Source organism: Papio anubis, chromosome 16 (assembly GCF_008728515.1).
Source record: "Papio anubis isolate 15944 chromosome 16, Panubis1.0, whole genome shotgun sequence".
NCBI classification, from domain to species: Eukaryota; Metazoa; Chordata; class Mammalia; order Primates; family Cercopithecidae; genus Papio; species Papio anubis.
The window spans coordinates 58,498,697-58,641,934 of NC_044991.1; the positions used below are offsets into that span (position 1 = coordinate 58,498,697).

The 143,238-nt window shown below is 43.5% G+C and overlaps 7 protein-coding genes, 1 non-coding gene and 1 pseudogene across 9 annotated transcripts; 5 read left to right on the forward strand and 4 right to left on the reverse strand.

Annotated features, from left to right (window-relative positions):
• Positions 1 to 13,408: 13,408 nt before the first annotated feature.
• DEFB118 (defensin beta 118) lies at positions 13,409 to 19,413 on the forward strand. Its single transcript, XM_003904910.4, has 2 exons — positions 13,409 to 14,199; positions 18,366 to 19,413. Exons 1-2 carry the CDS (start codon positions 14,142 to 14,144, stop codon positions 18,677 to 18,679), a joined length of 372 nt encoding a protein of 123 aa, XP_003904959.1. The 5' UTR covers positions 13,409 to 14,141; the 3' UTR covers positions 18,680 to 19,413.
• Positions 19,414 to 22,108: 2,695 nt separating this feature from the next.
• Positions 22,109 to 22,236, forward strand: LOC116270888. Its single transcript, XR_004179193.1, has one exon. It is a non-coding gene; the product is annotated as a small nucleolar RNA SNORA40 (small nucleolar RNA).
• A 714-nt stretch (positions 22,237 to 22,950) lies between these two features.
• Positions 22,951 to 36,331, reverse strand: LOC101023546 (beta-defensin 119). Its single transcript, XM_003904909.4, has 2 exons — positions 36,084 to 36,331; positions 22,951 to 23,224 (listed from the first exon to the last, which is right to left on the reverse strand). The coding sequence occupies exons 1-2, from the start codon at positions 36,142 to 36,144 to the stop codon at positions 23,031 to 23,033; spliced, it is 255 nt and encodes an 84-aa protein (XP_003904958.1). The 5' UTR covers positions 36,145 to 36,331; the 3' UTR covers positions 22,951 to 23,030.
• Positions 34,013 to 35,249, reverse strand: LOC110740519. Its single transcript, XM_021921161.1, has one exon. The coding sequence runs from the start codon at positions 34,881 to 34,883 to the stop codon at positions 34,689 to 34,691; it is 195 nt and encodes a 64-aa protein (XP_021776853.1). The 5' UTR covers positions 34,884 to 35,249; the 3' UTR covers positions 34,013 to 34,688.
• Positions 36,332 to 48,774: 12,443 nt separating the features above from the next.
• DEFB121 (defensin beta 121) lies at positions 48,775 to 53,014 on the reverse strand. The gene is made up of 2 exons (XM_009216393.3): positions 52,243 to 53,014; positions 48,775 to 51,231 (listed from the first exon to the last, which is right to left on the reverse strand). The coding sequence occupies exons 1-2, from the start codon at positions 52,298 to 52,300 to the stop codon at positions 51,059 to 51,061; spliced, it is 231 nt and encodes a 76-aa protein (XP_009214657.1). The 5' UTR covers positions 52,301 to 53,014; the 3' UTR covers positions 48,775 to 51,058.
• On the forward strand, positions 52,405 to 80,457 carry LOC101026592 (annotated as a pseudogene).
• A 2,750-nt stretch (positions 80,458 to 83,207) lies between these two features.
• Positions 83,208 to 90,712, forward strand: DEFB123 (defensin beta 123). The gene is made up of 2 exons (XM_003904908.5): positions 83,208 to 83,758; positions 90,483 to 90,712. Exons 1-2 carry the CDS (start codon positions 83,701 to 83,703, stop codon positions 90,626 to 90,628), a joined length of 204 nt encoding a protein of 67 aa, XP_003904957.1. The 5' UTR covers positions 83,208 to 83,700; the 3' UTR covers positions 90,629 to 90,712.
• Positions 90,713 to 103,018: 12,306 nt separating this feature from the next.
• On the reverse strand, positions 103,019 to 109,916 carry DEFB124 (defensin beta 124). Its single transcript, XM_017944914.3, has 2 exons — positions 107,693 to 109,916; positions 103,019 to 103,211 (listed from the first exon to the last, which is right to left on the reverse strand). Exons 1-2 carry the CDS (start codon positions 107,754 to 107,756, stop codon positions 103,054 to 103,056), a joined length of 222 nt encoding a protein of 73 aa, XP_017800403.1. The 5' UTR covers positions 107,757 to 109,916; the 3' UTR covers positions 103,019 to 103,053.
• Positions 109,917 to 110,000: 84 nt separating this feature from the next.
• REM1 (RRAD and GEM like GTPase 1) lies at positions 110,001 to 119,878 on the forward strand. Of its 2 annotated transcripts, none has more exons than XM_009216391.2 (5): positions 110,001 to 110,094; positions 110,939 to 111,508; positions 112,561 to 112,643; positions 117,278 to 117,479; positions 119,140 to 119,878. In XM_009216391.2, exons 2-5 carry the CDS (start codon positions 111,169 to 111,171, stop codon positions 119,409 to 119,411), a joined length of 897 nt encoding a protein of 298 aa, XP_009214655.1. In that variant the 5' UTR covers positions 110,001 to 110,094; positions 110,939 to 111,168; the 3' UTR covers positions 119,412 to 119,878. The 2 variants fall into 2 exon arrangements, with proteins under 2 accessions (XP_009214655.1, XP_009214654.1); XM_009216390.2 differs by having other exon boundaries at positions 111,131 to 111,508.
• Positions 119,879 to 143,238: the final 23,360 nt, after the last annotated feature.

A 143,238-nucleotide genomic window follows, 5' to 3' on the forward strand; every position in this document is an offset into this window, starting at 1 on the left:
GAGGGTGAAAATGAACCCTAAGAGAAACAAGACTGAGGTAGATCCTGGGTGACAGCTGGATGCAAAGTTTGCTCTGTGTGTAGGCATTCATAGAAGTGACTGTACTCTTTCCGGGAGGCCTGTGTCAGAAGGAGCATTCCCACAGCCCTTCACCTACCCTGGGAAGAGGGCATTTCAGGCCCTGTTATAAGCATCCTTTCCCCAACTCTCCTGCCTGCTAGTCACTCTTCCTCTCTTGACCTCAGTGCTCCCATCTGTAAAATAAGGAAGTCTGACCTATTTTATTTCAAAGATCCTGATGTTATGCATTGTCTAAAAATTGGTTTATTAAGATGTGTTTAACAGATTTAAGATTTTTTAATGTGTCAAAAATATGTGCATCAGAAAAGAATATTAAAATATTAATATTATTAAAAGAATACTAAAATATTCTTTTCTTAAGCCCCTGGCTCTGGAAACAACGAGTTTTCAGTTGGTTCTGATGCAGTGTGATGAGTGCTAGGATAGAATGGGAGGAGCTATGAGTAGAGATCCCAACACTCCGATAGGAAGGTAGACCTCCTGGTTTGTGGATCCTCTGTGTATATACTTGCATGATAGTTTTACCTTTCTTCCATTCTTCTGCCTGCCCTCAGTGTATCTAGAACAGAGCTCTGAGTGGGGAATAATCAGTTAATGCTACTGGCCAAAGGATCAATGTCCCTTTATACCTCTCTTTGCATCATTACCTATGACTCATGCCCTGGACTCCGCCCCATGGAAGCAAATAAAAACCTGAGTCCAGAGCCCCATTGCAGGATGTTCTCAACTCCTGGATCTGCCATATCCTTCTCAAAGATCATGAAATTCTTGCTACTGGCTCTTACTGTATGTTTGGTCCTGTTCCAGATGTTCCCAGGTAAACAGAACCAAGGAAGAAGGGAAAAAGAACTGTCTGTGGAAGACTTAATACCTTTTCCTCCATTGAGATAGGGTTTTTAGGGACAGTTGAAATAGGCTTGAATTTATCAGAATGCTTTCCTCCTAGGACAAACCTACGGCCCCATATTGGGAATGTGTATCTGGCCAGGATCCCTGGAACCATAAAGTAGGGCAGGGTGTCTTACGAGAAGTCCCTTTCATACTCAGCTGTAACTTCAGCATCCCAAATTGCACATGGTGCTTTGTGCCAATGTACCAATGACCCAACTGAGGGGCTGTCTGACTTCAGCTGTCTTTCTAATCTCTACCAAATCATGAGTCCTGAGGCCTTTCTTGGACATTAAGTTCTATTATCACTTCATACAAAGTTCCTGTACTCCTATTCTGGGATAAAAGTATCTGCAGAGTAGCTATGTGGAAGAAAGTACAAGCCTTTCTGCTCCTTTCCAACCATAAAATTCTGTGATTTTGTTAATGATTTCCAGCAAGATTTCACAAACTAATGGCCAGAGTTTTGAAACTACTGCTTATGAAGGCATGAATAATTTTTAGACAAGGTATCATTCTCCTCTTGTGCCTGACATTTAAAACCTTTTTTCTATGCATATATAAATCCACATAAATATATATGTAGCTGTACTTCTTTTTTAACCAACAAAGGTAACTCTACATTGCTCTAAAATTTTTGAAATTCAGCAATATATTCTTGACATCTTCCTTGTCAGCACATAAAATTTTGCCTCTTTGCTTCTGGAAGTTACATATTATTCCATCATGTGGATAGATCCTAGTTTATACATCTAATCTTTATTGAGTGTAAAATGAAATCTTACCAAATCTTTGATAAAACAAACAAAACCACAACTGACCTTTTGCACATATATTTTTATATATTTGGGTAAAAATGTCTAAACAAGTTCCTAGAAGTCAATTTGCTAGGTTGAGTAAGTGTATTATTTTGTTTTTCATGAGCACCTTTTCTAAGTCTCTGTGGGTCATACATGGCTGGATGAAATCACTTGCCTTCAAGGACAAAAAATAAAAGCTTTAGAAAACTCAAATGAACTTTTTCATGCAAACCTAGAAAAATTTGGGTTATGGCAACTTCTCAACTGTAACACTGGTGTGAAAGAAAAACTAAATACTTTAAATAGTGAAGGAAATGAACTTTTAGCCTAGAACTTTATATCCATCTACACTGCTATTTAAATATAGGGGCATAATAAAAAATATTCTCAAGCATAGAAGGACTCAGAATGCTTGCCACATAAAGACTGGAGGAAAAACTCAAAAAGAGAAACAAATACAGAAGGATGTTGTAAATGATATATGAAAGGTAAGAATTACCAATTACTTGCAATTTTCTAGTTGACTTTAAAATTAGACTAGAAAGAGAGAAAGAATGTATCCGATAATTGCCCGTAAATTTTAGATAATCACCATGGTTAAGGGAGGGGATGAGCAAAGCTCAGTGGAGAGAAAGCCAAGGAATATGAAAGCACTGCTAAAGTACTTGCCTTGGTAAGAGGTAAGATATAATTATTGATAAGTTTTAAATATCAATAAAGGTAGATTATTATGGACATGGGCTTTATAAGATTGCTTATAGAATAAGAATTAAAATAAAATGAATACATTTTATACCAACTAAGGGAACCTTTATCCATCTAATTGAAAATAGTAAGCAAGCAAAAGAACCTACAATAAATGGAAAATATAGAATAAGGTAAAATACATAAGTTCTAATAAAATTTTACTTACAATAAGTGTAAATGGGTTAAACTCATTAAATAAAGGCTTAAACTCTCAAATGAGACAAGGAAACCTCAAATAGCATGTTGTCTAAATGGCACAGATACATGTGCCACACTAGGCAAATATAACCTAAAAGAAAGCTGGAGTCACCTGTGCAACATGGTGAAACTCCAACTTTACAAAAAAAATAATAATAATACAAAAATTAGCCAGGGGTGGTGGCGCATGCCTATAGTCCCATCTACTCAGGAGGATGAGGTGACAAGATCACTTGAGCCTCAGGAGGAGGTTGCAGTGAGCTGGGAGGGATTATGCCACTACATTCCAGCCTGGGTAACAGAGTGAGACCCTGTCTGAAAAAGAAAAAGAAAGGAAACTGGAGTGGCAATCTTAATATGTGACAGAGAAGAATTCACAGCAAAATGTATAATAAATGACAAAGAGATGGTTTATGTACAGATAAAGAAATATTTGAGGTTGAGTACAGTGACTCACACCTGTAATCCCAGGACTTTGGGAAGCCCAGATGGGAGGATGGCATGAAGCCTGAAGTTGAAGGCCAGCCTGGGCAACATAGTGAGACCCCCATCACTACAAAAAAATGTTTTAATTAGCTGGCCATGGTGGTGCATACCTATAGTCCTAGCTAGTTGGGAAGCTGAGGCAAGAGCTCAGGAGGTCAGGGCTACAGCAACTGAGCCGTGATCATGCCACCACTACACTCCAGCCTGGGCAACAGAATGAGACCCTGTCTCTAAAAGATTATTATTGTTACTATTACTATTATTTGTTGTTGTTGTTGTTTTTGAGCTACAAGAACGTATTAGCAACTATTTCAGCTTTCAAATTTACAAAACGACAAATGACAGCACTTCATGGATAAGTCAACAATAATATTTAGAGATCTTCAGCTCAAATGTTAACACTTGATTGAGAACAACACATTGAAGGTCTGGCCAATGTATTCAATACACTTGAATTTATTGAATATATATTTATATCTGGACATTTCTATGCTCAACAGAGAGTAAGCATTCTTTTGAGCTCATACAAAACTTTGCAAAAATGTCCCACATTTAAGACCACAAAGAAAACTTCATTAAAGAATTGCATGCCAAAAAAAAAAAAAAAAAAATAGCATATAGGTTGTATTCCCCTACATAATCAATAAAATTAGAAATTAACAATAAAAGAATGACAAAGAACTCATATTTAGAAGCTAACACATTAGTCTGCAGCCACACCACCCTAAATGCAACCAATCTTGTCTGATCTCGGAAGCCAAGCAGGGTCGGGCCTTGTTGTGACTTGGAGAGAAACTAACACATGAGTAAATAAACTTTGGCCTACATAAGAAATCACATTTACTAACAAGCAAGCCACATGGATGAACCCAGAACAAAATGGTGAGGTAGACTCCCTGACTGTAATAAGAAGGCATCATAAAATTACACAGCAAAGGGCATGGATCCCAGGAGGAATAAAAAATTGGAACCTTTTTTACACTCAGCCTACTACGTGGTATTAGAAGTCAGGACAGCATTACCTTGGAGGGGAAGAGGAACATTAATGACTGGAAGAGGTCATGAAGAGGTTTTCTAATCCTTGTTACATGAGTAGTTTTTTCTAAGACGATTCATCCAGCTGTATACCAATAATTAGTGTACATTTCTGGAAGTATGTTCTACTTCCATTAAAACTTAACTTTTAAAACTCATGCATAGATTTGTTACATATAGTGTCTAGATGTGTACTCTACATAATCTTATCCAGATTTCCTCCAGCTGTTCTTCTTCTGTCCTTTTCAGCATTCAAGCTGATTCTTCTATGTCCTTTGGTCATTTAACATGATAAATGTATCACTGAAGTTATATAGAGTAGCAAATTTCAGCCATTGTTAGTTAAGTTCCCAAAAACCCTTTGGGAACTATTAAGATTAATAATACAACATCAAAGCATGATGAAATGGGCAATGATATAAGATGCATTTCCCAACTTATTTTTCTTTTTTAATTAAAGTATGTGGCATTAGAAAAACTATTCAGATTCACTTAACAATCAACAGCCAGATTTTGTTCTTGGGTATCTAAGTGATGGTGGTTCTAAAAGTAAAAATTGTCAATTGCCTGTACTCTATCCCATGAGACTTGATAAATTCTATGACTTACCTATATGTTTTCTGTAAAATGATCAAATACCTTTTACAAGCATTTCTCAAAAATAAAAGAAAGCAGATTTCCGTCCACCTTAGGGATATTACATCTTTAGACTAAATGATCCTAAAATTAATATGGAACTATGAAAGACCTTGAATAGCAAAAGCAATCTTGAGCAAAAAGAACAAAGCTGATCACATCACACTACCTGACTTCAAAACATACTACAAAGTTATAGCAACCAAAACAATATAGTATTGGCATCAAAACAGACACATAGACCAGCAGAACAAAATAGAAAACCTAGAAATAAATTCACATATCTACGGCCAATTGATTTTAAACAAAGGTGCCAGGTACACACAATGACGAAAGGATAGCCTCTTCAATAAGTGGTGCTGGGAAAACTGGATATCCACATGCAGAAGGGTGAAACCAGACTCCTTTTTCTAACCATATACAAGTATTAACTCAAAATGGATTAAAGTCTTAAATGTAAGGCCCAAAACTACTGGAAGAAACATAGGGGAAAAGTTCCACAATATTGGTCTAGGCAAGGATTTTTTGTACAAAACCTCAAAAGCACAGGCAACAAAAGCTTATCTAATCACATATAGACAAACGGGATTACATTAAACCAAAAAGCTTCTGCATAGCAAAGAAAACAACAAACAGAGCAAAGAGACGACCTACAGAATGGAGAATGTATTTATAAACCATACATCTGAAAAGGGACTAACATTCAAAACATGTAAGGAACTCAACAACAAAAAAACAAATAACCCCATTTTAAAATGGGCAAAAAACCTGAATAGATATCTCTCAAACGAAGACATACAAATGGCCAACAGATATATGAAAAAAATGCTCAACATCACTAAGCATAAGGGTAATGCAGGTCAAAACTACGACGAGATATCACCTCACTCCATTCAGAATGACTGCTGTCAAAAAACCAAAAGATAACAAGTGTTGGTGAGGATGTGGTGAAAAGGGAACACTCACATACTGCTAGTGAGGATGTAAATTAGTACAGCCATTATGGAAAACGGTTTGGAGGTTCCTCAAAAAATTAAGAATATAATTAGTACGTGATCCAGCAATCCCACTACTGGGTATATATCCAAAGGAAATGAAATCAGTGTGTCAAAGAGATATGTGCACTCATGTTTGTTACGGCACTATTCACAACAGCCAAGACATAGAGTCAACCTCAGTGTCCATCAACAAATGAATGAATAAAGAAAATGTGGGGGCTAGACGCAGTGGCTCAGGCCTACAATCGCAGCACTTTGGGAGGCCGAGGCGGGTGGATCATGAGGTCACGAGATCGAGACCGTCCTGGCTAACACAGTGAAACCCCGTCTCTACTAAAAAATACAAAAAAAAAAAAAAAAAAAAAAACTAGCCGGGCGTGGTGGTGGGTGCCTGTAGTCCCAGCTACTCGGGAGGCTAAGGCAGGAGAATGGCATGAACCCGGGAGACGGAGCTTGCAGTGAGCTGGAATGGCGCCACTGCACTCCAGCCTGAGCCACAGAGCAAGACTCCGTCTCAAAAAAAATAAAATAAAATAAAATAAAACGTGGCATATATACACAATGGAATATTATTCAGCCATAAAAAATGAATGAAATTTTGTCATTTGCAGCAACGTGGATGAACCTGGAAGACACTATGTTAAGTGAAAATAAGCCAGGCACAGAAAGAAAAATACTATATGATTGCACTCATATGTGGAATCGAAAAAGTTGTTCTTACAGAAGTGGAGAGTAGAATAGTGGTTACCAGAGGATGGGGAAGGTGGAACAAAGGGGAAAAGGTGAGAAACCGGTCAATAAGTGTAAAACTATAATTAGATAGGAAGAACAAGTTCTGGTGGTCTATTGCACGGTAATATGACCAGAGTTGTTGAATATAGTGTGTATTTCAAAATAGCTAGAAAAGAGTTGTTTGGATATTCTCATCACAAAGAAATGATAAATGTTTAAAATAATGGATATGCTAATTTTCCCAATTTTATCATTATACAATTTATACATATATTGAAATATCACATTGTATTCCATAAATATGTACAATTACTGTTAATTATATATTTAAAAAATGGTTGTTGCCTCTTAAGAATTTATTAGTGTGCGGATATTCTGGCTAATATATAAACTTTTTCTATAGTACAGTGGTCCTCAGTGTGGTTCTCCTGACCACCAGCATCAGCATCACCTGTTAAAAGTGCAAAATTTTAAGCCCATTTCAGATCTACTGAATCAGAAACTCTGAAAGTGGGCCCAGCAACCTGTTTTAGCAAGCCCCCGGGGGAGACTGTAATGTATGCTTAATTGTGAGAACTAGCAAATAATCTACTACAGCTGTGGTTCTGAGCTCTCTAGTTAAAACACCAATTTTCTTTTTGCTGCCTCATGGAGCAATTGTTTTTTAAAACACTTTGTTGAAATATGATTGATATTCAAAAGCTGTACATATTTAATGTATACAACTTATGAATTTGGAGATAAGTATACACCTGTGAAACCATCATCACCACAATCTAGGGCATAAACCTGTCCATCACCCCTAAAAGTTTCCTCCTGCCTAGCGCAATCATTTTTAAGACATTTTAAGTGACAATTGTGGCCCTAATTTAAGTTGAAATTCCTATACTTGTGGTATGGCGAATGTAAACAATTCAGCTGAGGTGGAATTAAATTAGCTTCCTTGGGCGGGCACAGTGGCTCACACCTACAATCCCAGCACTTTGGGAGGCTGAGGCGAGCAGATCACCTGAGGTCAGGAGTTCAAGACCAATCTGGCAACATGGTCTACTAAAAATACAAAAAAATTAGCCGGGCGTGGTGGCGGGCGCCTGTAGTCCCAGCTGCTCGGGAGACTGAGACAGGAGATTGGAGTGAACCCGGGAGGCGGAGCTTGCAGTGAGCCGAGATTGCGCCACTGCACTCCAGCCTGGGCGACAAAGGGAGACTCCGTCTCAAAACAAAAAACAAACAACAACAACAAAAAACGTAACTATTAGGGTTTTAAGAAGGTGACTTTAGCCATGCAGTGACAGGATGAGTACAGAAGCCAAATTTTAGTAAGATGAGTGTGGGGGTAATAAGAAAGAAAATTGATAAACCTCTAGCTAGATTAATAAGGAAAATATTACTGGCAATGCTCATCTTGAACCTAGAAGGAAAAATTCTAAACAAAATTTTAGCAAATCATATCCAACAAAATATAAAAATAATAATACATCATGACCAAAGAATACATTCTACATAATATATAATCCTTCATGCCTCAGAAATGCAAGGTCAGTTTAACATTCAAAAATCAAGCAATGTTGTAGCATTATTCACAATAGCCAAGACATGGAATCAACCTAAGGGCCATCAGCAGATGAATGGATAAAGAAAATGTGGTACATGTAGACAAGGGAATACAGTTCAGCCTTTAGAAAGAAGGAAGTCCTGTCATTTGCAACAACATGGATGAACTTGAACCTAGGGGACATTATGTTAAGCAAAATAAGCCAGGCACAGAAAAATAAATGATCTCACTTATGTGTGAAATCTAAAAAAGTCAGACTCATGGAAGCAGGAGTAGAATGATGGTTACCAGGGCTAGGGGGTGGGGAGGATTGGGGAGATGTTGGTCAAAGGATACAAAATTGCATAGACAGGAGGAATAAGTTCAAGAGATCTATTGTACGACATTGTGACTGTCATTAATAACAATGAATTATATACTTGAAAATTCTAAGAGAGTAGATTTTAAGTGCTCTTACCACAAAAAAAAGTGATACGTATGTGGTAATGCATATGTTAAAAAGCCGGATTTAGCCATTTCACAATGTATACATGTTAATATTTCAAAACATCATGTTGCATGCTATAATATATACAATTTTTATTTATCCATTAAAATAGATTTAAAAAGTAAAGTTATTCGTGTTTGAAATGAAAGAAAAAGGGGACCAAGGCAGGAGAATCACTCCAGACCAAGAGTTCAAGAGCACCCTGGGCAACCCCCATCTCTACTAAATTTTTTTAAAGAAGAAAATCAAGCAATGTAATTCACTGTATTAATGAAGCAAAAAAGAAAAAACATGTAATCACCTCAGTAGACACAGAAAATTGCAAGTTGACAATTCCAATAATCTATTTCTGATAGAAATAAAATGTAAATAGTAGAAGGGAATATTTTCCACCTGAAAAGGAACATGAAAGAAAAGCCTACAGCTAACATCACGCTAAATAGGAAAAGACATAATGCTTTTTCCTGAAGAATGTCTGGTCTCACCACATCTATTCAACACTGACTGCAATAAGGCAAGAAAAGGAAATCAAAGGTATCAAGACTCAGGGGCTGGGGGAAATAGTAAAACTCTATTAACAGATGACATAATTCTCTATATAGAAAATCCCAGGCCAGGTGCAGTGGCTCACGCCTGTAATCCCAGCGCTCTGGGAGGTGCAGGCAGGCGGATCACGAGGTCAGGAGATGCAGACCATCCTGGCTAACACGGTGAAACCCCGTCTCTACTAAAAACACAAAAAATTAGCCAGGCGTGGTGGCATGCTCCTGTAGTCCCAACTACTTGGGAGGCTGAGGCAGGAGAATCGCTTGAACCCAGGAGGTGGAGGTTGCAGCAAGCCGAGATCATGCCACTGCACCCCAGCCTGGGCGACAGAGCAAAACTCTGACTCAAAAAAAAAAAATAAAATAAAATAAAACAAAACAAAAATTAGAAAATCCCACTGAGTATAGGAGAAAGTTACTAGAACAAATAGGTGAGTTTGGTAAAGTTGTAGCCTACAAGTTTGATATACAAAATCAGTTGTATTTCTATATGTCAGCAATAAACAATCAAATTAAATTTTAAAATTATAATTTATAATAGCATCAAAAATATGGAATACCTAAGGGAAAATCTGACAAAAAGTAAGCAAGACCTGTTTATTAAAAACTATAAAATATTGTGGAGTGCAATTTAAGAAGACCTAATTAGAAAGAAATATCATTTTTATGGACTGGAAAACTCAATATTGTGAAGATGTCAGTTTTCTCCAAATTGGTCTATAGATTCAATGCAATTGCCATTAATACGCCAGTAAGATTTTATGCAGAAATTGACAAACATTTTAAAATTTATATGAAAATGCAAATTATATAGTATAAACAAAACAACTTTACATGTGGAAAGTTTTTCAAAATCATTATTAAGGAATTAGAAATTAAGAACAGCTGGGTGCGGTGGCTTATGCCTGTAATCCCAGCACGTTGGGAGGCCAAGGTGGGCAGATCCTCTGAGGTCAGGAGTTCGAGACCAGCCTGGACAACATAGTGAAACCCAATCTCTACTAAAAATACAAAAATTAGTCGGACATGGTAGTGGGTGCCTGTAATCCCAGCTACTTGGGAGGCTGAGGCAGGAGAATCACTTGAACCCAGGAGGCGGAGGTTCCAGTGAGCTGAGATCATGCCACTGCACTCCAGCCTGGGCAACAGAGCAAGACTCTGTCTCAAAAAAATAAATAAGACCACACTGAGATGCTGTATTAGTCTGTTCTCACACTCACTGTTATGAAGAAATACCCGAGACTGGGTAATTTATAAAAGAAAGAGGTTTAATTGACTCACAGTTCTGCATTGCTGGGGAGGCCTCAGGAAATTTACAATCACAGCGAAGGCAAAGGAGAAGCAGGCACCTTCTTCACAGAGTGGCAGGACGGAGTGAGTGTAAGCAGGGGAAATGCCAAATGCTTATGAAACTGTCAGATCTCGTGAGACTCACTCAGTATCATGAGAAAAGCCTGGGGGAAACCACGCCCATGATCTGATTACGTCCACCTGGTCCCACGCTTGACACGTGGGGATTATAATTCAAGATGAGATTTTGGGTGAGAACACAGATAAACCACATCATTCTGCCCCTGGCCTCTCCAAAACCTCATGTTCTCACTTTTCAAAAGACAATCATGCCTTTCCAACAGTCCCCTGAATCTTAGCTCATTCCAGCGTTAATTAAAAAGCCCGAGTCCAAAGTCTCATCTGAGACAAGGCAAGTCACTTCTGCCCACGAACCTGTAAAATTGAAAGCAAGTTAGTTATTTCCTAGATGCAATGAGGGTACAGGCATTGGGTAAATACACCCGTTCCAAATGGGAGAAATTGTCCAAAACAAAGGGGCTACAGACCCCATGCAAGTCTGAAATCCAATAAGGCAGTCATTGTACCTTAAAGTTCCAAAATAATCTCTTTGACTCCATGTCTCACATCCAGGCCATGCTGATGCAAGAGGTGGGCCCCCACAGCCTTGAAAAGATCACCGTACAATTACTAGAATGACTAAAATTAAAAAGACTGACTATACCAAGTACTGGTGAGGATATGAAGGAACTGAAACCCTTATACATTGAGAATGGAAAATGATACAACCACTCTGGAAAACAGATCCTAATATGTTAAAGACTTTCCTAATATGTTAAAGTCATAGAATATCCCCTACCTCTGTGGGAAACCATACCTGCCATGCAATTCAGCCAATCTACTCCTAGGTATTTTTCCCATAAGACCAAAAATCATATCTGCACACAAAGACTTGTACATGAATGTTCATAGTGTCCTCATTTGTGATAGTCAAAACTGGAAACAAATCAAATGTCTGAATGGATAAACTGTGGTTTACTCATGCAATGGAATACTACTCAGCAATAAAAGGAGTAAACTGGTGAAACATGTTACATGGCTGAATCTCAAATAATGCCAATGACTTATAGAAACCAGATAAAAAAAGAGTACCTACTCTGTGGCTACACTTATATAAAATTCTGGAGAATGCAAACTCATGTATAGTTATATCTACAAAATAGATCAGAGGTCTTCTGGGGATGGAGGGAGAAGACAAGGAGAGGCAGGAGGGAGGGATTCCTAAGGGACATGAAGAATGTTTGGGGGTAGTAGAAATGTTCACTTTCTTGATTGTGATGAAGGTTTCATGAGTATATACATGTCAAAATGATCAAATTACATACTTTAGACACTGGAAGTTTGTTGTTTGTCAATTATATCTCAATAAAGCTGTTTAAAAAAATAAGAACTTGGCTGGGCATGGTGGGTCATGCCTGTAATACCAGCACTTTGGAGAAAATATAATGGGAGTTGAAATCACATAGGGTCTTGCAGGTCTTTGAAAGAAAGCCATTCAGAAACTTTGATCACAGATGATAAGAGAAATGCAGATTAAAACAACAGTATGAAGGAGGCTGTGGCAGGCGGATCATTGAGGTCAGGAATTGGAGACCAGCCTGGTCAACATGGCAGAACCCCGTCTTTACTAAAAGTACAAAAATTAGCCTGGCATGGTAGCGCGCACCTGTGGTCCCAGCTACTCAGGAGGCTGAGGCAACAGAATCGCTCAAACCCAGGAGGCGGAGGTTGCACTGAGCTGAGATCTCACCACTGCACTCCAGCCTGGGTGACAGAGTGAGATGCTGTCTCAAAAAAAAGAAGAAGGAGAGGGAGAGGGAGAGGAAGAGGGAGAGGGCGAGAGAGGGAGAAGAAAGAAGAAGAAAAGTTCAGATATATTTCTTAATGGATATGGCCTGGATTTATCCCTTGACAAGAGTGGCTGGCTGTGGGCACTGGGCCAGGGACTCGCTGGACACCATGGACTGCACCCACCTAGCTTCTCCCCTGTGATGAGTCCTTCCCCTTCAGGGCTTTTTTTTTTTTTTTTTAAACAGCCCTTCTCCATTCCCACCACCACCATCTCAGATATGAGATCAGGCTCTGTGAATTGGGGTAGGGGTAATCTAGATTTTCCTGCTTTTCTGTAGCATGAGCGAAAAAAGGTGTTTCTCAAGCTCTTAAGTTTAGAAAGGGTCAGGGATCTCTGCAATTATCAGGACATGTAGAGAAACCATTCATAAAATTAAGAACATAGATTTTTATGCTTAGAAGGAACTAGAAAAGATATTCTTTATTCTGTATAGAAATCCATCCTATTTAATCACTTAGGCCCTGCTTGAAAAATGAGTTATAGAATACCACCTCCCTCTCTGGGAAACCATTCCATAGTAAAAGAGTTCTGCCTGTTAGAACATACTAATCTAAAATTAATTTGGAGACCAGGTGCAGTGGCCCATGCCTATAAATCCAGCACTTTGGGAGGCCAAGGAGGGAGGATCACTTGAACTCAGGAGTTTGAGACTAGCCTGGGCAACATAGTAAGACCTGTCTCTACAAAAAAAAAAAAAAAATTAAAAAATATTCGGGCATGGTGGTGAATACCTGTGCGTCCCAGCTACCCAGGATGCTGAGGCGGGAGGATTACTTGAGCTCAGGAGATTGAGGCTGCAATAAGCTGTGATTGCACCACTGCACCCTAGCCTGGGCTACACAGCAAGATCCTGTCTCAAAAAAATAAAAACATAAAACAAAATTAATTTGAAAATAGCAGGGATTTTTTTTTTTTTTTTTTTTTTTTTTTTTTTTGAGACAGACTCTCACTCTGTTGCCCAGGCTGGAGTGCAGTGGCACGATCTCGGCTCACTGCAACTTCCGCCTCCTGGGTTTAAGCGATTCTCCTGCCTCAGCCTCCTGAGGCAGCTTGGATTACAGGCACCCGCCACTACGCCCAGCTAGGGAATTTTTTTTTAATGACATTGGGTAGCATCCCCCTTTGAGTCTTATAAATAATCTCCCTCAAACTTCTGCAGCGAGTGACTTCTTGGGCAAGTCACTTTCCCTGGTGGGCACAAATGTGAGAGAGGGATTTGGCTTATAGATTGATATGTGTTCATTATCGTTTATTTCCACAAACCTTCACTGACAGCATGCTTTGTGCCTTGGGGGCTCGAAAATGAAAGACACGTTGCCTACTCTCAGGAATTTCACAGCCCAGTGCAGGGAGACACACAGATAAGCAGACCATTCAAAAGCAGGTTTATGCTAGAATGAAAGGGACTGTGAAGAAAGGCTGAGCCCTAACGAGAGATCGAGAGAGATCGGGGAAAGCTAGGGAAGATGTCCCAGTGTGAATCTTCCCGCTCCATTGCTCCAAACACCTCCTCAAAGCCTGTGACTTGTAACCCTCCGCATGCCCTCCCAGTGCCTGGATCAAATGCTCAGCCTGTGTGCCACACAATAGACTGATGTTATGCATCGATAAACTCTTAGACATCCGGCTGGTTCTGTGCCCATCCCTCTGCCCCCACTGCAGAGAGGCCAATAAAACTCTTGTTCAGACTCACACTGCACACAGCATTCTGAACTTCTGGATCTACCACCATCTCCTGTTTCCCAAGCACCATGAAACTCCTGCTGTTGGCTCTTCCTATCCTTGTGCTCCTACCCCAAGTGATCCCAGGTAATCAGAGGTCAGGGAAGCTACGAAAATAGAGGTATAGTGGGTTCTGGCTCGTGAAAATTCCAATGTGTTGCTGTACCCCCAACCTGGGCAGCTCCACAGCTCCCACACTGGGACTATGTTCCTGACTGGGGTAAAACCTGGGAGTAGAGCAAGTTTTCCTCAATAGACAGGGGCAGTCCCACCATCCAGAGTTGTCCCTGGTTCTATATTCCAAGTTGTCGCCTAAGGAACTAGGGGAAAGCTAGGCTCACCTCTGTTCTCTTTCCAGCTTGTGCCAGCTTTTGAAAATGATTTCCGCAGCCCACTTTGCATGTTTTCTTGGCCCTAAAATCCTGCTATCGCTGTAATGAGGTTCTTTTTGTTTCTAATGTTCTAGAATTTGGTGAACAGGTCAGAAATTATCGGCTGAGCTGTTATATGGAAGACAGAACTGGCTTTTCTTCCTTCTACAGTGAAAATCTAAGCTTTTCATAATCACTGCTTTCTTGAGTATATCTAAAGGCATGACCAGAACTTTGAAATCACTGGTGAAGAGATCCTGTTTCCTCTTTGTTTTATGTTTTTCAAGGTGCATTTCAATGTATGATCGAACTTACATAAAAATGAATCTAAGTATTTCTGTTTTATAACGAAGTAAGCATACTCCATGCATGGCTACGCAGCACTCTTTCTTTCCTTTTTTTAAAAAAGATGAAATCTCGATCTGTCACCCAGGCTGGAGTGCAGTGGCACAATCTCAGCTCACTGCAACCTCTGCCTCCTGGGTTCAAGCAATTCTCCTGCCTCAGTCTCGCAAGTAGCTGGGATTACAGGCGTGCACCATCATGTCCGACTAATTTTTGTATTTTTAGTAGAGACGGGGTTTCACCATGTTAGGCTGGTCTCAAACTCCTGACCTCAGGTGATCCACCCGCCTCAGCCTCCCAAAGTGCTCGGATTACAGGCGTGAGCCCCGGTGCCCGGCCCTGTGCAGCAGTCTTCTTTCACTTCTTATTCTGTGGCCATCTTTCCATGTCATCATCTAAAGATCTGCCTTACTGTTTGTAAAGTTGTATATTTCTGCTGTAGGATAAGCCTTATAAAATCATATACAGTCATTTGAGACATTTCTTAATTTTCTAACAACACATCAATGAATATGCTTGTACAAACATTAATATATTTACATATTTGGACAGGGGCTTAGATAGGATAGATTCCTAGAGGGCAAATAACCAAGTTAAATGTAAGTCTGGTGGTGGTGGGCAAGAAAATAAAAAAAAATATTTATTCCATTAATTCCTCTATTCCTCTACCCTCATTGCAGAGAGGCCAGTAACTCTTGTTCAGACTCCCACTGCACATGGCATTCTGAACGCCTGGGTCTACCCTGGCATTCAGGGTAGGGAAACAGGGAAACCTCTCCTGTTTCCCAGGGACCAGGAACCTCCTGCTGCTGGCTCTTCCTGTGCTTGTGTTCCTACACCACAATCCTGGGTAATCAGAAGTCAGTAATCAGAAGTTGTGTATCTTAAAGGATACTGCCAGCAGAAATTGCCAACTCTGGGGGTTTTGAATAATTCTCCAGTTACAATTCCAGACACAAGCAGGAATAATTCTGTGATCCCTTTGAAAGCAATTGGTCTGCTTTGAGTTCTAGTGGAGATACTGAGACTAGGAAAGAGACAGATGTGAAAGATTTTGTACATGCAATCCACGAGTCATAAAAACTCAGCATATGGGGAGTGAAGGATATATTACAGGATCTAGGGCTTCCAGTCTGAGTGCTAAGAGCTATAAATTTGGAGTCATTCTCTTGGAGCAAAGAGTTGAGACAATGAAAGAAGCATAAAGTCTTGATGCTTTATCCTAAACAGCCCCTACATTTGAGGAAGAATAATAGAAATCAGTGACATTTATAGGGACAGGGAGATCTCCCTACCCTCTCATCGAAAATACACAAGGGTTTTTCTATCACCATAATCCTTCAAACACCCAGCTGATGAATATAAAATAATCTCTTACTGTCGTGGTTGTTTTTTTGTATTTGTTCGTGTTTTGAAACAGAGTCTCGGTCTGTTGCCCAGGCTGGTGTGCAGTGGCATGATCTCAGCTTGCTGAAACCTCTGCCTCGGGGGTTCAAGTGATCCCCCTGCTTCAGCCTCCTGAGTAGCTGGAATTACAGGCACGCACAACCACGCCTGGCTAATTTTTGTATTTTTAGTAGAGATGGGGTTTCAGCACGTTGGCTAGGCTGGTTTCAAACTCCTGACCTCAAATGATCCACTCGCCTCAGTCTCCCTCGTACTGTTGTTTTAATCTGCATTTCTCTTATCATCCTGTGATCAAAAGTTCTGAATGGCTTTCTTTCAAAGACCTGCAAGATTCTATGTGAAATCAACTCCCATTATATTTTCTCCAGTTAATCTCCACTTAACTTACTCTATACTCACCATAACTACCTTATTGTTTTTCAGAACCTTTGAGACAGGTCCTGCCTCTAAGCCTTTGCACTTGCTGCTTCCTCTGCCTGATATATACTCTGCCCCCAGTTAGTCTCATAGCTCACCCTGTCTCTTCCTTCTCAAAACTCAAGGTAAATCTTTCACTATTTCCCATCACACACTTCCTAAACCCCTTCGCTGCTTCATTTCTCTCCATAATGCTTATCTTTTTTTTTTGTATTTTCATAATGCTTATATTATGTATCCACATAAAGTATGTTATACTTTCTTCTCTTATTATCTATTTTTTTTCCTTTTTTTTTTCTTTTTTAAGACAGTCTCACTCTGTTGCCCAGGCTGAAGTGCAATGGCACGATCTCAACTCACCAAAGCCTCTGCGTCCCAGGTTCAAGTGTTCCTCCTATCTCAGCCTCCTGAGTTAGCTGGGAAAATAGGCATGTGCCACCACGTGTGGCTAATTTTTGTATTTTTGGACACATGCTTATTTTATACTTTGGGTTATAATTTTTTATTTTTTTAATTTCAATAGCTTTAGGGGTACAAGTGGATTTTGGTTACATGGATGAATTGTATAGTAGTGAAGCCTAAGATTTTAGTGCACCCATCACTGCAGTAGTGTATATTGTACCCAATAGGTAGTTCTTCATCCCTCCCTCTCCCCTTACTCTTCCCCCTTCTGAGACTCCAATGCCCCTTATACCACTCTGTATGCCCTTGTGTACCCATAGCTTAGCTCCCACTTATAAGTGAGAACATGTGGTATTCGTTTTTCAATTCCTAAGTTACTTAAAATAATGACCTCCAGTTCCATCCAAGTTGCTGCAAAAGACATTATTTTGTTCCTTTTCATGGATGAGTAGTATTCCATGGTGTATATGTTCCACATTTTCTTTATTCATTCATCGGTTGATGGGCACTTAGATTGATTCCATATCTTTGCAGTTGTGAATTGTGTTGTAATAAACATACACTACACAGATACATTTTATATACTCATGTGAAGGTATACTTTGCAGTAGAATGGGATATGACCAATGCAAATAACTTAATCACACTTGTTGAAGTAGCAGCAAGATGTACTTGTTGAAGTAACAAGAAGATGTACTTTCTGGCCGGGAGCGGTGGCTCACGCCTGCAATCCCAGCACTTTGGGAGGCTGAAGCCGGTAGATCATGAGGTCAAGAGATCAAGACCATCCTGACCAACATGATGAAACCCCGTCTCTACTAAAAATACAAAAATTAGCGGGGTGTGGTGGCACGTGCCTGTAGTCCCAGCTACTCAGGAGGCTGAGGAAAGATAATTGCTTGAACCAGGGAGGTGGAGGTTGCAGTGAGCCGGGATCACGCCACTGCACTCCAGCCTGGTGACAGAGTGAGACTCCATCTCAAAAAAAAAAAAGAAAGAAAAGAAAAAAAAAGATGTACTTTCTTTACTCAGGTACCTTTACACAGGGCACAGGTAGCTTCATTATAAGCAGCCCCAATTCCTCATGACTGGAGTTTCTTTTCGATGATGGTAAGATTCATCCCACTTTCAGAATAGTTAAAAACGGGCAAATGGGAGGTTGAGTATTTACCAGACCTGAGGTGGGAGTCTTGCAGCCGTCACCTAATTATGATCCACAGTGTGGATACAGGATGCCAGATATATAGTCATGCTAGTGAAATTGAGAGCATCAGTAACCCAAAATCAGTGGTTTTTCCTTTTATTGTTCAGCCTATAGTGGTGAAAAAAAATGCTGGAACAGATCAGGGCACTGCAGGAAACAATGCAAAGATGGAGAAGCAGTGAAAGAAACATGCAAAAATCTTCGAGCCTGCTGCGTTCCATCTAATGAAGACCACAGGCGACTTCCTACGACATCTCCCACACCCTTGAGTGACTCAACACCAGGAATTATTGATAATATTTTAACAATAAGGTTCACTACAGACTACTTTGAAATAAGCAGCAAGAAAGACATGGTTGAAGAGTCTGAGGCGGAACAGGGAACTCAGACCTCTCCCCCAAATGTTCACCATACCTCATGACTTCTTCTCGGATGTCACTCACCCCTGTCCTCAGAGTGATAAACTAAGTCACATATAGATAAAACACCACAGTGACCTCCCACTCCCCACCAATATGTAATTCTATTAGTAGAAACAGCTGTGTAAAGAAGTCTAAAATTTTCACTATTTCCAATGATAAACTCTTCAGTGCTCTTCTTGAAATGTCAAATTATTTCCACAAGTTTTAATCTATTTTTAGTATTTCTTGTTTGCTGGTGACCTATGCACAACCTCAATAGCTTAGTTAGCTATTCCAACAACAATTTTTTCATGTGTCTTTCTGTCTTCTCAACAGGTGTCTTAATGGCAGCATAAGTGGTCATGATCAAAATTCTAAATCTTTGCATCTGTGAGAGTAGCTACTAGGACACTAAAAGCTTTTTTTCTAGAACAGGAGACACTTCAGGTGAAAGCATTCATTTTCCTACTAACCATGGCCTTAGAGGAAGGTTTTATCTGTCACCGTATCACTGTAGGAAATTGACTGTCCCAAGTGTGAGCTATGAAGACTCCTTTTTGCCCCAGTGTCTTTCGAGTTGAAATAGAAGCTGTCGAAAAGCTTCTATGGCTCTGTAGAACCATCTCTTTGACCAAGCCTTGATCACACATGGACATCCAAGGGTAAGGATGGCCCCTCAATTGTGGGTGAAAGGATGGGTCATTTGTCCACCTGATTACTGAGACTGAGAGCTTTACTTGTCTCCCTGTGACAGAAAAAAAAAAAAAAAAAATCTTCACATCCTGTCCCATCCACATAACTCTACAACAAACTTCATTGTTACAAATTTTCCAGTCTTGCTGTTCCCAAGAACCTAAACAACCAGCCAGTCCATTACCAGCATTCATGAATTACTGTAGATCCATACCTAGGCAAGCCTTCCTTCTGCTGGAAGGATTTCCCTTAACCACTGTCTTTTGGGCCACTGCCACATCAGGCTGTAATGCAGCACTTCTGTCTGGTGCTAGCATGTCATGCAGACCATTCCACAAACCTGGCCTTGCTTTTTCCTCCTTTATTAACTAACCATAGGAACCCCTCATGATACTATTAGTGTGTGATGAAGAAGAGGCAATAAAGCAGGAATGGGTGACATAGGCATCTGAACCACCTGCTTCTGCAGTTTATGCTTGCCAGACCTGCTAAGTTCCAGTTTTGAACATATTACTTTCATCTAACATTGGAAATTCTTCACAGGTCTAATTATATTACTCAAAGGGTTAGATAATACCTAATTCATGATGGGAAATTTGGGTCTCATTATTTTTTTAAGCTTGTTATTCCTGATAATTCTGAAATTTGAAGTCTTTGAAAGTCTGAATCTCTAGACTGTGATTTCTGCTGACCTTAATTCATGGTGCCTTAGTTCCTTGTGTATTTTGTGATTTGGGGCTCTGGTCTGTTCATTTTCCTCAGAAGTTTAGTTGACTAAACTAGTTGAGTCCTGAGTTAAAGGTCTACTCCTTAGTTTTCTTCTGTCTTTTTAGCACTACTAGTCTGGGACAACTTTAAGCTTGATTTTTTTTCATATGACCCATGTACTGTGAATTCAGGCTGAGAGACTATATGAGATGTACCTTGAGGTTATAAATTCTCAGTGAAGACTTTTTTTCTATTTACTGAATACTTAGGTTCAAAATCAGGCAATTTTCCTTGAAAATCTCTGGTGAAGGAAAAGGGATGTTGTATCTGCTTTATTTTTATACAGCATATGTAACACTTTAAGGACTGAGATTTATATAGGGATCTCCTACGAGACTCATATTTTTTCAGACCATAGTCACTGCCTTCTCTCCCCTGCTTACCCCCACCTTGGCCAAAGCCATGGAAACCAAAGCTCAAGTTCACCTGATTCAGCAAGTGTCTTTGTGACAAAAGTCAGCTTCAGTCACTGCCTTCGAAAGAGTGCCCACTTGCATTTGGTTTTAATATTCTTTTATTTCTTTCTTTTTTTTTTTTTTTTTTTTTTGAGACAGAGTCTCGCTCTGTCACCCAGGCTAGAGCGCAATGGCACGATCTCAGCTCACAGCAACCTCCACCTTCTGGGTTCAAGAGATTCTACTGCCTCAGCCTCCTGAGTAGCTGGGATTACAGGTGCGTGCCATCACGCCCAGCTAATTTTGGTATTTTTAGTAGAGACGGGATTTCACCATGTTGGTCAGGCTGGTCTCGAACTCTTGACCTCATGATCCACCCACCTCGGCCTCCCAACGTGCTGGGATTACAGGCGTGAGCCACTGCACCCGGCTGGTTTTAATATTCTTGGCCTTACTTTCTTGCAAGGTTAAAGATGTTTTAAAAGTTTTGTTGTATATTTTAAGTACATTTTTTTCGCTGTTTTCAGTGGGAGGATCAGCCTGGGTTCTTCAACCAGTATTCTTCCTGGAACAGTGGTTCAGACCCAACACTTTCATCTAGATCATAAACTTTGTTGTTGGGATAGGTGGCAGCACCAGAGGAAGAAGAAAAAAAGATCATTGTCAAACGATGAAACTATCACTCAATATCTAAAACCAAAATGCTGAAATGATTGCTTTCTCTTTTTTTGAGGTGGAGTTTTGCTCTTGTTGCCCAGGCTGGAGTGCAATGGCAGAATCTCAGCTCAGTGCAACCTCTGCCTCCCAGGTTCAAGCAATTCTCCTGCCTCAGCCTCCCGAGTAGCTGGGATTACAGGAATGCGCCACTGTGCCCGGCTGATTTTGTATTTTTAGTAGAGATGGGGTTTCTCCATGTTAGTCAGGCTGGTCTTGAACTCCTGACCTCAGGTGATCCACCCGCCTCAGCTTCCCAAAGCACTGGGATTACAGGCGTGAGCCACCACGCCCGGCCTGCTTTCTTAAGAACAGGAGAGCCATGCTGGTCCATCATAAGCTCCTTCATCAGAGCAAAGTGTTGAACTTACACAGCATTTGGGGAACACATTTTGAGGGAGTTGTGTTGGCTACAGAGGTGGGAATTGGTTAATGACAATTTAGAAGTGTGTACACTGAAATGAATTCAAAGCTGATTGACATATTCAAAGCACAATGCTGTCACTGACAATTAGCTTTCAGAAGTGTGTTCACTGAAGCAAGTTGTCATTGACCATAAAAAATGTTTAAAACATTTCAAGGTATGTACTTGTTATCATGACCATAGGACTGTCAGCCTTTTCCTAGGAATGTGGAGAGTTTTTATTGTCAGAAGAGAAGAGTAACCCCAGAAGAATCCAACGAGACAGATGAGGAACCCCAAAAGATGATGGAGAAGGGGCAGCCTGAAAGTTAGGAAGAAAACAAAGAGTGAAATCACAGAACCCTAGGCAGTTAAGGTTTTCAAGGGGGGAATAACCTATAGTGGAAATGCTGCACAGAGGCAGATTGAGATACAAGTTGAAGAACATTCTGAAACTTTCAAAAAGGAGATCCAGTTACACTTGTTTATGTTTTTGTTTAACTTGTGGACAAAGACTTATAGACAGGTGCAAAAACTAAATCATCTTTTCCAACCCAGAACTCATGGTTTAGTATGAGTTTTGATACATATAAGAAGGCATATTATGATGAAAAAAAAAAAGGAGGTCCGCTGGTGACCTTGACCAGAGCCAGTCCAATAGCAAATAAGCACAAAGGCAAATTGTAATGAGTTGAGGAGAATCAGAGAAGTAGAGAAAGATAATGGGTAAGTACTACTCTACTTTTGACAGAATTTAGAACTGTTAGTAGAAGGTAAGATATAGAAAGTAAAATTTGAATTTTATATTACAAAGCTGGTGTTAGTTGTCATTGGGGACATAAGCCTCTTAGGTTTTGAAGAATTAGAGGACCTTGGCTATCCACAACAACAGCACCCAATATTCAAAGACCTTCTGCAATAACCACCAAACAGGCCCTTCAGTCTCACAGCTTGAAACCAACACAGCTTATTCCACATTACAGCAGCTCTGTTGGTTATAAAGTTTTTTCATGAACTAGGCCAAAGTTGTCTACAAGACCTCCACCTACTGCCCTATGTATTCATCCCACTGGTTAAAGACCCTCCCTGAGTTCTACATGGCACAGATTAAGTCATAAATCTGCCTAAACCCTTCAACCCTCCCTTATTCGATTCATTCTTCCCCCTTCCTCACTGGCTTGTCTAGCTTCTCTGTAATTGTTTTCCCAGTTTTCCAGCCTTCTCTCTCACGGAGCTTATCCAGAATGAGACAGACATTGTCACCATGCAAAGCCCAGTCTCTCACTATGATTTTCAGTGGATCAAAGACAGACAAGGGTAGCAGGTACATGAATTTTAATGAGGGGGGTTGACAGCAGGTCTCTGCCCAGAGAGGTTGAGAATGGTAATCACCAGCACTCAAGGTAGTCTTGGCCACTGCTTCTCATAAGACCAATCGGTATTTTCCTCTTTGCCGGAAATGCTTATCCTCATGTAGGACTGGAGGCAGCAGGCCTGATAATTTCTGCAATAGAGGTAGGGCTGTTCATTCTTTTTGCAAGAGGCCCTACAAATTCCACTGTTACCCATGCATCGAAGGATGTGGCGTTTGCCTGGCAAAAGAAAAAAAAATACAAATAGTTAACTTCTACCTAGGAGTGACATAAATCTGATAAGTTGGGAAGCATCATAAAAACCTAAATGGGGAGCAGGGAGAAAACCTAAAGGGAAATAGTGACTTCTACTTCCAGAAAAAAAAGAGTCAATGTATTTTTCTCTAATTGTCCTGCTAAGTTCGGTTTAAAACCCAGGGTGTGTGTGTGTGTGTGTGTGTGTGTGTGTGTGTGTGTGTACTCTGAAAGGCAAAGTAAAGAAGAACAAGGCAGGGACCTCAGGATCTAAGGAAGGACACAGTCATGAATTCCCTGGGTTTTCTTTTTGCCTCATCGATCCCAGACTTGTGCTGGAGAGACTGACAACCTGGAAATACAAACGAGTACAGACATAGAGTCCCAAGGAAAGTCTCCTCTCTCTAGCCAAAGAACCAGGAAAGGTCAACCCAGCAAGAAAGAACATTTTAGACAATAACCACTCCGCTCCAGGAAAAACCAAAGACAAAACTACACTCCCACTCATACATCCACCAAAGAAGGCTACGTGGGAAGCCTCAAATTCTGCCCTTTCCACTCTGTAAGGAGGTGTAACCTCCTAGAGTGGAAGGACCCAAGTGGGGAGCGGGGACTATTATCACTGTTGGATGGTCACAAGGCCAATCACCACCATGCAGTGTCGATAAGAATCATGTGGGGAGCCTCGACTTCCCCTATCTGGTGGGAAGAAGGCATCCCTCCCTCCACTTCCCTGATGCGGTGGTGACAGAAGGAGCCTAGTGCAAAGTCAAGACTTTCACCACCACACAGTACTAACAGGGCCACCACTCCCTGAGATGTGACTTGGAGGCCACACAGGGAACAAAATATCCCTCCCCATCCCAACCAAAGTAGTACCAGAGGAAATACACCTGGACTTCCGCCCACCTGGCAGTATCCAGGCAGCACCCCACTGTCCTCACCAGAGCCGTGTCAGAGGAGACAAGCCAACAAAGATCATTGAAATATGATCCAGCATCTCATAACATAATAATACCAAAAACGCCCAGGTTCCAGCAAAAATTACTCATCGTACTGAAAACCAGGAAAATCTCAACTTTAATGAAAAAAAAAAAGACGGCCGGGCGCGGTGGCTCAAGGCTGTAATCCCAGCACTTTGGAAGGCCGAGACGGGCGGATCACAAGGTCAGGAGATTGAGACCATCCTGGCTAACCCGGTGAAACCCCGTCTCTACTAAAAAAAAAAAAAATACAAAAAACTAGCCGGGCGAGGTGGCGGGCGCCTGTAGTCCCAGCTACTCGGGAGGCTGAGGCAGGAGAATGGCGTAAACCCGGCAGGCGAAGCTTGCAGTGAGCTGAGATCCGGCCACTGCACTCTAGCCCGGGCGACAGAGCGAGACTGCGTCTCAAAAAAAAAAAAAAAAAAAAGACAATCAACAGAACTGAGAGTCACCCAAGCTGTGTGCATCTGTAATTCATTCCTTTGACTTTGATAATTCCACGGTATTCATGTAGTAGTCTATTTAACCATGTGTCCATGAGGGCCATTTTGGTTGTTTCCAGGTCTATTGGGAGTTTGGGATTTTTTTTTTAGACCATGTGTTTCTTTATTTAACAACTTCTCCCCAAAAGGAAATGTTTTTGAAAATCCCTATCGTTTATAAATTAAAGAGGATCAACCTGATAATAGGTTTTATTTTCATTAAAATGACAGGAACATTTAAAACTACAATGGACTAAATAAAGAATTTTTTATACTCTTGCTTCTAGTAATTATAAAACAGGTAATTTAGAACATATATCTGGCAGATGAAAGGTGGACATTTTTTTTTTTCCAAGACAGAGTCTTGCTCTGTTGCTTAGGCTGGAATGCGGTGGCACAATCTTGGCTCACTGGAACCTCCGCCTCCCCGGTTCAAGCGATTCTCATGCCTCAGCCTCCCATGTAGCTAGGATTACAGGCGTACACCACCACACCCAGATAATTTTTGTATTTTTACTAGAGTATGGGGTTTCTCCATGTTGGCCAGGCTGGTCTCAAACTCGTGATCCATCCACCTCAGCCTCCCAAAGTCCACCACACCCAGCCTGGACACATTTTTTTAATTTGTCAGAAGGCATTAAAAGACAAAATAATGGAGGATGAGTGGACCTAAACTAAGAAAAAAAATTTTTTTTAATCACTATTTTTAATTTTAGTTGTTCTAATAGGTATGTAGTAGTGTCTCATTCTGGTCTTAATATGCATTTCCCTAATGGGTAATGATGTTGAACATCTTTTCAAGTGCTTATTTGCTATCTGTATATCCTCTTCAGTGAAATGTTTTTTCATATCTTTTGTCCATTCCTAATTGGATTATTACTGTTGAGTCTCTTTTTTTTTTTTTTTCTGGAGACGAAGTCTCGCTTTGTCGCCAGGCTGGAGGGCAGTGGCGTGATCTCAGCTCGTTGCAACATCCGCCTCCTGGGTTCAAGCAATTCTCCTGTCTCAGTCTCCTGAGTAGCTGGGACTACAGGCGCCCGCCACCATGCCCGGCTAATTTTTTGTATTTTTAGTAGAGGCAGGGTTTCACCGTGTTAGCCAGGATGGCCTGGATCTCTTTACCTCGTGATCCGCCCACCTAGGCCTCCCAAAGGGCTGGGATTACAGGCGTGAGCCACCATGCCCGGCAATTACTATTGAGTCTTAAGAGTTGTTTCTATATTCCAGATACAAGTTCTTTGTCAGATATATGGTTTGAAAATAATCTTGCTCTGTTGTCATTTGTCTTTTCAACCATCCTCTTCACAGGGTGTTTCACAAAGTGAAAGTTTAAAATTTTGAGTAAGTCCAAGTTATTGATTCTCTTTCTTTTCTAGGCTGTTCTTTTGTATCTAAGACCTCTTCACCAAGTACTCGATCTGAATGTTTTTTCCTATGCTTTCTTCTAGAAATTTTATAGTTTTACATTTTTTTAAATATGTAATCCTTTGAAAATAATTTTCTTTAGATATGGGGTCTTGCTGTGTTGCCCAAGCTGGAGTGCAGTGGCACAATCATAGCTCATTGTAACCTCAAACTCCTGGGCTCAAGCGATCTTCCCAAATCAGCCTCTCGAGTAGCTGGGAACTAGAGGCACTTGTCGCCACACCCAGCTAATGTATTTTATTTTTGTAGAGATGGGATCTTGCTATGTTGCCCAGGCTGGTCTGGAACTCCTGGGCTCAAATGATCCTCCCCTCTCAGCATCCTGAGTCACTGGGATTACAGGTGTGAGCCACCATGGCTGGCTGTTATGATCCATTTTAAGTAAATATTTGTGAAAGGTGTGAGGTTTAGGTTTAGATTTTTGTTTGTTTTGTTTTTTGCCTGTAGATGTTCAATTGCTGCAGCATCATGTGTTGAAAAGGACCTTTCTTCCAATGAATTGCTTTTGCACCTCTGTCAAAAATCAGTTGGCTGTACTCCTATGAGGCTATTTCTGAGTTTCCTATTCTGTTCCATTGATTGATGTACCTGTCTCTCCAAGAACACACAAACTCAATTACTACTACCATATAATAAGTCTTAAAATCTGATAAAATAATTCTTCCAACTTTATCCTTTTTCAATTTTGTTTTAGCTATTCTTATTCTTTTGCAGATTTCTCTTTAGGCAAGGTATAGACAGAATAGTCTGGTCTATATCTACAAAAAAAATCTTGCTGGGATTTTGACATAAATGAATATGTCAATTTGAGGAGAATTAACATCTGCTATTTGAGTCTTACAAGATAGGAAGATGGTGTGTCTCTTCATTTATTTAGCTCTTATTTCTTTTATCAATATTCTATAGTTTTCAGCATACAATTTCTGTACATAGTTTGTTAGATGTACACTTAAGTGTTTTATTTTCTTGGAGTGACTTTGAATGGTATTTTATTTTTAATTTCAGAGTGCACATGTTCATTGCTATTATATAGAAATATAATTGATTTGTGTATGTTTACCTTGTATCCTGTGACCTTACTGAACCTACTTATTAGTTTTAGGTGTTTTGCCTTTGCTTTTGTTTTGTTTTGTTTGTAGATTTCTTAGAATTTTCTACATAAACCATGATGACATCTTCAACACCATTTTATTCCTTCCTGTCTAATCTGCATGCCTTTCATTTAATTTTCTTGCCTTAATGCAATGGGTAGAAATACTCAGAACTAAAAGGAACAAATTATTGATACACATAGTGTGGATGGATCTCAAGAGCTTAATGCTGCTTAGCTGGGCACGGTGCTCAGGCTTGTAATCCTGGCACTTTGTGAGGTTGAGGCGGGAAGATCACTTGAGCTCAGAAATTCGAGACCAGCCTGGATGACATGGCGAAAACCCATCTCTACAAAAAATAAAAAATTAGCCGCACGTGGTGGCACACATTTGTAGTCCCAGCTACTGGGGAGGCTGAGGTGGGAGGATCGCTTGAGCCCAGGAGGCAGAGGTTATGGTGAGCTAAGATCACACCACTGCACTCCAGCCTGGGCAACAGAGCCAGACCCTGTCTCAAAAAAAAAAAAAGAGCATAATGCTGAGCCAAAAAAAAAAAAAAAGGCCAATCACGAACTCCCACATATGATTCTATTTATTCAACAATGTCAAATGACAAAACTATAGAGATGGGAAAACAGGTTAGTGGTTGCCAAGGGTTAAGCATGGTGACAGTGCGTGGGGACAGGGAGGAAGGCTGGTATGACTTTAAAGGAGCAACAGGAGGCAGATCATCGTGGTGATGGAACAGTTCTGCAGCTTGATCATGATGGTGGTTACATCTGCACATGATGAAATGGCATGGAAGTATACACATATATTGTACCAATATCAGTTTCCTGGTTTTCATATTGCATTACAGTTATGTAAAATCTAAGCATTGGAGGAATCTGGGTGAAGAGTACACAGGACCTCTCTCTTGTAACTTCCTGTGAATCTACAATTATTTCAAAATAAAAAGTAAAAATATGAATAAATAAAATAACCTAAGGGGCTACAGAGAGATTAAAAAAACAAAATCTAAAAAACAAGAACCCCTAGGAGACCAATCCTAACTCCCATTTTACTTGCTGTGTACCCTGGGGCAAGTTTCTGCGACTCTGTTCTACCCTTTTTCTCATATGTACAGTGTAGACTGGAAAAACAGCTAACCCCTAGAATTGTGAGGATTAGTGGCTGAATATATAGAAAGCAATAAGGGACTGACACATGGTAAGAACTAAATGAATGTTAACTATTATTGTTGTTTTAAATTATCATTTGAGCAAAACCCAGAAACTCCTCTGCATCCTTGCTAACCCTGCCAGCCAGAACCACGTATACCTGACACAGTGGTCCTCTGCTCCCTCCAGCCCAGGAAGTTCTCCACCCAGATTCTTGGAACCTGGAGTCAGCTGTTTGTGCCCCCACCAGATCCACTCAGGCTTTCACTTGTGAATTCACTATTCATATTCAAGAAACACTCACTAAAACGCATTCATGTCCAGCGCTGGGCTTAACATCAGGCATGCAGATGTAAATAAAACATCATCTCAGCCCCTATGGATTTCCACCTAATATGTGTGTGTTTGGGGGATTGCTGGAAAGGGGACAATAACTCAAATAATTACACAACAACATAATACGTGTCATAACTTCTTAAGAGTGACAGTTTGTGAAGCCAATCAGAACTCAGTTTGGAGAAAGAGTGATAACCTAGAAAAGGGACATCAAATTCTCCATAGCCTTTAAAGAGCCAGTAAGCAGAGAAAGAAATGTTGAGTGCTGAGGGAAATTACGGTTCAAGCTAGAATTGTATACTTAGCTAAAATTTTCTTAACAGATGATATGGTCTGGCTGTGGCCCCACTCAAATCTCATCTTAAATTGTAGCTCCCATAATCCCCACATATCATGGGAGGGACCTGGTGGGAAGTAATTGAATTATGGGGGTAGGTTTTTTGTGTGCTGTTCTCGCGATAGTGAGTAAGTCTTGTGAGATCTGGCCAGGCGCGGTGACTCATGCCTGTAATCCTAGTACTTTGGGAGGCCAAGGTGGATGGGATACTTGAGGCCAAGAGTTCAAACAAGCCTGGCCAACATGGTGAAACCTTGTCTCTAGGAAAGAATACAAAAATTAGCCAGGCATAGTGGTGCATATCTATAATCCCAGCTACTTAGGAGGCTGAGGCAGGAGAATTGCTTGAACCTGGGAGGTGAGGCTACAGTGAGCCAAGACCGTGCCACTGCACTCCAGCCTGGGCAAGAGAACAAGACTCTGTCTAAAAAAAAAAAAAAAAAAGAAAAAAAAGGAAAAAAAAGTCTCACAAGATCTCATGGTTTTATAAAGGGCAGTTCCCCCACACACACAGTTTTGCCTGCTGTCATGTAAAATGGCCTTTGCTCCTCCTTCGCCTTCTGCCATGATTGTGAGGCCTCCCAGCCATGGGAAACTGAATCATTCAACCTCTTTTTCTTTATAAATTACCCAGTCTTGGGTATTTCTTCATAGCAGTATGAAAATGGACTAATACAATAGATAAGCATACATTTAGATATTTTCAGAAGTAAACCCGCTGAAAGACTTGATTACCAACAGGAGCTTCTTAAGTGTGAATTACAAGGGTTTAAAAATATAGTTCAATAGAATGAATAAGATCTGGTATTTAATAGCACAACAGGTGACTGTAGTTCACAATAATTTATTGTACATTTTAAAATAACTAAAAGAGTATAATTGGATTTTATGTAATACAAAGAAGAGATAAATGCTTGAGGTGATGGATACCCCATTTACTCTGATGTGATGAGTATACACTGAATTCCTGTATCAAACTATTTCATGTACCCCATAAATATATACACCTGTGTATCATAGAAATTAAAAATAAAAAATTTTTAAATAAAAAAATTCACCAAAAACAACAAAATAAACTACAAGAAGAAAGAAAAGATTTCTTATATGAAAGTCTGAGAATCAACGTGAAACAATAATAGATATGGTATGGGAAATCAGAGCATGGTAGATAAGAGGTGAGTCACAACCACAGTGTAAAATATTAAATTTAGGCAGGTATCTGTAATTTGAAAATTGGAATTTGGAAGAAGTGTCCTCTATTCTACATGTATGCTGGTTAGGATCAGCTGAGATCCCTCCACTCTGACATTATCCTCCCTAAATACGTGAAATGCAGACTTTTAACACAAATTTTTAAAATTTTTTTCTGATGTTCAGAGACAGCCTTTCCACTGTTCACGTTTCACTTCATGTGAGTGGTAAGAACAATAATGATCATTATCATTCTTTTCTTTTTGTTTTTAACCTAACCTGAGTCAATTCTCTCTGCCTTCTATTTTTGTAAAATATAGACACTAGAAGACACCATCCCAACTGAATTTAGACAATGTTATTGTAAATTTCAAAAATAAAATAAAATAAAACTGAAAAAAAAAGCGACTGCTCTCACCTTAATCTGAATGAATGTGAATACACAATACAATAAACAAACGTTTCTGCCTTAGACCGCGGGAATACAAATTAACAAACTGCTAGACAAGACCATTATTCTGCTAGATGGAGAGTGAGGAAAGTCTAAAAGAGGCAAGGAATGGTATCACCTCACTGTTTTCTCAACTTAAAAATCCTTTTTCTACTCCAGATCTCCGCTCAGGCCTCATTTTAGGATTCCCTGAGAATTGTTCCTTTCTTGTAGAATGCCCAGAATCAGGTGATAATCCAATGTCTGCATTACTCAGTGACAGTTTAGTACCTACTTTCTATCAAAGAAACAAGACAAATAACAAAAGACAAAAAAAAAAAAAAAAAAAAAAAAAAGAACTCAGTTTGATCCCCTGCTCTGTCTTAATACTGTGTGACTTGGGCTAATTATATCACCTCTCTGGGCCTCAGTTTCCTAATAAGTAAAATAGGGATGATAAGAGGATTGTTGTAAGAATGGAATGACACATAGCAAGGGTCAATGAGAACTATTATTACAGCTATTATAATTATTAAGAAATAATAAGACAGGGCTGGATGTGGTGGCTCATGACTGTAATCCCAGCACTTTGGGAGGCTGAGGCAGGTGGATCACTTGAGCCAAGGAGTTTGAGAGCAGGCTAAGCGACATAGTAAGACCCTACCTCTAAAAAAAAAAAAAAAAAAATAGAAAAATTAGCCAGGCATGTTGGCACGCACGTGTAGTCCCAGCTACTCAGGAGGCTGAGGTGGGAGGATGGCTTGAGCCTGGGAGGGTGAGGCTACAGTGAGCCATGATTGCACCACTGCACTCCAGCCTGGGCAACCAAGCAAGACCTTGTCTCAAAAAAAGAGAGAGAGATAGTGAGACAGAGTTTATGTGAAGACTTTCATGGGTGGGAGCATCAACTGAGCTTTGAAGGATGAGAGGGCATTCATCACAGAGGTGAGCTGAGTGTTGGGGACCAGCCAGAGGGAGCCATGAACAAACACAATGTGGGGGACAGGAGAGGATGGCAAGAGGGTGGCAGTGGCTGAAGAGAAGGTATGTGAGGGACAGTCATGGGAGGTGAAACCAGGTCACCATGTGAAGGCTTTGAATGTCCAGACCCTGGGTGGTGATGAGCAAAGGAAGAAATCTAAGCAGGAAAATGACACAGAGAAACTTCCTACCAAGAATCCCTCTAATAATAGAGATTAATGCAGAGAAAACCTGAGGGTAGGGAGACCAGCGAGGAAACATTTTTGAGGGTCTCATCCCAGGCCTGGGAGCACAGGTAGCTCTCATGGGCAGCCTAAGTGTCCCAGCTCCCAGAGAGGCAGCAAAACTGTGAAAAGATTATGCAGCTCCTGTCTCTGAAGTGGGCTGAAAAATACGTTGTGAACCTAAGTATACATCAACAGATGAAGGGATAAAGAAAGTTTGCATATACACACAATGGAATACTATTTGGCCACAAAAAAAGCATGAAGTTCTGTCATTTGTGGCAACATAGATGAGCATGATGTTAATTGAAACAAACCAGATACAGAAAGATAAATATTACTTGTTCTCACTCATATGTGGAAGCTTAAAAATGTGGATCTCATTGAAGTAGAGAGTAGAATTGTGTTTATCAGAGACTGGGAAGGGTAAGTGGGAAAGGAGAATACAGAGAAGCTGGTTAACAGATACAAAATCACAGCTAGATAGGGGGAGTAAGTTCTAGTGTTCCATAGCTTTGTAGGGTGACTGTAGTTAACAATCATTTATTGTGTATTTTCTTTTTTCTTTTTTCTTTTCTTTTTTTTTTTTTGAGACAGAGTCTTGCTCTATCGCTCAGGCTAGAGTGGAGTGGTGCGAACTCAGCTAACTGCAACCTCCGCCTTCCAGGTTCAAGTGATTCTCCTGCCTCAGCCTCCCAAGTAGCTGGGATTATAGCCACCATGCCTGGCTCAATTTTCATATTTAGTAGAGACAGGGTTTCACCATGTTGACCAGCTGGTCTCAAACTCCTGACCTCATGGTGATCCACCCGCCTTGGCCTCCCAAAGTGCTGGGATTACAGGGGTGAGCCACCCACACCCAGTCTATTGTGTCTTTTCGATTAGCTAGAAAGAGGACTTTGAATGTTTCCAACACAAAGAAATGATAAATGTTTGAGGTGATGGATATGCTAATTACCCTGATTTGACGGTTACACTTTCTATACGTGTATTGAACTATCACGCTGTACACCATAAATATGTGCAATTATTATTTGTGAATTAAAAATAATTTTTTAAAAGAAATGGATTATCAGCCAGAGTAGGATCCAATACCAGGCACAACCCTAACATTTGAAGGTCCCGGGGCAAGAAGGCAAATGAAGGCTACTGTGTCATGTCATTTGTCTGCATGCTTAAATGTTTTAATCAAGCTAATAAAAAGAATACATAAAAGATATCTAGCCTCATTTACAAGATAGCCCTTCATAATGACCTGAAAGGTCAGGTTTGAATTTATAATTCTCTGATTCCTCAGAACTCCATGCAGGAACATGGCATTCTGAGGGGAGCCTGCCCAGCCCACAGCTCACCTCTCTTCTCACCCATCCCCAGCTCTGCACACAGACCCTGCAAACAAGAGCATCCCTTGATGCTTCTCCTGCCTAGGGGTTGGCACCCAGTGGGCCCAACCCTCCAAGGATGGACCTTGAGGAAAGGCCCCTGCAGCTCCTTGAAGCAGGCACAAGGTTTCTCTGGGCAGGCAATCCCAGGACCCAGCTATTCAAAGCATGGCCCAGAAAGGGAGGAGGGTAGGCAAAGGCTCCTCGTGGGCATATTCCCCTTGCCCCCAGCAACTCCTCACCACATGAGGAGGGACTTAGCCAGAGGAAGCCCAGAGTCAGATCGAGATCAGAGGAGAGGCCCCTCTTTCCAGAGTCTAAGAGCGGAAATATTGAGCTGAGAGCAAATAGTCTTCCTGGACGATAGTGAACTCCTTCTGTCTGTCTCTATGCCATGCATCACGCTTTATCGAGCACTCTTGGTCCCTGGCCTCACTGCAGAGGACGCAGTTCAGGGGTGAACAGCTGTGTTGGTTAAATGGGGCCCAGAGAAGAGGACTTGAGATAATGAAGCCTGGGAAGACACCCAGATCCTCTAGGTTCCCAATCAGGATTCTTAAATGTTCCCCACGAGTGAGTCTTCTCCCAGGCTGAAGTACCAGTTCAGATGAGTCAGGCTTCTGTCTCCCTCAGAGTCTAACACAGTTAGAAGGCACACAGCTCATATTTCATAAATCCTTGAATAAATCAATGAACAATAGCTGATGACATTTGTTGAGTGCTTACCTTTGCATTATTATGTCATTTCATCCTTACTGCAATCCTGAAACAGATTCTACTATTACTCTTATTTACAGAGGAGGAAGATAAAGTTCTGTGAGGTTTATATGCAGAGTCTGCCAGTAGAAAGTGGCAGAGCTGAGGTGAACATGAGTGAATGGATCGATGAAAGAATGGAAAAAATGAATAATGAACAAATTCATATATAAGTAAGCAAATCATGTGCTTTATCTTTTTTTAGTACTTAGACACCTTCTAACCCCTGGGGCTGGGCCTCCTGAGCACTAGAAAGCATCAGCTGGTTTCTCTAGAACCCCAAGGATTTGGATTATATTCAGCCCCATCCACCCTCAGCCCATTCACTCTCAAAATGGACCAACTCTCCCAGCCTAAGGATTCTCCCACTCTCTAGGCATCTGCTATGCCTTTAAATCTCTCAGCTCCCACCATGTTCTCCCCACTCCACTCCTGACTCAATAGCCTCTCCTGCAGTTGGTAGATGGGGAATCATCTTCAAGACTGTAGTGATCACACCATCGCTATGACCCAGCCCTAGTGACTTCTCTTGACTACCTCTTCACCTCCCCTACCATCCCCTCACCCTCAATCCATTTGGGGTATCATTCCTTATGACTGACAGACACCAGAAATAAATTTGTGAGTTTTAATTAAATGTGGACCCTAAACAATCTGAAACAAAGTCATTTCTATCCATTATTTATATTTTTCTTCGGCTGTGGAGCTGTTGTGGACATCTGAGGAGTGGTCCAGCCAAGGATTCCATGAATTGTTACTGGTTGGATTGTTAAATAACGACTAGGGACACAGCACCGTTTACGATTTCGGCAGCGTATGATGCTGTCTTCACCATCTTTGCACAACAACCGGCAGTGTCCATCCATCCAACACTCTACTTTGGGGCATACGAACAACAATTAAGCAGATGTTAGTATCCCTCAAGTGGAGAGAAAAGAGAAGGCAGAGGAGGAACAGGAAGACAGGGAAGAAGAGAAGAAAGCCAGTTAAGTGAGTAATGCTAGGCCCAGTCCCAGGAAAAGAAAGAAGAGACCTTGAGAGGGAAGAGAACTGAGACAATGGTTCCAACTGAGAACTCTGAAGTTTTCGGGGGAGCCTTTTTTGGACTTCTCACCCGTCTGTCTTCCTATCCCCAACTTCCTATTCCTTACTTTGGAATCAGCTGAAGCTAATTAATGTCCCACCTAGCAGAGCTAGGAGTGAAGGTAAAAGGACATGAAAACCTGTAATATTAGGGAAAAGAGGATTCACTCACATTACACAGACCCGGTGTCTTATCAATAACCTGACCCTGTTTAACATAAGCCAAACAAGCCTCAGCTCCAGCCGCAGCTCAATCTCCAATCTTCCTTGACCCTATATTAACCCAATTCAAACTCAAACTCATTCAGGCCTACCTTAATTAGAACTCCCAGTCTTACTCAACTCAATGCCCCTAAGCCCCAACTCCAGGTCAAACCCTAATCTAATCCAATCTAACCCTAATCTAATCAAGTCACTAACCTCAATTCCCAGCAGTATCCCATCACCAAGCTGAACCCAAACACCCTGCAGCATCCAGCACTGACTCCCAGCCTCAGCCCAAGCCCCAGTCTAATCCCCAACACCAGCTCCACTCAACCCCAAATCCCATCCTCTCTCCAACTCTGCCCTAAACCTTCAGGGAAGCCCAGTTCCTCACCTCCAGCTCATCCTGACATTCCTTCTATCACCCCAATCCCAAGGTTTTTCCTCCACATCACAACTCACCCCAACCTCCACTCTAGTCTCCCAAAGCCCTCAATAAGTCCCCAACTTGCACCCATGCTTTGCCCCTCAAACCTCTCCCAAGCTCCCACCAGGATACCACCCTGGCCCTCAAGTGCCAGATGCTCCAAACATCTATCATCCCACCACTCTGGCAAAAAAGAATCAGAGAGAGATATTAACCTGAGATGATCCTGGGGAAACTTCCCAAAGTTGCAGGAGAGAAGGAAAGGCTTTACATGATGCCCACAGTGAGAGGGGAGGGAAAGATGGAAAGTCCATGACCAGGAGCCCAGACCCCTGAGAGAGGCTCACGTTACCTGATATCACTGGTACTTCTGTGGCCAGAAGGATGGCAAGAAACAAGAAAAGAGATTTCATGGCTGGCAGACCTGAGAGGAGGAGGCGCCTGAGCTGCAGGGGAAGGAAATAGGGTTCCCTGCAGCAGGGCAGAGATGAGCTTTGCTTTTATCAGCAGGACTGTGGGCAGTGAATTAGAACAGGAGGGGATTTATATGAGGTCATCCAGGCCAAAGGACAGTGTGTAGCAGATGTCTCAGCAAAGCACAAGATGAGAGTGTGGGAAACTGGCCAGTACCAGTGCCAGTAAAGGGACAGGCCAATTAAAGCCATTTGGCCTTTGAGAGCCACAAAGGAATTAATTAATACATAATAAATGTATATCAAGAAATATTTAACTTAAAAATTACTTTGCATTTCTCTGACAAATAGTAAGAACATTTATTCAACACTGGTCTTTTTATTTCTTCGTTTTGAATTATTCAGTCAGATATCTGGACAATTCTATTGGGGTGTTGTTGTATACTTGCTGATTTGCAAGAACTCTTCAGTGCTGTTATTATATAAACTGTCTTGTCATGCTTGGTGACAATATTGTTCTCCATGATTATGTTCTGTTTTAAAATATATTTTTTGCCTATAAATGTTTAAATCATATTTAAATCTTAAAAACTAAATAAACAGGCCGGGTGCGGTGGCTCACACCTGTAATCCCAGCACTTTGGGAGGCCAAGACAGGGAGATCACAAGGTCAGGAGTTCGAGACCAGCCCGGCCAACATGGTGAAATCCCATCTCTACTAAAAATATAAAAATTTGCTGGGCATGGTGACGGGTGCCTGTAATCCCAGCTACTAGGGAGGCTGAGGCAGGATAATTGCTTGAACCTGGGAGGCAGAGGTTGCAATGAGCTGAGATCGTACTAGTGCACTATAGCCTGGGTGACAGAGTAAAACTCCACCTCGACAATACAAATAAAAAGTTTTAAAAAAATAAATTAAACAAGAATTACTTATTCTCTGCTTTCTAACAGAAGGATACACATGTGTAATGTCTTTCGGGACTCTGAACTTGCCAATCTTGTTTTCAGTTCAGGGCCTCAGCAGTTGTCATCTGCTCTCCCTGTAAAGCTCTTTCTCCAAATCTTCCCACGAAAATCTCCTGCTCGTCATTCCATATCATCCCAAATGTCACCTTCTTGGAGAGGCTTTCCCTGGTCACCTTAGATAACGATATTCCAACCCTCAGTCACTCTGGACTGTAATAACTTGGTTTATGATCTTCATATATGTATCCATTCTTTCAAATTTTATTTTACATATTTGATCTTTGTCTCTCCACTTAGAATGTCAGAAACCTGGCTTATAACCCCAGTACCCATAACATCACCTGGTGTATTAAAATACTTATTCAACTGTTTTAACTGATATTCCCCCCAAACAAGAATGACTCCAAAAGACAGACATGGATTTCTTTTTTATGTAAAAGTCTGGGTATGCGGTTAAGTGTGACGGCTTCACCATTCAGCAGGGAGCTAGGTTCCTTTTGGCTTGACGCTCTGCCATCCTCATGAAGAGGCTGCTTCGTGTGATGACCGTGAGCTTCTCCAGTTCCCACCGTCAAGTTCCCATCCAGCCATCAGGAAAGGAGGAGCGATGGAAGTGAAATGCAACACCCTTCCTTTTAAGGACACCACTCAGAAGTTGCACCCTTCAGCTTGGCACCGTGGCTCACACCTGTAATCCCAGCACTTTGGGAGGCCAAGATCGATGGATCACTTGAGGTAGGATTTTGAGACCAGCCTGGCCAACCTGATGAAACCTGTCTCTACTAAAAATACAAAAAAAATAAATAAATAAACTTAGCCAGGCGTGGTGGTGGGCGCCTGTAATCCCAGCTACTCAGGAGCCTGAGGCAGGAGAATGTCTTGAATCCAGGAGGTGGAGGGTGCAGTGAGCTGAGATTGCACCACTGTACTCCAGCCTAGGCAACAGGGAGAGACACCGTCTCTCCAAAAAATAATAATAATAAGTTACACCCTTTGCTTCCAATTCTGGCCACCTCCCAGAGCTCATTCAGACCATCATGCCCAGCTGCAAGGGAGGCTGGAAATACTTTCTTTATTCTAGGCAACCATTTCTAGCTAAAATGTACGGGTTGTTTTACTAAGAAAGGAAAGAGATACATGGGGGGGTAGAGTTCTAGCAATCTTGGACATACCTGGCATTAAATATTAAATAATATTTAATAAATATCTGTAGGCAATAAATAATAAATATAACTCACTTTAATAAATAATTATAGATAAGAAATAACTTATACATTGAATAAGTATATGTTATTCTATGAGAAGTGATCTAGTGGGAAGGCTATGAGACGTGATCTAGTGGGAAGGCTATGAGAAGTGATCTAGTGGGAAGGCTATGAGAAGTGATCTAGTGGGAAGGAAACCCAAGTCCCTGTAACTCCAGGGCTTTGGGAGGCCGAGGGGGGAAACTGCTTGAGCCTAGGAGTTCCAGGCCAGCCTGGGCAACATATGTGACCTCCTCACTACAAAAAATTTTTTTTAATTAGCCAGGTGTGGTGGTACACACCTGTAGTCCTGCTACTCAGGGGGTCAAGAAGGGAGGATCGATTAAGTCTTGGAGTTCAAGGCTGCAAAATGTTCAGTTGTTTTTCTGCCTCCCCCGCAGCTAGAATATGAACACGTGGGTAGGTTCAGCCAATCAGATGACTCCATCCTATTTTTTGAATCAGGTGCTCATGATTCCAGGAAGAAGGAACAGTAGAGAATTTATCTTAGCAAAGAAGCCCGTCATGATGTCCAGTGTCCAGGGTCAATAGGGAAGCCGGGCAAATAGGGGTAGAGTTTAGGGTCCTGAGCAACAGTGTTTGGTGGCAGCTGTGTCCTCACTAGACTGGGTCCATGGGGTAATTTTTCACTCTGGCTCCTCCTACCCTTCCTCCCTGATTCCTACCCATTTTCTAAGCCTCGCTCTAGGAATTCTCTGAACTTCCAAACAGCCAAAAGATGCCCTTTGCTAAACACCCTTATGGATGCAGTGACCACGGGCAAGTTGTTCAACCAGTTTTGGAGATAATAATACTGGCTCATGGTTTGTTGTGACCTTTAAGTGATAAGTGCCTATCTGGAGTTCAAAACAGTGCCTGGCAGGTAGGAAGTGCTCAGTACATTTTAGTTACAATTTCTTCGTTTCCCGGTAAGGGAGGAGGGAATTTAGAGCCTTGAGCACTTCTGACCTCTACAGCCTCAGTGAAAACAAAGCCTAGTTTCTCTGCTGTGTAGGGGATTAGGTCTTGGAGAAAATGGGCAGGATCTCGAGAAGCCCCTGTCAGGCACGGAGGAGATACACTGGGCAGAGAGCTGTGAGGAGGACCTGTGATCAGGGCTGGATGGCCCAATAGGAGGACTGAGCACCTGCCCAGGCTCCGGGCACTGGCAAGGCATGGGCAAAATAAAAGACAGAAAATCTAAAGAACCCCCTTCAACTTCAGCAGATAGGAATGTTTTGTATCATTTCACAGAAGTAAAATTGTATTTCAGAGTTGAGTGTTGTTTTATTTTGAATGCCACTGGGAGCGCTGTAAACTTCTTGGTGTTTAACGTCACTAAAGGTGTTCGTGAGGACTTGCTTGCTGTGTGATGGAGCTGACCAGGATGAGGAAATTTGGGGGTGCTATCCAGCAGTGTGATGAACACACCAGGCATGCAATTTGGTCCAAGACTGAGCAACTTATCACGTGTCCTTGACGTGTCATGCAACATCTACAAGGCTCAGTATTGAAATGATACATCATAGGAGAGGGGTTACAAGTCTATATTCTGGAGTTAGTCTCCTGGCTGTGTTAACTTATAAAAGTTACTTAAAGCTGGGTGCAGTGGCTCACGCCTGTAATCCCAGCAATTTGAAAGGTTGAGGTAGGCGGATCATTTGAGGCCAGCTGTTTGAGACCAACCTGGCCAACATGGCGAAACCCAATCTCTACTAAAAAATACAAAAATTATCCAGGTGTGGTGGGACATGCTTGTAATCCCAGCTATTCAGGAAGCTGAGGCAGGAGAGTTGCTTAAATTCTGAAGGCAGAAGTTGTAGTGAGCAGAGATCACACCACTGCACTCCAGCCTGGACAAAAGTGTGAGACTCTATCTCAAAACAAACAAAAAAAAAGTTAGTTAACCTTTCTGAACCTCAGTTTCATCTGCTATAAAATGGGGATAATAATATTTCATAGGGTTGATGTCAGGATTAAATGAGTGTAATCACATAAGGCACTTCAAACAATACCTGATACTTGACTTCAATATAGATATCTGGTGTTATTATTGTACCAGAACAGAAGTTCCCAACCTGGAGGTTCCAGGCATTTCCTCACTATAGCGCTTTTCAATATTTCATAAGCCTTCTTAGGAATCCCTGTTTGCAAAGGACTGCCCAGGGAGTACTGTGATGACTCAGAAAAATGGCCTTGACCAACATAAGGAGAAATTGAAAAAGATGATTGAATTGCTATAGAACATTTACATTTCAGTAGCTGTGTTTATATTTGTGTTGTATTTTGTTTATGTGTACTTACATGTATATGTGTAGATTTGTAATTTTATGTATTTTCTGCATATTTTATGTGTGTTTATATGTATTTTGTGTGAGTACTTGAATGTGTATGTGTACATACATTGATTCTTGCATTAGTTTGCATGTAGACATGTAGAACATGTGTTTCTGTGTTGTTTAGTATCTGTGTACATGTGCGTCTGTTCTCAGATCTCCAAATGCCATAGCCTGAGCTCCAGTCAGCTCAGTCCCTTTGTTCCTCTCAGGTCTCTACATCCTGTGACTCTGGAACATGACAGTTGTTTGGTGATTCTTCTATTCAGCTGGGAGATCTGGGCCAAGGCTAAGGGAAGTGCAGGGAGCATCATGGCCAAGAAGCAGAGGCCACTAGGGGAAAAGAGGCCAGGAGATAAAAGATGAGGGGAGTCTTAGTCAGAGAGCCAACTTGGCCCATAATTGCTGCCTGATATCTCCTGGGACCCACCAAGACTAGAACAGACTGTAGCCTCAGCCTTTGTAATGCCTCCCACATGGGTACAGCCTGGCCTGGCCAGTTCTGAAGACTGGACACCACCCACTCCCTCGAATCTGTGCAGTTGCCTTTGTAAGTCCTTGAAAAGCCACCCACTCCCTGCAGCCTAAATTCCACAGTAGGGAGAGTGGGGAACTATTCATACTAGTTATCAAGTTCCCAGGAAGGAATTCACACAGGCCAGGTATTTTTACCTTATCTCGTTTACTCCTCCCACTAACCTATTAGGTTAATAATATGACAAAAAGGTGAAAGAAATAAGAGTCATAATGTCACAGCCTTTAATGGACATCTTTCACTTCCATGCATTTACACCATCTCCTTCCTTTCCCAGTGAGGCAGGAAAAGTGTCCAGGCAAGGGTAGGTGGCTCAGAGAAAGATAATATGAGGACATATTATCAAAGATAATATGAGGATAATATTATTATCTTTTTAAAGATAATAAAAGTGTGATGCAGCTATTTTAGAATGGCTGGCTTCCAGAGAAATCCTCTATGCCAGCATATCCCCAACTGTGTCTTGTTTCAAGCAGTGCTCCATGGAAAAAATAAATGCTAGTGAGAATATTTATCTACAATTTATTAGAATATTAACAGTCACACACTAGCTATGAATGCCCCACACACTCAAGCCTCAGGAAATGCTGTAATTACTTGTTTATTTTAAGTGCAGCTTCAAGACACTACTTGCCAAAGTTAGTGAGATGTCCAGTGTCAGTTATTATTGGGATTTCATGCCGTCCTCCACTTGATCCCACTAGGACCCCATGGTTCTGGGAAATGGGGAAGGATCTGGTCGTTATTCCATGATGATGATCTTTATTTCCTTGCTCTTCATGGTTGGAATATTGCTGATGGACTCCATTGGCTGTTCATTGGATAGCTGTGTGTGTGTGTGTGTGTGTGTGTGTGTGTGTGTGTGTGTGTGTTTCTTGAGACAGAGTTTCACTCTTGTTGCCCAAGCTGGAGTCCAGTGGCACGATCTCGGCTCACTGCAACTTTCACCTCCTGGGTTCAAGCAATTCTCCTGCCTCAGCCTCCCGAGTAGCTGAGATTACAGGCGCATGTCACCAGGCCCAGCTAATATTTTGTATTTTTAGTAGAAACGGGATTTCACCATGTTAGCCAGGCTGGTCTCGAACTCCTGACCTCAGGTGATCTGCCCTCCTCAGCCTCCCAAAGTGCTGGGATTACAGGCATGAGCCACCGCACTTGGCCCTTCAGATAGTTCTGGGCAGCTGGAAAATTGCTTTTCACCATGGCTATCTCCACCAACCACCAACACAGCCATCGAGACCTTTGCTGCTCCTCTCAGGACTATGGCCACAGTGGCTGTCTCCACAGTGACTGCCTTCCATGCAGGCAACCCCATCCAGCACCTGCTACCTTGGGGTGCTTCATCAAACTCCCTTGGAGCCAAACCCCCATCTCCTCTCCCGGTTCTGAGGAAATTCAACACTCTTAGATGCTATGACACTCCTCTCTCTTGCCCTCGAAGCTAAAATTCTTCATCTCACTTCTCCTGAAACGATACAATTTTTTTTCTTCCAAAAGTTTTACACAAATTTTATTTTACTTTAAGTTCTGGGATACATGTATAGAACATGCAGGTTTGTTACATAGGTATACATGTGCTATGGTGGTTTCCTGCACCCATCAACCTGTCATCTAGGTTTTAAGCCCCGCATGCATTAGGTATTTGTCCTAATACTCTCCCTCCCCTTGCCCCCCACTCCCCAACAAGCCTGGCTGTGTGATGTTCCCCTCGCTGTGTCCATGTGTTCCCATTGTTCAACTCCCACTTATGAGTGAGAACATGCAGTGTTTGGAAACCACACAATTTAATTGCTCTCTTTGTGCCTAGTCCTCCCAAATAAAAAATGGTAAAGGTTATCTTCAGGGCAACCGATGACCTACACACACACACACACACACACACACAGAGTTTCAATTCCTCAGTAGAAAAGGAAGGCCAGGATTTAGAACACAAAGTCCTGACTCCCTTTCCAAAAACAGGATAGAAAAATATCTTTTCATTCTTTTTGCTGATGTCTGTTCAAACAAAATGAGGAAAAATTATGAGGTAATTGCTACACTAAATTCTTGATACATCACCCTGCCAAAATCTTTGTTTTAAAAAAACATTAAATATGTGTATATAGTTGATCTGATTAATACACAAGACTGAGCAACTTACCATGTGTCCTTGCTTTTTTTTTTTTTTTTTTTTTGAGATGCAGTCTCTCTCTGTTGCCCAGGCTGGAGTGCAGTGGTGTGATTTCTGCTCACTGAAACCTCTGCCTCCTGGGTTCAAGTGATTCTCCTGCTTCAGCCTCCTGAGTAGCTGGGATTAGAGGCGCTTGCCACCATGCCTAATTTTTTTGTATTTTTAGTAGAGATGGAGTTTCACCACGTTCACCAGGCTGGTCTCGAACTCTTGACCTCAAGTGATCTGCCCGCCTCAGCCTCCCAAAGTACTAGGATTACAGGTGTGAGCCACCATGCCCAACCGTGTCATTGCTTTTAAATGAGGATACCAGACAGGGAAGGAAAATGTTGCCTAATTTATGAAAGCACAACTTTCTCTCTCTCTCTCTCTTTTTTTTTTTTTTTTTTTTTTTGAGATGAAGTCTCATTCTCTCGCCCAGGCTAGAGTGCAGTGGCATGATCTCGGCTCACTGCAACCTCCGCCTCCTGGGTTCAAGCAATTCTCCTGCCTCAGCCTCTCAAGTAGCTGGGACTACAAGCACATGTCACCATGCCTGGCTAAGTTTCGTTTTTTGTTTTTGTTTTTATTTTAAGAGGAAGTCTCACTCTGTTGCCCAGGCTAGAGTGCAGTGGTGTGATCTTGGCTCACTGCAAACTCCACCTCCCAGGTTCAAGTGATTCTCCTGCCTCAGCCTCCTGAGTAGCTGGGGTTACAGATGAGCACCACCATATTCAGCTAATTTTTGTATTTTTAGTAGAGACAGGGTTTCACCATGTTGGTCAGGCTGGTCCCGAACTCCTGACCTTGTGATCTGCCCGCCTCAGCCTCCCAAAGTGCTGGGATTACAGTTGTTAGCCACTGCGCCTGGCCTAATTTTTGTATTGTTTCAATAGAGACAGTATTTCACCATGTTGGCCAGGCTGGTCTCGGACTCCTGATCTCAAGTGATCTGCCCACCTCGGTCTCCCAAAATGCTGGGATTACGGACACGAGTTACCATGCCTGGCACAACTCTCAATCTACTCATTGATAATGAAATCATTGACTGGTGACCATCACAGTGATGGACGTGACCACCACGTATTTCTGTTGTGTCTCATCTTATATTTTTAATATATATTTTAGTATCATTCTGTGCTCACTTAATATCAAACACTCTTCTAATGTGAATAAACCTGAAAGAAAGAATTTTCTTGTGAGGCCATTTCTGCTGTCTATTTTAAGCTACTTATATATCTCATTTAGCCCATCAATTGCTCAACTCGTGGTCTGCGTCTTCATGGAGATTACAGTCTATCATGAAGATGAACACTAAGCAAAGATTAAGTACAGGTGTGGTGGGTGCTGCAAAGGTGATGTGCAGGATGCAGTTGGCAGGGCTGGGTCCAGGGTGAAGTGAGAAGTGCAACAGGTACCTAAAGGGTAACATTTAAGGAGGCATTTGCATGACCCTGAGAGTGAGTGCCTCCTTATGTGCCACACCCTAGGAACCTCCCTCTCCTCACCCTAGTCCTGGCCCTGGCTATCAGAAAAGCGAAGGTGGGGTGGGAAATATTCTGATGCAATATTCGGGGTAACATTCTCTGACAGTTGTCATTTACTGCATCTTTGGACACTCAGTATCTGAGTTCCTTTCCATTAGGGAAGCTAGTCTCTATTTTTGTGGTCTTGGTGGAAAGGAAGGCTGACCTTCAACTACAGAATGCCCTAAAGGCAAATATTCTCTTATGCCACCTTGAAAGTTAGCAGACAGGTGCATGACGCAGGCTCAGCCAAGTGGGCGCTCCAACAAAGGACTTGAATCTTAAAGGACTAAATCCAAACCACAGGGAAGGTGGAGGAAATACACAGTGGCAGCAGCAATGACAAGAGTCCAGGTGTGATACTGGTGCCCAGTGCTCTGGCAGCAATGCTCGTGGTAAGATCTTGGCAGGCTATTTCTGCTACCCACTCTGTCTCGGTCTTTTCAAGCCCGATTGTATAGACTTCTGGTCAGTTCTATGAGCTACATGATATCCTTCCAAGAAATTATCCTTTTTGCTTAAATTCCTCTCTAATGAACTCTTACATTACATCCAATAATAAATGTAAGGTGTTTCATCTTCAAATACGTTGAGGGAATGTTGCTATATTCAGTAAGGAACTCTTGTGAGATTGGGTGCCAGAACGTGGGACAATCTGACCTGGCACAGAGACTAGAGGAACAGCAGCAAAACTCAGGATAGAAGGCCTCAAATATGGGAAAGAGGAGGGAGACTGCTAATGAGGGACTGAGCTGAGATAGCAGTTCCAAAAAGAGTGAAGAGAGTAAGGTTTGCATCAAAACATTACAGGGGAAGAATCAGGGGGCCTCGATGGCTGACTTGATGTGAGAAGTCAAGAAATGAACATACAAAGTCAGTCTCAAGACAGCATAGAGCTGCCATCAGATTCTCTCTCTTTCTGTTTTCTTTTTTCTTTTCTTTTCTTTTCTTTCTTTCTTTCTTTTTGAGACGGAGTCTCGCTCTGTTGTCCAGGCTAGAGTCCAGGAGCGACCTCAGCTCACTGCAACCTCCACCTCCTGGGTTCACATGATTCTCCTGCCTCAGCCTCCCGAGTAGCTGGAACTACAAGTGACCACCACCATGCCCCGCTAATTTTTTGTATTTTTACTAGAGATGGGGTTTCACCATGTTGGCCAGGCTGGTGAACTTGAGAACTCCTGACCTCAAGTGATCCACGTGCCTCGGCCTCCTAAAGTGCAGGGATTAGAGGTGTCAGCCACCACACCCAGGCTGCCTTCAGATTCTTGAATGACTGTCCATACACAGACAGGTCTTTGTGTACTCAAAATATAGAACAAAGGCTTCATGTAAATGTAACCAGAATTTAGATAACTCCAGTTTGGGCGCAAACAGTATTTTCCACCCCTCCCTTCCCACCCACTCCCATTGCTAAATATGTTCTATAATGTACTCAAACCCCTGAATGTCCAGATTGAAGAAAGTCCTTTCTTCTTCAATCTAATGTTCATCATAACCTCAAAAAGAAGTGCTTGGATATCTTAGACTGCCCCCTTCCGTAAGGTCCCTTAAATTCACGCTGCACCACTCCTCAGACCATCCACATCAAGGAAAGAGGAGTTTTACTAAATCATGGAGAGTAAAACGTGGGTGGAAAAAGAAGGCTTGAGTTTCAGGTAATGGTAAAACACAAGAACTTGAAAAGGAAAACGTGTTTGAGTGGGAAAGCGATCATCCTTGGAGTGTAACTATTCATATAGGTAGCAAACACTGATTGTGTTCTGACAGTGTGCCAGGCACCATGGAATGGTGAGCAAAACCAACAAGGTCCCTGCAATCATAAAACCCAAATTCTCCTGGAAGAGAGACAGGAAACAAGTACATGAACAAAATATTTACTGATTTTTGAGAAGTGCTAGGACATATATTTGCATAGTGACATAAAGGACTTCATTAGATACAATAATCTAGAATGCAGTTAAATTAAGGCCTGGAGGATAGGACAAAAACAGCCATATAAACATCAGAGTCTTCTTGGGAAGAGGGAACAGCATGTAGCAAGGCCCTGAGACAAGAAAAGAGCTTGTTGACATCAAGGAACAGAAAGGAAACCTGGGTGACCTAAGTATAAGGAGGAGGCCAGAGAAGTGAACAAGGCCTGGTAGAGCAGGGCCTCCCAGTCAATGGCAAGGAGTCTGGATTTTATTCTTAATGAAATGGAAAGCCATGGTTTAGTGCAAAACAGAGTAGTGACAGGATATCATTTACCTTTCTGGATTTAGGACTAGATCTGAAAAAAAATGAAAATAATATACCATTTGGCTGCTATGTGGAAAATTAATTAGAGAAAACAGGAGACTATTGTAAAAGATCAGGTGAAAATGGCAGTGGCCTGAACTAGATGGAAAGAAATGGATAGTTTTGATATGCATTTTGAAGGCAGAGCCACAGGACTTGCTGAGAAATTGAATGTAGGGAGGTGAAGTGAGGAATCACACATGACTTGTAGGTTTGGTGCATCTGGGCACACGTTGTTACCATTTACTAAGAAGGGAAATAGCGGGGTACTAACAAGGCCTGGTGAGGTGAGGTCCCCACTGGGAGTTCCATTCTGATATATTAGGTAACCAGATGGAGATGTCATTTAAGGGGGAAGATACGCCAGTTTAGACGTTAGAGAAAGTTTAGGGTAGGAGCTATGAATTTGAAAGTGATCAGCATATAGAGGGTATTCAAAGTACCTAGTGAAAAAGAACAGAGAGAAAAGACAAAAGGAGCCTAGAAACAAGTTCTAACCTTGGGAAAGGGAAGGAGGAGCCAGGACAGAAGACTGAAAATGAATGGCCCAGGTGATCAGAGGAAAACCAGGAGAGTCTGCCGTCTTAGAAGGCAAGAGAAGAAAGCATTTCAATGAGGATGTCATGGCCTCTATGTCAAACACCTCTTCAGAGGTCGACAAGAGGAAAACAGGGGTGCCTCTGTTGGATTTGGCAACACTGGAGATAGTTGGTAATCTTTACTAGAAAAGGTTCAGTGACACAGTCAAAACCAAATTGAACTGAGTTGAAAGGTGAATGAGAAAAAATTGATAAAGTGAAGGCAGGCGACATTCTGAGAAGTATTTTTTTTAAGCACTGCAAATAAATGAGGCATTGTCCAGAGAGGAATGTGGGACTCAGGGATTTTTTTTTTTTAATCTGGGAGATACTCGAGCATCTTTGTATGATAGAAATGATCTGGAAGAGAAGGGTAGAATAAGGAGAATAAATGAATGTGAAATTCTTGAGTAGGGGAGAGGAGACAAATGTGGACAAGTAAAGGGGCCGGTTCCTCAGGAGTAGATATCATTCTTCCACTGTAAACAAAAGGAAGACAGGAGCTGTAGGACCCAATACCGGAGTGTGTAGACTTAGTAGAGAGAAGATGAAGGAGTTGCTTCTGATGGTTTCTATTTTCTTGAAATATGAGGCAAGGAGTGATATTTTAGTGGGGACAGGGAATGGTAGAAGATTGAGGAGAGAGGAAAAATCATGGGCTAGTTATTTCAAAGAATGAGAAATCAAGCTTCTTAGGGAAAAACAGGAGATTAGCTGGGCCGTGTTGAGTGACCTTTGAGGTTGAAGGCCCTGAATTTCCAGTGAAATCAGTGAGACTAGTTGGATTATTTTTTCTAAGAATGATCAGCTGCTGACCTATAGGTCAGGCACAGTGACTCACATCTGTAATCCCAACCTTTAAGGAGACCAAGGCAGGAGGATGATCACTTAAGGCCAGGAGTTCGAGACCAGCCTGGGTGACATAGCAAGACCCCCATCTCTACAAAAAAAAAAAAAAAGAATTAACAACCAAGAGTGGTAGCACACACCTGTAGTCCCAGCTACTTGGGAAGCTGAGGCAGGAGAAGCCCTTGAGTCCAGGAGGTTAAGGCTGTAATGAGCTATGATCATACCACTACACTCCAGTCTGGGTAACAGTAAGATCTTGTCTCGAAAAATAAAGTTTACCTATAGAGAAGGCAAGTAGATGGTTATATTCTACCATGGTTGGGAGTTTGGCATTGATACCATGCAGAGTAGAGCAAAGGAGCGGAGTCTGCAAGAGAAACATTACAGGGCTAGACTGGACAGAAATTGAGTCAGGACATTGCCATTATCAGTCTAACCATAAACTGGTAATCTGTTTATATTTTTAATAGTATGTGAGATTTCTATGTGTTCAGTCAGATTATCTATGAATGGAAATGAATTTTCTTTTAAAATCATTATTATTTCTTTACTTTTATTAAAATAAATATGATTATGCCAAGTATTGGGGTAATAGCCAGTGTCTTAGTTGTTTAACCAGTTTAATGGAAATCAGTACAATGTTTTACCATTTAACTAATATTTACTTTGTTGTATGCAAGTATGCTCTATAATTAGAGCTAACTTCTTATTTTTTTTCAAATCCCATCACTTCTTTTGCTTTGTTCATATATCATTCTCCTCTGCTAATTTAATGTTATAATTCATACTGATTTCTTGTTTTAAACCATTTCTGAAATATAATATGCTTAGCTGTGGTATATTATTATTTTGATAAGCTGCTTATCTTATGAATATTTTGTTTGGGATTTTTGTACAAATATTCAAAATTGATATTATTAGCATTCATATATTAATATTCAAAATTAAGAATATTTTTAAACTTTTGTTATTGCCATTATTTGTTTATTAAAGGTTAGATAAAATTTGGCTTTAAAAAAAAAAAAAAAGAAATTGAGTCAGGAGGGTAAGACGATTAGTGAAAAAATGGCAGGGTACAGGGTTTTACTTCAACTTTAAGAGTTATTAACTCTGAGAAGTAGGAGTTGGTGGCAACGTAGTGAAGGAGGATTTAACTTTTTCCAGGCAAAGAATTGCTATGCAGAGCCAGAAGTAGAAAATTACAAAATGAGATCAACCTAGATTCTACTTAAACTTATCAAGAACTGAATGTGCGCTAGATTCTGTGCTGGGCACTTTCCTGTCTGTTATCTCATTTAATTCTCATGACATCCCTATGCCTTGAGTAGGAAAGTTCCCCATTTTAGAGATGAGAAAATAGAGCACAGAGGGTTAAATGGCTTGCCTAGGGTCATGTAGCTGACCTGTGATTAAACAAGGATTTGACCCCAGATCTTCTGATCCTACATCAAACGCTCTTCCCTAGACAGCTTTGGTGACACTTAGACACTGACACTGAGGCTGAAGTTTGTCATCAGGAAGATGAACTGGGGACATGAGGCTGAAGCCAGGTCAGGGCTCCAATATGAAAGGGCTGAAGAGGAGGCGGGTGACTCCAAGTAGAACTTTTCAACTCAGGATAAAGAATCAAGTTCTTTTAGATTAGTCAGATAAGTAGCAAGAGTTGGGGATATTTGGGATCATGGGGCTGCATGTTGTAAAATTCCTGTTGTCTCAGTTCAGGATCAGTCCTGGAAAATGATTAGCCAGTTTAATGTCCCATGGCCACAACTAGAGGGAATGCAAAGAGATGGAGCAAGGATCCACAGATGGCCTGATACCAGCACTCTCCACCATGAGGAAGACTCACAAGAGGCATTGCCCTAGAGCCCCTGAGCGGCAGAACTGCAGGCGTGATCAAGGGAAAGTTACAGCCTTTGGTGTGGGAGTAGAGAGAATCCATGGGCCAAGAATGGGTTCTTGTGTTCATCATAGATTCTTGCTTGCCTCCTGGACTCTCCTGAAACACGCATAGATTGGGACCCACAGCCTGCCTCAGCCTAGACTCTAAAGCCATTGCTGTACAATACAATCACTACTAGCGACATTTAGCTATATAAATTTAAAGCTAGATTGAATCAAATTAAAACTTCAGGTCCACATTCACACTGGGCACATTTCAAGTGCTCAGTAGACACATGTGGCTAGTAGCTACCATATTGAACAATACAGATAGGAAATATTTCCATCATGGCAGAATGTTCTATTGGCAGTGCTGGTCTAGAAGAAAACAGGAATCAAGTAGATATAATGAATATTCTTTAATTCATATCCTCTGGGACCAGCTATGGGTCAGCAGACTAGGAGCTATTTGCAAGGTTTAGATTATTACCACCTACTGGTCCAGTCTGTTCTTCCTAGGATCCCATGATGCAGGATCCCATGATGTTGAGGCTCAAGGTTGGAAGAGAGGTGTCAGACTGCAGAAGTTGATTCCAGGCTTGTATTTGTGTCTGTTAATTTTGATCTTACAGGTACATACTTGGGATCCACACAGCACTTAGCCTCAGTTTTGCATAATATATAGTATACTTCACGTTTTTTACATGTTGTTCTGCACCTGCCTGACTTACCCCAACATTTCGTGACTGAAAACAAAAGGGAAGAAGAGAACAGGGTCAGTTTTGAAAGAAAGCAGAAGGGTGGGAAAGGGAGGGGCTAAAGCCCAGTAGAGGAGTAGGAGGGAAATGAGGAGGTCTGTGAGGGAAGAAGCTCTTACACAGGATCCTCTAAGTTTAAGGAAGATTATAGACCACTACACTTTCTTCCTTCACTCATGCCCCCTGTTAGAACCCCCAGAGTCCCCCCAACTCAGTGGCATGGGACCTACTGGGTAGCTTCCCCCCCTTGGCCAGCTCCTTGGGAGGGGGAAGAGGACCCCTCTCCCAAAGGTTTTATCTCCCCCATATTATAATGTACCCAGGTGCCCAGTAGCAATTAGCCACCTTTTCTCGTTGTTCTTCAGTATCCCCTCTGACCATATCAATGAAAGGTGACAGGAATATTAAATAAACTCATTTGAACATCTGTAAGGCTTCTAGGGCACCTGTAAAACTCCCAAGAACATCATACTGCCTTCTTCACAACATCCTGGGACTTTTCTCTGGCCCCAACCAGTTAAGGGAATTAGAAATAGCTACTCTGGGGAACCTACAACCTAGGGCAACCCAAATAATTTGAGGTTGCATAAAAAAGTGGAATCAGAATCCTCAAACAATCAGAAATTTGAGAACCATTTTCCTAGAGGCAACAAGAGATCAAAATTCAAATCCTTTCAAGAAAGATTTTTGAAAAAGTCCCCATTTTCTCTATACTCCATACCCAAGTCTCTCTCTTTACACTCTATCCCCTCCTCAGGTCATCATGTTCAGATTTTCCAGAGCTAACCAGAGATAAGGTTGGAGTGGTCAAGTACTGGGCACTGGGAAGATCATTTAGTACCAGAGAACTCAAACTTCCCCATGACTAGAGGGACTACCTAAAGGCCTCAGTGAGCTCTACCAGGCCTTTCTCCCAGCCCAACCTGTCAGAGCCCCCAGAGTTCTCTGAACATGCATCGGGTTCCCTGACTCCCATCCCCTTCTGGAGATCCTGTTTACCTGGGGTGACCTGGGCCAGGAGCAGGGTAACAGTCAAAAGCAGAAGAAGGAGCTTCATGAATGCCGAGTGATCAGGGAAGGATAGGAGGCTTCTCAACTGGTAAAACAGACAGAGGACTCCATTCTGGGCAGTCCAGACTGGTATTTATTGCCCTGAGGAGCATGGGCAGAGCCAAGATCAGCGAAGCAGAACGGGAACAGTCATTGAGATCAGACAGGTAGGCAAGGAAAATATCAACCACACTGACTGAGGAGGCTGGGAGAGCGGAAGGGAGGTTAACAAAGAGAAGATACAGCCTTGCCTTTGAAGAATTTTATAGTACAGCTGGAGAACCAAGAAGGGGGAAAATAGTTTCATCACTAATTTGTTTTTCATTAATGAGAAAAAAAGAGAGAAAAAAAGAGGTAAGACAAAAAAGGAGTGATACTTCTGTGCGCCTTGGCTTCTTCCCAGCAACAAGGGCATCTTAGGATGTCCCATATGATGATGATTCCTTATAATACCAAATGAAGGGCAGAGCAGGGGAAAATACCTTAATAGCTGCATGGCCATTACCACTGGAAACCAGAATGTCAGAATTCATGGAGTGGAATGAGCAGGAAAGCCATAGCCCTTACTTTTAACAGTACATGTTTAATAGGAACAAGTAACACCCTCATAGGTAGCAAAAGAAAAGCCATTTATTATTGTTGTGGTCTTTTTTATTATTATTTTTATTTTTTTTGAGACAGAGTGTTGTTCTGTCACCCAGGCTGGAGTGCAGTGGCACAATCATAGCTCACTGGAACCTCGAACTCCTTGTCTCAAGCAATTCTCCTGCCCCGGCCTCACGAAGTGCTAGGATTAAAGGCATGAACCATCATGCCCAACTTGGTCTTTCTTAAAAAAAATGGTAGATTGCCCCAGCATTTTGGGAGGCCGAGGTGGACGGATCACAAGGTCAGAAGATTGAGACCATCCTGGCTCTCTACAAAAAAATACAAAAAATTAGCCAGGCGTGGTGGCAGGCCACTGTAGTCCCAGTTACTCGGGAGGCTGAGGCAGGAGAATAGCTTGAATCCGGGAGGCGGAGGTCGCAGTGAACCGAGATTGTGCCACTGCACTCCAGCCTGGGCGACAGAGCGAGACTCTGTCTCAAAAAAGAAAGAAAGAAATGTTGGATTGCAATCTTGGCCCTTCTTCACCCCTATTTGAATTTACACACTTGTCAAGGTCTCATCCTAGAAGAACTCTATTTCGTTGTCTCTTCACTTTGGCCTTGGCATGTGCTTTTCTTTGGCTAGTGATATGTGAGCAGAAGTGACAGTGTGCCAGTTGTGAGCCTAGGTTTTAAGAGATGATGAATGTTTTCATTTTCCCTTCTGTGCCTCTGCCATCACTATGAGAAGAACATGGCCCAGTGGTCCAAGGAGGATGAGAGATATGTGGGGCGGAGCTACTCCAGGTGACTCACAGATCTACAGTGAGAAATATAGCTGCCCCAGTCACTCCAGCCTCAGCAAGGCAATCTAGCCAAATATAAAGGAGTGCTGTTTTAAGCCACTGAGGTTGGGAGTGGAATGTTACATAGTAATGGCTAACTTATACATAAGGCCAGCAGATAGATCAGGAAAGAGTCAAGTGCTTTTTAGGACAATAATGGTAAGGTCTATCTTTCTTCTTTTTTTTTAAGACAAAGTCTCGCTGTGTTGCCCAGGCTGGAGTGCTGTGGCACCATCTCAGCTCATTGCAACCTCTGCCCCCCGGGTTCAAGCAATCCTCCTGCCTCAGCCCCCCGAGTAGCTAGGACTACAGACACGCACCACCACACCCAGCTCATTTTTGTATTTTTAGTAGAGACGAGGTTTCACCATGTTGGCCATGGCTGGTGTCGAACTCCTGACCTCAGGTGATCCACCCACCTCGGCCTCCCAAAGTGCTGGGATTACAGGCGTGAGCCACCGCACCTGGCCTAAGTCTATCATTTCAAAATGGACAGAAGCAAAGACAAACCAACAAGAGGAATATCTTCTTTCTAACATGGAAGAAAACAACAAGCCAGGAGCAGAGGCTCCTGCCTGTAATCTCCACAATTCGGGAGGCTAAGGTAGGAGGATTGCTTGAAGCCAAGAGTCTGAAACCAGCCTCAGCAACATAATGAGATTCCATCTCTACAAAAAAAAAAAAAAAAGTTTTGAATAGCCGGGCACGGTGGGGCAAAGCTGTAGTCCTACCTACTAGGGAGGCTGAGGCAAGAAAATCACTTGAGCCCAAGAGGTCGAAGCTACAATGAGCTAAAATTGCACCACCACATTCCAGCCAGGGCAACAGAGACTCTGTCTCCAAAAACAAAAAAAAAAGACAAGATAAATTTTCTTGTTGTCTGAAGAAAAATTAATGCTCTGGACCAGAGGTCACCAGACTTTTTCTGTAAAGCCCAGATGGTAAATACTTTAGGATTTGCAGGCCACAGCTATCACAACTACTCAACCCTACAGTTATAGAACAGAAGTACCCACAGACAATATATAAGCAAATAAGTGTGGCTGTATTCCAATAAAACTTATTTATAGACACTCAAGTTTAAATTCTGTAGATTTTCACATCTCTAAATGAAATTTGATTGTTTTCAACTATATAAAAATGTACTGGCTGGGCATGGTGGCTCATGCCTGTAATTCCAGCACTTTGGGAGGCTGAGACAGGTGAATTACCTGAGGTCAGGAATTCGAGACCAGCCTGGCCAACATGGTGAAACCTCATCTCTACTAATTAGCCAGATGTGGTGGTGAGCGACTGTAATCCCAGCAACTTGGGAGACTGAGGCGGGAGAATCGCTTGAACCTGAGAGGCGGAGGTTGCAGTGAGCTGAGATCGTGCCACTGCACTCCAGCCTGGACAACAAGGGTAAAACCCTGCCACAAAAAAAAAAAAAAAAAAAAAACAAACAAAAAAAAAAAAAATTAAACAAAATTATTGCTGATTTTGTTGGTATCTCCCCTTTGGAAAAATAGTTTAACAGTTTCTTTTAAAGTTAAACATACACTTATCATACAACCAAACAACTCCACTCCTACGTATTTATCAAAGATAAACGTCCATGCCAAAACTTGAATTGTCATAGCAACTTTATTCACCATCAGTGAAAACAACCCAAAAGTCCATTAATTAGTAAACAGACCAATTCTGGTATCTTCATGTAATAGAATACTATTCAGCAACAAAGAATTAACCACTGCTATGCAACATATGCATGAACCTAAAGAGCAAGCTGGGTGCGGTGGCACATGCCTGTAATCCCAGCACTTTGAGAGGCCGAGGTGGGTGGATCACCTGAGGTCAGGAGTTCGAGACCAGCCTGGTCAACATGGTGAAACCCTGTCTCTACTAAAAATACAAAAATTGGCCGGGGGTGGTGGTGGGCACCTGTAATCCCAGCTACTCGGTATGCTGAGGCAGGAGAATTGCTTGAACCCAAGAGGCGGAGGTTGCAGTGAGCCTGAGCCAAGATCGTGCCACTGCCCTCCAGCTTGGACAACAAGAGTGAAACTCTGTCTCAAAAAAAAATAATAAAAATAATAATAAACATTTTTTAAGAAGCATTAGCCTGAGTGAAAAAAAGCCAGACCAAAAAAGAACATACTGAACAAGCTTATTCACATGAAACTCTAGAAAACACAAATGTAATCTACAGTGACAAAAAAACAGATCAGTAGTTGCCTGGGGCTGGTGGGAGGAAGTGGGCATTGACTGAGATGGGGCATGAGGGAACTTTCAGGGTGATGAAAATGTTCTATACGCAGATGTCAAAACATCAAAATTGACACATTATATTTTATATAAATTATACCTCAAAAAAGTTGACTTTAAGAAAAAAACCTGTGCCAGTTTTTAAAATAAGCAACAGAATCAGATAAATAACATAAAACCACTTAAAATATATACACATTTAATGTGGTACACACATACCATGGAATACTATGCAGCCATCAAAAAGAATGAAATCACGTCCTTTGCAGCAACATGGATGCAGCTGGAGGTCATCATCCTAAGACAACTGATGGAGAAACAGAAAACCAAATACCACATGTTCTCACTTACAAGTGGGAGACAAACCTTGGGTACATGTGAACATAAAGATGGGAACAATAGACACTGGGGACTGCTAGAGTCAGGAGAGAGGGAGGGAGGCAAGGGCTGAAAAACTACCTATTATATGCTATGCTCACTACCTGGGTGACATGATACATCATAGGAGTTAAATTAAACATCGTAGGAGTTGCCTATGTGAGAGATGGATAGGAGTTGATTATGGGGATAAAAGTTAATAAATCAGTAAAATAAAATAAGACAAGGGCTTTGTATAAGGCCGACTATGATTAATCTGCCATAAAGACATAGCCCTCTATAACAGAGGACTAAAATAAAGTGCTATATTGACAAAGGGCTTGCTTATAAATATCATTACTAAGGAATCAGCCCCCTGGACTGGAACCCATTTCCTCTCCTTCCAGAAGGGGCTGCAGAGAGGAAACCTGAGATGCCATTCAAGCAAACGGCACAACTTCCTCTACTCTTGAGAAAGGGGATTGTTTCTGGTTTGAAGGGTAGGATACTGGGCTGAGAGCCTTGAAAAACGAGAGAGAGAGAAGAGAGCAAATCATGGGAGCACCATCTTTACAGAAGTCTTAGTCTAGAAGGTACTTTCTTTCTATATCTAAGGAACCCCCAGTGGCACAGAGTTTCACCTACACTGAATGGTTTTGAGATCTACTTCCCTTTCTTTAAAGAACTCCATCATAGCCCTCAAGTTTGTTCTTGCGAACACTGATAAGCAGAATAAGGCTGCCTAATAAAAGGATGACGTGAATCCATTATGTGCATGATTTATCAGAATTAATAGTAGTTTTCAGCAGTAGAGAAGACTCTCATAAAAGACCCTTTTCCTATCTGTCATAAAAGACTGTGAGACAAAATGCCTTGATTGCTTTGCGAGCTAAAGAGGACTCCCCCACAGTTGAACTATACACATCTACAGTTCTGGAGTGTCCACCATTCTTAGATTCTGCTTAAGATTCCACATCTTCACTTCTACTGATATCCAACCATGTTGTCAAGACTACCATTCCAAGCTCTCCAAGGAAATAATCTGATTGGCTAAACATCATCTTATTCATTATCTAATAGAGATAAACCATTTTAAAAGGATAGAAAACTGTGGAACAACCTCCCTTACTGATATCTGCAAATTTCAGCTTTTCTTTGTTGCCACACATGAAGTCATAGCACATGCTCTCAATAGATGGGGTGAATGCCTTTCAGTAAAAAAAGAAAAGGAAAAAAAATGTATGAAAGCAGAGCAAAAAAATAAGAAAGCGATAAAGATCTGAGGAGAGAATACGTGTTTTCCAAAGATTACAGAACTACAAATGAATCTGCAAATGGTCCATTAGGAAAATTATCTGAGGATGAAGAAAGGTAGAAGGCACTCAGCAGAGAAAGGTTGATACTGATGAGTGGATTCTGCTGTGAAGTGTCCGGGAGCCTGCAGTCCACATACTAAAGGTGTATGCAGTAACCTGGACCTGAGTCCAATTCAGTGTACTCAACCCCTTTAATTAGGTTTCTGCAGTGCTGTGGTCCTTAATTCAACATCATTCCCCTCTTCTTGAGCCTCAAGTGGGTACCACTGCCATCTCTGGCTTAGTAGAAGATAGGGTGGTATCTGAAATTCAGAAAACTCTGAACCTGTTCCCTGCCTGGCCATTGACTCTTGCTTTGACCCATAAGTCATAAGTGACCCTAACTGAAGAGTTTGCCCAGCATCCTTCTACTCCCTTATCAGATTTCTTCCATCCACTTCTGGTTAGTTCCTTGCTCCCAGCACTACAGCAGGGAAAGGAAATATATCTACATATCACTTCTTTGTAATCTTTAGGGGTAGGAAGCATTGGAGGGTAGTGGGCAAAGAAGATGAAACTTCAGGCCCAAATAAGGCTTGGAGATTTTCTGGGGTTCTATTATATTCCAACTCTCTGGCTCCTGGTGCTATGTGTAACTAGCAATGGTAATGGATATGTTGGGCTTTTTTCTTTGACTTATTCGAAATGATGTTTGACAATCTCTCACTAGGAGTAATGTGGGGAAGTGGAAAGAACACAAGCTTTGGAGCCAGACAAATCTGGGTTCAAATCCTCACTTTGCCACATATTAGCCACGTGACTTTGAACAAGTTAGTTAATGTCTCTGAACTTCAGTTTAATTATCTCTAGTATAGAGATGATACTACTGACAGCAGAGGTTTGCTGTGAAGATTAAATTAGGTGATACTTGTAAAGCTCACAGAATAGTGCCTGGCATAGACAAAAGCCTCTGATAACTGGTGGTTATTGTTATTTACTATGAATTCTCACCTTCCTTGACTTCTTGAAACATTTGGCTATTGACTTCTTTCCTCCTTGAAGCTCTACTGGCTTTTCATTGTCAACATAGTCAACGTTCAATACAAGGGACATTAGGATTGGCAGAGCACCAGAGATCTCTCTGCTCACCGTGATTTTCAAGTTTGAAAATTTCAAAACTTTGCATCTCAAGTCTAAGACCCAGAGGGCTCAACCAGAGTCGAGGCTCAAGAACAGCCCTCCTTTGTGTCCAGAGTGTATACGATGTAACTCTGTTCAGGCACTGGTGAAAGATAACAGAGGAAACGCCTGGCTTTTTATCGGAACATGTTTCCAAGCTTATCCCTTTTCCCAGCTCTCCGTGTCCCTCCAAGGATCTCTTCACTGGCCTCTTATCTTTACTGTTGCCAAACCTTTCCAGAAGCTGCTGTTTCCCTCAATCGTTCATTTGTCTTCTTGTCCAGTAACCAACCACTGCTGTCTTCATGTCAGATCAGCTTCTCATCTCTCCTCAGGGGCCTTCAACTACTCCACATCCAAAGCTACCCAGGCCATTTTAAGTTTCCTGTGGACTAAGGACTAAGGTGCTGGGAGGTGAGGCCAGAAATGTTCAAGAGGGTTTCTGTCCCTAACATGCTTACCACTTATTGAGGAAAATGGAAAACAAGTATTTTTAAATGAGCTTCATATCCCTCAAAAGCATACACAAGAAGTGTTTTCTAAATAAATCAAATCTTGATTAAGAACCGATTACATGCAGAGCACTCTCCTGAGCACCAGGAATTCAAAGCAGTAAGGATCCTGACCTCTTAACAGCCAGCTCTGTTAGGATAAACTAGTGTATGCCGCAGTAACGAAAAAAAGAAGAATCTTGGTAGCTTCTAAGAACAAAGGTCTGTTTGTCCATTCCCCATACATGCTGCATATCCACTGAAGGCTGGCTGGAGACACTGCCCCATATCTGAGTGTGGAGCCCAGGCTGACTGAGTAGCCACTCATTTGGTGCTGATCACCATGGCAGAGGAAAAGAGAGCTCTAGAGAGTCTTCAACTGGCCAGTATATGCCCTAGCCTTGGAAGTAAAATGTAACCACTTCATAACTCGCTGGCTACAACAGTGACATGGCTCCATCCAACCACAAGGGGGCCAAGAGTACAATCCTACAATGGGCTTAGAATGCAGAAAGCCAGAATTATCGAAACAACAAAAGACAATTGTGGGCAAGGCTGTGGAGAAAATGGAACCCTTGCACACGTTGTGTGGGAATGTAAAATGGTGTGGCCACTATGGAAAATGGTATGGAGGCTCTTCAAAAAATGAAAGATAGGCCGGGTGTGGTGGCTCACACCTGTAATTCCAACACTTTGGGAGGCTGAGGCGGGCAGATCACCTGAGGTCAGGAGTTCGAGACCAGCCTGACCAACATGGAGAAACTCCACCTCTACTAAAAATACAAAATTAGCCGGCCGTGGTGGCACACACCTGTAATCCCAGCAACTCATGAGGCTGAGGTAGGAGAATTGCTTGAACCCGGGAGACGGAGGTTGCGGTGAGCTGAGATCACCCACTGCCCTCCAGCCTGGGCAACAAGAACGAAACTCCATCTCAAAGAAAAGAAAAAAAAGAAAGAAAGATAGAACTACTATATGACCCAGCCATTCCATTTCTGGACATATATCCAAATAAACTGAATCAGTATCTCAAAGAGATATCTGCATACCCACATTCATTGGCATTATTGACCATAGCCAAGATATGGAAGCAAGCTAAATGTCCATTAAAAAATGAATGGATTTAAAAAAATGTGGTGTATACACACAGCAGAATACTATTCAGCCTTTAAAAATAAGGGAATTCTGCAATATGTGATGACATGAATGAGCCTTGAGGGCATTATGCTAAGTGAAATAAACCAGTCACCGAAAGACAAATGCCGCATTATTCCAGTTACATGAGGTGTCTAAAACAGTCAAACTTATATCAACAAAGAGTGGCATGATGATTGTTAGGAGCTGGGAAGTGAGGGAAATTAGGAATTACTAATCAATGAGCAGAAAGTTTCTGTTAAACAAGATGAATAAGTTCTAGAGCCCAGGTGCAGTAGCTCACACCTGTAATCCCAGCACTTTGGGAGGCTGAGACAGGAGGATCCCTTGAGGCCAGGAGTTCAAACCAGCCTAAGCAACATAGCAAGACCTTGTGTCTATTAAAAATAAAAAATTAGCTGGGCATGGTGGCATGCATTTGTAGTCCCAGCTACTCAGGGACAGTGGGGAGGTGGTGCTGAGATGGGAGAGGATCTCTTGAGTCTAAAACGTGGAGGCTGCAGTGAGCCGTGACTGTGCCACTGCACTCCAGCCTGGGTGACAGAGTGAGACCCTGTCTCGAAAAATTTTTTTAAATGTTTAAAGTTTTAGAAATCTGCTGTATTACATTGTACCTAGAGTCAATAATAATGAACACAAAAAAAATTGTTAAAACAGATCTCAACACATTAAGTGTTCTTACTACAATAAAACAAAATCTTTGAAAAACTCAGAAAGCCAGAATATTTGAAGAACAGTCTTTTTTTTTTTTTTTCTTGGCGACAGAGTCTCGCTCTATCCCCCAGGCTGGAGTGCAGTGGTACGATCTCAGCCCACTGTAACCTCCACCTCCCAGGTTCAAGCGATTCTCATGCCTCAGCCTCCTGAGTAGGTGGGATCACAGGCACCAGCCACCATGCCTGGCTAATTTTTCTATTTGTATTAGAGACAGAGTTTCACGATGAACAGTTTTGCGGTGAACACTCTTAATGACTACCAAATATATCATCACAGTGGTCAGTCAGAATGACCACATACATAAAAATACTGCAAAGTGGGCTATGTCTAATCAAAATAAAAATACATATATTGCAGTAGAACAGAGGATGGGAACAACCACCCAAGGGCCAGGGCATTCAGGGAGGGATTCATGGAGGACCTTCCCCTTCTCCAAGGCTTGAAGGAGAATAGGTTTCAGAGAAATGGTGGAGAAGGAGAGGGTGTAAAAGAGTACTCCAGGCAAGGGAGCAGTGTGAACTGAGGAGTGGTGGCAGGAACACTTGCAAGCCATCTGGAGATAATGAAGATACTGCCTTCCTGCAGCTGCCAGCTCCTATACCATATAATGTGGGAACATTGCATAGAAACAAGATTTTTATAGTCTTTGAATGCAAATGTAAAATACTTAGACTTGGTTCTCAGGTCAAAATCAGGGAACTGAGGGAGATTGAAAAGGCAGAGATCTGCGCCCTTCTTCCCACTTTTTTGTTTGTTTGTTTGTTTGTATGTATGTTTTTAGACAGAGTCTAAAGAATGGCATGATGATTGTTAAGAGATGGGGAGTGAGGGAAATTAGGAATTACTAATCAATGAGCGGAAAGTTTCTGTTAAACAAGATGAATAAGTTCTGGAGGCCAGGTGCAGTAGCTCACACCTGTAACCCCAGCACTTTGGGAGCACGATCTCGGCTCACTGCAACCTCCACCTCCAGGGTTCAAGCAATTCTCCTGCCTCAGCATCCCAAGTATCTGGGACTACAGGTGTGCGCCACCATGCCCAGTTAATTTTTGTGTTTTTAGTAGAGACGGGGTTCCACCGTGTTAGCCAGGCTGGTCTCGAACACCTGACCTCAAGTGATTCACCCACTTTGGCCTCCCAAAGGCCTATTACAGGCATGAGCCACTGCGCCCAGGATTCTTCCCACTTTAAACTGAGCAGCTCCATTTTTATCTGTTTGATACATTGAGTTTCATGTAAGTTTTTGGTTTTAAAAAGTTTTCTCCTTTAAAAATGTATTTGAAAAACCTTGGTTTTGGAAATACAGAGCCATTTTTTCTTTAAGATTTTGAGCATAGAGTCTCAGAATTCAGACCTTAGAAGTTGTTGCATCTGATATGTATGAAAAGCAAGAATACCCTCTAAACAACCCTTGCCTTCTCTCTCAAAGCTCTTCCAGCAATGGAAAAATCAATACATGTCAAGATAATGCATTCCATCATTGGACCCCTCTAATTTTTAGGAGATTATATCAATTAAGCCAGAATTTACCTTTCTGTAACATCTACCTATTATTCCTAATTCTGACCTTTAACAGTTCCAGAGAATAAGTCCAAAAACAATTCCATGTCAAATGCTTGAAGACAGCTGTCATGGTCCTATTTGGTCTTTTTTTTTTCTAGGCTCATTATCCAAGTTTCCTCTCCCTACAAATTAGAGCAGCATATTCTCTTATACTGGTGAGGCCTCTCAGTATACGCTGTTTATCTGAATCCTCTCCCTTTCTTAAAGCAGGGAGACTGATCTCAAGCAAAAACCTGAAAGGGGGTGTTTTAAGAAGGATAAGGCCAGTAGCTTGTTTATATAGGCCTCCCTTCACATTAGAAAAGAAAGAAGAAGGCCGGGTGCAGTGGCTCACACCTGTAATCCCAGCACTTTGGGAGACCGAAGCAGGCAGATCACTTGAGGTCAGGAGTTCAAGACCAGCCTGGGCAACATGGTGAAACGCCGTCTGTACTAACAATATAAAAATTAGCTAGGCGTGGTGGTGCATGCCTGTAATCTCAGGTACTCAGGATGCTGAGGCAGAAGAATTGCTTGAACCCGGGAGGTAGAGGTTGCAGTGAGCCAAGGTCACACCCTTGTACTCCAGCCTGGACAGCACAGCCAGACTCTGTCTCAAAAAGAAAGAAAGAAGAAAAATGAGTAATGATAAAAACTTAGAATTAAAAGTACAAAGATGAAATTTCCAGAAATTATAATAAAATGACAGAGATAAAATAAAAGCAGTAGAGAAAATATAAGAAAACCAGTGAATCAATCAAGGAGTCCAACATTTGAAAAATAAGCAGACCACAAATAGGGAACAGGAAAAACAAAGACCAGGAAATTGTCAAAGAAATAAGTAAAGGAAGATTGTCCTAAAATTGAAAGACATGAGTTTGCAGATTGGCAGGGCTCACCGAGTGCTCAGAAAAATTGATTTCAGTAATCCTACATGAAATTTAGGCACAACAGCCAGGGGCGGTGACTCATGCCTGTAATCCCAGCACTTTGGGAGGCTGAGGCGGGCCGATCACCTGAGGTCAGGAGTTCAAGACCAACCTGGCCAACATGGTGAAACCCCGTCTCTACTAAAAATACAAAAATTAGCCAGACGTGGTGGCAGGTGCCTGTAATCCCAGCTACTCGGGAGGCTGAGGCAGGAGAATTGCTTAAATCCCAAAGAAGGAGGTTGCAGTGAGCCGAGATCATGCCATTGCACTACAGCCTGGGCGACAAGAGCAAAACTCCGTCTCAAAAAAAGGATAAGAATAAATTTAGGCACATCAATATGAAACGTCAAAACCCTAGAGAGAAGACCTTAAGAGCTTTCAGAGAGAAATAACAGGCCACAGACAAAGAGAAGAACCCTAATGGCTTCGGATTTCTCCACAGTAAAGAGGTAGGAGGCAGGACTCAACTCTAGATAGAAGACTGGCTGAAACAGGGAAGAGGCAACAAAAGCACCTTTTCATAAGACTTACCCACCAATGTCATGACAGTTTACCATTGCCATAGCAACACCCGGAAGTTACCACCCCTTTTCTAAAAATTCCTAGATAACCCATCCCTTAATTTGCATGGAATTAAAAATGGATATAAATATGACTGCAGAGGTGCCCCTGAGCTGCTACTCTCAACACACTGCCTGTGGGGTAGCCCTGTTCTGCAGGAGCCCACACGGAGCTGTAACGCTGCCACCGCCTCCATAAAACTGGTTTCTTCTACCACCGCTCACTCTTGAATTCCTTCCTAAGAATTTGCCCAACATGGGTAACACTAGATATTGGAAAAGACAATGAGGCAATGCCTTCGAAAGTCTAAAGTAAAATAATTTCCAATTTGGAGTGACCAACCAAACCACTAACCAAGTATAAGGATAGTACATTGAAGTCAGACATTTTCAGGAAGCTCTCAGGAGGTGCTCTGTCCAAATAAAAGTAAATCAAGAAAGATCTAGGATCCAAAAAGCAAGGCATTGATCTCAGGAGAAAGTCAAAAAGAATCCACAGGATGATACAAATAGAGATCTAGGATAACATCAGGTCACCAGGTGTAACATCAACCAGTTCAGAGTGAAGCAGGTCTGAATGCCCAAGGAGAAACGTCTCCAGGAAGACAAAATTGATAAAATACCTAAAGGTTCTGAACATATTCAGAGCAGATGGCAGACAACTAAATCCTCATTTTCCATAGCAGAAATCCAATGGAAAGTGCCTAAAACTAAAAAATTAAGAAGTAACCATATAAGCATATTGGTAAACAATGACGGAAGACATGGAAGTGAAATCCAAAGGAAAAAACCAAAAGATGTTAAAGTAGTTTTTTGAAAAGCAAGAAATGAGGAAAGGGAGACAGATGACTCCTATATTTTATTATAGTCTTATGTGATACTATTATATACTATTATAGTCTCTTATTCAAAGTCGATTTTTATTTTTATTTTTTTTTTTTTGAGACGGAGTCTCGCGCTGTGTCACCCAGGCTGGAGTGCAGTGGCGCGATCTCGGCTCACTGCAAGCTCCGCCTCCCAGGTTCAGGCCATTCTCCCGCCTCAGCCTCCGAGTAGCTGGGACTACAGGCGCCCGCCACCACGCCCGGCTAGTTTTTTGTATTTTTAGTAGAGACGGGGTTTCACCATGTTAGCCAGGATGGTCTCGATCTCCTGACCTCGTGATCCGCCCGCCTCGGCCTCCCAAAGTGCTGGGATTACAGGCTTGAGCCACCGCGCCCGGCCCAAAGTCGATTTTTAAAACTATGTGGATGTATGGTTTTGATAAACATTTAAACTAAATATCAAAATTAAAATAACAAATACAGAGAGAAAGCAATGGAGTAAAAATTAGACCTGTGGATAAAGTTAATTTTCCTGCTTAACTGCTCAACTTCTGTAACAACCCCAGAAATTAAGACCCCTTTGTTTTTGTTTTTGCATTGAGACGGAGTCTCGCTCTGTCACCCAGGCTGGAGTGCAGTGGCACAATCTTGGCTCACTGCAACCTCCGCCTTCCAGGTTTGCACCATTCTCCTGCCTCAGCCTCCCAAGTAGCTGGGACTACAGGCGCCCGCCACCACGCCTGGCTAATTTTTTGTATTTTTTTTTTTAGTAGAGACGGGGTTTCACTGTGTTATCCAGGATGGTCTCGATCTCCTGACCTCGTGATCTGCCCACCTCAGCCTCCCAAAGTGCTGGGATTACAGACGTGAGCCACCGTGCCCAACCTAAGACCCCTTTGTAACACTATCCACTCCCAGGTTTTCATTTAAGAAATTCAAATAAATACAATAGACATTTCCATTTATATTAGCAATGGTCTAGGAGCAAGGAGTTATTTGCAAGCTTATATCTTCTACCCTCTCCTTTGGGTCGTGTATACTAGTATTTAATTCCAGTACCTCCTCTTGTTAGTTATATGAGTATCATAGCATTAGGTAAATTACTTCACCAATCTGACCCTTGGTTTCCCCATTCATAAATAAAAGTGATGACAATAACTACTTATTGGATTGATTGAAAGGATTCAATGAATAATGAACTATCTTAAAAAGATATTTAAAAACAGGCTAGGCATGGTGGCTCACGCCTGTAATCCCAGCACTTTGATCACCTGAGGTCAGGAGTTTGAGACCAGCCTGAACAACATGGTGAAACCCTGTCTCTACTAAAAAAAAAAAAAAAAAAAAAGCAAAATAATTAGAGGGGCATGGTGGCGGGAGCCTGTAATCCCAACTACTTGGGAGGCTGAGGCAGGAGAACCACTTGAACTTGGGAGGTGGAGGTTGCAGTGAGCCAAGATCATGCCATTGCATTCCAGCCTGGGTGATGAGCGAAACTCCCTCTCAAAAAAAAAAAAAACAAAAAGATATTTAAAAGCAATCCCACTTACAATAGCATCAAAAAATAAGGAATTTAGTAAAGTTGCAGGATAGTAATAAAAACAGCATGGTACTGGCATAAAAACAGACACACAGACCAATGGGACTGAATAGAGAGTCCAGAGATAAATCCATGCATTTACAGTCAATTGATTTTCAACAATGGTGCCAAGAACACACAAAAGGGAAAGGATATCTCTTCAATAAATGATGTTGCAACAACTGGATATCCACATGCAGAAGAATGAAGTTAGACCCTTATCTCACACCATATACAAAAATCAACTCAAAATGGATTTAAGACTTAAACATAAGACCTGAAACAGTGAAACTACTAGAAGAAAACAAGGAGAAAAATCTCCATGACATTCGTCTGAGCAATGATATTTTGGATATGATCCCAACAGCACAAGCAACAAAGGAAAAAATAGACAAATGGGATTACATCAAACTAAAAAGCTTCTGCACAGTCAAGGAAATCAACAGAGTGAGGAGACAACCTACAGAATGAGAGAAAATATTTGCAATTCAAACATCTGATAAGACGTTAATATCCAAAATATATAAGGAAACTCATATAACTCAATAATTAGAAAATAAATAACTTGATTTTGAAATAGGCAAAGGACCTGAATAGACATTTCTTAAAAGAAGACATATGAATGTCCCACAAGTATATGAAAAAAATCATCAACATCACAAATCATCAGGGAAATGCAAATTAAAGCCACAGGATATCATTTTACACCTGTTAGAATGGCTATTATCAAAAAGATGAAAGATAACAAGTGTTGGCAAGGATATGAAGAAAAAAGAACACTGGCATACTATTGGTAGGAATGTAAATTAGTGCAGGCATTAAGGAAAACCGTATGAAAGTTCCTCAAAAAAATAAAAATATAATTACTATATGAATCCTGGGTTGATATGGTTTGACTCTGTGTCGCCACCCAAATCTCATCTTGAATTGTAATCCCCACATGTCAAGGGAAGGACTTGGTGGGAGGTGACTGGATTGTGGGGCCAGTTTCCCCCATGCTGTTCTCGTGATAATGAGTGAGTTCGCACAAGATCTGATGGTTTTTGAAAGTGTTTGGCAGTCCCCCTGGTGACCTCTCTCTTAACTGCTGCCATGGAAGATGTGCCTTGCTTCCCCTTCACCTTCTGCCATGATTGTAAGCTTCTTGAGGCCTCTCCAGCCATGCAGAACTGTGAGTCAATTAAACCTCTTTTGTTTATAAATTACCAAGTCTCAGGTATTTCTTTATAGCACAGTGAGAACAGACAAATACATGGGTAGATATCCAAAGGAAATGAATTCAGTATGTTGAAGGGATACCTGCACTCCTATGCTCATTGCAGTATTATTCATACTAGCCAAGATACAGAATCAACCTAAATGCCTGTTTATGGATGGATGGATAAAGAAAATATAGTATATTATACAATGAAGTATTATTCAGCCATAAAAAAAGAAGAAAATCCTGCCATTTATGATAACACAGATGAACCTAGAGGACATTATCTTAAGGGAAATAAGCCAATTACCAAATGACAAATAATGCATGATCTCACTTATATGTAGAATCTAAAAATGTTGAATTTGCAGACACAGATAATAAAATGATGGTTTCCAGGGGCTGAGAGATGTGGGAAATGGGGAGATGTTAGTCAAAGGATACAAACTTTCCGTTATAAGATGAGTAAGTGCTGGAGATCAACTGTTACACATGGTGATTGTCTGGGATCATTTGTGCTGCTGTAGCAAAATACCTGAGGCTGAATGACTTATAAAGAAGAGAAATTTATCTCTCACAATTCTGGAAACTGGGAAGCCCAAGATCACGGCTCGTGAGGGCCCAGTTTCTCTGGTTCCAAGATGGTTCCTTGTTGCAGTATCTCCCAGAGGGTAGGAACGCTGCGTCCTCACATGGGGGAAAGGGACTCACGGGGTGAAAAGGGGCAAACTCCTTCTGTCAAGCCCTTTCATAAGCTCACCGAATCCCTTTCATGAGGGTGGAGCCCTCCTGACCCAATCACCTCCTAAAGATCATACCTCTTAATACTGTTGCATTGGGCATTGTGTTTCAACATGAATTTTGGAGGGAATAAAAACGTCCAAACCACACTAGTGACTACAGTTAACAATACTATACAGTATACTTGAGAGTTACTAAGACAGTAGATCTTAAGTGTTTCAACACACTGTAAAAAAAAAAAAAAAAAATTGGTAACCATGTGAGGTGATGGATGCATTAATTAACTTGACTGTGGTAATCATTTCACAATGTATTTGCATATCAAATCATCATGTTGTATACCTTAAATATACATAATTTTTATTTATCAGTTATACCTCAATAAAACCACTTAAAAAATTAAGGAATAGATGAGATTTCCTTTTTCATAAAAAAGGAAAAGCTCTGCATGTGGTGGCTCCCGCCTATAATCCCAGCACTTCGAGAGACGGAGGCAGGAGGAAAGATTGAGGCCAGAAGTTTGAGACCAGTGTGGGCAACAAAGCAAGACTTCATCTCTACAAAGAAAACAAAATTAGCCAGGCATTAGTCCCAGCTATTCCGGAGGCTGAGTCAGAAGGACTGCTTGAGCCCAGGAGTTCAAGACTGCTGTGATTCATGATCATGCTACTACACTCCAGCCTGGGTGACAGACTGAGACTCCATCACTAAAACAAAAATAAATAAATAAAAAGGAAAGTATCCAAAATACCTAGCACATAGTAGGTCCAGTTTCCTCTCATGTATATACAACTTTACCCACACATTTTCTGCTTGAGCTTGATTAGGTATACTAAGAGACAAACACAGAAGTCAGCCAAAGATGTTTTAATAAAGCTCAGGAATCTACTGACATCAGAGTCAGGGCAAGTTTATCTTCATTTTTGTGGCCTCAGACTTTAAAGCACTAATTCTTTGTACGCTGTGGTAAATGTGGTTGGTCCTTGGGCTTCAAACAGCACAATTTACCACTCATGCAGAAAACATAGACCTTTTCGTTCTTCAGGCATTCGTCACGGCAGGAGCCACGAAAATTCCAACATTTTTCAATGCTGCCTACTGCAAAAAGAAAAAAGAAAGGACCTGATATCAGTTATGAGCAGAAATGGGTCCTGGATTGAAAAGACTAACAGAGGGCCAGACAGAAGAAGGGGGCTGTAGAAGAAGGAGGCATTCCCTCTAGATATCCAGGGTGGTGTTATAGTCTATCACCATATTGAAACTCAGGAAATATCCAGTGAAACCCATGAGCCCTTTCTAAAGAATCTACTAGAAAAAGAGCTGTAGACAAGCAAATGAGAGGAGCATTGATACAGAACTAAATATTAAATATAAAGATACTTGTAGAACCAAAATGAGGATTTTAAAAGAGGGAGTGAAGTACGTAATGGCTATATGTTCTGACAATATAAATACAGTACAACATAAAAATAAGAGAATAATGGTGACAGCATATGCAGACATCTTAACTAGTTTGGGTAATCATGACATTATGGTAGGATTGATATTATTTTACTACAACTATTGTATATGTAATGAGAGATCAATCAAATGAGTAATCATGGGATATTCTAATTCTATCATCCCCTGTGACCTTGAGAACCAGAATTCTCAGTATAGAAAAGAAAATACTGATGTATATAAAAGTTGATTCTGAATTTGAGTTCTGAATTTGAATTGAAAATGCCAATATGAACTCACAAGTATTTTATATTTAAATAGATAAAATAAATAGATGATTGACAGATGGATAAATAGACTGAAATTTTTCCAGCTCTGGTCACTAAGAAAGTTTAGAAACAATGACTAACTAGTAGAAATTAGTATCCCTAGTACCCATGTTGGAATCTTAAAATACTAACTCCCCGTAAACTTTTTTTTAAAAAACAGGACTTCTTGGAGATATGGCGGATTCCAGTTATTGGGCAGTAAATTACAAGATGATCTTGAAACATTCTGTAGTACCAGATACCAAGAAAGCCATCAAAGACTGATAGGGATATATCTAAAAGACTAATGAGCCAAATTAAAGAGACTCTTATTGGCCAAGATTAGGACAATTTGTACTTCTATAGCGATAATAATTGTAATAGATTGAACTCATTGCTTAGAATCATCAGTTCAAAATAAATAATATTTAAGAAAACCTAATGGCTCAACCTCAGAGGCTGATAGAAAACTAATTCATTATCTCTCAAACTGATTAAGCAAAGATAAACTCAAGCATTTATCCTGCCTTCCTCTCTGAACTCTCTAAACCCCGAGGTAACCAAATAGATGAGGGAAAATGCCTCTTTGATAAGGAATTCAGCTTATAAATGAAGGTTCTTCCCAACATATCTGTATGGTTCACCCCTCACTTCCTTCGAGTCTTCATTTGAATGTCACCTTCTCAGTGAGGCATTTCCTTAATACCCCTTTTTAAGCTCCAAACTCACATCCCCTGATACTTGCTATCCCCTGCTTACCCTGCTCATTCCCTCCTCCAATAGAATCATAAGCTCCAAGAAGATGGAGATTTTGTTTGTTTGTTTGGTTGGTTGGTTGGTTGGTTGATTCATTGCTCTATCTCCAGCACCTGTGCCTGGCACACGGAATCCACTCGACAATATTTACTGAACGAACGAGTTATTTAACTAAGCAATGACATGTCCACTATCCCTTAAATCCAGCTGCCATCCTGAGAAGAAGAAGGGGGCAGGATGAAAGCAGAAATGCTGAAAGACTGAACATTTTAAAGCAGAATGAGCTAATCTGAGAGGCTCTTTTAAATCAAAAAAGATGAATACAATTGTCTTCTGAAGTTGCGTACATCCCTGTGCCCTAACTCTCACTTTTCCTACCAGCAGGATGGGAAACATTCAAACGAATTACAGAAAATGTAAAAAGCTACGTTTGTTTTACATCAAAATTTCAAGGTCTCCAATGTTGATCCCTCAACCTAATTTATTATTTTAAATTGAGAAAGGAATAAACTGAAACTCATAGGCACCAAGTAGATTGCTGGGGGCATTACAGAACTTGAAAATGGTGAGTCATGTTCTAAACCAGGATCTGGAGACTCTTTCCTCTTCCTCCAGACAATTAATACTTCACATTACTCCCTGTCAGCCCATCCTCCCAGGCCCTGGTGTACCCTAACCAAGACTCACTGTCTACTCCCAGACCCTCCCCTGAAGAGGTCTAGGTTACCTGGAGTGACTTGGAAGAAGAGCAGCAGCACAGCCAAAGTTACCAAAAAAGGCTTCATGACTTCAAGTAGCCCACAGAGTAGTCTCAGCTCTGGTGAAGTGGCAAGAAATGGAGGCGAGCTCAGGACTCTCTGCTGCCTCTAATCAGTTGGGAATTGTGTCACTCACACGTGCCATTAGCTGCCCACGGGTACAGTTTGCTCTAGGACAGCCTGTCTTTTTCATGCTCAGCCACCATCCCAACACCCCCGCACCCAGTGTGGCCCCCACACCCCAAGCTCACACACCTCCCTTTGTCCACCATCATCTTTTAGGGACCACCAAGAATAAATCATACAACACCCAGAAGGATACTTTTTAAAATATATGTCAGCCCTTGTTATAACTCAGGTTAAAAATCCTCCAAGACTCCACATCACAACTAGAAAAAAAAAATCCACAGTCTTTACTATGCCCGACAAAGCCCCATATTCTCTGGTTTAGAAATCCACCATTATCATGGTTCTAATGTAAATTAAGCAAGCTCCTTTTTTCAAATGCAATTCCCAGTTTGAGAGCTGAGGAGTAAAGAAGAAAGGATCATTCGTATCTTAGGAGAATGTGTCTATTGGATTATTTCCTATCTAAGAGAGGAAGCCCCAGTGCCTAAAATCCTCAGTTTCAGGAAGCATTTTGGCATGGAGGGTGAGAGAAGACAAGCTGAAATATTCAGCTCCTTGTCCTGGCTGTGCCAGTTAGTGGCTGTGTGACATGTTCCACTTTTATATATAATTATGTACTTATATATAAAAGTGGGCCACTGCAAAGCTTATTAGAAACTCAATGAATGATTTTGTTCTGTTTGGTTTTGGTATCTAATTTTCATAATAGATACTTTAGTGGCAATATTTGTGGTTCCTTTGTTTGTTTGTTTTGTTTTGCTTTGCTTTTTGAGACAGTCTCGCTGTCACCCAGGCTGGAGTACAGTGGTGCAATCTTGGCTCACTGCAACCTCCATCTCCCGGGTTCAAGTGATTCTCCTGCCTCAGCCTCTTGAGTAGCTGAAATTATAGTTGTCCACCATTATGCCCGGCTAATTTTTGTATTTTTAGTAGAGACAGAGTTTTGCCATTGTGGCCAGGCTGGTCTCGAACTCCTTGCCTCAAGTAATCTGCTGGCCTCGGCCTCCCAAAATGCTGGAATTACAGGCATAAGCCACTGCACCTGGCGGATATTTGTTAATTTTTAAGAATGAGAGATTAAAATGCTGATTAAGCACATGAATGGGGCTTACCAATTGTGACATTGACAGTAAGGTGATTTGACTGGGTCATTTAGTGGAGAAATGCCGGTGTCAGTTTTTTTAGGCTCTTTTCTACTTCTCTACTACTCTCCTGCTGGGAATTCTGAGAGTTAAGTGGAGAATGAAGCCTGGGGACTAAATAGTTTCTCAGCAACCAATATACATGCTTCAGCTAATCCTCCCATTTTCTGCTTACTAAGTTTATCTTCAGTTATGCTTGGAATCCCCAGGTTCAGAGGGCCTCTGTTTCACCCTTGCTATAGAAGGGCTTGAAGTCTTTTTTTCAGGATTGGGGTAGTATAGTATTATAAGTACAGAGTGATGGCTGGCTGCATGAAAAGGAGAAGGAATAGAGTATCTAAGGATTTGATTCTTAAATACTATTTCAACCAAACCTCTTTATTTTAACTCCTCCACATTTCCCCCTATTTCTAGATGTTTATGGTGCCACTAGAGTCTGAGCTTTTATTTATTTTGTGGTTTAAATTGGGTTGGTCCTTTGTTTTCCCCACTTCCAGCTTTAATTCAGTTTTCTTTAGACTGCTTACTCATTTCCAGCTCATCCAGCTGCCTTCTAGCTTCTAAATTGTTGTGTCCTCTATTACCTCCTCCTATTTATTGGTTTATGATTTTTTTTAAAATGTTGCTATAGTTGCTGTCACTTAAGTGAGGTTTGGGGAGTGAATAACTAAAAATGCTTGTATTCAATCCACTGTTTTTACCCAAAAGTCAATGATGTGCTTTTATAAATTGTATTTTATTTTAATTTCTGATGCTTAAAAATGCTATTGGCCAGGCGCGGTGGCTTACGCCTGTAATCCCAGCACTTTGGTAGGCCGAGGCGGGTGGATCACCAGGTCAGGAGATCCAGACCATCCTGGCTAACACGACGAAACCCCGTCTCTACTAAAAATACAAAAAAAAAAAATTAGCCGGGCGTGGTGGCGGGCACCTCTAGTCCCAGCTACTCAGGAGGCTGAGGCAGGAGAATGGCATGAACCCAGGAGGTGGAGCTTGCAGTGAACCGAGATCAGGCCACTGCACTCCACCCTGGGAGACAGAGCGAGACTCCATCTCAAATAAATAAATAAATAAATAAATAAATAAATAAATAAAGCTATTAACGACTGAACGCAGTGGCTCATGCCTGTAATCCCAGCACTTTGGGAGGCCCAGGCAAGTGGATCACCTGAGGTCAGGAGTTTGAGACCATCCTGGCCAACGTGGTGAAACCTCGTCTCTACTAAAAATACAAAAATTAGCCGGGCATGGTGGTGGTGGGCACCTGTAATCCCAGCTATTCAGGAGGCTGAGGCAGGAGAATCACTTGAACCTGGGAGGCAGAGGTTGCAGTGAGCTGAGATCACACCACTGCACTCCAGCCTAGGCGACAGAGTGGAACTCTGTCTCAAGAAAAATTAAATTAAACTATATTAAAATTTAAAATGCTATTAACATTGTTTTTTATTTTTAACCAGAAAGTGTTAATTTGGCAAATTATATTAACTGATTTTCTAATTTAAAATCCAACTTGCATTCCTAGGATAAACCCAACTTAGTCACAAAGTATTGACATTTTACATATTTCTGGACTTGCTGTGCCAGTGTTCCATCTAAGATTTCCACATCTATGTTTCTAAGAGAGATTGGCGTTCCTAATTCTGTACGCTCCAGGTTTTAGTCAAGTTATGCTGGCCTCATAACATGAGTGGGGAAATACTCCTTTTCTTTTTTTTTTTAAAAGCATTATTTATACAAATGTACGTTAATATTTTAAACAGAACAAAATAAGAGGCAGAAAATATTTGCATATAACAAATCCTAGCTTATAAATGTAGTTTTTTAGTGGCGATGTCTCTAATCATCATTCGGGGATTTTTTTTTTTTTTTTTCTTCACTATGTCTTGAGCACTGATATTGGAGAAGAGCATATCTGGCAAAAAGTGTATACCAGTGTCTCAAACCACTGGAAGGACCGGGAGGGCAAATATGATTTTTCTTAGGGGAAATACTCCTTTTCATCTTCTCTGGGAAAATTTGTGTGAACTGAAATTTTTGTTATTATTATTTATTATTTGTCCCACGAATGTTTGGTAGAACTTGTGGGTAAGCTATCTGGGACTGGGACTTTCACTCTTGACCAAGATGGAGTGACAGGGACTATATTGATCTTTCCACCTGAAACAACTAAACAATCAGGCAGAAAATATAAATTGATACTTTCTAAAACATTAGACATTGAGGAATGGAGGACAGTGTTTCTTGAGATATGATAAATAAACAATGCGAGCCCTGTGATTGCCTCACCTTATTGCCTTGAGAGACACTTCAGACCATAAAACAGGAAGACAGGAGGCAGAAAAAGTAACGTTTTTGTGTTTCTTTTTTTCTCCTTTCTTAATCTCATATTTGAAATTTTTTTGTCATTCCACTTTTCCCTTCTGCTATTTTAAAAGTTATGCCTTCTATTTATATATCTAATGGTGTGTTTTTCAAATCTTTTTGACCGTGACACAATATATTTTACATGGTGATCAAGATATGTATGATGATATATATAATGACATAGAAATCATAATATATATTAGATATACATATATTGAATTATTATTATTGAATTCAATTATCGATTGATTGAATCAAAACTTCTATGAGACAGTAGTTGCTTTTACTGAAAGCAATATCCTCTTGTCTATTTTACCCTACTCTATCCTGTTTATCACTTTCTAAAATGATTTCATAACTGCCATGAAAAGACTCTAAGAGTCTTTCCCCTTATCCCTGCCTCCTGTTACTTACACATTTGAGATCTCCTTCCCTTGAGTGTAGCTGGTAAAGAGGATGGAATGTAATATCTGTGATTACATTGCGTAAGATTATAATCTATCTTGCTAGAAGTCCCTCTCCCTTGCTGACATTGATGAAGCAAGTGACCATGTTAGGGAGGCACACATGACAAGAAACAGAGGACACTCCCAGCCAATATCTGGCAAGAAACTGAGACCCTGGGTCTTACAACCTATAATGACTTGCAGGCTGCCAACAACCACATGAGCATAGAAACATATCCTTCCCCAGTTGAGTCTCAGATGAGATTGCAGCCCTCAACAACACCTTGACTGCAGTCTTGTGAGACCCTAAAATAGAAGACTTGGCTAACTGGGTGACTTCTGACCCACAGAAACTGTGAAATAATAAATATATGTTATTTTAAGTGGCTACACTTATGAAAATTTGGAATAATACAATGATTCTTTAATTGGTTGTCACTCCCCATTTGTTTAAAAAAAAAAAAAAGCTCTCTTTATGGGTATGTTAAATACTTTAGCACACATAATTAACTTGCCATTGTTTAAAGTTAATGACTTGAAATGGGCTGAGTAATATGTTTGAGTAAGTGTCTAATGTACCTAACCTCCCACAGATAACAACTATAAACTCTCAATAAAATACAAAACAAATTACTTGAAGGAACTGTTCACAGAACAAAAGCAGACAGATTCAAAAAGGGAGCTGACACTTGAAAGGAGGTAGCATGGGGTAAGTCTGCCACTTTTTTCAGCTTTTAGTCTCAGAGCAGGCCACAGTTGGCACCATATAAGACAGCTAAAACTCACAGAAAACCTTCAGTCTTTATGACCTAAAAAACAGAGGACAGAGTTTGAAACCACCACAGACATTGCAAAGTAAGGGGGGAATCCCAAAAAGAGTCAGAGAAAGGGAACCACAATTTCTGTGTATAAACTTTGACCAAATCTCTGGCTGACCCCTGAATCTCATAAACACAGAGCAGACCTCATGCAGTCCAGCTAAGAATAAAAGACCCGAACTAAGGTTTGAGCTGCTACCCAAGAGACAGAGCTTGCAGTTGCAGTCCAACCAAATTAACTGAATGCCAAAAATGTCAGCATTCTTTGAGGAAATATGAGAGAATTCAAAGTTTCCATAACATGGCTTTCATAATATCTAAGTTACAATTCAAAATTACTCAGTATACAAAGAAAGAGAAAAAGGTGACCCATTCTCAAGAGAAAAACAACCAAGATCAACCTCAAGATGACTCAAAGGTTAGAATTAGCAGACCAGGATTTTAAAATAGCTATTATAACCTTGCTGTTTGACATAAATAAAAACGTGTTCACAGTGAATCTCAGCAGAGAAACAAACTATTTTAAAAACAGGCCAGAGCAGTGGTTCATGTCTGTGATCCCAGCACTTTGGGAGGCTGAGGTCAAGAGTTCGAGACCAGCCTCCCAACATAGCGAAACCGCATCTCTACTAAAAATACAAAAATTAGCTGGGCATGGTGGCTTACTCCTATAATCCCAGCTGCTCAGGAGGCTGAGGCAGGAGAATCACTTGAACCTAGGAGGCGGAGGTTGCAGAGAGCCCAGATGGTGCCACTGCACTCCAGCCTGGGCAACAAGAGTGAAACTCCATCGAGAGAGAGAGAAGAAAGAAAAGAAGAGAAGAGAAGAGAAGAGAAGAGAAAAGAAAAGAAAAGAAAACTTTGTAGCCTGAGTTGAAAATGGTTCTTTTCAAGGTCTCTGTGTTTTTTCTACCAGGCACATCAAGTAATTTAAATTAAGTCCTTAACTAAGGATTTGGGGCCGAGTGCAGTGGCTCACACCTGTAATCCCAGCACCTTGGGAGGCTGAGGCGGGTGGATCACTTGAGATCAGGAGTTTGAGACCAGCCTGGCAAACATGCATCTCTACTAAAAATACAAAAATTAGCCGGGTGTGGTGGCGCATGCCTTTAGTCCCAGCTACTCAGGAGACTGAGGCAGGAGAATCACTTGAACCTGGGAGGTGGAGGTCACAGTGAGCCAAGGCCTCACCATTGCACACCAGCCTGGGTGACAGAGTAAGATTCCGTCACAAAAAAAAGAAAAAAGAAAAAAAAAAAAAAAGGAGTGCTGTTCCAGCTGAGCTGCTGCCACAAGGAAGGTATCTGTGGCCATAAAGAAGAAAAGGAGGCCAGGTGCGGTGGCTCAAGCCTGTAATCCCAGCACTTTGGGAGGCCAAGATGGGCGGATCCCGAGGTCAGAAGATCGAGACCATCCTGGCTAACACGGTGAAACCCCGTCTCTACTAAAAAAAAAATACAAAAAACTAGCCGAGCGAGGTGGCGGGCGCCTGTAGTCCCAGCTACTTGGGAGGCTGAGGCAGGAGAATGGCGTGAACCCGGGAGGCGGAGCTTGCAGTGAGCTGAGATCCGGCCACTGCACTCCAGCCTGGGCGACAGAGCCAGACCCCGTCTCAAAAAAAAAAAAAGAAGAAAAGGAGCATAGGCCTAAGGAGAAGTGAGTAACCCTGCTAACCATTAACCCCCTGTACCACACCCCCCAAGACCATAGGCAGTGGAGGTGTGACTTCAGGGGACAGTTCCAAGGGAACTGGATAAGCAGGATCACAACAAGGAGAAGAAAGAGGCACTGAGCAAGGTGGTAATTCGAAGATCACCTCCCACTTTGACCAAGGAGCAGCTTCAGGAATGCTGCGGGAAGTCAGGGACCCTGAATGGAGGGACCGGCTGAAGCCGCAGCAAAAAAACATAAATTGTGAAGATTTCATGGACCTTTATTAATTAATACTTTTATAATTTCTTAGTAATTAATACTTTTATAATTTCTTACGCCAGTCTTTACTGCAATCTCTGAACATAAATTGTGAAGATTTCATGGACATTTATCAATTCCCCAATCAATACTCCTGTGATTTCCTATGCCTGTCTTTAATCTCTTAATCCCGTTGTCTTCATAAGCTGAGGATGAAGGTCACTTTAGGACCCTGTCATGATTGTGTTAACTGCACAAGTTGTTTGTAGAGCATGTGTATTTGAACAATATGAAACCTGGGCACCTTAAGAACAGGATAACAGCGATTTTCAGGGAACAAGGGAGATAACTTTAAAGTGTGACTGCCTGTGGGTGGGGCAGAACAGAGCCATATTTCTCTTATTAACAAAAACAGGTAAGATAAATATCCCTGAATTCTTTCCCCAGTAAGGAATATTAATAATTAACAGCCCTGGGAAAAGAATGCATTCCCAGAGGAGGCCTCTGAGTGGCCGCTCTGGGGGTGTCTGCCTTATGCAGATGTAAATAGGGATGAAACACACCCTAGTCTCCTGCAGCAACCCCAGGCTTGCTAGGATTAGGAAATTCCAGCCTGGCAAATTCCAGTCAGACTGGTTCTCTGCTCTTGAACCTTGTTTATCAATGACAATGCGTGCACAGCTGGACATGGAAGTTCATTAGTGATTCTAGTTTCGCCCTGACCTTGTGATCTCACCATGACCTCCTGCCTTGTGATCTTTTGCTGCCCTTGAAGCATGTGATCTCTGTGACCCACACCCTATTCGTACACTCCCTCCCTTTTGAAAATTGCTAATAAAAACTTGCTGGTTTTACAGCTCAGGGGGCATCACGGAACCTGCCAACATGTGATGTCTCCTTCGGACACCCAGCTTTAAAATTTCTCTCTTTTGTACTCTTCTCATGCCAGCCAACACTTGGGAAAATAGAAAAGAACCCATGTGAAATATCAGGGGTCGAATTTCCCCCAATACAGGAACATCTTCAACCTGTGCCTGAGCATGATTATTTTGAGTTTTTTTCGAATGATACTAGCTCATATCCTATGCCAGAGCACACATCAACTTTAAAAACCAAGAGGACATTATTTTGTTCAGGGATTGCTTTGATGGTTATGTATTCCTTGACAATAAAGATCAGGAATATCCTGCTATCGTAGAATTTGCACCTTTTCAAAAACCTACAAAAAAGAAGACTAAGAAAAGAGATACCAAAGTTGGGACTATTGATGATGATCCAGAATATAGAAAGTTTTTGAAAGTTGTGCCACAGATAATGAGAAAATAACATCTACTCCAGAGACACTGCTAGAGGAAATAGAAGCAAAACATAGAGAATTAATAGCTAAAAAGACAACCCCACTTCTGAGCTTCCTGAAAAACAAGCAGAGAATGAGAGAAGAAAAGAGAAAAGAAGAAGGCAAGAAATAGAAAGAAAAAGACAACGAGAAGAGAGAAGGAAATGGAAAGAAAAGAAATGAAAAAGAAAAGATATAGAAAAGCTAAAGAAGATAGACAGAATTTAAGAAAGGGACAAGTTAAAAGATGAACCAAAGATTAAGCTACTCAAGAAGCCAGAAAAAGGAGGTGGAAAAGAATTGGACAAAAGAGACAAAGCCAAGAAACTGGACAAAGAGAATCTGAATGATGAAAGAACCAGAGGGCAAAGTTGTACATTGCCCAAGCGTTCTGATAGCGAATTTAAAGATGAAATGCCAGGGCTGGGCGAGGTGGCTCCTGCCTGTAATCCCAGCACTTTGGGAGGCCAGTGTGGGCGGATCACTTAAGGTCGACCAGCCTGGCCAACATGGTAAAACCCTGTCTCTACTAAAAATACAAAAATTAGCCAGGCATGGTGGCGGGCACCTGTAATCCCAGCTACTTGGGAGGCTGAGGCAAGAAAATTACTTGAACCCAGGAGGCAGAGGTTGCAGAGTGAGCCGAGATTGCACCACTGCACCACAGAGCAAGACTCTGTCACAAATAAATAAATAAATAGATAGATAAGAAAAGCCAAAGAGACCTGAAGATGAGAGCAGCAGAGACTACAGGGAGGGGGGACGGGATTATGAATGAGATCAGGGCGCATACTTTGAGAGAGAGAGGCTGAAGCGGTAAGAGGAAGAGTGCCGTAGGCAGAAGGAGCGCTATGAGAAAGAGAAGACTTTTAAGAGAAAAGAAGAAATGAAAAAAGAGAAAGAAGTACTTCGGGATAAAGGAAAGAAGGCTGAAAGTGCAGAATCAATAGGCAGTTCAGAAAAAAACTGAAAAGAAAGAAGTGGTCAAGAGAGACTGCATAAGAAACAAGGATCCAGCGATGTAGCTTTACCAACCAGGAGCTCGAAGCTGAAATCAACTCTCTGCCCTGATGACAGCACCGAGTCTGGAAATTCAGCAATAGAAAAAAAGCAGGAAGGTGATATTAGCCATAGAAAAGAAGGAGGAGAGGAGTGATAAGTCCAGATGGCCTTAGGTGTCCTGACTGTCTAGGCAGCCAAAGAGCGCATGTTAAGCAATCGGGAAGTTCCTTCAGGGCAAAGGAATAGAGAGAAAGGGGATCGCTGTACTGGTGGGGTACACTGCAGAGGAGTAACTTTTATATCAAAGCAGGAACCTGATTGGAGGTTCAGAATTGAAAGTATAATTTCATTGTTTTTGCAGTTTCTACAAATTAACTTTAAAGTGTCAGAAAAAGGTGATGGCGAGGACATGCACTGCAATTTGCAGAGGAAAATGTCAAGTGAGGACTCCGTTACGTATCACATGAGAGGAAAATAAGAGCTGGTTCTAAAATCAAAAGCCGTTGTTCATCCTGAATTGAATTTTCTTAATTTGGGTGGAACAGAGTCGTTTTGAAGTCTTATTCTGATCTAGTTCTATTGCATTGTTGATGATAACTGTTGACTTTATGTAGTGTAGAAGCAACAAGCATGTCCTTTTAGTACAAGTACAGTGAAGGGTAGAACAAACTTTCATTGATGCAAAAATTTAAATAGTCATGTTACTTCTGTATCCAGTGTCCTAAAGTTTTAAGATTAGTTCTAGTTTTGTGTTTGCTTACATGAGCTTAGCATAAAGAATATTTTAACCATCTCATTTTGTCTTCAGCATTTTTTCTATTAAGAGGTAAAATGCAGGCCTTGTCAGCATTTTTTCTATTAAAAGGTAAAATGTAGGCCTTGTTTGACTCTTGACAATCCAGTGCATGTTTGATCTTAGATCTCATGATCTGAGTGCATCTCTTCTCCAGGAAGGAAAGTGCACCAATGTCTGTTCCTGTTAAATAGCAACTTTTAGGGCTGGGCACGGTGGCTCACGCCTGTAATCCCAGCACTTTGTGAGGCCTAGGTGGGAGGATCACCTGAAGTCGGAGTTCGAGACCAGCCTGACCAATATGAAGAAAACCTGTCTCTATTTTTAGTAGCTGGGTAAAATTAAAATTAGCTGGGTATGGTGGCACATGCCTGTAATCCTAGCTACTCAGGAGGCTGAGGCAGGAGAATCACTTGAACCTGGGAGGCAGAGGTTGCGGTGAGCCGAGATGGTGCCATTGCCCTCCAGCCTGGGCAACAAGAGCAAAACTCCATCTAAAATAAATAAATAAATAAATAAATAGCAACTTTTAGTTTTAGCTTGTTTTGTTTTGATGTCAATAAATAGTAACAGCATTCAAAAATAAATAAATAAATAAAAGGGCAGGTGCGGTGACTCACACCTATAATCCTAGCACTTTGGGAGGCCAAAGCAGGCAGATCACCTGAGGTCAGAAGTTCAACACCAGCCTGGCCAACATGGCAAAACCCCGTCTCTACAAAAAAAATACACAAATTAGCCAGGCATGGTGGCACATGCCTATGATCACAGCTACTCAGAAGGCTGAGGCAGGAGAATCGCTTGAACCCAGGAGGCAGAGGTTTCAGTGAGCCGAGATGGCACTACTGCACTCCAGACTGGGCGACAGAGTGACACTCCGTCTCAAAAAAAAAAGGTTTGGGCATCATCTAGGTAGTGTGAATTTTGTCCGCAAGCCCATGTGAGGGTTTAATTATATTTACAAGTACTTTCCCCATCTCCATTCAGTGTTGAGACTCAAGATAGGCCATTTTCTCTATGATTCTCTCAGTGGGGCATGTATCCTTATTTCTAATTCACCTTCACACTGATGTCATAGCCCTTTGAAGTCAAAGATTTACACAGAGGGGACTCCACTAAAGATTCCCCAATTTAGCTTTCTTTTCTACTAGTTGCATCACTTAATATTATAAAAACCAAGTAGAGCATGGGTTAAGTTGCTATAATTTAAAAAAAAATCAAAATACAATGAGAAGAGAAGTCTCACTCTGTCGCCCAGTCTGGAGTGCAGTGGAGTGATCTCGGCTTACTGCAGCCTCCCCAGGTTCAAGCGATTCTCCTGCGTCAGCCTCCCGAGTAGCTAGGATTAGGCGTGCACCACCACGCCTGGCTAATTTTTGTATTTTTAGTAGAGACGGGGTTTCACCATGTTGGCCAGGCTGGTCTCGAACTCCTGACCTCAAGAGATCCGCCCACCTTGGCCTCCCAAACTGCTGGGATTACAGGCATGAGCCACCGTGCCCCACCAAGAATGAGTTTTCAAAACCCAAGTTCAGAAGAGGGATTCTGAGAGGTTGGTTCTTAGATCTCTGAGGAAGAGGAAGGATGGCCCTAGGGCAGGTCCACCGCATGTTAGAACCCAGCAGGGGGCTGTGACAGGCTGGTGCTGGGAACTTCATCTCCCTCTTCCCGGACCTTCTGGAGCCGGTGTTTGTGGCGCCTCCTGCTGGTCACTGTGTTCAGGCAGTTTGGAGCTGGCTGGAAGGATGGGAGGTATTAAAGTCTTGGGCCCTGGACCTTGTTGGCTGATCTCTCCCTGCTGACCTAAATGACAAGGGGAGGCGTGTCCAGTCAGAGTGTGAGGGCTGTACCCGTGGGCAGCTGAGGGAGCGTGAGCCACAGGCCAGGCACTCCCCCTCTCCCATTAGCTCAGCCGTGGCATCGGACTTGCAGCTTCACTTTGGGCTGCCTTAGCCATGAAGCTCCTTTTGCTGACTTTGACTGTGCTGCTGCTCTTATCCCAGCTGACTCCAGGTAACCTGGACCTCCTCGAGGAAGGGGCAGGGCTTGCAGACTAAGGCCTGGTCAGGGAATCCCAAGGGTTAGAAGGATGGGCTGCAGCTTGCCATCTGGCACCACGTATAGGAGGCAGGAGGCGCCTCACCAGCAGCAGGTGCCAGCTGATAGATGCCAACTACGACATCCAGAACTGCTCTCTCAGCCGCTCCATCCCTCCTCTTCCTGCCCAGCTCCAGGGAGCATGTGGGGGTGGCCTAGTGTGTGAGGAGGAGTGGGAGGGGTGAGCAAGAGAAGCAGGAAAGAGGAGAGGCAGGTCTGACCCTTTTGCAAAATATTTCCCAGAATGAATGAAGCTTTGTGAAGATCACAGCCACCTTAATGGCAGAGAAAACTCACTTATACTGCAGCTGTCTCTGTGCCAGACTGCACTGGAAGCTAGGACCATGGAGAAAAATGACATGGTGCCAGGGGAGCTAACTGGGGGAGACAGTTAAATAGCATTTACAACCCAGGGTGACATAGCTGTGACAGTGGGAAACCAGGGGGCTGGGCACACATGGTCCAGCCCAGGCTGAGGGAAAGGAGAGTCCTCCTGGAGGGATATCCTGAGTCCTAAAAAGTGCGTCAAAAATAGAAAAGGAAGAAGAGGAGAAAGCAGAAGGGGGTCCCAGGCAGAGAGGTCAGCCTACGCAAAGGTCTGGATGCGGGAGAGAGCATGGGAGCTTCAGGGACCTACATAACATGGAGGGGTGGGTTAGGAGAGAGGCGGGGGTAAAGCTGAGGAAGCATTCAAGCTCCAGGTCTCGGTGGGCCTCGAATGCCAGGTGAGGCACCCATGGGAAGGTTTAAACAGAGAAGGACCCTGGTCAGACCCACCAATTCCAGCATGAGCCACCTACCCCTTCCTGCTCATCTGGCAGAAGTTTCCACCCACCCTGAGGCTGTCGGCTAACCTTTCTAGAGTCAGAAACATGTGACTTTCCTAAACAAGCTGACCTCAGTCCTTGTGTCTTCCTGAGGCCCTAAAACACCACTCACCTGGAGTAGAGAGGCAAGCCCAGATCCTGGGTTAAAACCTGCCCCATCATTTTCTGACTCTGTGACCCCCAACAAGAAGCTCAGCTGCTCAGAGTATCAATTTCCTCATTTCTCAAACTGCAATAACATCAAGTGTGTAATAATGTCAGGTTGAGGGAACAACACTGAACACACTGAAATTTTAGTCTGCAAAAGAAATACGTCTTCTTTATTTTCCATAACTCACCAAACTTTCCCAGGAACTTCCATCCTGACTGTGGGTGTTTGCGGTGGGAGGAGCAGGACTACAGAGATAAATGACATGGCACCAGGGGAGCAAACTAGAGGAGACAGTTAAATAGCACTTACAACCCAGGGTGACAAGGCACCTAAGGGCTGGGCCTGAACTCAGCAGTTCGTTATTTATCTTTTCTGCTTTAAAATGATTTCTAAGCTAATTCAATCTCTTTTGAATAAGTGTTGAGTCTTTCAGCATGTATCTTTCTTCCATTACCCTTTCTCTTTCCTGGCATAGTATCTGGTTATAGGGAAAACTAACTTGATATGTCATCAAATAATTAATTGCTTCATTCAGTAAACATAGTTGAATGGATTTCTTGTTCCAAGCACTGTGATGGGTGCTAGAGGCAGAGCAGTGAATAAAACAAAACAAGATAAGCAAAATCTCTGTCCTCTTGGAGCTTACCTTCTACTAGAGGACCCAAAGAATTTGAAAAATAAATGAAACATATGGTATGTCAGATGATGAGTACAGTGAGCAGAATAGGCAGGAAAGGAAATAGTGAACACCAGGGGAAGGGGAAGGTGATTTGCGTTTTGTTTGTTTGTTTGTTTGTTTGTTTTAGAGACAGAGTCTCGCGAGTATAGTGGCACGATCTTAGCTCACTGCAACCTCCACCACCTGGATTCCAGCAATTTTCATGCCTCAGCCTCTTGAGTAACTGGGATTACAGGCGCATGCAACCATGCCTGGCAAATTTTTGTATTTTTAGTAGAGATGGGGTTTGGCCATGTTGCCCAGGCTGGTCTTAAACCCCTGACCTCAAGCAATCTGCTTGCCTCAGCCTCCCAAAGTGCTGGGATTATAGGCTTGAGCCACCATGCCCAGTCATTGCCATTTTTAAGGGGGTGCTCATGGAATGTCTTACTGTGAGCTGAGGGAACAACTGGGGTGAGCCATGTGGATATGTAGGGAAGGAAATTCAAGTTGGGGAAAACAGCAAATGCAAGGGCCCTGGGACAGGAACATAAGGAGGTGGTGTCGGGTCCTGTGCTGGACCCTTACTGACTTCTGGGATCACGTCCCTCATTGGATGTGGTCAGTGAGTGTCCTGCTAGCACTTACTACTGGATTTCATGACTGATGAAATCTCTTAGCCCTTTTGGGGTCCCCACTGACTTGACCCTTCATCTCAGCCAGATCTTTCACCTGGTCCCCAAGTTAAGGCTGTTCACACCCTCCCTTACTGCCTTCTGCACTAGGGGTGTACTCTTGGCAGGTCCCTTACTGGTTTTCCTATCTCAACCAGAGATAAGGGAACTTGGGGACCTTCTAGGTCTATTTTATTCAACAGAGAGCTGAGAGTGATGTTCAGTCACTTCCCTCAGCCATTTCTAATCCCCCTTCAGGTAGCACCATGCGGTGCTGTATCCATGCTAAAGACAAGAATTTATCTAAAGAGCTACCAGTTTCCCTGAACTATGCTCTAAGAGGCAAAGAGTAAGTGTCCTCTGCATTGGCAATTTTTTCCAACCAATCTGGGTATTCTTAGCAAGAGACTCTCTTGCCCCTACCTTTCTCACATTAATTATCTCTACTTCCTGAGTATTCAGGTCAACCAGTAGATGGCTAGCGGGAGACACATGAAAGGCCTTTGTCCCTAGCTTGTTGGTGCGTCCACCATCAGGCTGGCAGAATGAGGCATGGGTTCTAGCAGGGCTCTCAGGCCCAGTGCTGCTGCTGCAGGAGCTGGATTTAAACTTCCAGCTTCCCTGGAAATTATGGGTAGAGTATTTCGCCTCTACTTCCCATTGGGTATGGTAGTGGTGACAGAGGTTAAATGGGAGCTACTTTAGCCTGACCCTCAGCTTTAGCCTCCTATAGCTTATGGTGAAGTGGTATTGCCTGAACCCGCCAGGTTCACCTAATAATGTATAAAGGAGCTCTTTGAAATTTGGAAATCCCTGAACTTCCTTGATAAATGTTGGTCCTTAAAATTGTCTTTCTATGCACAACCCTTATCTCATTTAAGCTGAGCAATAAGTTTGTTGTTCTGTTGTTCACCATTCCCCCAAAACCCAGAAACTCTGCCCAATTCTGCTTTATGACAATCAATGGATCTTATGATTAAAGGGGATTGAAATATGCATCACTTTAATATTTTCAAAATATTGTCATACTCACCATTAGGTTAATTGTGGGAATTCAGGAGACATATGTAAAGCCCAGAAACCCAGCAGAGATGAGATTTAGGTGGCACACCTGCCCTTCCATTATACATCCTCACAGCACCCTGAGTTCTTTCTTTATAATTTTCACCAGATTCTAGTTAATCAAATATCTGGGTATCTATTTTTTAATGGCTCTTTCTCCCCTGATTTGACTGGAAGTTCTCTGAGGGTAGGTGTCTCACTCATGTATAGTTTTATCTCCAATGTATAGGCCTCTCAGTCTATACATGTGAGCATTTCCCTGGTGTAGACATCTGGAAAGGAATTGCTAGGTAAAGACTGTGTATAGCTTTAAAATGTGTAAGTTATTGCTCAGTAGCCTCCACAGATGCTAAAAAAAGTGTATGAATGTCATTCCTCTCACTCACCAATAGTTCCTCTTGACACTCTTAAATTAAAATTGAGATTTTGTTGTTAAATGGTCGCTTTTTCCTTATCTTTTTGTAAACTAAAACACAGAATCACAGGTACTGCACACGACATAATACAAGTGTGCAGCTTAATGGAGGTTATAAGTGCACATCCTTGTAAGCACCATGCAGGTCAATGAACAGAGTATTGACAGTCAGCCCAAAAATGTCTCCACCTATTGCATCCATCACAATTGTCTTCATCCTCCAAATTAAGCACTCTCCTGACTTTTATAGCAATCAGTTCTCTGCATTCCTTTACAGTCTCATTGCTAGGGATGCATCCCTAGACACCCTATTTATACTGTTAAAATCTGATATCTCTTTAGATTCCTTGAATTTTTTAATTTACTGGTTCCATATTCATCCCTTTCTTATCTTTACAAGTTATCTGTGGAAACATACATAAGTCATTTGATCTATAACTTTCCACAATATAAATTTTGCTGATTGCATACTCAAGGTAAAATTCAACGTGTTCCTCTGACTGTGCATTTTCTGCAAATTGGCATCTGTATCCAGAGGTTTGTGAGGAGGAGTGGGAGGGGTGAACAAGAGAAGCAGGAAAGAGGAGAGCTTTCAGTGATCAATTTTCTCCATTTTCAAATACCTGAAAAAGTCTTTATTTCTCCACTTTTAGAATATTTTTACTCTGTAAAGAATTCTGGGCTAACTTTTTCCTTTTATTACTTTAAAGATCTCTCTCTACCATCTTCTAGTGTGCAGTTTCTGACAATAATTCTTCTGGGTTGTTGTTTTTTTTCTTGAGACGGGGTCACTGTGTCACCTAGGCTAGAGTGCAGTGGCGTGACCACAGCTCACTTCAGCCTCGACCTCCCAGGCTCAAGTGATCCTCCCACCTCAGCCTCCCTAGTCGCCTGGACTACAGGTGCACACCAACACACCTGGCTAATTTTTCTATTTTTTTGGAGAGACAGGGTCTCACCTAGGCTAGTCTCAAACTCTTGGGCTCAAGCGATCCTCCCACCTCAGCCTCCCAAAGTGCCAGGATTTCAAGTGTGAGCCACCACACCCAGCCTCTTCTAGTATTTTTATATTTTCTCCTGTGTATAAAATGTGTCTTTTCTTCTGGCTTAAGATTTCTTTCTTTCATATGATTTTGCAATTTGATTATTTGCATGCTTCTCTTTTGGTTTTATTCAGCTCGTAGTTCACCGAGGGTCATGGTTCTAATGGGCTTAGAGTTTTCATCAAACTTGAAATTTTTCAGCCATTATTTCTTCAAATACTTTTTATGCCTCTCCCCTCTCCTCTCCTTTTGGTATCCCAATTATATGCATGTTACGCTACTTGTTATTGTCCCATGGGTCACTGACACTCTGCTCTTTTATCCCCCTATCTTTTTTCTCTCCGTGTTTCATTTTGGATGATTTCTGTTGCTGCTATGTCTTCAAGTTCGTTTATCTTTTCTTCTTCAGTCTAACCTGCTATTAATCTTACTAAGTATGTTTTTCATTTAATATTTAATGTTTCATCTCAAGTATTCCTTGTGAATATATACATATACATGTTTTTTGTTTGTTTGTTTGTTGAGACAGAGTTTCACTCTTGTTGCCCAGGCTGAAGTGCAATGGCACGATCTCGGCTCACTGCAACCTCCGCCTCCCGAGTTCAAGCTATTCTCCTGCCTCAGCCTCCTGAGTAGCTGGGATTACAGGCATGTGCCACCACGCCCAGCTAATTTTTTTGTATTTTTAGTAGAGACAGGGTTTCTCCATGTTGGTCAGGCTGGTCTCAAACTCCTGACCTCAGGGGATTCACCCGCCTCAGCCTCCCAAAGTTCTGGGATTACAGGCTTAATCCACTGAGCCCGGCCATGAACATTTTTTACATCTTTATTTCTTCTCATCATGCTCATGGCTTCCTCTACCTTTTTTACTACTTGGAGCATATTTATCATAGCTGTTTTATCATCCTTGTCTGCTAGTTTCATCATCATTGTCATTTCTGTGTTGGTTGATTTGGTTTTTTCCTGATTATGGCTCATATTTTCTTGCTTTTTTTTTTTTTTTTTTTTGGTGTGCCTGAAAAATATTTTTACACTTTCGGTTTCTGTATTTTGTTATACTCCTTTAAAGAGTGTTAGATATTTTTCTGGCATGCAGTTAAGTTAGTGGGAATCAGATGAATATTTTCGAGACTGACTTTTAAGCTTCGTTAGGATAGGTACAGGGTATTCTTTAGTCTAGGGTTAATTTAGCCCCCTCTACTAAGGCAATAGCCTTCCGAGTACCAAATGCTGCAAATTTTACAGGGTCTTTCCACTCAGGCAGGTGGAAGCACAAGCTATTCCCAGACCTGTGCAATCACTGGGAATTGTTTTGCTTACTTCTTTTTGTTGTTTGCTATTTTTCCCCCAGGCCTTTGGTAGTTTCCTCTTGCACATGCACAGAAAGGCACTTAAAGACTAGAGGGTGAGCCAAGCATGGTGGCACATGTCTGTGGTCCTAGCTCCTCAGGGAAACCGAGGTGGGAGAGTCCCTTGAACCTGGGACGAGGAGGTTGCAATGAGCCAAAATCATTCCACTGTACTCCAGCCTGGATGACAGAGCAAGACTCGTCAAAAAAAAAAAAAAAAACCACACCACTCACATAAAGCCTTTATTCAGCTGATGTACACCAAGGTCACTCTGTCAGTCAAAGGTGGGGAGCAAAAAAAGAGAGTAAAAGAAAAACAGTGATAGGTGAAAAGGGTCAAAAGCAAGGGAAACAAGGGACCTTCTATCACATCTGCTTCCATCCATTTACAGACCTTTCAAATCCAGAGCCTACTTCTTAGGACTGACACTGTCTCCCTTCTTTTTTCTGCTTTGTGTCAGGTGGCACCCAAAGATGCTGGAATCTTTATGGCAAATGCCGTCACAGATGCTCCAAGAAGGAAAGAGTCTATGTTTACTGCCTAAATAATAAAATGTGTTGCGTGAAGCCCAGGTACCAGCCAAAAGAAAAGTGGTGGCCATTTTAAGTGCCTTGAAGCCTGAAGCCGTGAAAACGCAGATGAAGTGACCCAGTGGATTCCCACACTCTATCAATAAACACCTCTGGCTGATCCCTGCGTTTGCCTGTTAGTGAAGCCCAGCAGCTCTCAGGAGTGCCTTTCGGGTGGTTTGGAATGTCAAACCTGTTTTCACAATAAATAAGACATTTTTTTTTTTTTTTTTGAGATGGAGTCTCGCTCCATCTCAAAGTCTCGCCCAGGCTGGAGTGCAGTGGCGCGATCTCGGCTCACTGCAAGCTCCGCCTCCCGGGGTTCACGCCATTCTCCTACCTACAGCCTCCCCAGTAGCTGGGACTACAGGCACCGCCACCACACCCGGCTAATTTTTTTTTTTTTTTTTTTTTTTTTTTTTTCATTTTTAGTAGAGACGGAGTTTCATTGTGTTAGCCAGGATGTTTCTGATCTCCTGACCTTGTGATCCGCCCACCTCGGCCTCCCGACATTTTTTACTTTTTTAAGCTCTCTCTTTCACAAGTGTATAGTGGAATTTTCTGGAATCTCCATGACATATAATGACATAATTGTTCTGGCAGCTAACAAAAGATGTGCTTATGTGCTCTTGTGTAGAATTTTTTAAGGTAGAAGGCTTAAAATATAAGTATGCTCATTTTCAGAGATTCACGCAATTTGTTCTCAGTAATTCTACTGTCCCCTTACAAACTATCTTTGGTTATATTATTAACTGTAATAATTACTCTCTATACCTACATTATCATCTAATAAGTCATTACTTTGAAATCCCACAACTTACCTTGCACCACAAGAAATAAGAACACTTTGTCGTCTTGGTTTGCAGAGGTATTTTGTTCTAATTTTTTGTTTTTTATAGAGATAAGGTCTCGCTTTGTTACCCAGCCTGGTTTTGAACTCCTGGCCCGCCTCAGTCTCCCAAAGTGCTAGGAATGCAGGAATGAGCCACCATTCCCATGGGTCCTTGCAGAGATATATTAACAACAGTCCTAACTGTCTAACAGAAGAAAGGACGTGCTCTCCCTTAGGGAAAAAATAACACCTATTCTAGTCTCTATAGTTCTCTTAAATACAATTTCTGACAAATATACAATTTTAAAACTATAAGACATGCACAGAAGCAGGAAAATATGGCCCATAATCAAGAATAAAAATAATCAATTAGAAGCAGACCCAAAGATGGTGATATGGCTTGGATCTGTGTCCCTGCCCAAATTTCATGTTGAATTGTAATCCCCAGTGTTGAAGGTGGGGCCTGGTGAGAGGTGATTGGATCATGGAGATGGATCCTTCATGAATGGTTTAGCACCATCCCTTTGGTATTGTTCTTGTGATAGAGTTCTCACAAGATCTGGTTGTTTAAAAGTATGTGGCACCACCTCGCTCTTCACTTCCCCCTGCTCTGACCATGTAAGACAGGCTTGCTTCTCCTTCACCTTCTGTCATGCTCAAAAGTTTCCTGAGGCCTCCTCAGAAGCCTTCATGCTCCTTGTGCCATGAGTCAATTAAACCTCTTTTTTTTTTTTTTTTTTTTTGAGATGAAGTCTCACTCCTGTTGCCCAGGCTGGAGTGCAGTGGAATGATCTCGGCTCACTGCAATCTCTACCTCCCGGGTTCAAGCGATTATCCTTCCTCAGCCTCCCATGTAGCTGGGATTACAGGCGTGCACCACCACACCTGACTAATTTTCATATTTTTAGTATAGACAGGGTTTCATCATGTTGGCCAGGCTGGTCTTGAACTCCTTACCTCAGGTGATCCACCCTCCTCGACTTCCCAAAGTGCTAGAATTACAGGCGTGAGCCACCATGCCTGGCCTAAACCTCTTTTCTTTATAAATTACCTGGTCTCAGGGTTTTTTTCAATACCAGTATGAGAACGAACTAATACAGATGGAGTAGTTGTTGGAATTAACAGACAACCTTAAAATAACTGTTATAAATATGTTAAAGAAATTAGAAGAAAATATTGATAAAATTAATGAAAGGATGAAGAATCTAAATACACAGACAAATAATGTATTATTTTCCCCTACTGCATTACAAAACCACTCCAGAACTTAGTAGACTAAAATAACAACTATTCGTCATTTTTCACAATTCAGCGCATTGATTAAGTGGTTCTTCTGATATTCTCAAGAGGTCATTCATGTTACTACATCTCTCTTCACATAGCCTCTCCACCTCAAAGAAGTTAACCTTGGCTTCTTCCATGATAGCTGGGGCCAAGAGCCTCCCAAAGTGCTAGGAATACAGGAATGAGCCACCACTCCTGGCCTTGCAGAGGTATATTAACAACAGTCCTAACTGCCTAACAGAAGAAAGGATATGCTCTCCCTTAGGGAAAAAATAACACCTATTTTCATCTCTAGAGTTCTCTTAAATACGTTTTCTGACATATATGGGTAAACCTCAACATCTGGCATTTCTCAGATTTCTGTTTGTATTACATTTGCTGAAGTCCCACTGGCAAGTCATATGCTAGTCACTGTGAAAGAGGACTACATAAGGGCATGAATACTAAGAGCATGATGGAAACTCTAAGAATAAATTGGGCCTTCTAAACTGAGACATACTAAAATTAAGAATGTATTGGATGGTAAGCCAGGCATGGTGGCACATGCCTGTAGTCCCAGCTACTTGGTAGGCTGAGGCAGAAGGATCACTTATGCCCAGGAGTTTAAGTCTGTAGTATGCTGTGATCATGGCTGTGAATAGCCACATGTGCACTCCAGCCTGAGTAACATAGCGAGACCCCACCTCTTTAAAAAAAAGAATCTATTGGATGGGTTTAACAGCAGAAGACAGGGCATTGTAGAAGAATGAATCAGTGAACTCAGAGACAGATTAGAAAATATACAAACCAAAGCACAGAGAGAAAAAATGCAAAAGAAGCATAACAGAGCATGAGAGACTTATGGGACAATATCAAATGATCTAACATGTATATAATTAAATCCCAGAAGAAGAGATGGGAGACCAGGCACAGTGGCTCACACATGTAATCTCAGCACTTTGGGAGACTGAGGCAGGAGGATCACATGAGTCCAAGAGTTCAAGACCAGCTTGGACATCATAATGAGACTCCCCCCTCTCTATTTTTTTTTTTTTTCGAGGTGGGGTCTCACCATGTCGGTCGTGAACTCCTGGGCTCAAGTAATTTGGCCTGCCTCAGCCTCCTAAAATGCTGGGATTATAGGAATGAGCCGCCATGCCCAACCCCCACCCGTCTCTATCAAAAAAAAAAATTAAAGAAGTGAATAAGGAAGAAGAAATATTTTTAAAAGATAATGGCTGAAATTTTTCCAAAATTGTTAAAAGACATCAATCCACAAGAAGTTCAGTGAACTCCAAAGCAGCATAGACACAAAGAAAATCAAACCTGCCGGGCATGGTGGCTCAAGTCTGTAATTCCAGCACTTTGCGAGGCCGAGGCAGGCGGATCACCTGAGGTTAGGAGTCTGACATCAGCCTGGCCAACATGATGAAACCTCGTCTCTACTAATAATACAAAAATTAGCTGGCCGTGGTGGCACAGACCCGTAAGCCCAGCTACTAAGGAGGCTGTGGCAGGAGAATAAAAAAGGAGTACAGACAGTATAATTCCATTCCTTAAACATTCTAGAAAATGTAAACTAATCTACAGTAGAGTTCATCAGTGCAGTGAGAGTTCATCAGTGCTTGGGACAGTATGTGGAGGGAAAACACAAAGCAGTATTATGAAAGGATTACAGGCTGGGTGCAGTGGCTCATACCTGAGGATCCAGTTTCCCAAATAAATTTAGGGTTCCTTGTGTAAAATTCCCTCCCTTGAAATACCTAGTATGGCTTTTGTTTCCTAGCTAGATCATGACTGATACAGTACATGGGACATGATTTATTCATTTATATTGAATAAATATATATTGCCTTCCCAGATGAATATATATATATATATGAATATATATGTATTCATTTGTTTATTCAACTAGAAATTTACTGAGTACCTATGTGCCAGTTTAGTGCTTGGGGAGGGGGGGTACCTTATGACTGGAGCTGGTGCCTCTGAAGGACATTGCAGTACTGGCAATGAACCCATAACTACCTAAGCTGCTGGGAGGATACAGATGGAATCCAAAGCAGAGAGTGAATGCCTTCTCTCCTCGCCTCCCACTTTCCAGACTCCCATCATTGTCTTCAATTAGCAAACTCTTAGCAGGAAGCCACCTGGTGAAGGAGTCTGGGAAATTGTAATATCAGACTCCCAGCCCCAGCAACACAGAGCTGAATATAGGCTGGGTTTGAGGCCGCACTGGCACACCATTTAACTTCTGAGATGTAAGTATAAATCTGAAGTAACATCCCAAAAAAGTAATCATCAGTATTAATTATTACAAATTCTAGAAGTCACGTTTTAAAGGTTTAATATTAGAATGCAGGAACAATTATCCCTGCAGTCACTGTCCTGCTCATCTCAGTTCATTGTGGCCTCAACCTCTTGGGCTCAAGCAGTCCTCCTACTTCAGCCTCCAAAGTAGCTGGGACCACAGGCATGTGCCACCATGCCTGGCTAATTTTTTTTTTAATAGAGATGAGGTCTCTTTATGTTGCCCAGGCTGGTCTTGAAGCGAAGGAGTTGCTGTACTAAATAGATGTTATTTGCTGTACTAAATAAATGCTGTTTCAATATCCACTAACTTTTTCAGTCACGGAAGAATGTTAACTCAAAAAAATGAATTTGGCCACATGTGGTGGCTCATGCCTGTAATTGCAGCACTTTGGGGGGCTGAGGCAGGAGAGTCTCCTGAGCCCAGGAGTTCCAGACCAGCCTAGGCAACATAGGGAGACCTCATCTCTACCAAAAAAAATAAAAATAAAAATTTTCCTGGGCATGGTGGCATGTGCCTGTGGTCCCAGCTACTTGGGAGGCTGAAGCAGGAGGATTGTTTGAGCCCAGTAGGTTGAGGCTGCAGTGAACAGAAATCACATCACTGCACTCCAGCTGCCTGGATGACAGAATGAGGCCCTGTCTCAGAAAAAGAAAAAAAAAGGAAACAACAAAGGAATTTCATATTCCCAATACAAAGAAATAATAAAGGTGATGAATATGCTAAATCCCCTTATTTGACCATAACACATTATATGTATGTATCAAGATATCACATGTACCCCATAAATATGTGTAAATATTTTTTTTCATTTTTAATAAAAATTTTAAAATTGCCAGGCATGGTGGTGTGCACCTATAATTCAAGCTGCTTGGGAGGCTGAGGCAGGAGGATCACTTGAGCCCAGGAGTTCAAGTCCAGCCTGAGCAACATCTCAAGATCCCATCTCTAAAACTGAATAAATTAATTAAATTCAAAATTAAAAGATAAAAATAAATAACTAAAAATTTAAAAATAAAAATAATTTAAAAGAAAATGAATTTCAGAAACATACTTCCTAAAAAGAACTTTCAAATTTAAAAATTTAGAATTTGCACCTTGAAAAAATGTCAAAAATATTCTATCTTCAACTAGTGAAACTAGTTGTGGTTTATAGAAAAAATATTTGGCAAACTTCAGTGTTTAATTTTTTAGCCTTCATAAAATTTGTGATTTTGAAAATTAGTGAGAATAAAATATGCCTAGGGTGCCTCACTTTTCCCTAACACTTTCCTCTGTTCTTCATTGACTTTATACCCAACAGTGTGTATAAATTGAAGGTGACTTGTCATCGATGTCATGGTACATGGTTTTGGAGTCTTTCCTACCTGTGAAATTTTGAGGTGACAAAATTCACACTTAGCTTTTTACTCATCCTTACAAGGTGTGAGAAATTCTCAACCATAATTTTTTCCTAAAAGGCTTATGTCCTAAATGGAATTAAATAACTAAAGAATAACTAAAGGCAAGTACTTTTTTTTTTTGAAACAGGGTCTCGCGTTGTCACACAAACTGGAGTGCAGTGGCGCCATCTCAGTTCACAGCAGCCTCAACCTTCAGGGCTCAAACGATCTTCCCACCTCAGCCTCCCAAGTAGCTGGTACTACAGGCACACTATGCCTTGCCTGGCTAAGTTTAGTATTTTTTGTAGACAGGGTTTCACCATGTTGCCCAGACTGGTCTTGAACTCCTGAGCACAAGCCATCCACGCACCTCGGCCTCCCAAAGTGCTGGGATTACAGGTGTGAGCCACCATGTGTGGCCTCTTAATAGTTGTTTTTTTTTTAATTCGATGAATGGTATCTTAACAAAGATTTGAACTATAATATAATCTCCATTATTTTGCCTAGTGTTAATATTCAAAATATTTAAAATATTGATTGGATATCACATTCTGAAGGTTATCAAGCTAACAAATTTTAGGTCTCAATATTTAAATTAACTCATATTTTCTCCTAAGTTGAATTGTTGAAAGTTCTTAATTATTTTTCTAACACTGATAGCTTTCACAATCGTCTTTAACTGTTGCAACATTTTATTCCTACAGTAATAAATATATACTTCTATCTCAAATGACTAATGAATTTAAACATGTAAAGTGCATGAGATTTCATTCCAAGTTACATCTAAAGTGTTTACTACATGTGAAAATGAATATTCATATGTAAATGATAACTCCAAATGCTGTGTTCCAAAGGTGTTATGCTTATTGGACATGCTAGTTTACCGTGCAATTACAAAATCATTGAACACACACAAGTTCACGGTGCCACAAGTGACTCTGAAGTAGGTATCTGGCAATTCATCCTTCCAAAGGGTGAAGCTAAGGCTGGATACTGAGACCAAAGTCAAAATTGGGCTTATTCTTAGAATGTAAGCTCCATACAGGTAGGGATTTATCTGTTTTGCCCCCTGCTGAGTCCTCCATATCTAGAATAATGCCTGGCACATAAAAGGTATTCAATAAATATAAGTTGAATGAATGAAAAACAGAAAAATAGAGTGCCGATGCTAGTGGTGCATGGGTGAAAATCATCAACAGTTGATTTTCAGCTGGGACAAGGATGGAAATCATGAAGCCTGCCCAAATCAGAGAGACCTTAGTTTTGGCCAAGAGCTCACTGCACTTAAGCCAGTCTACCGTGAGTTCAAATTAGGAGGAAAGGAGCGAAATTAATGAACACGTACAAAATGTTGGAGATATATCATTAAAAATTGTGCCTTGGCTGGGCGCGGTGGCTCAGGCCTGTAATCCCAGCACTTTGGGAGGCTGAGGGGGGCGAATCACTTGACCCCAGGAGCTCGAGACCAGCATGACCAACACGGTGAAACCCCGTCTCTACTAAAAAAAAAAAAAAAAAAATAGCCGGGCGTGGTGGGTCACGCCTTTACTCGGGAGGCTGAGGCAGGAGGATGGCGTGAACCCAGAAGGCGGAGCTTGCAGTCAGCCGAGATCGTGCCACTGCACTCCAGCCAGGGCGACCGAGCGAGACTCCGTCTCCAAAAAAAAAAAAGCAAATTCCCAAAATAACCGCTAGAGGGGAGTATCTCCCCTTGAGAGTCATTGATCTAGCCATTAAGAGAGTCCTGAAAACATTACGCCAGTCTCCTGGATCATCCAGCTCTTTACGACACGAATGGAGCTGCATCCTAAGCACAGATAGTTTACCCTGACTCAACTACATGTGCTCAGAAAAAAAGATAAATTTAAAGAAAATAAGACTTGGGGTGGGTTTTTTCTTTTTTTTTCTTACTTTTTAAATCAGCTTTGTTTTGCCTGTCTGAAAAATCATATAAATGGAATTACTCAGCGTGTATTTCTTTGTGTCTGACTTATTTCACTTAACATAGTGTTTTTGAAATTAATTTATGTTGTGTGTATTGGTAAATTATCACTATTTATTGAGTAGCCTATTGTATGGATATAACTCAACTTATCCATTTACCTGTTGAACATTTGGGCTGTTTCCATTTATGGGTTATTACAAATAAAGCTGCAACAAACAGCTCTACCCCAAACACCTTTGGGGTCACAGGGAAGGATAGAGAAGTCTTTGTATAGATACATGTCTATTTAATTTTGTTTGTTTGTTTGTCTGTTTGTTTGAAACGGAGTCTCACTCTGTCGCCCAGGCTAGAGTGCACTGGCGCCATCTTGACTCACTGCAACCTCCGCCTCCCGGGTTCAAGCAAATTCCCGAGCCTCGGCCTCCCAAGTAGCTGGAATTAGAGGCACGCGCCACCACGCCCAGCTAATTTTTGTATTGTTTTAGTAGAGACAGGGTTTCGCCATGTTGGCCAGGCTGGTCTCAAACGCCTAACCTCGAGTGATCTGCCCGTCTCTGCCCCCAGAGTGCTGGGATTACAGGCATGAGCCACCCTGCCCAGCCAACATATGTCTATTTAATTTTATAAGTAATTATGCACCTGTTTTTCCAGTTGCAGAGTGGTTCTCCATGTTACAGTCCCACCAGCAATGTATCAGCATTCCAGTTGCCCCATATCCTTACCAACCTTGCTATGGTCAGTCTTTTTCACTTTAATTATTCTAGTGAGTGTGTATGGTAGTATCTCATTGTGATTTTATTTTGCATTCTCCTGATATACTAATGATATTGAACATCTTTTCACAAACTTATTGGCCGCTTACATATTTTCATTTGTAAAATGTCGTTTAAATATTTGCCCATTCTGTTATTGAGTTGTTTTTTCTCTTTTCTTATTTATTTGTAAGAGTTATTTATATATTGTGGATATGAGTCTTTTGTCAGATATATGTTTTGCAAATATGCACAATAACAGTCCAAATAAGCCAGAAAAATCCCTCCTTGAGCCAGTGTCTGAATGAGTGGGAGATGGGAAATGGATTATTTCCTGTGCAGGGAAAGCTTCTGGCAGTGAAGACATCACATTGCACTGCGTGATTCCACTATGGAAAGATATTTATTTTTCACCAAAAAAAATGGTGCCTAAACATAACCAACCACTTCCTTTAATGCACGGTCAGAGAAACGTGATATGTTCCATCAATGGAGGAAAACTTGCTGTGTATGTCTGTCTCCAAAAAGGTGCCTTCCTGAGCAGTTTTCAAGGATAATTTAAGTCATGTGCGATTGTCACCTGGCTCTCAGACTTAAACCTAGCCCTAGCAGAATAATAAACAATTCCACTGAACACTCTGCCATTGAAAGAAGGGAGTGGGGATAGAAGTCAGACACCCACGTCTACCCTGAACTACCTACAGTATCCATCCATTGTTGTAACTTCCTTGTTATTTTCCTTCCCTGTGACCCCAAAGGTGTCCACCTGATCAGCAGAAGTCCCTCTCGTAGAAGAGTCTCTGATGTGTGTGAAAATGCCTTCAAATATATTTTTTATATATTTACATATATATTTATATGTATTTACATATATTTATATATATTTACATATATTTACATATATTTGTATGTATTTGCATATATATTTACATTTTTTTATATATATACACTAAAATACTAACAGGAATTATAAAAGACAGGTGAATATTTTGAGGCTTATCTATACTATACTTTCTTAGTTTTTGACACTGTATTTTATTTATTTTATTTTGTTTTATTTTTTATTTTTTGAGATGGAGTCTCACTCTGTCACCCAGGCTGGAGTGCAGTGGCACAATCTCAGCTCACTGCAACCTCCACCTCCCAGGTTCAAGCGATTCTCCTGCCTCCGCCTCCCAAGTAGCTGGGATTACAGGCGCACACCACCATGCCCGGCTATTTTTTGTGTTTTTAGTAGAGACGGGGTTTCACCATGTTAGCCAGGCTTGTCTTGAACTCCGGACCTCAGACGATCCACCTGCCTCAGCCTCCTAAAGTGCTGGGATTACAGGTGTGAGCCACCGCGCCTGGCCTCCATACTTATTTTAAACGTACTACTCAAGTTATAAAAACTAGAAGTGACTTAAAATTTTTCAGGAGGAATTTCAGTGCTAAAAATATTGTTTTGGAAGACTAAGCACATACATAAATTTTTATGATATATTGATCAGTGAAAAAAACCAGGATACAAAATATCTACAGCTTGATTCCATTTTATTTTTGTCACATTTTACATTTTTCTTTATTTCTGGGTATTTCTTTTCTTTTTTTTTTTGAGACAGAGTCTTGCTCTGTTGTCCAGGCTAGAGTGCAGTGGTGTGATCTTGGCTCACTGCAACCTCCATCTCATGGGTTCAAGTGATTCTCCTGCCTCAGCCTCCCGAGTAGCTAGGATTATAGGCGTGCGCCACCATGCCAGCTAATTTTTGTATTTTTAGTAGAGGCAGGGTTTCATCATGTTGGCTAGGCTGGTCTTGAACTCCTGACCTCAAGTGATCTGCCTGCCTCGGCCTCCCAAAGTGCTGGGATTATAGAAGTGAGCCACAACAGCCGGCCTATTGCTGGGTATTTCTGTACAGTGAAAATACTAATGATTTTAGTTTTCTTATTTGTGCTTCTCTGTTTACATGTTTTCCAATGAACATGTATTATTTTTACAATTAGAAAAAAAATATTATTTTTAAAGTACAAGTAAGAATGACTCTGGAGTCTGGCACAGTGGCTCATGCCTGTAATCCCAACACTTTGGGAGGCCGAGGCAGGAGGATTGCTTGAGGCCAGGAATTCAAGACCAGCCTGGGCAACATAGCAAGACTTTGTGTCTACAAAAAATATAAAAATTAGCCAGGCATGATGGTACATGCCTACTGTCCCAGCTACTGGGAAGGCTGAGGTGGGAGGACTCCTTGAGCCAGGGAGTTCAAAGCTGCAGTGAGCCATGATTGCACCACTGCATTCCAGCCTGGGCAACAGAGCAAGACTGTCTCCAAAAAAAGACTGACTCTGGGAAACAAAATCAGGTGACAGAGGATCAGGGTAGAGTTCCATCTCCACCACTTCCTAGGTGTATGACCTGGGCAACTTTCTTAGTTGCCTTATAGAGTCTTAGTTACCTTATAGAAAAGGCAAAGATAGGCTGGCTGCGGCGGCTCACACCTGTGATCCCAGCACTTTGGGAGGCCAAGGCAGGAGGATCACTTGAGCCCAGAAGTTCAAGACCAGCCTGGGAAACATAGAAAGACCCCATGTTTTTTTGTTGTTTTTTGTTTTCGGTGTTTTGTTTTTGTTTTTGTTTTTGTTTTTAGCAAGACTCCATCTCTACAAAACAAACAAACCAAAAACACATTAGCCAGGTATGGCGGCATACACTTACAGTCCTAGCTTCTTGGAGGCTGAGGCAGATTGCTTGAGCCCAGAAGTGTGAGGCTGCAGTGAGCTATGTGATCTCCACTGTACTCCAGCCTGGGCAACAGAGTGAGGACCTGTGTTTAAAAAGAAATGAGAGAGAGAGAGAAAGAGAGAGAGGAAGGAAGGAAGGAAGGAAGGAAGGAAGGAAGGAAGGAAGGAAGGAAGGAAGGAAGGAAGGAAGGAAGGAAGGCAGGCAGGCAGGCAGGCAGGCGGGCATAATATATAACTGAGGTGATATGAATAAAGCAATTGGCACTTTCTAAAGGATACTTACATATCATCATCTCAACCATTCAATGATTGGTTTGACTTAAGTAGAACCTGTCCTCCAAAAAAACACTTCTGAGCACCTATCCAGGTAACTTCCTTCTCTAGCATCCCAGAGCCACCAGGCTCACCTTGCACATCTCCAGTGTCAAGGGACTCCCTTCCTCCCAAAATTTCCCCATCACACTGTCCTGTCCTACTGGGGTGTGGCTCCATTCCTTGACACATCACTCGGGAACTGTACGGCCTTCGACAAGTCACTTTTCCTCTCTGGGCTTGTGGGCCTGATCTGTGAGGTATTTTGGGGAATCTTCCACCCTAGAATTGGCTGGTCTCTTTGGCTTTTTGGGTGTATCCTAATGACTTAGGAAGTTGGATGTATGCTTAGATGAGGGTCTATTTGAACACTGGGAGGAAAATGGCGGTTTGTGTGTGAAAATGGCGGTTTAATTTTCAGAAAAGTGTCTAGTCTGTTGGTCTTGGCTTCATCCCTAAGTCGTTAGGATACCCTATCAAGGAACATAGGAAAACCCTTTCACTCTCAGTGCGGCCTGCCTCTCAAGCCAAATGTGCCATCTCATTCCGAATTCCAGAAGCTTATTTTTGACTCTACTATTATTCACCGTTATTATCAACTATATTATTAACTCTTGTTATTATTAACTCTACCTTTCTTCTTGCATTTCTTTTATAAAGTGCTAATCTCCTGATATTATAATTATTCCCATTTTATGGTTGAGGAGACTTTCAGAGGTTCAGTAACTTTTCCGGAGTTGGACAGAGAGAAAGTGAAGTGGCCAGGACCGGAACCATTTACAATGGTCATTAGCGCCCACTCTCCTCAGGTCCCTCACTTCCTTCCACAGACCATTTCTCCCACATCCTAGGCCTATCCCCCACCCCAGGGGGGAGAGGAGCACAGGCGAGCAAACAGAAAGAAGAGACAACTGGCGGCCCGTGTTTTATTGGATGGCAAGAACCAGCTACTCATATTTAGTCTTGGGGACCGGCGGAGGTTTCAATGCATAGGAGAGACAGCACAGGGACGCATCCGGGCACAGGTGCATGTAAGTTTCTTGCCTTGTGCAGTAAGTTCGGCAGGCCCCTTGGCCCTTCCAGCACCGTTTGAATTCACTTCTCCCTAAGCAGAGGAAGACCATAGGTCACAGAGCAGCCCAAGGGTCACAGGTTAGACCACTGGTCACAAGTTAGGCCACAGATTCACTAACACTGGTCACAAGTTAGCTCTCTGGTCATTTGTTAGATCACTAGTCATAGATGAGAGTACTGATTACAATTTAGGTTAGACCACATGTCATAGGTTAGACCATTAGTTACAAATTGCAGACTAAGGCCAGGCACGGTGGCTTACACCTGTAATCCCAGCACTTTGGGAGGCTGAGGCAGGCAGATCACCTGAGGTCAGGAGTTTGAGAACAGCCTGGCCAACATGGCAAAATTTCTCTACCAAAAATACAAAAATTAGCCGGGTGTGTTGTCACGTGCCTTTAGTCCCAGCTACACAGGAGACTGAGGCAGGATAATCGCTTGAACCCAGGAGGAGGAGATTGCAATGAGCCACGATTGTGCCACTGCACTCCAGCCTGGGTGACAGAGGGAGACTCCATCTCAAATAAATAAATAGAGACTAATTTCTTGACCGGGTGAAACAACACACCAAGTACACATAAGCACTTTTCTAACACTATACAATTATAGTCTTATTACAATTCTTACTATACAGGTAAGGAAACTGAGGCTCAGTGAGGTTAATAATCTTCTTTAGCTGGGCACAGTGGCTCACACCTGTAATGCCAGCACTTTGGGAGGCTGAGGCGGGTGGATCACCTGAGGTCAGGAGTTCGAGACCAGCCAGGCCAACATAGCGAAACCCCATCTCTACTAGAAATATAAAAATTAGCTAGGCATGGTGGCAGGTGCCTGTAATCCCAGCCACTTGGGGGACTGAGGCAGGAGAATCGCTTGAACCCAGTGCAGCTCGGCTCACTGCAGCCTTGGCAACAAAGTAAGACTCCATCTCAAAAAAAAAGAAAAATTAAATATAAAATATAACCTTATCCAAGGTCATACCGCCATTCAGGAGCAGAACTAGGACTCAAACCCAAGCAATCCGGCTCCAGAATCCACACCCATTACACGAACTGCCCCTGACACATAGGGACTTGTTTAATGTTAGGTTTTAGTGAAGGAATTTCCAACCATGGGCCATGGAAAAGGTAAGGCTTTGGGGAATAGGTCCTTTGCTCCCTCCAAGGGTCTTTGGTCACAACATGGGATGGAGCCTGTTCTTCATTTATTCACTCAATAAAGATGGAGCACTAGAAGTACTACAATGAACAATATGGTCATGGTCCCTGCCCTCAAAAAAAACAAGCAAATAAATACAAGAAATAGATTCTGTGGTAACTGCTACATTGGAAATGATGAGGGTACTGTGATGGTCAGTTAAAACCGATGTGGGAAGTGAGGGGAGACTAGGACCATGTAGACAAGCTTGACTGTTAAATGACATTTCCAGATATACAACCTCAGACAAGCAGAGAGCAAGCAGCCCAGAAGAACTAGCACTGAATGGGAGGTGGAGGGGAAAGGCTTCCCTGAATCTCTGTGGATTAAAATACATCCCATGTAATCCTCAAATGATGCCTTGGGCATATCCGCAGGTTTTATTCAGCCTGCCGAGCAGTCCACACTTCCCTCTTGCTAAGGTAGAGAATCTTAGAATGATACGGTACTGGCCTCAAAATTTCCATGAGGCAAAGAATACACCCTCTGAAGACAGTGTGTAGTATAATCGCTAACAGTGTGGTGTGAACCCAGCTCAGACCTCCCGGGTCTAAATCCCAGCTCAGTCATTTCCCATTGAGTGACCTTGGCCTCAGTTCTTCATCTGTACAACTCTCCTTCAGAGCACAGATAAGGATCACGTTAGCACAGTGCCTGGCATATAGTAAATGCTCAATAAATAGGAGGCAAGATTATCAGTATGATAGCTTAGATTGTTGGAACAACCAGGACCCATTCTAGGTAAATCCTCTCACTTACCAGTAAAGAGAGGAATGAACTTGCCCAAGCTCCCATAGCCACTAAGTGGTGGGTCTGGAACCAGAACCCGAGACATTAGCTCCCAGATGAGGACACTTTCTATAATAATTTTTTTTTTTTTTTGAGACAGGGTCTCACTCTGTTGCCCAGGCTGGAGTGCAGTAGTGCAATCTTGGCTCACTGTAGCCTCTACTTCCTAGGCTCAAGCAATCCTTCTACCTCAGCCTCCTAAATAACTAGGACTACAGGTGCACACCACTACACCCAACTAATCCTTTTATTTTTTGTAGAGATGGGGTCTCCCTATGTTGCCCAGGCTGGTCTCGAAGTCCTGGGCTCAAGTGATCCTCCCGCCTTGACCTCCCAAAGTGCTAGGATTTACAAGTATGAACCACCACACCCAGTCAAGAAATACTCTTAACACACCATCGCGTTTGAACTTCCCAGTCACCCCAATATCCAGAAGCAGTTCCCTTCTCCTGCATGATCTGCACTCTCTTCCTCATGTCTTTGACTCCGTCTCCCACCAATTTCCTTTATGCTCCCTCCCCAAGCCACACCAGCCTCCTTGCTGCTGTTCAAACGCATCCATTACCCTGCCTCAGAGCCTCGGCCCTTGCTGCTCCCTCTGCCTGGAATGATCTTCTCTCATATTTTCACCTTATTAAGACCTCCGTTCAGGCCGGGCGCGGTGGCTCACACCTGTAATCCCAGCACTTTGGGAGGCCGAGGCAGGCGGATCACGAGGTCAGGAGATCGAGACCATCCTGGCTAATATGGTGAAACCCTGTCTTTATAAAAATACAAAAAAAATTAGCCGGGCATGGTAGCGGGCGCCTGTAGTCCCAGCTACTCAGGAGGCTGAGGCAGGAGAATGGCATGAACCTGGGAGGCGGAGCTTGCAGTAAGCCGAGATGGCATCACTGCACTCCAGCCTGGGCAAGGAGCGAGACTCCGTTTCAAAAAAAAAAAGAAAAAAGACCTCGGTTCAAACCCACTTTATATAAAATAAGATCGCTGGAATGTACTTCAAAATAATTCACAGGAGAGGAGGGGGAAGTGAATAACAAAACAGGATTGGTTCAAATTGGTAATTGTTGAGGTTGGGTGATGGGTAATAGGGGTTCTTTATACTATTTATTTCTTATTTCTGGTTGAAATTTTCCTAAATACCAAAGTTTCTGGCTGGGCTCATACCTGTAATCCCAGAACTTTGGGAGGCCAAAGCTGGAGGATTGCTTGAGGCCAAGAGTTTGAGACCAGCCTGGGCAACATAGTGAGACTCTATCTCTACACAAATTTAAAAGTCAAATAAAGAAGTCTCTTTTAAAAACTCATGCTGTTACAGTATTCTCTATTTCTGCATAAGTTTAAATTTTCCCATAATAAAAATGTTTCAAACTCACCTTGTTATTCTCTCTACTTTCATGTATATGTGAAATCTTCCAAAATAAAAAGTTTTTTTTTTTTTTTTTTTGAGACGGAGTCTCGCTCTGTCACCCAGGCTGGAGTGCAGTGGCCGGATCTCAGCTCACTGCAAGCTCCGCCTCCCGGGTTCCCGCCATTCTCCTGCCTCAGCCTCCCGAGTAGCTGGGACTACAGACGCCCGCCACCTCGCCCGGCTAGTTTTTTGTATTTTTTTAGTAGAGACGGGGTTTCACCATGTTAGCCAGGATGGTCTTGATCTCCTGACCTTGTGATCCGCCCGTCTCGGCCTCCCAAAGTGCTGGGATTACAGGCTTGAGCCACCACGCCCGGCCCAAAATAAAAAGTTTTTAAAAAGAAAAAAATCTAGGCCGGGCATGGTGGCTCATGTCTGTAATCCTAGCACTTTGGGAGGCCGAGGCGTGTGGATCACCTGAGGTCAGGAGATCTAGACCAGCCTGACCAATATGGTGAAACCCCGTCTCTACTAAAAATACAAAAATTAGCCAGGCATGGTGGCACATGCCTATAGTCCCAGCTACTCAGGAGGCTGAGGCAGGAGAATCGCTTGAACCCAGGAGGCAGAGGTTGCAGTGAGCTGATCATGCCATTGCACTCTAGCCTGGGCAACAAGAATGAAACTCCGTCTCGAAAAAAGAAAAAGAAACAAATCTTATTAGAGACCTTCCCTATCCATCCTCATCAGTCTTCCCATCCCCGCCCTTCTCCATGCACACACCACTCTAACCCGTTCCCTTGCCTTTCCTCTTCTTAGCACTTATCACCACCCAACATGTTTATCCGCTTATTTTCTATCTCTACCAACTAAAATATCAGCTGTGTGAAAGCAAGGACCTTCTTTTCTTTCACTGCTAGATGTCTTTCACTGTTATGATTTCACAACAATCATAACATAAATGAATATTTATTGAGAGAATCCCATTTTATAGATTAGGAAACTGAGGTGCAGGCTGATTTAGCAACTTGCTCTAAGTTGCCCACCAAGTCAGTGGTGGGGCCAGAACTTAAATGCTGGTAGAGGCCCCTCTGTCCTCCAGGACCTAAGAGTCTAGTCCTCATTTTTACACGCACACACGTGCAGACACACACACATGCACACGATGTTGCTACCTGGTGGCACATGACCCAGAACCAGGAGAGCCACAAGGAGCAGAAGCAGCTGTGTCATGGCCATGGGGCTCCTGGGGAGGCTGCTGGAGAGAACACAAGAGAGATCCGAGCATGCTGAGCCTCGCTGCTTCCAGTCCAGCCTTTATTGAGCTGCGGATAAAGGCAGTGCTGTGGGCAGCAGGCCTAAGTGGGAGTATGAGGCCATGTAGTCCCCAGGCTGCTTGGGATCTCAGCCAGCTACGTGGGAACTGGTCAGCCACACCCTCCGGAGCCTGTTGAGCTCGGAAGCTGGGGGTAGAATTTCCTGAGGCATTGTCTAGGGTCAGAAACTAGACATCTTCCCCACCTAAGACAGTGGAAAAAACTTTGACTTAAGAGAGACCTAGTTCAATCCCCACATCTCCCCCTAACTGCTGTGAGACATCAGACAAGTCACTTAACCTCTCTGAGCCTCAGGCTGTTGTCTATGAAATGATGACTAGTATCCCTTACAAGGCCAAGTGACCAGCATGTATGCAGGCCTACTCTAAAATGGGAAGAGTAATAGTACCCATGTCATAGACAGTAATAGCTACCTATCTCATTTAGGGGATTAAATGAAGTAATACAGTGGCTCCTATAGTGTGCTTCCCAGACCAGCAAGCAGCAGCAACACCTGGGACTTGTTAGAAATGCCAGTTCTTTAGCCCTACCCCAAACCTACTGAATTCACCTCTCTCTAAGCAGAGGAAGACCACAGGTCAGGGAGCAGCCCATGGGTCACAGGTTAGATCACTGGTCACAAGTTAGACCACAGATTCACTAACACTGGTCACAAGTTAGCTCTCTGGTCATTTGTTAGATCACTAGTCACAGATGAGAGTATTGGTGGGCCCTGGCAAAATGTGGCTTAACAAGCCCTCCAGGTGTTTCTAACACCCCACCAAAGTTTGAGAACCCCTGAGATAATATTCGTGCAGAGCTTAGAACAGTGTCTGGTACACAGGAATCTAAATTGCATCATGAAAGATGAGTAGGGGAAAAGGTATCCCAGGCAGAAAGAACAGAATGTGCCTAAAAGAGTGGGGCATGAGCCAAGCAAGGGTTTTCCTGGGAGGAGAGGTTGAAATGATTCTGCAGAGAATATGATGGGGCTTGAATGCCAAGTTCAGACTTTTGTATTATAGACAACCAAAAGTTTTTTAGCAAGAGTGTAAGCTGGTCAGATTATAGTTTTAAATAAAGGAACTGAAACCCAAAGAGGGGAGTTGACTTGCCTAAGGTCACACAGCAATTGTGCTGCAGAGATGGAACTAAAAGCCAAGTCACCTCACTCCCAGACAATGAAGGGTGCCGCACCACTCACGGCCCATCTTGCAAGTTAGAAAGGTAAGCTTAGAGGGCCACGCCACGGAAAGAAGCCAGGCACGAGGGGGTTCTGCATCAGCTCCAAGACCTGTGGGGGCTGAGCCAGTCTGTTCAGCTGCTGTGGGAGTTATTCCAAGCCAAACACCTGAATCCCCTCAGCCATGACAATGAGCCCCACCCACAGGTGCAGCCTGGCCTCCATGGCTCCACACACGTACACACCCCAATTTCTCAAGACCTAAAGAGAGGCACCCCAGTCAAAGAGTCTGGATCCTGGCCCCTTGGATAGCCAACATCACCAGTGATCTCTTTCCTCCTCCTCTATACCTGGGAGCATTTATTGTTAAGCCATGAGTGATAGAAAGAGTAGACAGAATGGCAGAGACCTCAGGCCCAGGCCCAGCTAAGCCTCAGTTGGTGAATGAGTGAATGAATGAATGAATGATGCCAAAATAAGATTTTCAGAATTCTTCAGTGCAGACTTTCTGAGCTCTCTCTTCCTCCAAGCCACCTCCCAAAATTAATTCTTCATCCAGAGCAGTTTCTTAAAGTGAGGTCCATGAACCGTCTGCATCAGGATCACTTGGGGCGCTTGTTTAACACGCAGATTCCTGAACCCCTCTCCCAGCACTGTGGAATCCGCCTCTCTTGGAAGGTGGGACCTGAATATTTAGCAAGTTCCCCAAGTGGTTTTTCTGGGGGCTAATGTGTTGATGCATCCCCTACGCAGATGGAGCTCCAGACCCAGGAATCCAGAGCCCCCATCCTTCCTCTCTCGCCTGCCACCCTCACTCGGTGCATAGGGCTGGCAGAAGCGGGTCAGCTGAGCTCTGCACTTTCAGAAAAGTCACTGAGCGGCCAGGGCCTTAGGGCGGGGACCCCGGGGCTGCCCTAATGGGGCGGGGCTGGATGGGGCGGGGTCGCGGCTCCTCCCCCGGCCCAGGCGGCGAGGGGAGGGGAATTGGCCTGAGGGGCTGCGTGCGGAGGCGGGTGGTACAGCCTGGAGCATCCAGCCGCTGGAGCTGCGAGGGACCCTGGACCCCTCCCACGCCGAGGTAAAGCCCTGCGCTACGCGCGGCCAACTCGCTCAAGTTGGAGCAGAGTTCTCCAGGCGATTGAAGGGGGATTCGGCAGCGTTGGCAGGAGTAGGAGGGCTTTGAAACCGCGTCCCGAGGGTGAGGGTCTTCAGACCTGCGACCCGGAGGGCTGGATAGTCCTGGACAAAGACCCCTTCAACCCCAGGATGGGGGATTCACACCCAGGATGCCGGCTGGGAAAGCTCGAACCCAGACTCCAGGAATGGCACAGCGTTCCCGGGCCCTGTGGTCTGCCCTCCCCGTCCCCTGCCAGGACCCTGTCCTGTCACCTAACCTGGGGCCTGGCCGGCCGCAGCTCCCGTCCCCAAAAGCAGTTAGAGGCCGTAGCGTCAGCCGCTCCTGAATATTTCACACAGGGGGCGGGTCAGACACGCGGTTCCCATGGCACCAGGGCACTCGGGTTACAGTCGGGTTACCCCTATACCCCCCTCGCCCTTCTGTAGTTCCAACCCACCCTCCTGCCTCTTCCTCCTCAGACCCCGTGAAATTGGGCATCCAAAGTTAAGTAACCCCTACCCTTGCAGTGGGGGGGACCTGAAACTGCACTCCCAACCCAGAACCTGTGAAAGAGAGCGGTGGGGAAGGGGAGGAGGGGGACAATTTGGATGCCTTTCAGAGCCAGGGCCTCATGTTCTGTGGGAAGGGCAGGTCCGTGTGCACGGAATGGGGAGTGTGCATGTGAGGACATCCCACCTCACTACTGCCCCTCTGCCTGCCTGTCTGTCATCATCCTTAAGGCGAGGGAATGGCCTCTGGGTGTGTGTGTCTGTGTGTTCACAGCCTGCACACTCACTCCTTCCAGCCGCAACCAGGTTTACGCAGAGCCTGAGGCCAGAAAGCCTAGGGGCTTTCTGCCCCAAGAAGCTGAGGCACCTCCTACTCCCATCTGAACAAGAGGGGGATCTGGAAGAAGCCATCTCAGCAGCTCATCAGGACGCTATAGAAAGAAGCAGCCTAAAGCAATTGACTGACAACCAATTCCCCCTTCTTTCAGAAGGAAGGAAGGAAGAAGCAAAACCCCCTCTACCAAAGATGACACTCAACACCGGACAGGAAGCAAAGACCCCTCTGCACCGGCGAGCCAGCACCCCACTGCCCCTGTCCCCACGGGGCCGCCAGCCTGGCCTCCTGAGCACAGCACCTTCCACTCAATCCCAGCATCCCCGGCTGGGTCAATCGGCCTCCCTCAACCCTCCCACCCAGAAACCTTCACCTGCCCCAGATGACTGGTCTTCTGAATCCAGCGACTCTGAAGGCTCCTGGGAGGCCCTCTACCGTGTGGTGCTACTTGGAGATCCTGGAGTGGGGAAGACCAGCCTGGCCAGCCTCTTTGCAGGGAAGCAAGAGAGGGACCTCCATGAACAGCTGGGAGGTAGGGGCCATATGGGCTGGGCTGGGATGTGGCCAAAGGAGCGAAAGCCCTGTCACCAGGGGCACAGGGCTGCCAAGAACAGTTGTACAAGTCATGCACTGTTCAACTCTAAGGGGCATCATTCACTTAGACTATGACATGAATGATGCCCCCTTGCCCTCCAAAGTTGTACATGGCACAGCCTGCACACTGGTCAAAGGGAGGGAAATTCTTGAATAGAACAAGAATTTTGCCAACTTCCCATGAACAAGAAGTATATGATTCATTTCCATGTCATATGGGTGGCAATTCTGAATTCTTCTGAATGAAGAAATGGTAGACTTCCACCCAGTTCAGAAACTCCCCTCCCCAACTCCTCTGACTCTCAGATTCTCCCAGTCCCATAGACACCCATCCATGGTCACCATGATCTACAGCAAAACTAAGATCCTTTGCAGAAGGGAGACTCCTAGACCCCAAGTTCTGGGCCCTGGGGTGCTTTATTCCCAAGAACTGCAGTGAGCTAAGAGTGTCAGGGGCCCCAGGGTGGTGGGATACAGGGAAGATAGAAGAGATGAAGGTAGGCCCCTGAATGACTGACCAAAAGGACATAGGGTGAGTGGGGGAAGGGGGTTGATTAAATGCAGAGAAAAGGTAGGGACATCTAGCCAGACCCTTCTCTAGCCTTGACTTCTCTCCCCCAGCCTCAAGAGTGAGAACCCGTATGTGTTACAGATAGGGAGACTGAGGTCAAGAGAGGATAACATGACCTGCCTGAAGCACGCGCTAAGTCAGACAGAGTAGGCCTGGGAGAATTCCTAGCCCAGCTTTAACCCCACCACCCCACCTTCATTCAATCAATCAAATCTTTCTGGCACTTACTATGCGCCAGGTACTATGGCACCTGGGGAGACATGGGTTCCTACCAGGAGAGACAGGCATCAAACAAGTGTGATAAGCGCTTCTGAGGACAAGTGGAGGGGGTGATGTGACCAGAAATGGGGGGTAGCGAACACCACACTCTCTCAGGCTTGCCCCTCCTCCCTGAGATCCAGCTCTTCCCTCGGTTGCAGAAGATGTATATGAGAGGACCCTCACGGTGGATGGAGAAGACACCACGCTGGTGGTCGTGGACACCTGGGAGGCCGAGAAACTGGTATGGCACTGCAAGCAGAATTTGGGGAGAGGGGTGCTGAGCCTAATATTAGACTCTTTCCTGTCCCGTCCTGGGACACTACAGATCAGGTGTGAGCAAGAGCCATCCTCAGCACCCTCCCCCAAAACCCACAGCTCCTAAGCAGTCTTTCCAATCCCAAACAGAAGACCCTTATGACCCTGACCCCTTTTCTCACTCCACAATCCCCTCCTACCAGCCATCTCAGAATGTGCTTCTCCACCTGCAGATCTCCCCATCATTATTTCCATCCTCGTCCCACCCCTCCCACCCACATTGTGCAGAAGGAATGCTGGATTTGGCCCCAAAATGCCTAAGGCTGAACCTCCTTTCTTTTTCTTACTAGTTATGCAGTTTTGTGCAATTGACTTAACCACTCCAAGCTTCAGTTTTCTCATCTGATAAATGGGTTAACCATTCCTGCTTTCCTCATCAGCTGGTTTTTTAAAGTTCTTATGCAATTTCAGAGGTAAGCCCAGTTTAAAGCATGAAAAACTGCTGAATAGGGGTGAAGAATTGTAAATGATAACTCTTAGTAATTATGACTTGGTAGGTAGAGAAAAAGGAAACCAGAACAGGAAGAGAGCAGTAGGCAGGAACATGTCCCTATTATGATTTTATCTTGTTTGTGTTTTCTTTTCTTTTGCTACGTGGGTAATACATAATTTCATTGTAGAACTTTGAGGAAAGTTGTAGAACTTTGAGGAAAAACATCAAAGCAAAGAGAAGGATCTAAAATCACCTGGGATCCCATCTCTCTAAGGGATAGGCTGCTCCCCTAAAACTGAGGGAGGCCCTGCCCTCAGGGTGGGGCTTAGGAGGACACTGGTGGGTGATTGACAATGGTTGACAGCTCTCCTTCTAACAAGCATAAAAGGAAACCCGGGGCCAAATGAGCATAATAATGATGATGACTCTTATAACAGTACCTGACATTTATGGAGTGCCAGCTTCCAAAGTGTCAGCACCTGTGTTAACCACTAGACATATTCTATGAATTCAATCAAAACAAAAACTGGGCCTGGTGCAGTGGCTCAGGACTGTAATCCCAGCACTTTGGGAGGCAGAGACAGGTGAATCACCTGAGGTTAGTAATTTGAGACCAGCCTGGCCAACATGGCAAAACCCCACCTCTACTAAAAATACAAAAATTAGCCAGGTGTGGTGGCATGGGCCTGTAGTCCCAGCTACTTGGGAGGCTGAGGCAGGAGAATCACTTGAACCCGAGAGGTAGAGATTGCAGTGAGCTGAGATCACGCCACTGCACTCCAGCCTGGATGACAGAGCAAGGTTCTGTCTCAAAAAATAAATGGTGAGTCTTCTGATTCCCATTCTACTGATGAGGAAACCAAAGACCAGAGCGGTTAAATAATAATAATAATGTGTCCAAAGCTCTCAAATAGCAAGTGAGATTCAAACCCAGATCTACAAAATCTTTGTAGATCTTATTCTTTTTTTTTTTAGACGGAGTTTCACTCTTGTTGCCCAGGCTGGAGTGCAGTGGCGCCATCTCAGCTCACTGCAACCTCCGCTTCCCAGGTTCAAGTGATTCTCCTGTTTCAACCTCCCGAGTAGTTAGAATTACAGGTGCCTATCACCACGCCCGCTAATTTTTGTAATTTTAGTAGAGACAGGGTTTCATCACGTTGGTCAGAATGGTCTTGAACTCCTGACCTCAGGTGATCCACCCACCTCGGCCTCCCAAAGTGCTGGGATTACAGGCGTGAGCCACCATGGCCGGCCAAGGCTGTATTCTTATGCATTAGGACTGCATAAGAGTCCTTGTCTTATGACTTTCCTCCCCCTCAAGAGCATCACCTTCTGAACCTTCAGCTGAGGTTTCAGTTATTCGCTCATTCATTCATTCAGAAATACTTGCTGGGTGTCTATCATGGACCAGGACCTTGGAGACACAGAGATGAATAAGGCAGACATGCCCCCTGGCCTCGTGGACCTCACAGGCTAGTGAGAGGGTCTACTTTTCAGATGCAGCTGAGGATACTATGGGGCAGTGTCCAGTGAGTTAAGATGGGTGATCAGACTGGAAGTCCCACTCAGGAAACAGGGGAGAAAGGATTCTAGACTAGAAGGCAGGAACTGGAACCCCACACCCAGCTTGAGTCAGACAGATGTGGGTTCTCAACCTTGAGTATGGACGGGTTTCTTCCTCTGGGTCTTAGTTTTCCCCATCTCTAGAATGAGAAAGTGAGTCTTGACCATTCATTCATTCATTGCACAAATATTTTTGGAGGATTTGCTGTGTGTCAAGATCACAAAAGCCAGTTGGTGCATGGATTTGTGAGTATGAACTCATTCGGAGTGTGATTAAAAACATAGATTCTCAGCTGGGCACGGTGGCTCACGCTTGTAATCCCAACACTTTGGGAGGCTGAGGTGGGCAGATCACCTGAGGTCAGGAGTTCAAGACCAGCCTGGCTAAGGTGGTGAAACCGTCTCTACTAAAAATACAAAAATAGCTGGGTGTGGTGGCGGGCACCTGTAATTCTAACTACTCGGGAGGTTGAAACAGGAGAATCACAGTAGTCTCAGCTACTCCGGAGGCTGAGGCAGAAGAATAGCTTGAACCTGGGTGGTGGAGGTTGCAGTGAGCCGAGATCATGACACTGCACTCCAGCCTAGGTGACAGGGTGAGACTCCATCTCAAAGAAAAGAAGAAAAAGAAAAAGAAAAAAAAGAATAAGAAGCTCTAAAATTGGGGCTCTAGTATCTATCTATCTATCTATCTATCTATCTATCTATCTTTTTTGAGAGGGAGTCTCGCTCTGTTGCCCAGGCTGAGGATGAGGGCCAGGGTGAGGCCTGATAATTTGATTTTTATTTATTTATTTATTTATTTTTTGAGACAGAGTCTTGCTCTTGTTGCCTAGGCTGGAGTGCAGTGGCATGATCTCTGCTCACCCCAACCTCCGCCTCCCAGTTTCAAGTGATTCTCCTGCCTCAGCCTCCCGAGCAGCTGGGATTACAGGCATGAACCACCACACCTGGCTAATTTTATATTTTTAGTAGAGATGGGGTTTCTCCATGTTGGTCAGGCTGGTCTCAAACTCCTTCCCTCAGGTGATCCCCCCGCCTCGGCCTCCCAGAGTGCTGGGATTACAGGCATGAGCCACCGCCCCCAGCCGATAATTTGATTTTTAATACACTCCAAGTGGCCTGATGGTCAGCCAGCCTGGTACACTAAGGTCCTAAGGCCCACCCAATTCTGTCAGATTCAGCCTCTCTGATATCAGAGTACCATGTAGTGCACAAATGGAAAGGATGGATACTTATTTCGATAATGCTGCTACTGCTTGGACCCTCTTTGAGACCTCTCTTCACAGTCACTGACCAGGGAAACTGGTTCAGTTTCCTAATTTTACTGGTTGGAAAATAAAAGGCCAGAAAAGAGGAGAAAATTTTCTCAAGGTCTCTACCAAAAACACAAAAATTAGCCAGGCATGGTGGCAGGCGCCTGTCATCCCAGCTACTCAGGAAGCCCAGGCAGGAGAATCACTTGAACCCAGGAGGTGGAGGTTGCAGTGAGCCGAGATCATGTCACTGCACTCCAGCCTGGGAGACAGAGTGGGACTCCATCTCAAAAAAAAGAAAAATGAAAGAAAATTTCTGGCTTCTTCACTACCTCACAACCACACTCAGTCTTTCTCACTTCAGGCCTTAGCTCTGACTGTTCCTTTTGTCTGGAATCTCTTCTCTCCTGCTTGGCCTGCCCCTCCTTCCTAACCCCATTCGCCAGTCCCCTGTGAAGCCCTTGCACACTCTTCCAGGTGGGGTTGTTCTGGCCTCCCCACACCACTCCTCCAGCCACTTGCACATGCCTCTTACTGGTACTTTCACACTACACTATAACTCCCCATTTCCATAAGCTCTCTTCCAGACCATGAGCTTTTGGAGGGCAGAAACTGTGTCTTATTCAACACTTATAAAGTTACTACCCAAGTAGTCCAGTCTTGAAGGGCTGTCCCTAACAAAAGATCACCATCCGAAATATCAAAAGCACTGCAGTTCTTTCTTTTTCTTGGTCAAACAACTTGAAAGGAAGCCACTTCTTAAAGTGTCCCTTGCCCCTCTCATCCCCTTGTGAACTTACACTTTACAGTTGCTCCTTCACCTCTGTCTTCAAAACTGTCCTGAAAAATGCCTTCCCTCTGAAGTCAGCCTCCTGTCCTCACTTCTCTCTCTCTTCCTTTTTTCTCTTCATTCTGGATTTCACCAGGCATAAAGAACCCTCTGGCAAGGCTAAACCCTCCTCAGAAACAAGACAAAAGAGCTAAACAGGTCAAGGCAGAACCCTCTTTAGCAGGAAGAGGAACCAAGTCAATTTGCCTCCAGTACCCAGCCTGCAAAAGTGTCAGTGAGTGAGAGAATTATGTGAGGTAGTGTCATTAGCCTAAATTTTCAAGCAGAGAAACTGAGGCTCAGAAAGGATCACCGATTTTCCTAAGGTGACACAGGGAATTATGGCAGAATTTGTCCCCCACACCTGTCCAAACTATAAACCTCAGCCCCATCCCAACCATTAGACCATCCCAGCTCTACCTTCCTCAGCCAGGGCCTAGATACCCTCTGAGGATGGGCCTTGGGTCCCTCTCCTGCAGGATAAAAGATGGAGCCAGGAGTCATGCCTGCAGGGAGGCAGTGCCTATGTCATCGTATACTCCATCGCAGACCGAGGCAGCTTTGAGAGTGCCTCTGAGCTCCGCATCCAGCTGCGGCGCACACATCAGGCAGACCATGTGCCCATCATCCTCGTGGGCAACAAGGCGGACTTGGCCCGCTGCCGAGAAGTCTCTGTGGAAGGTGAGCCCTCCATCCCACCCCCTCCTCTTCCCCTGGGCCCCGCTGTCATGGCTGCTTCTCCAGCGCTCTTCATCTCAGTGACTGTCCCTGCCAAGCTGCCCCTACCCTGCAGCCACTTGCCTAAGCCTGAAAGCTAGGAACCATTCTTGTCTCCCACTCACCACCCCCAAACCAGTCCCCAAGTCCTGTCAGGCCACCTCCGTTAATCCCACATTCCCTTCCCTCTCTGCCTACAGTCTCTGTGCTATCCTGGCATCTCCACCTTCTCCAGTCCTCCCACTTCTCAATTATTCCTCCTTGCCAGCTGCCAGAATTTTCCAAGACCAGAGCTGAATTCGCACTTCTTAAAAATTCGTGTATGTGGTGGGGCATGGTGGCTCACAACTATAATCCTAGCACTTTGGGAGGCCAAGGTGGGAGGACTTACTTGAGCCCAGGAGTTTGAGACCAGCTTTGGCAATACAGCAAGACCCTCTCTCTACAAAAAATAAAAAATAATTTTAGCTCTTTTTTTAAAAAAAATTCTGGCCAGGCCCAGTGGCTAACGCCTATAATCCCAGCACTTTGGAAGACTGAGGCAAGTGGATCACTTGAGGTCAGGAGTTCAAGACCAACCTGGCCAACATGGTGAAACCCCATCTTTACTAAAAATACAAAACTTAGCCAGGCATAGTGGTGCACACCAGTAATCCCAGCTACTTGGGCAGCTAATGCATGAGAATTGCTTAAACCCAGGAGGCCAAGGTTGCAGTGAGCCAAGACCACGCCACTGTACTCCAGCCTGGGTAACAGAATGAGACTCTGTCTCAAAAAAATAATAATAGTAATTTCCTCTGTGGCTCCCCTAGCCCCTTAATCAGAGACACTTTATCCACCAGGATGATAGGCCCAGTGCCTACAGGCCTTTCAAGGGCTTACATCTGAGAACTGAAAAGAACCATTACTGGCTCCAAAATATAGTGAAAAAAATTAGAAATTTAAATTTCACAAAGCTTTAATTGTCTGTAAAACATATTTTGTCAGCAAGCAACTACAAACTAAAACTTTAAATGTCATATATGGATTGTATTTACAATGGGATGGGGAATATTTTAATAAGTTTGACATATCAGATGGGGCCCATAACAATTTTTAAATGGTCTTACTCACAAAGTAAAATCTAAAAAATATGTAAACTGAGACCTAGAAAGGAAAAGTCAGTTTCACAGTCACCAGCCCCTGAAGACTAGAACTCGGGCCCAGTGGCATCCTGGAGGTGGAAGACCATAAGCTTTGTGAACAGACATCCAAAAAAAAAAAAAAAAAAAAAACTGCAACATAAGCCCCAGGAGATTTTGTTAAAGCACAGATTTCCAGACCTACAGAATCAGAAACTCTGAGGGTGGGTCCAGGAATCTGCATTTTAACAAGCTCCTCCCGGTAATTCCGATCCACAGCAAATTAGACCCTTTACCTGGCATTCAACGTGACCCCTCCCTCGCCCCAGCCTCTCTGTCTTCCCTCAAAGACCAGTCTGATTTATCTGAGTCCCCAGACAGCAACACGAGGTATGGGCACAGGAAAAATTTCTTCCAATCAAGACTGAACACAACTTTTCCTACCTTTTTCTCCGCCTTCCGGTTATGGCTCCACCCCTGCTCGCCGGGCCCCGCCCCCTCAGAGGGCCGCGCCTGCGCTGTGGTGTTCGACTGTAAATTCATCGAGACCTCCGCCACGCTGCAGCACAATGTGGCAGAGCTCTTCGAGGGCGTGGTGCGCCAACTGCGCTTGCGCCGCCGGGACAGTGCGGCCGAGGAGCCCCCAGCACCCCGACGGCCAGCCAGCCTAGCCCAGCGCGCTCGTCGCTTCCTAGCACGTCTGACAGCCCGCAGCGCACGCCGCCGGGCACTCAAGGCCCGCTCCAAGTCCTGCCACAATCTGGCCGTGCTCTGAAGCCTCCCGCCCTTCTGAGAGTTGGCGGGTCGCTGAGTTGCCTTATGGGTTCCACGGACGCCACTGCGGGACAAAGGCGCCGTTACCTGGAGTCTGCATCATGTGTCTTGCTTGCCTGCTGCCCTGATGGCCTGAGCATCCCCCAGATCCAAGCCTGGGGGACCCCGGGAAAGCGATGAACAGACAGACGACGGGGCCGAAGCCCCAAGCTGGGCACAAAGTAGTTTTTTACGTGGTGGGTGTCTTTTTGTAAACAATCTTCCTTGTCCCTGGGCTCTGGCCAACCCTCAGAAACCCTCACAATAAACCAGACCAGAAGGATGTCCCATCTGAATGCCCAGACATCTCTGTCTCGGCTCTTCCAGGCGTCTCCACCTACTGCCCTCCCATCTACACTTGACTGTAGACTGACTGGTTTAGCCTGCCGGCTGGGTGTCAGGGCCAATCAATAAAGTACTTGGACCAATTTTGTGCTCAGGCCCTTCTCCCGACAGTGGATCACAACCACAGTTTCGTGACCAGCTACTTTCTCATTAACCCATTTTTTACGTTCTAGATTCACATGTCTGGAAGGACCTCAGTACTCATCCTGGCAATAGAATTGCTGGCGTTTGTTGGGAGCTGTGTACTAAGCTGTCGCAACAATTAATCCTCCCAACACCTGGGAGAAGGGTGTTACGATTAACCCCATTTTGCTCATTAGTAAACTGAGGCACAGGACACCGAAGGCTCACCCAAGATCATACAGCTGCTATATGCGAAGTTGCCAGGATTCCAGCCCAGGCTTGTCAGACTCTAGTGACCAACATATCCATTGTCCTCTTTAAAGATGATACAAAACCCTATAGAATCTTGGGAAAATGAATTTAAAAACGTAATTTCACATCCAATTTAAACGAGGTTGGGGCAGGAACTCTATGAAACTCAATCCATTAATCCCCGGGATGGACCCCAGTTTAATCCAACTCACTCATTTCCCGAAGGCAGAAACAAGCCTAGAGAGGGGAGGTGAGCATGCCAGAGTCGCCCAGCCAGGGAGGACTACACCCCAGGGCCCAGCCTCCTCCTGGGTCTCACTTTGGCTGTGCGGGAGGAAGGAGGTGGTGAGGCATCCAGCCTGGCTGGGGTCAGGGCTGGGTGTTGGGGATCAGGTCAGGAGTTTCCAGCCCGAAAGGAAGGGGTGTCACGGCTTTGAGAAGAAAACAAGACGCAAACCGTTATGACCATCGTGTCCCTAACGCCGGACATCCCTTCCCCCAACTAGCCCAGACGCCAGTCCCGGGGTAAGCGGTGCAGAGAAAGACGGCAGCACCCGCCAGCCAGCCAGCCGCGTCCTCCAGCCGCGACTCCCCGCACCCCAGCCTTCCAACGGGGACGGATGGCACTCAATCCCACACCCCAACCCCAGCCTGGGGAAGGGAAGAGAAGGAAGGTCTTCCCCCACCCCAAGCTGTCTCCGGCCTGCGGTCAGGGGGAGGGGCTCTGGCTGTGGAAAGTTGGCAGAGGCAGCCGGCAGCAGCCGGGAGAGTGGAAAAAATGATATCAAACCCGGAAAAATGCAGGCCGGATGGAGGGCCGGAGTGGGCCCTGGGAGGTGAGAGGGCGGGAGGGAAGAGGGGAGGGGGAAGAGCTGAGAAAAGAAGAGGGGCCCGGGAGAGAGTGCAGGAGCTGGCTTTAGAAAACTGAGTACGATCGCCCTCATCCCCTCCTTTCTTCATCTACAAATATTTATTGAGGGCCTACTAAGTGCCGGGCACAGTGCCAGGCTCCGGGGAGATGTGGCGAACAGAAAGAGGGAGCTCACTGCTCAGTAGCTCACAGTAGGGTGGGCTGGCAGACTAGAAAACAAATCAGCAAATAAAAGAATCACAAACTGATAAGGAGCTGAAAATTAGAGTAGTCAGGGAAGAACCTGAAGATAATCCAGTCCAATCCCCCAGCCTCAGATGGGAAAACTGAGGGCCAGAGAGAGAGAGAGAGCTTACCCCAGGCCACTCAGAATGTGGAAGAAATACTTGAGAACGGGATAGGGGAGGAAAGGGGGAGGGAAGAAAGAACTGGTGCAGATCAAGATAGGGAGGTGGGAGGTGTTGAGGGAAGGAAAGTTATGCAGCCAGCACAGCAAGAGGGCAGGGTGATTGAAGACATTGCCCTGAACCAGGGGGTGTGCGTTCAAACCTTGCTCCCCTCCATCTCTCTGTGCCTTAGTTTCTCCATCTATAAAACGGAATTCATGACAATTCTTTCATTTAGGATCGATGTGAGGATTAAATGATTCAAGTTGTGTAAAATGCTTTAGACACTTCCTGTGTCTAAGAAGATTCAATAAACGTGGGCTCCCGCTAGCATATCCTTTTTTTTTTTTTTTTTTTTTTTTTTAAACAGGGTCTCACTCTGTCTGTTGCCCAGGCTGGAATGCAGTGGTGCGATCACAGCTCGCTGCAGCCTCCACCTCCCAGGCTCAAGCCATCTTCCCACCTCAGCCCCCCAAGTAGCTTGGACTACAGGCACATGCCATTATGCCCAGCTAATTTTTTCTTTTTTTTTCTTTTTTTTTTTTTTTTAGAGGAGACAAAGTTTTGCTGTGTTGCCCATGATGGTCTCAAATTCCTGAGCTCAAGAGATCCTCCCACCTCAACATCCCAAGGTGCTGAGATTTCAGGCATGAGCCACTGGGTCCCACTCTGCTATCCTATCTTAAGGCCTTGCAGAAACCAGGATATGTTATGGGTAAGATATTCTGAGACTGTGAAGACCTGCTTATGAGTCTTTGCCTGGCATATGTGTTCACATGTTTTTGTCTGTCTGCCCTACAGGAATGAAAGCTCCTTGAGGGAAGGGCCCTCAGTGCTGCTCTGACCCCAGCACCTACAACAGTGCCTGGCTCATAGTAGGTGCTCAGTAAATATTTGTTGAATGGATTAATTCATTATCCATTAATAGATACCCATTAATTCATTATCCATTACCTGTAAAGTTGCCCTTCCAATCCTGTCCTCTCTGATTCTAAGTGTCTGTGAATAAGGAATGGCTGGGAAAGCATGTGAGAAAACCACACTCTCCCTCAGCCTATTATAGTTTAAAAAGTACTTTCTCGTCCATAAAAACAAAACAAAACAAAAAAATAACTAACTTCGTTTTAACTCTCTGTGTTAGTGTTAGGCCCCATGCTACATGCTGGGTACACGTTTTCTCACGTGCTCACCACCACAACCCTCTACTTAATAGGTACTGTTTAATACATGAGGACACAGAGGCCAGGAGAACCCAAGAATCTCTGCAAGGCTACACAGCAAGAAAAGGCCAGATCAGTGGTCGAGAGGCAGGCAGGAATTGCCATCCTAGTTGTACAATTAGAGAAACCGAGACTCAGAGAAAGAAGATGAGTTGTCCAAGCCCAAAGTCATGTAGTAAACAGCAAGCAGTTACATCACTCTTACTATATACCAGGTGCTGTCCTAAGTGTTTTTCATACATTAATCATTAAATCCTGAAAACTGATCATATTATCGGCACCCCAGTTTTCATATGGAGAAACTTGTAGCACAGAGAAGTTCAGTACCCCACCAAGATTGCACAGTTAGCAAGTAGCAGAACCAGAATTCAAACCAGGGAGGTCTAGCTCACCCCATTAAGGGGTGGTCTGTGTTACACCATTTGTTTGTACAGCAAGCCTGGAACAGGCTGGTATAAAAAGGTAGGTGTCTTTGTCTCCAGCCCTGCTGCCTGAGCTAGGGGCAAGACAGAGAACAAAAGCACATTGACAGCATCCTCAGCTGCCAGCTGGGACTTTCCACCTTGAAGGGAGGATACTGTTATGGAAAAAATGATAAAGCTCTGGGAAGATGGATGTCTCCCCAGGGGCCCCCAAGCCTCCTCAAGTCCCTCCTCTTGCTGTGGGGAGGGCCACAAACTGTGCTGGCCTGGTCCAGATGAGACAAAGGCCACCTGGATCCCAAGACCCCCAGCCAGGCTGCTCAAATACTGAGGATCATTGGCCTTGGTGGAAAGTTCCAATTTCTCATCCCAGGAATGAAGCTTCTGCTCAGGGACCCCCGAGGAATCAGGTTCGGGCTGGAGCTCCCTGTCCTTGAAGATGGGAAATATACATCTCATAGGGCCCGCTCCCTCCTTTCTTCATTCAGCAAACGTGGACAAGGATGTGGGCTCTGAAGGAAGGTAGAGAATGTAGAGAGGATCACAGCTGGTGGGTACAGGAACTTCCAAGTCCGTGCCCTGGCCACGAAGGGAAAGGGAGGGTAAAAGAGGGGTAGAAGTAGTGAAAAAATCACCTACAACTGCTTTGTAACGGCTAAGAATCCCTCAGGTCTGTCATGACCATATGACCTTAGGCAAATCAAAATATACAGAGTGAAGGGGTTAGCATAGAATTCTCTATGTAATTATCTCTGTCTCCAGAATATTTAAATATTGTAGTTCAACAGCTTGAAAAAATATACAAGTTCAGTTTCAATTTGAGCACTGTTCCCTTCTGTTCAGTTCAGGGTTCAGTTAAAAATAATACGAATGATGGGATGGGAGCTCTGGGTGCAGCAATGCACGTGGTTTTACCCAGTTCCATATGGTTCAAGTTCAAGGCTAGGGTGTGTGAATATGTGCGTGTGTGCCTTGTGGCTTACATTCCCATGCATTGTGGATGTGACCATTTATTGGTGGAAAAGCATAGGCTTTGGAACTAGAAGAACCCTGTGTTTAATCCCACCTCAAGCACTTGATCTGTTTGTGAGCTGGGTTCTTCTTTCCTTCATTTTGAAATGAGAAGTGATAATTCTTATCCCATAGGATTAAATGAGATTTTTAGTACTTAAGAAAGAACCACTATATGCCATTGGTAATTTACTTCCCCTCTCTAGGCCTCAGTTTTCTCATCGGGAAAGTGGGGATATTAATAGTATTTCTTGGCCAGGCACAGTGGCTCATGCTTGTAATCCCATCACTTTGGGGGGCCGAGGTGGGCGGATCACCTGAGGTCAGGAGTTCAAGACCAGCCTGGCCAACATGTTGAAACTCCATCTCCATTTAAAAAAAAAAAATTGGGCCAGGCGCGGTGGCTCACACCTGTAATCCCAACACTTTGGGATGCCGAGGCGGGTGGATCACGAGGTCAAGAGATCGAGACCATCCTGGCTAATATAGTGAAACCCTGTCTCTACCAAAAATACAAAAAATTAGCCGGGCGTGGTGGCGAGTGCCTGTAGTCCCAGCTACTTGGGAGGCTGAGGCAGGAGAATGGTGTGAACCTGGGAGGCGGAGCTTGCAGTGAGCTGAGATCACGCCACTGCACTACAGCCTGGGCAACAGAGCGAGACTCCGTCTCAAAAAAAAAAAAAAAATTAGCTGGGCATGGTGGCATGTGCCTGTGGTCCCAGCTGCTCAGGAGGCTGAGGCAGGAGAATCACTTGAATTCCGGAGGCAGAGGTTGCAGTGAACCAAGATCATGTCCCTGCACTCCAGCCTGGGCGACAGACCAAGACTCTACCTCAAAAAAAAAAAAAAATAGTATTTCTCACTAAGGGTCGATGTGAGAATTCAATCAGGTTGGCTATTTCTTAGCATGATGCTTTGCACACGGTAAACACTCAATAAATTGTAATGCATTTCCATGCATTACTTGATACTTTTTCCCACATATGTAGTTTGCTAAGGCAAAGTATTGGATGTTTTTAAACATCATACTATACATATCCTTCAGCTTTATTATTTTTCACATTCAACATTATATTTATGAGATTCCTTTTGTTGAAATCTGTAACTGTAACTATTCTTTTTCATCACTGCACAGTATTCCATTGTATAAACATATAAGATTTATTTATCTTTTCTTCCTGTTGATGGATTTTTTTTCTGCTATAAACAATGCATTATGAACATTGATGTGCCTCTTTGAGCATACATATGAGAGTTTCTCTTTCCATCTTTCCACTCTGCCATCTTCTGGGTCTCAGCTTGCCCTGGGGTAGCTACCCTTATGGTCCCAATATGGCCACCCCAGTTTCAGACATCAAACATGGACATGACCAAGTCCAGGCAAAGCAGAAAGGTGGTTTCTTCCTCAGCATGTCCCTTTCATCAGCAAGGAAATTCTTCCAGAGCCCTCTAGCAAATATCCTTCATTTCTCACTGGCCAGAATCTGGTTACATGGCCACCTTCAAACTAATCAGTGGCTTAGGTTAATCAGGGTTTGCATAAAGTACAACATGGCCACACCAAGAAGAAAAGCTAGAGCTGGGTTAACACCCCAGGTGCTCTAGTCAGGCAGTCAAGGGTGCATGCTCTTAGCTTTTCCAGTCTTACAAAACAGTCCAGAGTGTGACCATTCCAAATTCAGTCCACTTCAGGGTCTGCCCAACTCTGTGAATGAGGATAGGTGACTTTTCACAGAATTGTCTGGAATGAAACTTTGGGAGGCCAAAGTGGGTGGATCGCCTGAGGTCATGAGTTCAAGACCAGCCTGGCCAACATGGTGAAATCCTGTCTCTACTAAAAATACAAAAAAAAAACAAAAAACAAAAAAATGCCAGACATGGTGGCGTGCGCCTGTAATCCCAGCTACTTGGGAGGCTGAGGCAGGAGAATCCCTTGAACCAAGGAGGCAGAGGTTGCAATGAGCCAAGATTGCAACACTGCACTCCAGCCTTTTGAGCAAGACAATGTTTCAAAAAAAAAAAAAAAAAAAAGATTGTCTGGAAAGCAATTTTTGAGTCTTACACACACACGCATGCATACACATTAATTCCAAAACTGAAACCAGGATTCACTAACTCAAATGCTCACAGAGTCAGATCGATAATATAAGTCAGTGAAGTTGACTGGGTAGAAGACATTAGGGAGCATCAAGGTCTGTAGCAAACTGGAATCAGCTGCCTTGCCTAAAGGGAGGATAGGAACTAAGCTGCCTGTGACTGCTGTTAGAATATGAATCCAGGCCGGGCACAGTGGCTCAAGCCTGTAATCCCAGCACTTTGGGAGGCTGAGGCGGGTGGATCACGAGGTCAGGAGTTCGAGACCATCCTGACTAACATGGTGAAACCCCGTCTCTACTAAAAATACAAAAAATTAGCCGGGCGTGGTGGTGGATGCCTGTAGTCCCAGCTACTCGGAGGCTGAGGCGAGAGAATGGCATGAACCTGGGAGGCGGAACTTGCAGTGAGCCGAGATCGGGCCACTGCACTCCAGCCTAGGCGACACAGGGAGACTCCGTCTCAAAAAAAAAAAAGGATATGAATCCAGTGTTGCCAGATATCACATGTCAGTTTTTCTAAGAAAGGCAGAAAGCCTTTATGTGAAGTATCCCAGTCCTTTTGTCTTGAGACAGGGTCTCACTCTGTTGCCTAGGCTAGAGTGCAGTGGTGCGATCACAGCTCACTGCAGCCTCAACCTCCCAGGCTCAGGGGATCTGCCTGCCTCAGCCTCCCAAGTAGCTGGGCCACAGGCATGCACCACCAGGCCCAGCTAATTTTTTTTTTGTACAGAGTTGCTCAGGCTGGCTTCAAACTCCTGGACTCAAATGATCCTCCTGTCTTGGCTTCCCAAAGTGCTGAGATTACAAGCGTGAGCCTCTTCACCCAGCCCTAATTCTTTCTTTCTTCCTTTTTTTTTTTTTTTTTTTTTGGAGACAGAGATTCGCTCTTGTTGCCCAGGCTGGAGTGCAATGGTGCAATCTCTGCTCACTGCAATCTCTACCTCCCAGATTCAAGCAATTTTCCTACCTCAGCCTCCCGAGTAGCTGGGACTACAGGTATGCACCACCACACCCAGTTAATTTTTTGTATTTTTATTAGAGATGGGATTTCTTCATGTTGGTCAGGCTGGTCTCGAATTCCTGACCTCAGGTGATCCGCCCGCCTCGGCCTCCCAAAGTGCTGGGATTACGGGCATGAGCCACTGTACCTGGCCACCCAGCCCTAATTCTTAAATAATTATTGCTAATTGTCATTTTGTGTTTTGTTTGTTTGTGTGTTTGTTTTTTTGAGACGGAGTCTAACTCTGTTGCCCAGGCTGGAGTACGGTGGCACTATCTTGGCTCACTGCAACCTCTGCCCCCCGGATTTAATCAATTCTCCTGCCTCAGCCTCCTGAGTAGCTGGGATTACAGATGCCTGCCACTGTGCCCTGCTACTTTTTTTTTTTTTTTTTTTAGTAGAGATGGGGTTTCACCATCTTGGCCAGGCTGGTCTTGAACTCCTGACCTTGTGATCCACCCACCTTGGCCTCCCAAAGTGCTGGGATTACAAGCATGAGCTACCGTGCCTGGCCTAATTGTGATTTTTTTTTAAACCCTGGTGCCTGGGCACAGTGTTTCACACCTGTAATCCCAACACTTTGGGAGGCCGACGTGGGTGGATCATTTGGGGTCAGGAGTTCGACACCAGCCTGGCCAACATGGTGAAACCCCATCTCTACTAAAAATACAAAAATTAACCAGGCGTGGTGGTGTGTACCTGTGGTCCCAGGTACTCAGGAGATTGAGGCAGGAGAATCACTTGAACCTGGAAGGCAGAGGCTGCACTGAGCCAAGATTGCACCACTGCACTCCAGCCTGTGCAACAGAGCAAGACTCTGTCAAATAAATAACTAAAACCCTGGGAGAACAAGCAAAACATGTCTACTAACCAAATTCTGACCAGAGGCTAGCAGTTTATAACCTCTGGTCTAAATCCAAATAAAGAAATGTACTCTTAGCCATCCCCTAGTCCGCAAGGTCACCCCTAGCTCCATGCAGTTAGTACATAATTATAAAGAACAGCTTGGGCCCGGCACAGGGGCTCACTCCTATAATCTCAGCACTTTGGGAGGCTGAGGCAGGTAGATCACGAGGTCAGGAGTTCGAGACTAGCCTGGCCAGCATGGTGAAACTCCATCTCTACTAAAAATACAAAAAATTAGCCAGGCATGGTGGCAGGCACCTGTAATCCCAGCTACTCAGGAAGCTGAGGCAGGAGAATTGCTTGAACCCGGGAGGCGGAGGTTGCAGTGAGCCGAGATTGTGCCACTGCACTCCAGCCTGGGCAACAGAGCAAGACTCTCTTAAAAAAAAAAAAAGAAGAAGAAGAAGAACAGCTTGGGCCAGGTACAGTGGCTCTTGTCTGTGATCCCTTTACTTTGAGAGGCCAACACCAGTGAATCTCTTGAGCCCGGGAATTCAAGAGCAGCCTGGGCAGCATGGTGAAACCCCATCGCTACAAAAATTACAAGAATTAGCCAGGTGTGGTGGCCACACCTGTAGTTCCAGCGACTTGGAAGGCTGAGGTAGGAGGATCCCCTGAGCCCTCGAGCTCAAGGCTGCAGTGAGCCGTGATCGCACCACTGCACTCCAGCCTGGGCGACAGAGGAAGACCCTGTCTCCAAAAAAAAATAAAATAAAATAAAAGGGAAAAGTTCAGACATAGGTTTTATTTTTATCAAGGAGGAAATTGTTCTACCAGAAGTTTTCCTTTGCCTCTTGCTACCCCAAACAAGATGGCTTCTATGAATGAGGGAGAAGTGGGTGAAGGATGTAAGACAGACAAGTTTGGGATTTGCCACAAAACTCCATCCATCCTCCTCCCAGTCCCACTGCGCTCCCTGGAGGTACTCACCATTAACAGTTTGGGATATATCCTTCTGGATATTTTTCATTCCACTTATATACACATTGTAGAAGATAATTGGACACTTCTCTTTCTTCCACACAATCAGAATTGCAATTTTGCTCTGTTGTTATCTTCTTATCTATGGAATCAAGAATAAATCCTGATTGCTGTAAGCCAGAGATTAAAGGGGGACCTACAGTCCAGCTATGGCCAATGAAATGTGATGAAAAGTTAGCTGGAGGTTTGTAGGAAAAGCTTCTTTGCTCTTAGAAAAGAGCTTAATAAATAAATAAATAAAAGAGCTGCAACAGGAAGAGACCAGTCCCTTTTCTTTGACTGGTCCCTGGAGTGTATGAATGTAATACCTGGAACTGTGGACACCATCTTACAATTATGATGAGATCTAGTCAGAGGATGGCAAGGCAGAAAGATGGGGAGTACCTGAACCCTTGCTGATGAAGTCAAGCCTCTGAACACCAACCTTGGTGCTTCCCCATTTCTAGACTTACTGTTTTCTTGGGGGATTTCTGGACTGGGCACGGTGACTCACGCCTGTAATCCCAGCACTTTGGGAGGCCAAGGTGGGTGGATTACCTGAGGTCAGGAGTTCGAGACCAGCCTGACCAACATGGCGAAACCCCGTCTCAACTAAAAATACAAAAATTAGCCAGGCATGGTGTCACGCATCTGTAGTCCCAGCTATTTGAGAGGCTGAGACAAAGTGCTTGAACCCAGGAGGTGGAGATTGCAGTGAGCCAAGATCACACCACTGCACTCCAACCTGGGCAACAGAACGAGACTCTGTCTCAAAATTTAAAAAAAAAAAAAATATATCGTGGAGATTTCTGTGCCAAAGTCTAAATCATCAATCTGATATGCATGTATAAGTTTGTTTCCTTTTTCACATAAGTAGGATTATAGCCATATGCATTAAGACTGAATTCCGTTGCAAATCCAAAATAGCAGTGATAGAAACAGACAGAAGGGCACTTCCCTCTCAAATAAATGAAGTCCGCAAACAGGCAGTCCAAGGCAGGCATAGCATTCCACGAGGCAGGAACTGTGCCTGCTTCTCTAGCTTGTGGTTCCCTCATCTTCAACACAATATGTTGCTCAAGCAGCAACCATCATATTCACATTCCAGCCAGCAGGAAGTGGTAAGGAGTCAAAAAAGGCACAGCCTTTCAGAAGACGCACACCTCTGCTTACATCACATTGGCCAGAGCATAGTCAAATGGCCTCACTTAATTACATGGGAGTTTAGGAAATGTTTTTGTGATTTGTTTGTTTGTTTGTTTTGTTTTGTTTTTGAGATGGGGGTTCAATCTGTCACCCAGGTTGGAGTGCAGTGGCATGATCTCTGCTCACTGTGACCTCTGCCTCCCAGGTTCAAGTGATTCTCCTGCCTCAGCTTCCCAAGTAGCTGGGACTACAAGCAGGCACCACCATGCCCAGCTAATTTTTGTATTTTTAGTAGAGATGGGGTTTCACCATGTTAGCCAGGCTGGTCTCAAACTCGTGGCCTCAATGATCCACCCGCCTCAGCCTCGCAAAGTGCTGGGATTATAGGCGTGAGCCACTGTGCCCGGCCAGGAAATGTATTGTATTCTAAATAGCCACATACCAGCTCTAAATCAGGGATTCTGTGTTTATGGAAGGAGGAAATAGACATTGAGGGACAAGGCAGAAAAAAAAAAAAGAAGAAGGAAAGATGTTGAGAGACAACCAGCAATCAAGGGACAACCAGTAATCTCTGCTACAATGCCATACGTATTGGTTAATATGCTTTTTTCACTCAATGTATACTGGCTTTCTATCCGTGCCTTATTCTTATACATTTCCCTTGTTATTTTGGGGGTTATATTGTCCTTATTTTTCTATCTTCTTCAGATAGAAAACCCAGTCATTTATTTGAGGACTTTCTGATTTTCCAATTAAGCATTGAAAGCTATAAATTGCCTTCCAAGCACTGTTCTAGATGCATCCCACAAATTTTGGTATGTTGTGCTTTTCATTATCATTCAGTTCAAAACATTTTCTAATTTCCCCTGTGCTTTTTTCTTATGCCCATAGGTTATTCCGAAGTATGTTAATTTCAAAATATTTGGGGGTTCTCTGTTTATTTCCGTTGCAAATTTGAGACTTGTTTACTAATTCAACATATGGTCCATCTCAATGCATGTTTCATGTGCACCTGAAAATACTATGTGTTCTGCCATTGTTGGGCATAATGTTCTAAATACCAGTTAGGTCAAAGAGGTTGATAATGCTGTTCAAGTCTTCTCTATACTTAGTGATTTTATGCCTACTTGTTTTATCAATTACTGAGAAAGGAGTGTTGTATGTGTCTGTTTCTCCTTCCAGTCGGTCAATTTTTCCTTTACCTTTTTGCTTTTCGTGGCTGTAACACTTTTCTACAGTATGGATGTACCATAACGTATTTCACCCATTGAAGGGCATTTAAGGTTTGTGCAAATGTTTTGCCCTTCATAACAGTGTGACATTGAATATTTTTACATGTATAGAAGAGATTACCAAATTCAAATTTACTAGTCAAAGGGCACATACATTCTACATTTTGACAGACCCTGCCAAATTACCCTCCAAAGGGGCTGTTTTGTTTATATTCAGATGAATCGTGCCAAATTCCCTGCTTTGTGACCCACATGAAATATTACCAGTCTCTTCTCATTTGACCTTCTACCGGGGACAAGATGAGAGAAAGTAGGAAGGAAGGTGTCTTGTTGCTTATTTTGCATTTCCCTAAGTATAACAAAGTTGAGCTGTATTCTGCTCAATGACTGTGCCCTTTAGCTGCCCAAAACCACAGTGAAGCTTTGAAATTACAACTTTTAAGGGCTGCATTAAATTCTGAGCCTAGACTATTTCATTCTTTATTCTCTGCCGGGGGTAGAGGAGTGTGCTTTATTCCATTACCAGAGCCATTACCAGAGCCTTGGTATCCAGTTACTGATACTCTTGGTATCAGCCCAGAGTTCTGATTCCAGAACAGAAAATCTGGCATCAGCCAGGTCTGAATTTGAATCCCTCTGGCTCAGCCATTTGCCAGCTCTGTGACCTTGGGCAAGTAACTTGGCCTCTCTGAACCTTTGGACAGTCAGTTTTACAAAGGAAGATGACAAGCACTTTGCACAGGTGTTATATAGATTAGAAACTGAGTGTGTAAAGCACCTCTCACAGCACCTAGCACCTAGCAGGCATTAATAACAATTAAATTTTTTAATAGCCATTCACTGGCACTTGACACGTGCAGAGCACTGAGTTTTAAGCCCTTTTCCCAGGTTATTTCATTAATCCTCACAACAGTAAGAGATAACACTATGCTACAGATAAAAGATAACTAAGACTCAAAGATGTTAAGTAGGTTGTCCAAAGTCACAGAGTTAGTAAAAAACAACGCTAAGGATTAAATCAGAAATGTCCAACTTCTAACTAAGCCTGCTTCCCAGGGTAGCTGGCTTATTTGACAGATCAGGAAGCTGAGGCCCAGGGAGATGAAACGACACATGGAATGAAGTGGTGAGTGAGAAGCAGCCATTTGAAGAAATATCCCCCTTCCTTCTGCGTCTGGGTGACCAGCTGGAGAAGAGACTGGAGAGAGTGGAGGCAGGGACAGCCACCCAGCAGAGGAGGCAAGAGCATGGAAAATGTCTCTTTCAGCCAATTTTCCTGAGGAACCCTGGCCGAGGCTCAGGGCTGGGAATGGAAAGTGTGCAGGGAGGAGGCGCAGCCGCGTCCATCCGGAGACACTGTCTGCGATGTCCTGCCGGGAGAGGCCAGGGGGAGGGGACTGCTGGGACCGTGGTGGGTGAAGGAGCGGGAAGGGCAGATCCGGGAGGATGAGGATTTGGCATCTGTCCAGGGCCAGGTCTCCTGGGAGAGGAGGGGCAGGCATTCCCCGAGCTCCCTGCTTCCTCCTTGGGCTCCCCGGCGCTGCCAACTCCTGCTGTGCCCTGCCCATGTATCTGGGCATCAGTCAATCCTGGAATGGAGATGCTGGCAAACTCAACTCTCTGGGGATGTGCACAGCTGACGCAGGGAGGGTGCGGTGGCCAGGAAGAAGGATTGATCCTATTCTCAGAGAACTTCACCAGGAGTGGTCAAAATCTGAGAGCCATCAGCCACATCAAATGCATCCTGATCTCTATGACATCAGTGTGGTCCCTCTGCCTGGTAAATCTCCTCTCGCTACTCACAATGCCCATAATTCCACCATTATGGATATAACCAAGGCTCTTACTCAGTATGCAAAGGTATGGGCATACTAATTGTTAAAATATTTAAATGCTTTCCTAATAGTTGGTAATAACCCCTGCCGTGAGTGTCCTCCAAGTACCAGGCATAACACACCATCCAGGCCTTCCTCTGGAACCCTCCAGGGCCCCTTCCCTTAACAGCCATTAAAGGGGTAGTACCCCTTCCACGGCAGGGCCACCCAGGGCTGTGTGGATCATCAGTAAGTGATGGTCACAATCATTATTAATACTTTTCATATCACTCCTGGAAACAACCCTTTGGATCACAACTTCGTCTCCTGTTTAAAGGCAAATGGTAGAAATTTAGAGGTGAAGAGGCCCTGTGCAGTCTCTTCATCTTTTAGATGAGGAAACTAATGCCCAAGGAAAAGCAGAGACTTGCCCAAGGTCACACAGCCTGGCAGTGTAAAACAAGGCATTAGAACACAGGTCCCTGACTCCTGACACTTCCTTTAGGTGCCAGTTTATCTGGCCCCCTACACACTGACCTTGAGCAGGTAATGGAAGGAAGTGATGGGGAGGAACCTGTCTCAAGGAAGAACCGAGAGCCAATCATTTGGCTCTTTACCTGGTCACCATAGTCATGGCAACAGTCTCCTTGGTCACTGTCTCCTTAGAGATAGTTGCCATGGCAACCACCACCCCAGGGCACCAACTTTTTGACATTCGAGAGCCTTAAGATAAACCCAGAAGCAAGTCTGTTCCATAGCACCGACCCAGATCAGAGCTCCGAGTAGGAAAGAGACTTGCTCAACATCACACAGCAAGCTGGCAGTGAAACCAAGCTTCCTGAGTCCCTCACCCAAGGCTCTCACAGCAGCCACACCCTCTCTACAGCTGACACTGCCCCCTCCCCCATCCATCCCCATTTTTCTGCCTGCTTTGGTGCTTCCCACATTCCTACAGCCCTCAGTCAGGATCTCCTTCCCACGGCATCTCACCCTTGGCTGCCTGTCAGCCAGCCAATCCTCCTGGGAACAGGCTGACATGAGCTTTGTGTAGGATTCATCACAGGGGTTTGCAACATTGGCTGAAGCTCCCTGAAGACCAAAGAGCCTTCAACATCCTTTGCCCTCCAAAGGAAATAATCTCCAATGGTGGAATTTCAAGCTCTATGCTCAGAACTGAGTATCTCTTTTTGAGTAGTCGGGCCCATCCACTGTGTAAGGCAGAAGTTGCTGCCCTGCTCTGAGTCTGATCCCCTGGTTTGTTTTTATCAAGTCCCTTTTCCTCTCTCGGACTCAGTATCACCACAGAAGACAAGGGGATGAGGATACTGTTCTACAATCACCATCACCACCACCATCAGAAGACTGCCAGAGACCAGACGCAATCTAGTGTTTCAGTATAACCAAACAAGGAATGGCCATGGTTTAAAGAACTGGCCTACCTTCCTGCTATCTCCTTTGGGAAAAATGGAATCTCAGGATTGGAAGGATGTCCCAGGCACAGGGAAGATCTTGAGCAAAAACAGGGAGGCTGAAAAGAATCTAGGGAACCTGTGAGTACTTAGTGTGTTGAAGTGTAAGGATAAAGAGAAAGTAGGGCCTATAATCCTAGCACTTTGGGAGGCCAAGGCAGAAGGATCACTTGAGCTCAGGAGTTCAAGACCAGCCTGGGCAATATAGTGAGACCCCACATCTAAAAGAATATAAATAAACAAATAAACACAGAGAAAGTAGCCTAGCAGGACAAGCCAGAGGAGATTAAAAGGGATCAGTCACCAGTCCCAGGGCTAAGGACATTGCCCTGTGGGCCTCAGGGACTCACCAAAGGTGCTGAGGCACTCCCCTGCCTGGGTCTAACCTGTGCAATTCTGATACTGTGGGATGGAGGGTTTGGAGCTGCATAGGTTGACGGGCAAAAGAGAGCAAGGAGCACTGCAGGAAATCATCCACTCATCCATTCATTTGATGAATATTTATTAAATGCAACCCAAGCTGTGTGACCTTGGGCAAGTTATTTAGCCTGTCTGTACCTCAAAGTCCTCATGCGTATAATGAGGATGATGGAGATGTCTGCCCCATACGATGGTGTGAGGATCAAGTGAGTTTGTAAATGTTCAGTGCAGTGCATGGGAGGCAAATCAGTACCCCATGGATGTGTGTTATAATTATAATGATTACTGAACATCTACTATGTGCTGAGCACTCTCTAGATGGTAGAAGTACTGGGTGAAGCTCAGTGTGAACACAGCATGCATAATTTCTGCCCTCAAGTTCACAGTCTCATAGAAAAGACAAACCAAAAAAGACAACGTTATTAAAATAATAAAAAGAGGCTGGGCGCAATGGCTCACACCTGTAATCCCAGCACTTTGGGAGGCCGAGGTGGGTGGATCACCTGAGGTCAGGAGTTTGAGACCAGCCTGACCAACATGGTGAAACCCGATTTCTACTAAAAATACAAAAAATAGCTGAGTGTGGTGGCACACACCTGTAATCCCAGCAACTCAGGGGGCTGAGGCAGGAGAATCGCTTGAAGTTGGGAGGCAGAGGTTGCAGTAAGCCAAGATCACACCACTACACTCCAGCCTGGGCAACAGAGCAAGACTCCATCGAAGAAGAAGAAGGAGAAGGAGAAGGAGAAGGAGAAGGAGAAGGAGAAGGAAGGAGAAGGAGAAGGAGAAAGAAGGAGAAGGAGAAGGAGGAGGAGGAGGAGGAGGAGGAGAAGAAGAAGAAGAAATTATAGCATCAGATCTAAATCTTAACCTCCAAATTCAACTGTGCAATAAATATTCATTTTTTATTTTCTCAAAAAGCAAATTCTACTCCTATCCTCTACTCCCATCCTTCTGAGCTGCAGGGAAATTCGATCTCCATCCTTACTGAAGCCACTCCATGACAAGAAACAAGGAGAGAAGACAGGGACTTCCCCTGGCACTGGACCACGTGAGGCCTCTGACCACAGTGCCCAAGCCCTCAATAGCCCCTGAAGTCCAGCAGTCCCTGCAAGCCAAGCAGAGCGAGGGGCCTAGAAGTCTTGCTAGAGGCTGGAATCACCAGGCCTGAATCCAGCCTCTCCAAGCACACCACCTGGCCATCCCCACGGTCTAGCCACCTCTTGGGGTAGGAGAGCTCCCTGATCCTGGACTCCACCAACTTTCATGGCCTCTGACACCTCCTTTCTGTCCTTCTGTTCCTGCCCTCAAAAGCAATGAGCACCAAGCATTTTCAAACTCCAAGTCTCCAGGGGCCAAGCAGGTAGCAACAGAAAAAAGTATGAGACTTAGTGACATGCCTTGCCTAAAAAGGCCAGCATAGGCCAGGTATAATAACTCACATCTATAATCACAGGGCTTTGGAGCAGGAAGATGACATTATCTCTACACCCAGAAAGTTTTTTTTTTTTCCCAATAAGAAAAGGTCAGCACAACTTAGCTTACCAAACTTATCAGGTAATGTAGCCTAGTGGTTAGGGGGCTGCATGCTAGAGCTATGCTGCCCAGGTTCAAATTCTGGTGCCACTCTTTGCTGTCTGTGAGTCCTTAGGCAAGTCACTTAACCTCTCTGTACCTGTTTCCTAAACTATGAAAAAGAATACTTGTGGCCGGGCACAATGGCTCACGCCTGTAATCCCAGCACTTTGGGAGGCCAAGGCGGGCAGATCACAAGGTCAGGAGATCAAGACCATCCTGGCTAACACAGTGAAACCCCATCTCTACTGAAAATACAAAAATATTAACCGGGTGTGGTGGCGTGTGCCTGTAGTCCCAGCTGCTGGGGAGGCTGAGGCAGGAGAATGACGTGAACCCAGGAGGCGGAGCTTGCAGTGAGCCAAGATCGTGCCACTGCACTCCAGCCTGGATGACAGAGCAAGACTCTGTCTCAAAAAAAAAAAAACAAAACTTGTACCAGTAGGTACGGCAGCTTCACATGAGAAAGCACTTAGGACAGTGACTGACATTAGTAGTTACTCAGTAAACATTAGCACCCATCACAGGAAAATACAGGGCCAAGACTGCCAGACCTACTAAATGTTCAAAAGAAGGCAACTATCCACATTTTTATTCTGAAACTGCTCCATTTTTTAACCGTGGTAACTAAGTAAACCCAGATTTTTGTTTTTGTTTTGCTTTGTTTTGTTTTTTAGAGACGATATCTCATTCTGTTGCACAGGCTGGAATTTAGTGGCATGATCATAGTTCACCACAGCCTCAAACTCCCAGGTTCAAGTGATGCTCCCGCCTCAGTCTCCTGAGTAGCTGGTAATACAGGTACATGCCCCCAAGCCTGGCTTTTTTTTTTTTTTTTTTTTTTTAATGTTTTGTAGAGAAACAAGGTCTTGCTACGTTGCCCAGGCTGGTCTCAAACTCCTGGGTTCAAGCGATTCTCTCACTTCAGCCTCCCAAGTAGCAGGAACTATAGACACACACCACCATGCCCAACTAAAGCCGGTTTTTAAACCTTGGCAAAAGTCATACAAAACACATCCGTGAGCAGGACTGGGCCCATAAAACTGACGATTTATGGTATCTGCTCCACAATGTTTAAGCTTATAGAAAGCGGAGTCCAGAAAGAAAAGAGTCTTGGAAGCAGCTTTTGCTTTGGGCCCTAGAACCAAAGCTCCCCTAGGCAAGAGAGCACAGAAAGGGGAGGCACAAACAGAGAGAGAAAGATGCAAAGTATTAATAATATATCCAGTCACCCTGGCACGTAAATGCTATGTGCTGCGAGGGTTTGTTTGTCTTTTAAGTAACTCAGATAGAGACAGAAAAGTGGTCAGGGGCTGGGTGTGGCGGCTTATGCCTATAATCCCAGCACGTTGGGAGGCTGAGGCGGGAGGATCGCTTGAGCCTAGAAGTTTGAGACCAGCCTGTGCAACATAGTGAGACCCCGTCTCTACCAAGAATACAGAAATTAGGTGAATGTGATGGTGGGTGCCTGTAGTCCCCGCTACTCAAGAGGCTGGAGCAGGAGAATCGCTTGAACCTGGTAGGTGGAGGTTACAATGAGCGAGATCGTGCCACCGCACTCCAGCCTGGGTGGAAGATGAGTTTGAAGCTAGGACCCATAAGAAAGAGCTATCTTAATAATAATAATAATTTAGGCCGGGCGCGGTGGCTCAAGCCTGTAATCCCAGCACTTTGGGAGGCCGAGACGGGCGGATCACAAGGTCAGGAGATCGAGACCATCCTGGCTAATCCGGTGAAACCCCGTCTCTACTAAAAAATACAAAAAACTAGCCGGGCGAGGTGGCGGGCGCCTGTAGTCCCAGCTACTCTGGAGGCTGAGGCAGGAGAATGGCGTGAACCCGGGAGGCGGAGCTTGCAGTGAGCTGAGATCCGGCCACTGCACTCCAGCCTGGGCGACAGAGCGAGACTCCGTCTCAAAAAAAAAAAAAAAAAAAATAATAATAATAATAATAATAATAATAATTTTAAAAATAAATAAATAAAAGCAGGGAGAGAGAAGACCAGGCAGGCGACACCTATGCAAAGGGTCTAAGGCAGAAAAGAGCTTGGATTGCAAAAGGAGATGTGCAATGAATGAGCTGGACGACAAGGCCATAGTGAGGAGCATGAAGTTATCTTGAGGGCAGGGGCACCAGGGAGTCATTGAAGGGTTTCAAGCAAAGAGATGCGATGTGCAGGGGACTCCAGGAGACAAATCAAGAAGCTGATGAGCCCAGGAGAGATGGGCTGGCTTGGATTGACCAGCTGCCTTAGATATGAACAGCCCCAAATTTCTGTGACTGGAATTGGCCTTAAAGTCAAAGACTGCATTTGAGCCTCAGAGCAGGCCTGCTGCCTCCCCATAAGCCAGGTGGGCCGTCCATCCCAGTGTCCTCCCTCCAGAACCCAGCCACTTTGCGGGGGCTCTGTGTTAACTGGCTTATGCTGCCCTCTGCTGGCAGGAGAGGGCACTTGAGCAAGGGGAGCTGCAGCCTCCCAAAGAACTCCGCGGTGGCTTAACAGCGCGGTGGCTTAACAGCGCGGTGGCTTAACAGCGCGGTGGCTCACATCTGTAATCCCAGCACTTTGGGAGGCTGAGACGGGTGAATCATTTGAGGTCAGGAGTTCGAGACCAGCCTGGTGAACATGGTGAAACCCTGTCTCTACTAAAAACAAACAAAAAAAATTAGCCAGGCATGGTGGCACGCGTCTATAGTCCCAGCTAGGGAGGCTGAGGCAGGAGAATCGCTTGAGCCCAGGAGGCAGAGGTTGCAATGAGCCGAGATTGCGCCACTGCAGTCCAGCCTGGGTGACAGAGCAAGACACCATCTCAAAAAAAAAAAAAAAAGAAAGAAAGAAAGAAAAGAAAGAAAAAAAGAAACAACTCCAGGTGGAAACAGGGACAGGTGCCTCCACCCCACCCATCTTCGCCATCTCAGGTCCTGGCACGTCCATCATGCAGTAGGTCAGCTCAGAAACCCAGGACACAGTCTTCACACTTCCTCCTCCCTCACGTCCCATCAGGAAGTCCTTTTCATCCTATTTCCTAAACACAATCCTATTGGAAATATCCTAGATCTATCTTAATCCTGTCCACCTCTCTTTGTCTCCATTGCCCCCCACCCCCAGTCAAAGCCACCAACATCACTTCTTTAGTCTATTTATTCACTTTTACTCTTGTCCTGGCCAATCCATTTCCCACTCGCAGCCAGAGTTCCCGTGGTGTCTTCTGATTCCAAGATCCTTTCTCCTCAGTGTTTGAGCAGGATGGGGAAATCCCTGAGAAATACACAGCATCACCCACCAGAGCACCCTGTCCATACAGAAAACTGTCCTGAAGATGCAGGACAACAGAGGTGCTCACATCAGAGCCCCACAAACAAGGTGCTTGGCCACTCTCCTACTGGGAATGTTTCCCCCTGTCTCTACCAGTGTCCCAGCCTCATGCCATCCATCTCACTGGCTTCTCTCCTTCCACATCCTCCCCTCCATTTCTTTTCTTTTCTTTTCTTTATTTTATTTTATTTTATTTTTTCTTTTTTGAGACAGGGTCTCCCTCTGTCCGACTGGGAGTGCAGTGATACAAATCACAGCTCACTGCAGCCTCAACCTCCTGGACTCAATGATCCTCCCACCTCAGCCTCTTGAGTAGCTACAGACATGTGCCACCACACTCGGTTAATTTTTGTTTTTTTTGAGGTTTTGTTTTTTGGTAGAGACAGAGTCTGTGTTGCCCAGGCTGGTCTTGAAGTCCTGGCCTCAAGTGATCCTCCCTCCTCAGCTTCCCAAAGTGCTGAGATTACAGGTATGGGCCACTGCACCCAGCCGCTGCTCCCTTATATTTCTGTCTGCCACTTCTCTGCCTCCCATAGATTCCTGCTCACTTCTAATGCAAAGCAGATTTGCCATTTCAACCCTGCCAGCCAGGGTGCTTAGGGCTCACATTTTCCTCAAGCAGGTTGCCGTGGTATCTTCCTGTAATGTACATATATATATATATATATATATATACAGTCCCCTCCCTAGGAAAAATACCAGTATCAGGACAATAACATTTTCACCCAGATACACTGTGAAGCTAGCATTCATTCTATGACCCTGAGGTTGGTTCATCTCATGACATTCGACGTCTTTTTTTTTTTTTTTTTTTTTAGACAGAGTTTCACTCTTGTTGCCCAGGCTGGAGTGCAGTGGTGCAATCTCGGCTCACTGCAACCTCTGCCTCCTGGGTTCAAGTGATTCTCCTGCCTCAGCCTCCTGAGTAACTGGGATTATAGGCATGTACCACCACACCCGGCTAATTTTTTGTATTTTTAGTAGAGATGGGGTTTCACCAGGTTGGCCAGGCTGGTCTTGAACTCCTGACCTCAGGTGATCCATCCGCCTTGGCCTCCCAGAGTGCTGGAATTACAGGTGTGAGCCACTGCACCCGGCCTGACATTCAACATCTTATGGTTTGGTCTGAGATTATGGAAATCCTCACTGACCTCAGATTCAGCCTGTGTAACAGAAGCCTCACCACCCACCCCAGAGGAGTTTAAGAGTAGAATTGGACACCCTTCAAGACTCCCCTGACCAACTTGAGCCAAGGAAGTTCACAGATCTGGGAGCCTCTAGGTTCCTGCAGCAAACCATAACATGTTAACCCAGTTCCTGAGGACCGCTGTTTGTAGAAAGCCTGGTTTTCTGTGAAAGAGAATGAAGACTAAGCAAATAAAAGCAGAAAGGAGATGCAGAGAGAGGATCCTGGCAGCATGGACATCCTGGCTTCCAGGGGTTAGTGAGGCCCAATTCCATCCCTGCCTGTCCTTGCAGGGGTTTGGTTATTCCCCTCTTCCTTGGAGTTCAAGAGGCCAATGCATTCCAGCCTTTGCCTAAAGAGCTTCAAACTGTGCTTCCAGCCCTTGCAAACCACAGAACCCTGATTCTGTCAGAGGTTCTCCCTCTGACACTTCCCATTCCCTTTGCAAATCCAGCCTCCATCCCCAACTCAACAAAGAACAAAGGGAACTCTGAAATGACAATTTTCGCTTAAAGTCTTCTATTTTCCCTTTTGTTTTCTATTTTGAAAGCAGCAGAGTGACGAGTTCATTATACTCATTCCTTCCTCGTAGCCTATCATCACCATTTTCCACAAGGCCCCTGTTTTATTTTACTTCTCTACCTATTTTTTGTTGTTGTTTTAATCTCAGTTGCCACTCTCATTCCCATCCCTCTATAGGCAACCATTCCAATGTGCTTGACATGCATTCTTTAATATGTAAACGACCTTGTTAGATTTGCTATGTGGCCTTCTGATATATATGTTTGTCAGAGGTGCTTGAACTTTGTCAGAGGTGCTTGAACCAGAGCAACTCCATCTTGAATAGGGGCTGGGTAAAGTAAGGCTGAGACCTACTGGGCTGCATTCCCAGGCCATTAGGCATTCTTAGTCACAGGATGAGATAGGAGGTCAGCACAAGATACAGGTCACAAAAACCTTACTGATAAAACAGGATGCAGTAAAAAAGCTGGTCAAAACCCACCAAAACCAAGATGGCGACAAAAGTGACCGCTGGTCGTCCTCACTGTTCGTTAAATGCTAATTGTAATGCATTAGCATGCTAAAAGACACTCCCACTCATGCCATGATAGTTTACAAACGCCATGGCAATGTCCAGAAGTTACCCTTTATGGTCTAAAAAGGGGAGGAACCCTCAGCTCCAAGAATTGCCCACCTCTTTCCCAGAACACTCATGGATAATGCACTCCTTGTTTAATATATAATCCAGAAATAACTATACTCAGTCAACCAGCCCATGCCACTATTCTGCCTATGGAGTAACCATTCTTTCATTCCTTTGCTTTTTTTTTTTTTTTTTTTGATACAGTCTTACTCTGTCGCCCAGGCTGGAGTGCAGTGGCACGATCTCGGCTCACTGCAACCTCTGCTTCCCAGGTTCAACTGATTCTCATGTCTCAGCCTCCTGAGTAGCTGGAATTACAGGCATGTGCCACCACGCCTGGCTAATTTTTATTACAGATGGGGTTTCGCCATGTTGGCCAGGCTGGTCTCAAACTCCTGACTTCGTGATCTGCCCGCCTCGGCCTCCCAAAGTACTGGGATTACAGGCGTGAGCCACCGCGCCCGGCCATACATTAGCTATTTAAAAAAATAAAACATAGAAAATAGAATCTCCTTTACCCTTCCAGACTTGGTTCAAATGTCCACTCCACTGGGAGCCCTTCAATGGCAGAGATTGCTGTTGCCTCCTAACTTCCATTCTCCTCCTCTTTCATTGTAAGAATACTCCTGCACTCTGCAGCTTGGCATATTTTTTTAAAAAAAAAAAAAAGAAAAAAAAAGAATACTCCATTTTTATCTAGGCAATTGCAAGATTTCCAATAACTAGCTTAATGCTGTCCCACTAATAGAGTGCACACAGCCTCCCTTGTGGCTAAACATGGCCAGGTAATTATGGTCTGGCCAATTAAATGTAAGTAGAAGCATTATATAGAACTCCTGGAGTGATTGTCAAAGGGGAGGGGATGAAAGCTCTTTTGCCCTTTCCTCCTCTTTCCA

Bases quoted from the DNA above. Each gene is read 5' to 3' on its own strand.
- DEFB118 (XM_003904910.4), top strand. From the start codon at position 14,142: ATGAAACTCCTGCTGTTGGCTCTTCCTATCCTTGTGCTCCTACCCCAA. The intron at 14,200-18,365 runs GTAATCAGAGGT...TTTATTGTTCAG, and splicing joins CCTACCCCAAGTGATCCCAG to CCTATAGTGGTGAAAAAAAA.
- LOC110740519 (XM_021921161.1), bottom strand. From the start codon at position 34,883: ATGGATGGACACTGCCGGTTGTTGTGCAAAGATGGTGAAGACAGCATC.
- LOC101023546 (XM_003904909.4), bottom strand. From the start codon at position 36,144: ATGAAATCTCTTTTCTTGTTTCTTGCCATCCTTCTGGCCACAGAAGTA. The intron at 23,225-36,083 runs GTAACGTGAGCC...TTCTTTTGCCAG, and splicing joins AGAAGTACCAGTGATATCAG to GCAAACGCCACATCCTTCGA.
- DEFB121 (XM_009216393.3), bottom strand. From the start codon at position 52,300: ATGAAGCTCCTTCTTCTGCTTTTGACTGTTACCCTGCTCCTGGCCCAG. The intron at 51,232-52,242 runs GTAAACAGGATC...TTTTGTTTTCAG, and splicing joins CCTGGCCCAGGTCACCCCAG to TCACGAAATGTTGGGGTAAG.
- DEFB123 (XM_003904908.5), top strand. From the start codon at position 83,701: ATGAAGCTCCTTTTGCTGACTTTGACTGTGCTGCTGCTCTTATCCCAG. The intron at 83,759-90,482 runs GTAACCTGGACC...GCTTTGTGTCAG, and splicing joins CTTATCCCAGCTGACTCCAG to GTGGCACCCAAAGATGCTGG.
- DEFB124 (XM_017944914.3), bottom strand. From the start codon at position 107,756: ATGGCCATGACACAGCTGCTTCTGCTCCTTGTGGCTCTCCTGGTTCTG. The intron at 103,212-107,692 runs GTAGCAACATCG...TCCTCTGCTTAG, and splicing joins TCTGGGTCATGTGCCACCAG to GGAGAAGTGAATTCAAACGG.
- REM1 (XM_009216391.2), top strand. From the start codon at position 111,169: ATGACACTCAACACCGGACAGGAAGCAAAGACCCCTCTGCACCGGCGA. The intron at 111,509-112,560 runs GTAGGGGCCATA...CCTCGGTTGCAG, and splicing joins CCTCCATGAACAGCTGGGAG to AAGATGTATATGAGAGGACC. The intron at 117,480-119,139 runs GTGAGCCCTCCA...CCGCCCCCTCAG, and splicing joins CCGAGAAGTCTCTGTGGAAG to AGGGCCGCGCCTGCGCTGTG.